General features: G+C 50.8%; 1 protein-coding gene and 2 long non-coding RNA genes across 4 annotated transcripts; 2 read left to right on the top strand and 1 right to left on the bottom strand.

Moving 5' to 3' along the window:
- Positions 1 to 812: 812 nt before the first annotated feature.
- On the bottom strand, positions 813 to 10962 carry LOC138920612 (uncharacterized). The gene is made up of 3 exons (XR_011432071.1): positions 8172 to 10962; positions 2015 to 2873; positions 813 to 1497 (listed from the first exon to the last, which is right to left on the bottom strand). It is a non-coding gene; the product is annotated as an uncharacterized lncRNA (long non-coding RNA).
- GALNT16 (polypeptide N-acetylgalactosaminyltransferase 16) lies at positions 10816 to 97733 on the top strand. Of its 2 annotated transcripts, XM_023627988.2 has the most exons (16): positions 10816 to 11425; positions 11774 to 12063; positions 66510 to 66667; positions 70523 to 70621; positions 71571 to 71638; positions 72178 to 72243; positions 74298 to 74419; positions 76691 to 76778; positions 78246 to 78330; positions 78614 to 78717; positions 82902 to 83028; positions 84348 to 84440; positions 85870 to 85953; positions 90802 to 90943; positions 91910 to 92032; positions 95491 to 97733. In XM_023627988.2, exons 2-16 carry the CDS (start codon positions 11887 to 11889, stop codon positions 95626 to 95628), a joined length of 1674 nt encoding a protein of 557 aa, XP_023483756.1. In that variant the 5' UTR covers positions 10816 to 11425; positions 11774 to 11886; the 3' UTR covers positions 95629 to 97733. The 2 variants fall into 2 exon arrangements, with proteins under 2 accessions (XP_023483756.1, XP_070105779.1); XM_070249678.1 differs by lacking the exon at positions 10816 to 11425 and having other exon boundaries at positions 11438 to 12063.
- A 2617-nt stretch (positions 97734 to 100350) lies between these two features.
- On the top strand, positions 100351 to 101936 carry LOC138920613 (uncharacterized). Its single transcript, XR_011432072.1, has 2 exons — positions 100351 to 100430; positions 101274 to 101936. It is a non-coding gene; the product is annotated as an uncharacterized lncRNA (long non-coding RNA).
- The last annotated feature ends 9881 nt before the right edge of the window (positions 101937 to 111817 follow it).

Raw genomic sequence — 111817 nt, forward strand, 5'->3', positions numbered from 1 at the left:
TGATGAAGATTTGGTGGTCTGAATCCAGGCAGTTGCCCTTTTGTCACATCTAGTGGACTTGGTTACTGCAAAGCTTCGTGGTGTTTATTTTTAACAAATTACTTTTTAAAATAGGTAATATGTGCACATAGTACAATTTTTTTTAATATATAACAAAAATGGAATCTCCTCGACAGTCCTTTCCCTCCTTGAAGGTAACCACTGTTAGTATTATTTGTGCCTCGTGTGGTCTTCAGAGAGAGAGAGAGAGTGTGTGTATGTGTACATGTGTGTGCAGGTGTGTGCACAGGGGGTGGGGGAGGTGGTTTCCTTTTTTAAGTCCCAAGTTCCTTCTTTGATCGCTAACTAAGAGTATCCTTCTCTGCCCTTCTCTTCATCCTCTAGGCTCTAGTCTAGGGCGCTTATGCAGAAACTTGGATCCTGCGGCCTCAGTAGGACTAGTTCCTGTTTGTCCTGTACCGTAAAGTTCATTCTCTGTATCTGTCATCTGGCTCAAAAGTGCGTGTTTCTCACAGGATTGGCCATGAATTGATAATTGTTGCAGCTGGGTTTTTTATGTTAGGCTCTCTACTTTTGATATATATATTTTAAATTTTCCATAATAAAATATTTTTTAAAATTCATTTTTCTTTAGTTCCTACAACACACCTGTCTGCTTAAGTTTTTTTTTAAATAATGCTTAATTGCAACTGAAAAGCAAACTATAGGTGGCTCTTTAGACAGTCCCATCCCCACAGCCACCCAAATCAGACATTGAAAATTCCAGAGTGATCCACATGAACCAGGACAATTATTCACCTTCAGAAGCAATCTTTCTCTTTAAACGTAGGATTGACCTCAAATTTATTTTGAAAGGCTTCTCTGGTAGGCAAAATTTGATCGGATCTGTACACTAAGTTTTTTGGTTGGAGAGAAACCAAAGCTCTCATAGATGGCTTTCCTCGGCTGCTTCTCCTAGCTCTCTGCCTTATTTTGTACTCTTCTGTGGCAGGTGGATGAGGAGTTGGGTCTTCTCCAAATTAGAGCTCCGCAAAGATGCATAGTCCAGGGAAAGGAGTGAGGCTCCTGGTGTTTTCCATATGGTTTCCCTAGGGCCATTTTATCCTTGGTGTCCTTTCACGCTCTCTTCTTTGTCTTGCTGTAATCTAATCACCCAAGGCCTCTCCAGTCATCATTAAGCATATTCCCACTGGTCGGGGAGCTCCCTTTGAGCATCACTTTAGAGCAGCTGTCACATTTGAGCAGCATCTGCTTTCTGACAAGCTCAAAGACCGAATGAAGGAAGTCACTGAGTCTTTCCCAGTGAGAGTGGGTAACACAAGCAGCCTTTGGGACTGCGATCCAGAATATGCTGTGAGTTTGATGGCCTGGCAGCTTGTGTGTGGGGGGAGAGGGGGCGATTCCCAGATGGGGCAGGGGTCTTCGTGGTCACAGCCCTGTGGTCCGGCAGGGTTCTAAGGCTGGAATGGTTCCCTAAGCCTTTGGCTCCAGCCTTTTCTGGGGAGAGGAACAGAACGAAGCAAAATGCCTGGTGTGTTTTAAATAGATTCTGCTTGTTGCAGCCATAAGCCCAACAGCTTGGGAGGTGAGTGACCCTGCTAAGAGATTTCTGTTGGGCCCTTTCTCCGGCCCCCAGCCCCTCCTGCCCCTCCTCTCTGACCTGACTCTACTGGTGTGGGTCGTCCTCTCGCTGCTCTCCTGATGGTTTCTCTTCAGGCCTTTCTGATTTTAGTATTTGTTACACTTTTATTGGGTTTTGCTCTCTGCTTTTTCTTTCCCTGAAGCTGTTTTTCCTCATGCTCTGTATCTTTTCATCTCTTGCAGTCTGTGTCTACTCTACAAAGTGCACATCCCCATCTGCTGCTCCTTGTTTGACTGTATTGGCTTCTCAATTGTCCTCTTGCCCCCCACCTTCCCACTGCCTGCGGGGGGACAACCCACCCCCACCTGGGTTTTGATGGCCCTGGAAAGAAGTTGGGTGCCGGGAATGTAAATGGAAGGTGGAGGAACCTACCTTGAGCAATTCCAGTTGTGGGGCAGATGACAGCTCCAGTCTGGGGGATGGGCCTTAAAGATGGCAGCTGTTTCTGGGCAATGTGACAGTTGCAATAGGTGAGCCAGAGGAGGAGGACTGAGAGAAATCAGAGGAGGGTGGGGGAAAGTAGGGGATACAGAAGTGATGGGCCAGCAGCCAGTCCAACCAGTGATAATCAGAAAAGGAGGCAGAAGAGTAAGGCCAGTGGAAGCTCAATGTCAGGAGGAAAGCTGAGGAGGAGCTGGCCCTGGGGGAGAAAACCAGGGGCGTGAGACCCTGCCAGAGAGGCTGTTGCCCAGCTCTGCGAAGTGTAGGCAGGCAGCGTGGGGGTAGAGCCAAGAGGAAAGGGAGCCTTAAAGACCCTTTTTCCCCACCCGTCTCCGGCCCTTTTGTTCTTTTTTCTTTCGTGTTCCTGTTCTCATGTTATATTAGCAGCAGAAAACAAAACAAAACAAAAGGCAGTCTGTCTTGGAAAGGGAATGGCAAGATCTGGAGAATTTAAAGCTGGATGCACTTCCCTCTTTGCTGAACTCTTAGGCCCCTTTGGCCATTTGGCTGCTGGAGTCCTGAGAGCCAGCCCCTTCCTGGAAAACCTTGAATGGAGTCCCTCTACCAGCTTGACAGCCCAGCCCGAATGCCAGTGGCAAGGGCAGCCAGCCACGGTGTGCGCCCACAGAACCCCTCTGGGCGCATGGGGCAGCCAGGAGAGCAGGGCTGTTGGCCATCCCAGCTGGAGGGCTGGGGCTCGTCTTAGGCAGGGTCTGGGCTGAGAGGTGGCTTCCATCATGTGATGTCAACCCATCATGGGCTCCTCCCCTAGGAACTGAGCTGCAGAGGCCTGTGGTAGAAGAAAGAGAAAGGAAAACTCTTGCTTAAAAAAATTTTAATTGAAGAGGTAATAAATGCATGTGGCAAAAAATTAAAAGGTACAAAAGAATTTACAATCAAAAGTCTACCACTCCTCTTCTCCTCAAGTTACCCTCCTCAGAGGTCCCTGGATGTTCCAATTTCTGGTACGTTCTTCCAATTTCTCCTTTTTAGGTCTGCCGTGATCCGGAAGTTTTCAGAGTCTTGATCAAATGGAATATTTTAAATCGTTTATATGTGTATATATGTATGTAATATGTGTGGAGAGATCAAATAATGATAAAGAAAATTATATCTCAGTTTATTGCCCGTAATTCTTGCTGGGCAGAGAATGGTTTAAGATATTATAATAAGTAAATAAATCCTAAAATGCTAGCACTAGAAAGGAGCTTCTAAGTCCTTTTGTAACGAAGTCCTCATTTTTATTTTTATTTTTTACTTTTTTTTTTTTTGATGAGGATTGGCCCTGAGCTAACATCTGTTGCCGATCTTCCTCTTTTTGCCTGAGAAAGGTTGTCACTGAGCTAACATCTGTGCCAATCTTCCTGTATTTTCTATGTGGGACACCGCCATGCCATGGCTTGATGAGCAGTGTGTAGGTCCATGCCTGGGATCCAAACCGCAAACCCCAGGCCGCCAAAGCAGAGTGTGCAAACTCAACCACTATGCCACTAGGCTGGCCCCCTACAGTCCTCATTTTAAACATGAGAAAGAGGCCCAGATAAGTGACACACACACACGCACTGGCAGAAGACGAAAATCGGTGTAGTCTGTCGATCCTACTGGGCCAGGCAGAGGCTATGAGAGGGCACAGTGTCACCCCTCTGCTGAAGACCCTGCACCGCTCAGACCTGCTGTCACCAGGGCAGAGGAGAGGCAGGCATTCTTTTGTTGGGCAGGAGGTAGAAATGCCTGCCTAGGCTAGAGTAAGAGGACAACATGTGTGTGGACACGGAGCAGGGCTGCCAAGTGAGAGCAAGGCCACGCCACCACGGAGCTGTGCCACCACTGGCTCCATGAGCACTGACAGCCCCAACTGTTTACACCACCTACCAGGAAGAGACACCCCAAGATTTATATGCTGACAAAACAGCAGGATAATTTTTAAAAATTCTCTCTGCTTTGACATCCGTTCCAGACGCTGTGAACAATTTCAGTGTCCAAGCCAGATTGAAGCACCTTTTGATGGCTTCAGAAGGTGGATTCAGTGAGGTGGGACGTGTACAACTATAAACACTGGCTGGAAAAACCCTCAATTGCTTTGAAATGGTAAATTTCTAGGCCGTGTGGATCTGATATTACACACCTCCTCCATTAACAGCTTTTTCAATTATTTTGGCTGGTGAGGGAGTGGAAATTAGACTTCGAAATATATCAATGGATATTTTCGGCCTTGCTGAGACCTTCAAAATATATACCAATCCTGGGAACATTTCCTTAATTTCCACTTCCCAGTTACTCAAGGAAAATGGAGGTATCAATTATAGGTACCATTAGATGGAAGGAAAGGCAGGACCGGGACCATGGCTCTCTTTTCAATTTAAATTCTCTCTGGTCTTATTGTCTGACCTCTTTTTGGACCAAAAATTTTTTTTTTTTTTTAAAGATTGGCACCTGGGCTAACAACTGTTGCCAATCTTCTTTTTTTTTTTAAGAATTGGCACCTGGGCTAACAACTGATGCCAATCTTTTTTTTTTTTTTTTTCTGCTTTATCTCCCCAAACCCACCCTGTACACAGTTGTATATCTTAGTTGCAGGTCCTTCTAGTTGTGGGATGTGGGACGCCGCCTCAACGAGGCCTGACGAGCAGTGCCATGTCCGCGCCCAGGATCGGAACCCTGGGCCGCAGCAGCAGAGCGCGCGAAGTTGACCACTCGGCCACGGAGCTGACCCCTTTTTGGACCAAATTTTATTCCAGCCCCAGGTCTGGGAGTCCATCCTAACATGTACCAGATGATGAGGTCCTTGATAAAGAAATGAGTATTCCTAAGAGCTTGGGTCCTGGCACCATCCTGAATCGGGCATCTGATGGAGGCAGAAGAAGTGCCAGTTCTCTGTCTCTTGATCTTCGCCTGAGGGATCCAGAGGTCCTAATCTCTGATGCACACAGCCTCTCCCCCATGCCTAGGTGCTGGGTACTTGGGTGGCCACTTAGCAACGTCTTTGCCCCAATTCTATTTCTGGTTTTCTCATCTCCACCTGACTGGCCTCTTCCACTCCCCTTCCTGAGCACTGGACCTGGATTTACAGCTGCCTGCCTGGACAGACCACAGTGAACTCAAGTTCAGTTGAACATGCCCCCCAAATCTGCTCTTCCTCCTGTATTCTCCGTTTCAGTTAATGGTTACCTTACACCAAGGCGCTTGTCTCCTATGCAAGAAATTTACATGTTATTCTCAAATCCTTTCTGTCACCTCCACCTCCAACTGATCACCAGATCCTCTGAGTCTACCGTCTTTCTCTCCTGCTCCTGTATTACTGCCCTAATCCAGGCGCACCTCATTGCTTGCTTGGACTATTGGAATAAATACCATTGTGATCCCCTGCCACTAGTCTCCAGCCTCCTCACTCAAATTTATAACTGATCATGTCACTCTTTGTTTTAAAATCTTGAATGGTTCTCCGTGGCTTACCAAAATGTCAGACTTCTTACAAAGGCATAGAGGTGTCTGTAACTGGCCCATGCCTACCCCTCTGACCTCATTACCATCACCATCCCCTGGCCCATACGCATCAGACCACTCACCACTGCTGTGCTCCCGACACGTCCACATCTTAGGCCCTTCGTTTGCCTCGTCCTCTTCCACATCTTGCCCACCTTCTTATCCTTTAAGACTCAGCTCCCAGATGGCTTCTTACTTGTGAAAAAGCCTCCTTTGTGCCTCTGTGGAGCTCTATTATGTCATCTTGGGATGACTTAGGTGTATTTCCCCACTATCAGTTACTGGGCTTCTCAGAAGCTGGGATGGAGTTTTGTTTATTTTTGTGTCCCTGGAACCTAGCCTTGCATGGTAGGCATTCAAGAAGGAAAGGAAAGAAAGGGACTAGAAATAACCACCCCACTGGGCAAACAGGCTTTGGCTTCACTGTTCGTGCAGGCTCGTGGCATTTTCGTGGGACAGAACGAGGAGCAGCAGCAGCCTGCTGCCCTAGATACTTACTCATTTATTCATTGCACACATATTTACTAAGTGCCACCATAATGCTCAATACTGTGCTAGAAACTGGTGATACACAAAAGAAGGCTGCCAGGCCCTGCTCAGAGGAAATCCCACTCAAGGGCGAGAGGCATGTGACAGTCACTGGCCTGGCCTTTTGGGCCATCTGGTCTGCTCTGAGGACATTTGCCACCCAGCTCTCCAGAGGCCGTGGAGGAGGGGAAAGGATGAAGGAGAAGGCAGTGGAGGCCTTGCGGAGGGCTCTGCCTCTGGCCAATTCTGCTGACCAGCTGGCTTTATTTATGCATTTCTCCTTTGTAGGAATTCCTTGCTGTTAAGAAAAGCCATTTGACACATTTCTAATTAGCCCTCAGACCCTGCAGTCCTCTTATTCCCAAATGCAACAGCTGGGTCATTTCATGATCAGTAATAACATTTGTAGCTCCTGCAGTTATCCTTCAAAATCCAGGTCATTCCTCTTCTGACTTCTGATGGGACCACAGAGGACATTCTCACCCCCTCATTCTGGGGCAGAGGTTTGACCTCTGGCCCTGTGGTTGGGGGAGGAGCCAGCTGCTCCTGAGGAGGCCTGGTGAGGGGACCTGGGTTACTCACCACACTGGCCCACACTGACCCTAGATCCTCACTCCCTTTCTCTGGGTTCCAGTTCTGCACCCATCTCTCATCTATTAACTGTTCTAAGCACTGGGGAGACTGGTGAACGAAACATGCAAGGACCCTGCCCTCATGGCACTTACACTCCAGTGGCAGAAACTGATATAAAAAGCCACTGTTTGGGGGCCGGCCAGTGGCGCAGCGGTTAAGTGCGCACGTTCCACTTCGGCAGCCCGGGGTTCGCCCGTTCAGATCCCAGGTGCGGACATGGCACCGCTTGGCAAGCCATGCTCTGGCAGGCATCCCACATATAAAGTAGAGGAAGATGGGCGTGGATGTTAGCTCAGGGCCAGTCTTCCTCAGTAAAAAGAGGAGGATTGGCAACTGATGTTAGCTCAAGGCTAATCTTCCTCAAAAAAAAAAAAAAGCCACCGTTATCAGACAAATAGGAAAATGATGACTGCTAAGAAGACTCGGAGGTTGTTTCAAAGAGCCAGGTCCTTGCCTCGATTTATAATGGTTTATAGAAACTTCACTTATAAATAACTTTTCCTTAGATCCACTGGCGCATTAAGTACGGTCAGCTGGCAGTGGGTAGCATATGTGCCACTTGATGTCTGGGTGACCTCTGTGGACCTCGTTCTCTTCATCTGTGAAATGGAGATGGTCCTGCCTTCCTCACAGGATCATTGTATTCTGAGATTGTGTATCGGCACAGTGCCTGTTGCATGGTAATTTAAGTTCTATTCACCATCCCTGCTTCCTTTCCTGCTTAGAGCAGACATGGGGGTCTAATCAGTTCCCTTCACCCACTTTCCGGATCCCTGCTGCAGCTGCAGACAGGGCAAGAGGCTTCCAAGCTGACCCAGAGTCTCAAGAGTAAAGGGTATGCCAGCAAGAATGGATACCCTGGAGCCCTGCACTCTGCCTGTCCCCGCTCCCCACCTCCAGTCCACTCAGCAGAGGTTCTAGAAGAGGCAGCCACTCATTTATGGGGCAAGACAATCATCCTTGTTAGCCCTTGAATGTGGCTGAAGAGGCCAGTCTGAGCTCTGTTCTCCTTGGCAGCTCTGAGGAGCAATCCCCTGTGTATGCCCTGGGCAGTCCCCCTTCCCCCTGCACCAGCAGCGTGCCTGTGAGTGGGCCTCCAGGGGCCTGGGGCGGTTACCATGCACTGGATTTTACATGCTTGGTTTCATGCTACCCTTCTCAACAATGCTGCAAGTTAAGGGCTGTCAATGCCTCATTTTACACTTGAGGAAAGTGAGGCTAAGAGAGGGTAAGAATTTGCCCAAGCCACTCTCCTAATGTGTGACAGAACCAGCATTTGAATTCAGGTTGTCCAACTCCAGAGCTAAGGTCTTACACCGAGCTGTACCCTTTCTTTCCAGTTAGCCACCCCATCCCCAGAACCCCCACAGCAAATGCACAGGGCCAGAGAGTTTCCTCTGGCCTCTGGGAGCGCCTGGGGCACATGGCACTTTGGCCAGCTTACCTGAGTGCTGGCTTCGACAGCTTTAACGGAGAAGGGGACCATGTCTGAAACCTATGCCACACGAGAGAAAAGGCCCAGGGAACTGGAAGTCCACAATGGCACAGTTGGAGGGATCTCAGTGTTGTCTCTTTGCGTCCCTCCTTGTACAGAGGAGAACACAGAGGCCCAGAAGGTAAGTGAGGTCCCTGCATACAGAACTTCTGTCCACCCTGCAGACTGCCCCGTGGCCTCAAGCCCTGCACCAGTGCCCGGACACTGGCGTGAAAAAGAAACTTAGACGCAGCCCGCCACTTCCCTGCTGTCTGACTCTCAGCAAGCGAGGCTTCACTGGACCTCCGAGACCTCGTCTGCAGGCTGTGGGCGCTTTAGAGACAATGTGTGTGAGATGCCGGCACAGCAGCTGGCACCTGCGAGGGACTCAGTGAACTGTAGCTATTATCATCACTCTTGTTGTTTTCGAAGTTTGATGAATGTTAGGCAACACGAAGTCTCTTAGGTGTCGCTTTGATTCTATGGTTCTGCTGGAATCCATTCCTAGGACCAGAGAGGAAACAATGTTCACTGTCATCGCTGAATGCTGAAATCCATCTCCGGGAAGGCTGAGGCTCAGCTCTGCACCTATTTGGGATTAGAATCTGGAAGAAAAACCATGGGTTGTAGCCGAGGTAGCAGCTGCTGGTTCCTGGCTCTTCCCGTCTGCCTGAGGCTGGAGCCCTCCTCCTGGAGCCATCAGAAACCCTGGTTTCAGTTGGCATGGCCCAGCTTCACCACTCATGCTTAGGGGTGAATTTGGAGCCTCTCCTCAGGGGTTGATGTGATGTCTTTGGATCCCACATCCTCTCACCTGGTTCTCTCAAGACCAAAGGCAAGCAGGCCCGCATAGATCAGGCTGGGATAAGGGGAGCAGCCTATGGCAACAGAGGGCCATTCCCCAAGTCTTTCCACTGGCTGACCTGAGAGCCTGTGTGGCTGGGGGGACACCAGGAGGGCAGGCCCCTTACATTTCCTTGTTGTCTGGAGGTGCCTGTGAGGCCTGACTGCTAAGGAGCAAGGTCTTCCGGCCTCCCCCAGAGGACGTGACCCCAGGGTTCGCCTCATGTTTCCTGTGGAAACTAGGCAGTGGCTTGATGGTGGTTTTCTCCATCTATGCAAATGAACCCTGGCCCTGACTGAAGTCTAATTAAACTTCCCAGGCAAGAGAGACCTGGGACAGCAAGGCTGGCCCGCTGCTCAAGGGCCATGGCATCTCGTCACCCATCTCCTATTTTTCCTGACTGCCACACAGCTCATGCCTCAGATTCCCTGCTTTTACAGATGGCTTCGTGAGACCCTCTTTTATGCATTCCCTTCTTTCTAGGGCCACCTTCTTGGTAGGGCTATTTTTGCACTTGCCTAGGTGTCCTTGTGGTTAGTTTTCTGAGGGAGGAAGAGGGGACTGCACTTGCAAGGATGACCTTTCTGTAGCAAAAGGCTCATTAAGGTTTTCTTTCTTCATTTCACTTCCCTCCAACAGAAATATATTGAGCATCTATTAGATGTGTGGTTCAGCGAGTGCTGGAGAAACGGGGGTGGGGTGGGGAATGAATGGTGCTGTTGGGGGTGGTTGTGGGAGGGCATGAGCTGTGACCTCATGTCTCTCTGATTCCGGAGGCGGCTTCATTTAGAGGCCAGACCCTACGTAGGCCTTCAGATGAGCCAGCGTCCAGTAGCACTAGCAGGAAGCAAACTCCCTGCCAACTCTGGCCCTGGCATTCAAGGGCCTCCTGAGTCCAGAGTCCCCCAGCATGGCCAACTTCAACTCCCACCAAGTCCTTCCCAGCATCCTGGGCCCCAGCAATGCCAGGCAGCTCTCTTCCTGAACACAAGTACATACTTCCATCCTCTGGACCTTTTTTTAAAAAAAATTCTTGCCGGCCAGCCCGGTGGCACAGCGGTTAAGTGTGCACATTCCGCTTCCGTGCCCGGGGTTCTCCGGTTTGTCTGGTTCAGATCCCCGGTGCGGACATGGCACCGCTTGGCACACCATGTTGTTGTAGGCATCCCACATATAAAGTAGAGGAAGATGGGCATGGATGTTAGGTCAGGGCCAGGTTTCCTCAGCAGAAAGAGGAGGATTGGCAGCAGTTAGCTCAGGGTGAATCTTCCTCAAAAAAATAAATAAATAAAAAAATTTTTTTGCTGAGGAGGATTCGCCCTGACCTAACATCTGAGACAATCTTCCTTATTTTATACGTGGGTCACCGCCACAGCATGGCTGACGAGTGGTGTAGATCCATGCCTGGAATCCCAACCCTCGAACCTCAGTCGCTGAAGCAGAGCGGGACCAACTTAACCACTACATCTGCCACGGGGTGCCGGGGCCCCCCCTCTTCTGGACCCTGCTCTGGTTATTCATGCAGCTGATACCCTGCCCTGCCCGCCCCCTTCCCTGCCTTTTAAGAATCTACTCAAAAGATTTATCCACCTTCTGTGAGAAGCCTTCCCTAAGACCCCCTTGCAATGCATTCTTTCTTCCCCCGTGATCCCTGCTTCATTTATTGAGCATCTATGCACTGAGTGTCTTCTCTGTGCCTGACCTGTGGGGGCCTCCTAGAACTAATTTAGCCCACAAGCCTGCTGTCCCGAGTGAGAGTAGTTCACACCCATTCTCAGCGCCTCCAGGGCTGGGGCAGACTCCCAATGGTTTCTCTGTCTTTGTCTCTCCCCACAGTGTTTTGCACTTAGTCGAAAGTGTCAGATGGAGAGACGGTTCTAGACTGGGCTCTGCCCATTAATTAGTCGTGTGGCCTCGGGCGACTCTTCCAGCCTCTCTGGCCTCCCTTCCTCCTGATGAAATGGTTATGATGATACCTCAGAGTTGTCCAGGGGACAATGAGGAGGGATACAGGGAAGCGTCATGAAAGCTGGGAGCCCCAGGCCAATGGAAGACGGAGGGGTGGTGTACCCCATTCTCCTTGCACAGGCAGTGAAACGGCGTCGCCTCTCCTTCGCTCTCTTCGAATGTCAAGTGCACCAGCTTCCAATGTCTCCTCGGGCGTCTCGGAATCCTAGGCTGCAGAGAATTCCGGTGCAAACTCCAGACTCCTCCTGCCCTGCCATCCCTTCCCAAGGACTCGCCGAGCACACCTTAAACCCCGCTCCAGAGCGTAGTTCAGAGCGCAGCCCAGAACTGCAGCTCCGCGGCGCGGGCCCGGGTCGGGGTCGCGCATCTCCAGCCGGTGACTCAGGGCCACTCGGTCCGGGGTTGGGTGGAGGTAGGCGGGACCGACCAGGGCCGCGCGGGGGCAGCCGCCGGTCGCTCGGTTGCCGAGCGGTGGGAGCCGAGACTGGCTCTGGCCCGTCGCCATTCCGCCGCGGGCGCCGGCCTCGCCGGGCCTTCCTCCCGCGCCGCTCCGCACCCGCCGCGCTCCTCTCCGGTGCGCGGCGGCCCGGGCGCCCGGAGGGGCTGGAGCGCGGGGCGGGCTCTGCGCGCGAATGAATGGGCGCCCGAGGGACGCGCGCGCTTGGGGCTGAAGGGCATTAGGACCGCGAGGATCGCTGCACGCTCCTGTCTCTCCCTGTCACCCCCCCACCCCCACCTCTCTCCTTTTTCTGCTCTGCAGGACTGAGCAGCCAGGCGCGAGCGAAAACAAACAGCTGGGGCTGCGAGCGCCCCCGCCCCGGCCCGGAGAGCACGCCGGCCCGGGCCCCCACTTAGGGCGCCCACCCGCCCACCATGAGGAAGATCCGCGCCAATGCCATCGCCATCCTGACCGTAGCCTGGATCCTGGGCACTTTCTACTACTTATGGCAGGACAACCGAGCCCACGCAGCATCCTCCGGCGGCCGAGGCGCGCAGAGGGCCGGTGGGAGGCCGGAGCAGCTCCGCGAGGACCGCACCATCCCGCTCATTGTGAGTACGCCCCGCGCTCCGGGCGGCCGGCCCGGGAGCCGCGGCGCGCATCCTAGCCCCGCGCGGCTGCGGAGGGCGCGGGGCCCGGCCGGGGGCTGCGTGCCCGCCGCGCCCTGCTGGCTTTGTATATGTTGGAGCATTCCTGCCCGTTGTTATGGCAACCTCGGTCGGGCTAGCGGGCCGGGGCGCACGGATGGAGGGAGGGTGACAGCGGGTGGGGGCTGGGAGAAAGTGCTGCAAGTTTGGTGGGCCCGGCGTGCGCTCGCGACTGGGAACGTGGCGGCTCTCGGCACTGCGCCGCGGGGTCGGGGGCCGGGGGCTGCCCGCGCCTCGCCCGCCCGGGAAGGCGACTGGACCTTGCGCGCAGCGAGCGGGCGATGGGAACCGCGCGCGAGTGAGCGCGTAGGTGGCCGTGCGCACCCCCTCTCCAGCCTCCTCAGGGCAAAGGACGTGGGGTGGGGGCTCTGGGTAAGGCAGGGTCGCTAGAGGCTGCGCCCAGCTTTGCGTCCACTTCTCAGCCCGGGTCAACCTGAACCTGCTTCTTTGGCACGGAGAACTCCACACTAACACCTCACGAGGTTCTCTGGGTTCGGGAAAGGTCTCGTCCTATGCGCGCCCCTCACCGCAACAATAGGGTCCGTCATGACGAGTGGACAGCGTCTGTGCCCGGGCTCGGAGATCCCTCTCACGATGTCAGCCCCGCGACGTCAATGCGAGAGAGGAAACAAAACCCGCGAGCCCGGCGGGGGCCTCGGCGGGGCTGCGGGGGCCCAAGGCGCTCCTGGGACCCGGGCTGGGGCGTGCGGAGCCCCCGCCGCCCTGCAGAGGGCGTTCCTGTCGCAGCCTCCGCCCGGCCCCGAGTGACAGCTGTGTGTGGTAGGGGCACCTGTTGAGGCGGGAGGCTCTGGGACCCGCCGAGAGGTGCGCTCCTGCGGGCCGCGTTCTTCCGACGGGGGCGGGTAATGGGCGAGAGCCTTGGGCGACCGTCGGGACGAACTGCTGAGCGTGGGCTGGACGATCGAGAGGAAGGAGAGCAAGGCGTGGGGCCGGGGATGGGCGGGCAGCAGGGTGGCCATCCTGACGTGAGAAGATCCGGGCCTGGGGAGGTGCGGGGTCAGGAGGGCCACGGCTTGAGGGCTGGAGAACCTGAGATGGAATTTGCACAAAGGCAGCTGAGCCCCAGGACTATGGGGCGGGGGGAGGGAGGGGAGGAAGGGTAGGGAGGGTCGTGGAGGACGTGCTTTCTTATTCCCATCCTGCCCCGGATTCCGTGTCTTGTCACCCACCCAGGAAGAAGTGAAAATCCCCTGCAAAGGGACCACATTTCCTGGCTCTGCCTGAGGAGAGCTTGGAGTTTGTGGGTTTTCCTCCAGCCCCCTCCCCCAATTCCCAGATCCCTGTCTAGTTGAAGTCTCTGGGGAGGAACCTGATTAGGTAGGGTGTTCCCTCCTGGGCTGAGGGTCCCTGTCACTAGGATGCTCTTTCCAAAGCACTTGTGGATGGCTGGACAGAGAGGCTGCTGAGGAAAAAGCCTCTTGTGTAGAGACCCCAGAGCGGTGGGGTCTGGGTGGACTGACAGACTGGAGTCCGGAACCAGCCAAACCGGTAGTGGCCCCAGACCCCCAGGGAGCTTCCACACCCTGGACTCCTTCAAGCTGCCCTGTTCTTACACCCTGAGAGGGCCAGCCCTGGTCTCAGGGTGGGTGGGCCTGGGGAAGCAGGGGAAAGGCAGGCTGGCCAGATGTTCTGTCCTTCCCTGTGGTGACTGATGGGAGGAGGGTCTGAGCTGGAAGAGGAGGAGGAGGGGAAAGAGGAGGGGATGGGAGGGAAGAGAGCACAGGGATCCTGCTGCTTAGTGCCGAGGCTGGGTCTCATCATGTTTGCCTCTGCTTCAGAATCCTGACCTTGCTCTGGGACCTCTCCAGTGTCCTCTGAGACCAGCCAAGAAGGCCGCTCAGACTGAGAGCCCCAGCATGGTGTGGGGTCATGTGGGATGCGTGTGACAGTCGTTTTTCAACATCCTCTGGCCCTCTCCTTGTTCCCATGGGGTCTGACTTGCTGCTCATTAGAAGAGGTCTGTGCACTGGAAGCCCAGTTTAAAGTGGGAAGGAGTATCAGGGAGATCCCTGGGAGCTGGGGAGTGGAGGTGCAGGAAGAGGGGGAGAATGGAAGTTTCTGGGGCATGAGCCACAGAGCCTTCTCTAGCCACTCAGGGGCATAGCCAGTTCCCTCTCTGTTCTTAAGCTTTAGTCCTGGGTGTCTGTTCTGTGGGTGCTGGACCCAGGCACACACCACCTTTGCCACTGCCTTGCGTTGTATTCCTATCTTCCAAGGTCTTTGACTTCAGCGGATTCTCAGTCATCTACCCTGTCTCCTTGTTGAATGTAAGCTGTCACCCAGGGACTGTGTGGGAAGCTTCTTGCCAGCAAGACTTAGTAAGTACTTGTTAGATGAGTGAAGTAGGATTTCTGCTCATCTCTGGGGGCAGTCCAAGCTTCATATCCTCCTAACATTTTATTCCCAGCTCCAACCTGACTATAACTAAGGAGACAGAGGAATGCATGTATAGCTTCTCCAGGAGTTAAACTCTTTGTTCAACTTAAAAGGGGCAGGTGCAGCTGAGGATTTGCTTTCTCCCTAAAATCCGTGGTTCTCCTCTCACTGGTCTTCCTGCCGTTCCAAAACATGTCTCTGTCTAGTTGGGCCAGGACGCTGCATGTGGATTTTCAGATTCTTAGGGAATGATGTGGCCAGCCCTGCTGACAGAGGCTGAGAAAATTCAGACAAGCGTCGTCACTCCCCTGGGGAATCAGAGAGCTGAGCTGGAAAAGGGAGGGTCTACACAACGGCCTGGGCCAGGAGGCAGCCCGGCCTTCACAACGTCTGGGCCATTTGAAGCCAGCCAAGTTGCTCCTGGACCTTGGAGGTGCTTATTTGGCATTGTGGGGTGTCGGCATGACAACCGTATGGCCCAGATTTCTCAGGGAGGTCCTGATTTTTAATATTCTGTCCTGCTGTCAGCCCATGTGTCACAAATTGTGATGTGAAAAATTGGTAATGGAATCTGTAGCACTAAAGGGAGATGCTGACTCCATCCCTAAATGGCTGCGTACGATGTGGCAGCTTTTGTGATTTTTCCATGCTGTACTTTACGGGCAAGGCAGTGGATTTGGGGACATCCGCTCGAATCTCCATCGATGCACGCTGCCACTGGACGCAGCTACAGCAGGAAGTGGAGCAGACGCGGCTGGCCTTCCGTCTCCAGGCCTCACAGTTGGGAAGAACATTGGTGAATGGTCTGGTCCCCAGGTTTTCCACGTGCTAATTCTGCTAATTCTCTAACAGACATAGGTGGGATGCTGGAGTGTTACACGGAATTTCACTTTATCGACATATTTGTAAAAGACTATCCATATGGGTATTTTCAGGTCAGATGTAGTTGTTTGCAACATCATCTATTTGGAACCATGGAAGTTTTAGGCAAGAGTTTTCCTAAACTGGAGTTTCTTATCCTATAATCGAGATACTGCTGAGTGACCGTGGGCAAAATACTTACACCTCTGGACCTTGATTATTTTATGTGTTAAATTTGGGTTAAATGATTTGTAAGGTTCGTTAATCCTTAGATAAGCTGACGATAGCTTCATTTCTGGAAGAGAATACATGGCTTTCTGGGAGCTCTCCTGGAGGGTGCCCTGAAGTTCGTTGCTTAGGGAGGGAGGGCACGGCCCTGTTAGGAGAAGGTCCCGCAGGACTCTCACGGCCTCGCAGGCGTCCCCGTTGTCTAGCAGAAGGAAACACAGAGAATGGCTTTTCGGTGCTGTGCTCTGAGGGCAGAGGCTTCACTCAGATCTGGATGAGTTTATATTTTATTTATAATGTATGCATTTTGGAACTCTGGGAATATGATTTGCCTAAATGACAGAAAATGATTTTGTGTTTAATTTGTCTAGGTGCCGCACACAGGAAAGAGGGTGGGGAGGGAGAGGCACAAACACCAACAGTTCCCTTCCCAAAATGTTCTGATTGAAAGGGGCTGATTTCTCATCACTGGGGTCCCATCCTGGGTCATATTGAGACCTGTCCGTAGGACTTGGGGACAGCGCAGAAGCACCAAGACTAGTGAGGGCCCTGACAGCCCAAGAGTCACCTCCCCGGGAGGCCTGACACCCAAGGGCACAGGACTAGTTGCAGTGCTGCTCATTGTCCCGATGGGTCCTTCCTCTCCCCCTGAGGGCGCTGGGCCTGGCTTTCCTCTCTGGTGGCAGCATCTGTCGGCTCTGAGGGCAGAGGAAGCCCTTGGGTCTGGAAGCACCATTTAGTTGGATGTGGCGGGGTGCTGATAGGCAAGTGGGCCGATTGCCCGGGGACGGGAAGGTCTGGCTGTAATGGGGGAACCGCCCTGGGTTCAGAGGCGAGCCTGAAGCAGAGCAGTTTGGTACAGTTAGAAGATTGAAGGTTTATGCCCTGTCTGCTTCCTGAGGAGACTGAAACACCTTCCCCGTGAACAGGGGAGCAAAGACACAAGGTAGAGACCCAAGGTTTCTGGAAAGGAGCAGGAGCACAGCTTTCAGACGTGAGTCAATGAGGATTACGCCTGGGCAGTGGTTGATTCCCTAAATCAGATGCGTGATGCGGTCACAGACGTGTGCAGCCCGCTCTGGAAACGGTTTCGAGTGGCTTAGTCTCTCTGCTCTGAACGCTTGTGGTCTCTGATCTGCGCTCGTCTGACCTCCGGGATCGCAGTCACCTCTGTTATAGCTCCAGTGGCTGTGTTCACTGATGCTGCGATGGGTGTTAGGTGTTTTACAAGCTTTAGCTCTGAATCCCCTTTGAATTCCCTCAACAGCCTAGTGAGTTGGGTGCCATTATCAGGTTCAGTTAACTTGGGTAAACTGAGGCTTAGAGAGAGTCAGTGACCTACCCATGATCTGGCAACTAGGAAGTGCCTTTGAAACCAGGTACCCCTGCCTCTGGAGCGGGTGCTCCTGTCTTCTTTTCCTGAAGCGTCCTTCAAGGCAAGATGCAGTCGGACACAGCAGCTTGTTTCCTGGAGCGTGTAGATTGGCATCGTGCTTTATATTCACTCCGTAAACATCTGTTGGGGAAAAAAATGCAAAAACCATACAGAACAAAATGTTAGCAATAGGGAAGTAGGATTATGGGTAATCCCCCTTCCAATCTTTTGGCTCTTTCCGACGTTTTCTATAATAAACATTTATTAATGATATAATGATAAAGCCAACCAAGATAATTTTAAAAAATCTTCGATGACTGAACAAAATCACTCGACTCATCAATGAAAGTGTAAAGTTCTTAACCATGTCTCACACTTCTGAATCCACCATCAAGGCTTAGCATCTTGCCCACAGAAAAGGAGACTTATTTGAATTATTCTGGAGGGTTCCGAGGAATAGAACCGGGACCAGTGGGTCAGAGTTGCAGCAAGAGAGATTTCTTTCAAGAGAAGGAAAACTTTCTCACTGAACTGTCCATCACTGGATTTGCCCAAAGGCCACCCCGCTCCCTGTCAGCAGGTCAGCTTCCTTCCGACAGCAGTGGGGAGGGGAGAAAAAGGCTTGTGGTGCTGCCTGTCTCCTACGGTGTCAGGCAGCTCTGTAGCAGAGTTTGAAATAGGGTCCAGTTGTTGCACCACAAGAGACCTGGCGCTCTGGGGAGGAGGGCTGGCTGAACACACCAAGGCCAGGGAGGAGGTGACTGAAGGAAACCCGTTACTGCTGCTATGCTGTCCCCTCCCTGTTCCTTCGGAGCTGCCAAGCAGGGAAGGAGAGGGGCCAAGGCTGGTCAGAGGCAAAGCCACAGAGTTTGAAGCGCTGCTCCTGAGGATCTTTCCTGCTCCTCAGAGGGAGGTCCACAAAGGTTCTTCTCCCCGACTGAGGCCCCTTGAGTCTCACTTTCCCATCTGCCACTTCGATTTCCCTGATCCAACCTGAGGAGCGTTTACAGGTGGCTGTCCTGTCTCCCAGGGCCCTGCCCATTGCTTCCCAGGGCGGCACCGGCTGGCAGTGCACCTAAGCGGTGTGTTTATGAGGAGGCCGAAGCCCAGGCCTGCCTGTCCCCCACACCCTGAATTTCAACCACACCCTTCAACAATGTCTGGCTAGAGACAGAATGGCTACCCGGAGGACTTTTGTGAACCTTTCAGAACGGGCAGGAGTGGCAGGCCGGGAGTATTTTGGGAAAGATGGGGCAAATGGAAGAACCTCTTCAATTATACTCTGTAGGCCAGATAAGGCTCAGGCCACATTTGGGGAGTCGCTGAGTTGAGTCTGCCCCTTTCCACTTTTCTGGACCCATTAGAAAGGGCTTTGAGTTTAGCTTAAGAACACAACTGCCTCTTTCCTGCCATTCCATGAAGTGAGTGTGGCTCAGTGTAGACCAGGGACAGCATTGTCTCAGAGCTCGGGGAGGGGGGCGGGTGACATCTCTTAACACACTCAGAGTTGTGAGACTTGTCATTATGGGATTCCCCTGGGCCCTAGCTAGGCCAGGACCAGGCAGAACAGAGGGGTCCAGGATGGAAACAGATGTCAGCTGCCAGGGATAAGGGTGTGAGGGGATAGAGAGAGAAGATGGAATGAAGGCCAAGTGACCCCATGTCTAGGCTCAGCCCTGCCCTTAAGGGGCTATGCTTCCTTACGTGAGTCGCTTCCACTCTCTGTGCTTTAGTTTCCTTATCTGTCAGATGAGGGTTGAACTACAGGATCTCTGAGATCCCTCTCAGCTCAAACCATCTTTGACTTTGTTGACCTGCTCCTGCAAAAGTGAGGTGACCCCAAGCCAATGCTCAAGGTCTAACAGTGCTTGGATTAAGGAGAACAAGGCCAGAGCGTGAGGTGTATGACGACCCAGACCCCTTGTGTTCAGAAGAGTGTGAAACCTTAGAATTCTCATAAGAAGTAAACTGGACCCACTGCTCCCCATTCTCTTCTTGTGAGACACTGTCGGATGGAGCTACGCAGAGCCCCTTCTGCTGATCTGGAAGCTTAAGGTATTTGTGAGTGTGTCTGGGGATGCACACAGACACATTGTAGGAGTGTCTATGGGGGGTACTTCAGACTTCTCAACAGTCTAGGAAGACCAGAAGGACGCTACAAAGACCCCTGAGCAGAGAATTAATAGTCACACACCCTTGGATTTCTGCAGAAGACAGGCAAGGACTTGCCCTTAGGCCACAGCCTGAATTAACATTGTAAAAATCAGGTGAAGGAGTTCAGGAGCTTGGCCATCTGCTGGCGACCTTTAGCCTTTCCTAGGTTACAACAGAGCAGATTAGGAGAAGCGAGATGAGGGACCTGTTAGGAGCTGCTGGTACACTGAGAAGTGACAATTGACAGCTAAGGACCAACCAGAAAGGGCTGGGTGAGGTTGGAGCAGTCCCCTCCCACACGCACACAATGGTTAGAAGTGCCAAAGGCATCATTTATTCATTGCTTACAATTAGTTACTGAACACCTACTATGTACCAGGACTGTAACAAAATAGGAAAAATCCTTGCTCTCAAGGAGCTCACATCCTGGTGGGGGAGACAGATCATAAACAGATAAATATACAATGTATTAGGTGGTGGCAAATACTATGAAAATAAAATAAAGCAGCAAAAGGGGAGAGAAAGAGGAAAGAAGGATGGCCATGAAAGGCCTCTCAGATAGGATTGAGCTGTGGCATGAATGGAAAGAGTGAGCCATGCAGGCATCCAGGGAGAGAGTGTTCCATGCAGCCAAGGCCCAGGGCAGCATCTCTACAGGGTGTGTGCTCAGTGCACTTGGCTGAGGCAGCCTAAGCAAGAGTCTAAGTGGCCAAAAGTGCAAGTCCAGATCATTAGCCCTTGGAGGCTGTGGTAAATCACGCTCAGAAACACGTCCTGAGTCATCAGGAAGTGATAAATTACATTCAGCGTCCGGGCTTGGTACGTCAGGGAACTATGTCATTCAGTTCAGAAAAATTTTCCAGTAATATGATCAACTATGTTAGTAAGTGTTGGTTCTTAAAGAGGTAAACCTAAGTTCTTTGAAAAATATTCTATGGCTGGAACACTTCATTTCCTTATGATGTGAGATCAATGAGGTACTTTGTGTGTGTGTGTGTGTGTGTGGTGTGTGAGGCTGGTGAGGGGGAGTGGAAGGTTCTGGTGCCTGAAGAGATTTAAAAGACAAAAGATAATGGGGCCCTTGTGAAAATTCTAGAAGGGGGTCTGGCAGCGGAGGGTCTGTGTCCCGAGGGAGAGTTTTGTGTGAGAAGGACAATTCCTGTCTGTGGTGCCTGATCAAGTCCCCTGGGTTTCCTCGCCTGGTTCCCTGTGCATTTGGGATTCTGGAAAGGATGTTTCCTGGTAACGCGGGAACTTGGGCCCTTCCCTGCCCCCATCGCAGGTTCCCCTTGGGTACAAGCAGACTCCTGCAGGCTGAAGTATCTTCGTCCTCCCTCAGACACTGAGGAGGGCACCTGTGCCTGGGTGGGCACCTGAGGCCTGGCAGGATCAAGGATCCCACACAGCTATTTTTCGGGCAGGTCGATGAAAGGGGCTGCTTTCAGGAGACAGGGCGCTCTGCCAGGGCCCATCTGAGGCTGTGTCCACTGCCGTTCAAGTGGCTTCCCCAGGGCCCGGGTGACCAGTCCCATAGGGCTTCCTGTGTCCCCGGCAAGCTGCAGGCACTCTGTTTTTGTGGTTCAGGTCACACACACTCAATTCCAAACCCCTGTCAGTCATGCCCTTTTAGACACTGCTTCTCAGAGTTCAGATTTTCATCCCTTTATCTTCTCACAGCAGCTCTGGCTTTTAGCTTCTTTAAACAAACTGTTGGGGAGGGCTTCTGACATTTCAAGGTCTTTCATTTCACAGGGGTCTGACCTTGGGATGCCACAGTCGGAGGGACCCATGTGGCCTTCCAAAGCGGCGCCTCACAAGGCTGTGATCAGATTTTTCCGCTTGGAAACCATCTTTTTACTCCCTGTGAAATCCCTCACTCGGGGCTCATGGGGAGTATGGGAGGCTGGGGGCATTATCCAGTGTTTGGGGTAGAGCCCAGGCTGAAGCTGGGGGAGAAAGAACGTGTGATCGATTAGTGATGCCTGCTGTGGTGCTGGAGTCTCAAAGGAGTGAAGTGGCAGGACTGAGCCACACCCCCAAGTAGTTCACCCACCTGAGGCCAGAGGAAGAAAGAGAAGCAAGGGACGGAGCACACACACTGCAGGAGCCATTGAAACCAAGGTGGGTTCCCTCCTGGCAAGTTCAGTCCGACTCTCCACCAGAAGTAGTTGTCTCACAAAGTGAGGTGTATTTGCAGCAAATAGGAGACCATGCAGAATCATTTCCAGTCATGGTGTTCCCAAACGAAGGGAAGCAAGGACACTTATTTCAGGTGGGTAATGAATATTCAAAAGGGAGAGGTGGGTATTCGCTTGCGCAGGCTCAGTTGGAAAACATGCTTCCACAGACACTGCAGGTTATGGTTATGAGGCCTAAGCTCCTCCTGGAGAGATCTTAGCATTAAAAAGGAGGCCAGCGTCTTAGGCACAGCTCTGTGGTGAGGCTTTGTCTGATTCAGGGTGGGTCGTGATTGCATCTCCTTACCATAACAAAATGGGTAAAAAACCAGTTGGAAAAACAGTTAAATCTTCCAAACCCACCTTTGAGTTCCTGGGGCAATTAGACTGTGACACAGGGACCAGGGAAGGCAATGGAGGGCCTTTTGGAACTGCAAGCCAAAAGGGATTGGCCAGGTAGAGAGCATAAGCTGCCCACGGTAATGTTCTAGTACAGTCTTGGTGCCACCTTGTGGAGGCAGGAAAATGGCAAGGGCCTTCTCCCAAAACACTGAAAGGAAGTGGGTCGTCTCTGGATGCACCCCAAGATTGCCAACCCCTGGTTTTCTGCATGACAGAGAACACAGCATCACCTAGACAGCCATCCAGTCAAGTGGGGTCCCTGAACCACACCTGGGTGGGGGCTGGGAGCCAGGCGGGGGTGGGCCTGCTTGGGAACTGCAGAGCATGGAGCCTGGGAGATCTGAAAGCCTGAGTTGGGGCAAAGCTGAGGGCAAGCCAAACAGAGAGAGTAAGAAAGGGCCTGGTCAGAGTGGAACCGGTTATAAGGTGACAGGCCTGAGCAGGAGTGTTCAGAAGAGCAAGCTGTGGGTGCCCTGAGCAGAGTCACAGGGGCCCTGATGGGAGGCTGGCATCTGCCCACTGGTAGGCGGAGCCCTTTGTGGTCCAGACCTGCGCTGACCAGTGCAGTAGCTACCAGCCACATGTGGCCCTTGAGTGCTTGAAATGTGGCTAGTGCAACAGGAGGAACTGAATTTTTTATTTTAATTTTAATTGATTTAAATTTTAAAAGCAGATATTCATTTCAGTTATTAGAAAACTTTTAGGAGTGTTTAGAAGAACTTCAGTATGTGGAATCTACATCTTCAACTCTAAATTTTATGAAATCTCCATACAGATCAAGTATTTCTGGTGAAAATTTAGTATCTAGCTTGAAATGTGCCGTAAGTCTGAAATACACACTGGATTTCAAAGACTTAGTTCAAAAAAAAAGAATTAAAATCCTAATTTTTTGTATATTGATTATGTGTTGAAATGATAATGTTTGGATATATTGGGCTAAATAAAATATATTATTAAAGTTAACTTTACCTGTTTCTTTGTACTTTTTTAATGTGACTACCAGAAAATTTTAAATTATATTTGCGGCTTGCATTCTATTTCTTTGGATGGCGCTACATGTGTTTGTGGCCTGTCTCTAAAGTGCTAGGAGGTCGACGGCAGAAGGTTGTGTGAAAGGAGAAGAATGTGCCCGTGATCCTAGTTTACCTTGACTTCTGGATGAGTCCTTTCTGGTCCAGCTGCTGCTGAGTCGTTGGTTCCTAATTCACCATCATCTATGGGCACAGGACACCTCCCAGCATGGGCCCTGTGCTCATACCATCATTAAAACCAAGGTCAATGTTTTCCTGCAGCGTCTTCTCTTTTCAAAATCCCTTCTGAGCGCTCGCTGTGATGGAAATGAGCTTTGGAGGCGGGGTGGCAGCCGGGAGCCTTGATTCCCTTGGAAAGTGGAGGGATTAGTTCCAGTCTGTTGCTTTTGGTGTTTCGTCTTTGTCCTGTTAGAGCCAGAAAGACAAATAGGTCTCAGCTCTACTGGCAACTCAGAACCCGTGCAAGTGGCAGCCTGGAACCCTGTGGCGAGGAGGATTCTGAAGCTGCCAACAGAGCGAGTGGGAAGAGGCAGGTTTGCCTGGTCTGAAAGGCGTGGAAGGGGACCGTAGAACACGCACTTCGTGCCTACCGATCCCGCGGTGATGAAGTTGTCTTTGAGCGAGTTTTCTCCACTTTAAAGACCTGATATATTTTAAGACGCTGAAGACATTGGCCACTTAGAATAAGTGTGGATGAGGCTTGCATTGAGCCAGAGGACGTGCAGAGGAGAAGTGGGTCATCTCCACGGATCAAAACCCTCACTAAGGAGATGCGACAAGAGCTTTAAACACCACACAAACTTTTAGTAATATTTTTCACTTACTCAGTGGAGGTGAGTTAGCTCTGGTCCGGGACCAGCCTACTGGCAGCACAGGAGACGATTGGAGCTGAAACCCAAGGAGCAGGATAGGAACCTGGAGCGTCTGGGGGAGAGAAGAGAGTTGGCTCTGTTCCCCTTCCCCTCCTTTAAAAGTGGGTTCTGAATGTGAGAACATAGCCTGCTTCCTGGTGCCACATTTCCGGGTATGACTTTGTTCAGGAGGCAGCGTGACATGGTGGTGAGGGGTGCAGCCACTGTAGCAAGAGTGTCAAGTTCGTGTTCCAGCTCTGCTGCTTAACTAGCAAGTTATTTAGGCATTCTGTGCCTCAGCTTCCTTATCTGTCAAATGGGGGTACTAGTAGTCCCCATTTCAGACGGTTGCTGCGAGGATTAAATGAATTAATTCACGTAAAGTGTTTAGAATAGTGCCTAGCACATAGGAAGAACTATACAAGCATTGATATGTATGTTGTTAGTAATAATAATACAAGTTGTCAGTTGTTTCTTAGCTTGTGTATTACATATCTAATTCTGCATAACAAATCACCCTAAGCCTTAATGGCTTCAACAGCATGATCATTTGTTCTCTATCGGGACTTCTGTGCCTCAGCCCTCTGGGAGTGGCCTGGCTGGGTGGTTCTGGCTGAGTCATTTCTGGCTCGGTTCAGTCAGATGTCAGGTGGGGCTGCCATCATCTGAAGGGTTGAACGTGGCTGTTTCACATGGCTGGCTGTTGGTGGGAGGCCTCATTTCTTCTCCGCATGGGCCTCTCTGCAGGCCTGCTCGAGTGTCTTCGTGGTGTGGCGGCTGGCTTCCCCCGGAGCAGGCAACCAAGACAAGGCGAATGTTGCAAAGCTTTCTTGACCTAGCCGAGGAAGGCACATTAGCCAAGGAGTGATGTGGTCCGACTGATAGTGTGGAAGATTGCTGAGGCTACTGGTTGTAGTGTGGAAGATTGCTGAGGCTGCTGGTTGGAGAAGAGACCGAAGAGCAAGGGCAGAGGCACTTTTGACTGCCTGGCCTGTGCCAGGAGCCTGCCAATTGTGTTTCCTGTCTTCTTCCCCTTAACCATCACAGCAGGCCTCTGAGCTGAGTAAACTACCCCCATTTTGCAGATAAGGAAGCTGACTCAGAGAGGGCAGGTTACCTGCCAGCGGAGCCAGGATTCCACCAGGGTTGCCTGCCACCAACTTCTCAGGATCCCACCACCTGATGGCACAACTTACGAGGGGAAAACAGACTTTATGAATGATCTTAATCCCCTTATTTCTTGAAGGCAAGATGGGGAAACTTAGAAGCCTGAGAGATATTCACAGGTCAGACAAAGGGGTGGGGTGGCGACCAGACCTAAGTACCTGCCGGAGCTGGGGAAGAATCAAAGGGCTGGGGTGGGGTTTGGCAGGTTTTACACACTAGACGGACGTGGACTGGGGAGAGTCTCTGCAATTGGCTTAGGCCCTCCAGATTCCAGAACTTCTGAGGTCAGGGAAAGCCTTGGTGTTACCTGCGCCCCAGAGAGTGCCATGCAAAGGGATCAGGCCCACCCACCTGGGATGGAATAGCTTGCAATAGTAAAATGAATGAACTAGATCAATATATACCAGCACAAATGGAGCTTAGAAACATGATGCTATGGGCAAAAAAAGGATTGCATATGGTTTAGTATGATACATTTATGCAAATTAGAACAATGTGAAACTGTTGTGTCTGTTGCTCCTGGATGTGTGTGTGTACGTACCCATATATATCTCAAAGAGTAACAATGGACCAAAGAGGGTACACAGCACATGAGGGACAGTGAGTGTTCCTGAAGGAACACAGGGGAGGCGACCCACAAGAAGTTTGACTTTATTTGTAACGTTTTATTTCAGTTGTTTCTTTAAAGGAGGGAGGCTTGACGCCACTCTGACAAAATGTTAACAGTTTGTTAATTCTGGTGGCAGTGCAGGTGATTCTTAGTCTTTGCACTTTTTGGAATTAAAAAAAATCTTAGGAGCCAGCCCCATGGCCCAGCGGTTAAGTTCCTATGCTCCGCTTCAGCAGCCCAGGATTTCTCCAGTTCGAATCCTGGGCACGGACATGGCACCGCTCATCAGGCCATGCTGAGATGGCGTCCCATATAGCACAACTAGAAGGATCTACACCTAGAATATACAACTGTGTACTGGGGGGCTTTGGGGAGAAGAAGAAGAAGGGAAAAAAAAAGAAGGAAGAAGATTGGCAACAGATGTTAGCTCAGGTGCCAATTAAAAAAAATCTTAAATCTGAAAACATCTTTAAAGAAAAGGAAAGGAAAAGCTGGTGCCTGATGGTTGCTGGGTCTCAAGTGCACGAAGATGGGGAAAGAGGAGATGGAGGACAGAAGGCAAGATTCCTGCTCCCCCAGCGCACCCTGCCCCGCCCCCCCCCGCCCCCCCCCCCAACCACCAGTAAAGCCTGTCCCGCAAACAGCACTGTTTTCACTTGCCTAGAGGACAGCAATGATGCTTGGTGCTGGGTGCTCTGGTGTGCTTTCTGTACCTGAAGATCAGCCGGGGAGGGGCTGGCACTGCAGGGGTGGGGGCAGAGAAAGCACTTTCTCCAGCGAGTCCCAAGAGCCGGGGGAGCAGGAGGCCGGGGTAAAAGAAGAGTCAGGAAGGGGATGCCGGGAGCTCAGTGGAGGAGTACTGAGAGGCAGAGACTGACAGTCCATCTGTGAAAGGGCAGGGACAGTAAAGAGGGGCGTCTCTCCACCCCACTCAGGGGAGAGGGCACGACGGAGTCTTTTGGTTGAAAGGTATGAGATCAAAGACAAGGAGGTTTCTCTTTATTGTTCTTTTTTCTCCCTTTAGACATAGTACACGTTTAATATACAAAAGACAGGAAATCAAAATGAAGGGCATAACAATTGCTCCAAATCCCACCATTGGGGCTTACCACTATTAACATTTTGCTGAATAATCAATTCAGATCTTTTTGGTGGATTTTTTTAATCATACATTTTATGTTGTTTTGTAACTGGTTCTTTTCATTTAACGCTATCTCATGAACACCTTTCTATGTCACAGTCTTCTTCCAAATATTTTTTATTGGCTGCCCAGAATTTTACTAGGCTAATGTTCCATAGATTATATAATCATAGTTTGTAAATGCTGGATATTTAGATTAGATTGAACAATATGAAATTGTTGTTTTAGGTCACAAATTGTCAAATATTGGCAGTTTCATATTGTTCAACCAAATATGTTTTCCAGTTTTTCATTTTTATAAATAACACAACGATGAACATCCTTGTTGGTAAATCTGTACACGTAGTCTTGATTAATTTCCTTAGACAAACACCTCAAAATGGAGTTGTTGAACAAAATATCAAAAAATTAAAGGACATAGTGGCATGTGGTAAAGTTGGGCTGGCTCCGCTTTGGCAGCCCAGGTTCATGGATTTGGATCCCTGGTGCAAACCTACACCACTTGTCAGCTGTGCTGAAGTGGCAACCCACGTACAAAACAGAGGAAGACTGGCACAGATGTTAGTTCAGGGCTAATCTTCCTCACCAAAAAAAAACCCAAAAACCATACAGATTCTCTAGGGCTGGGATTAGGGTGAGGTGAGTGTTGTAAGTGCAGGGCTGGGTCCTGTCTTTATCTAAAATTTTAATATTCTGTTCATTCTGAATTTTTGCATTAATTTTAATTTTTAAAAATATTTCATTAAAATGTGATTTATCTTGATTTCTGAGTTTTGTGGCGCCTCCTTACGTTTTGCACCTGAGGTGAGTGCCTCACCTGCCTCCCCGAGTCCCAGCCCTGGAGAACACTAGAATTGACCTTTGAGAGTCGTGATGAGGGAATGCTTGTAAACCTCTCAGAACAGCGTCCATAGAAAGTGTGCTCTGTACATGTTATGTACGTTTCCACTCAGAAAACACTTGTCTTCTACTGGGTGACAAGCACTAAGCTGGAAGCTGGGGTGCCAGGGTGAATAGACTCAGTTCCTGCCCTCAAGTTGCTTGGGCTTGTAGGGCGCTGTGAGGGTGGGGGAGGATGGGGAGCCATCGGAGGGCATATGCTGAGTGTAGCCAGGGCTTTGCCGCCTTCACTGAGGGCATGGAACGTGGCCTGAGTCTTTAAAGATGAACACATGCTGGTTGGACATGGAGAGAGAGGAGCGTCTGGCAGGGGATGAGGCGCCACACGGTGAACCCGATTCCAAGTCATTTCGTGAGGTCCCAGCCTGGGATGGGAGGAGGACTCGGCCAAGGGTTAGACCGATGGGTGGGGGGAAGACATTAGGATCCCACCCTGAGTCCCTATGTGTTCTGTTCCCAAGCCACACTGACCATAGGAGAGCCCAGCCTCGAACGGTCCACTCACTCCCAGCAGTGCCACCTTCCCTGTGCAAAAGATAAGGGAGATACTGATGCCTCAAATTGATTGATTCTTCTTTTCTTATTTTTAATTGTGGTAAAATGCACATAACATAAATTTTACCATATTAACTATTTTAAGTGTACACAGTGGCATTAAGAACATTCACACTGTTGTGCCACTGTCACCACCATCCATCTCCAGAGCTCTTTCATCCTCCAAAACTCAGAATCTGTATCCATTAAATGCTAACTGCCCGTCCCCCACTTCCAGGCTCCGTGGGTGTGCGTCTTCTAGGTGTCTCCTGTAAGTGAAGTCACATAGTATTTGTCTTTTCATGACTCGCTTATTTCACTCAGCATAATGTCCTCAAGGTTCATCCATGTTGTAGCGTGTGTCAGAATCTCCTTCCTTCTTGAGGCTGAATAATATTCCATTGAACACATCTATCACATTTTTCTTATCCGTTCATTCATCGATGGACACTTGGGTTGCTTCCAACTTTTGGCTACTGTGAATAATGCCATTGTGAACATGGGTGTCCAAATATCTCTTTGAGACCCTTCTTTCAATTCTTTCGGGTAATACACAGAAGTGCAATTACTGGATCATTTGGTAATTCTATTTTTAACATTTTGAGGCACCGCTATACTGGTTTCCTATTCTTAGTGGTTTTAACAGAAGAGGGAGCTGAGGCGCCCAGCACAGGCCCTAGTAAGTGTGCAGAGAACACTGGTTGACTGCATGAGGCTCCCGGAGGTCGACTAACTTGCCCAAGGCCCCAGGGCTGGAGGTGAGGGAGGGGGACAGAACAAATTTGAACCCAGGAACCAACCCCTGGGGCCAAAGGCTCTTTATTTCCAGGCTGTACCCCCCTCCCTGAGAGGGCCTGGCTCTCTTCAGTCCTGGGGAGGTCTCGCTCTCTCTTCTACCCCCGCTTCCCTCCCCTTGGGGCAGAAGCTGAGGATACAGCTCTCAGGGAGCCCCAACCCTTCACAGCAATCAGTTGCAAAAGTTGCCAGTGATGGTTGTGGCTCTTGGGAAGAAAAAGGGGCAAGCAGATCCAGCGTCGGTCTCCCAAGTTCAGGAGAAAGAAAGCTTGGGCCGCTCACGAGTAATAAAAACTCAGATTCTCTGCCACAGGCCCACGCCATTCCCCAAGGCCCAGGACGCCTGGGGATGTGTCGGCAGCCCAGCCGTGCTATAGATTGCTTTTCCTTAGCTGTTCCTGCACACACAGTGGACATGGTCCGCGTTTGTACGTGGCCTCCCCAGTACCTCGTATGTGGTGCGCACTCGGTGACTCTGGGACGATTGAACCTACAGGGCCTACTGTGTGCCAGGCCTGGGGCGAAGAGCTCGACGCGTGCTCTCTGACTTAACTCTATGAGCTAGGGACTGTCAGTGTCTCCATTTGACAGATGAAGAAACCGAGGCTCAGAAAAAGGGACTTGCTTGATGTTGCAGCCAGTCGGTCGCAGTGGTGGGACAGCAAGCAAGCCTCAGGGCTCCTCACCACACACTCATATAAGGACAGGGAAATCCGTCTCATCTCCAGGCCTTGTGAGGTTTGTGAGGTCTCCCTTGAAGCTCCCACTTGACTCCCAGGAGCAGGAGGAGGAAAAGAACCAGAGGAAAAGATGGGCGATTCCCAAGCCGGTGGACCCCAGCCATCTGCTTGTCCGCCCTTCCCACTTTTCAATGTTCTATGAGCACTGGCGGTGGAAATTTCTCTCCTTTGTTGCCAGCGGGGCTGTGTGGTCATGACAGCAGCTCAGCCCTCCAGCCTTCTGGGCTCCACATGCTCACGTGACCCGGGGAGACGTGGCTCACTCAAGAACACTGACATCACTCTCTCTTCTCCCAGGACACTGGCCCATGGCATTTCTGAGACCTGACACTTCACAGGCCTGGGGAGCCCAATACAGTCCCCCCTCACTCCAGACACAGTCCTCTCCGGAGCGTGGGTTGCTGGGTAGGAGCTGAGCCTGTCCCCAGGGCCTGTCTAAACCCCAAGCCACCATGATGGTCATTAGAGAAATGATATTCATTCTAAAATGACTTCCTGCTGGTGAGTATTTGCATACACAGAGCACCTCAAAGACCAAGTGTTAGGACTATTAATTTTCATAAGTTGCATGGTGGGGTTTGCCCCAAAGGACCTCCGAGAGACGTCAGAATTGACAAAGATTGTGTCTGCACCAGCTGACTTTTTTTTTCTCCACATGCAGACAACTCAAGCTGCATGGTGAGATTCCCTACCCTTCAGAGGGGCTGGAACCTGGGACCACCCTGGTCCTGTAGAGATGACTCCTTGTAGCTTGGACTCCACTGTAGTCCAAGCACACTGCCTGCTTCGACACAGTGTTGTGTGTTAGAGCACACAGGCCTGGAGTCAGCCCGTCCTGGGTTCGAATCCCCCATTTTATTGATCTCTTATTGTTCACTGTGCCCCGGCCACATTGCCTGCCTGTCTGTCGATCAGTACATCAAGTTGTCCTGCCTCAGGCCCTTTGTACAAGCTGCCCCTTACCCCTGTCCCCAGAGCTGAGCTGACCATGGCTGGCTCCTCTCTCCAGGCCTTTACCTTGCTTTATTGCCTTCCGCACACTTTGCACTCCTGGACACAATCTTGCTTATGTGTTCTTTAGCTCTCCACCTCACTCCCTCCATAGAATGCACAGCCCAGGAGACAAAAGACTGTGTGTGGGGTTCACTTCTGTACCCCCAGAGCAGGCCTGCCATGTAGACACCTGTAAATATGTGTAGTTCTCATGAGGCAAGTGACCTGACCTCTCTAAGCTCTCTGAGCCTCTGTTTCTCTGTCTTTGCAGGGGCCATAATTAGCCACAAGGGTCACATTAAATGAGATGTACCATACGCATGGGGTGTGGCACGGAGCAGGTACATCACGAATGATGGATTGACACTGCCCTTCGCTCGGGTTCCTGGAGAGCAAAGAACATGTCTGTCTTGTGCCAGACATGCCTGGCTCCTAAGGGGCTTGCGGTAGAAGCTGGTGGAATTGGAGGGGGGCTGACCATTATTGCTATGGCCACTGTTTCTCTGCTTACAACTTGGCCCTTCGTGGGCCGCATCACCATGTCTGCATTCAGGATGCTGCCGTGTTTGCAGGGTTCAGCCTTGGCCTCTTAGAGGTTGTGGGCTCAGGCAGGTGAGGCTTGGTGGAATACGCCAGGAAGCTTTTCCAGGGCAGGAAAGACAAGGTGATGGTCATCACAGGAATTAAGACCAGGGACTCTGGAGTCTAGCTGCCTGGGTTCAAATCTAGCTCCACCACTTACTAGCTGTGTGATCTTGGGCAAATTACTTAACCTATCTCTGCCTCAGTACCTACATCACCGGGTGGTTATGAGAATTTGTTTATTTACTGTAAGTGGTGCTCTTCGAATGATGCCTGGCACTTAGTAAGTTCTATGTTAATTTTGTTATCGTTATTATCCCTCTGCTTTCTCAGCTTCCCTGTGTTGGGTCTTCATTCGGTTAAGATATATTTATTAAGCGCCTACTATGTGTCAAGAACTGTGCAGCGTGCCAGGGAATCAAACGTGAACAAGACTTCCTGGCCTTGCCCTAAACGGGCTTACAGTCAGCAGGCGCGAAGGTGAGGACAGAGGGGTGGATAAATACCAAGGTGGGGGGTGGAGGCAACTACCTAACAAGTATGATCCAGTTCTGCCGCCCCCTCCTGATTCGGAAAAATGGGTTCCTGCCTCAGGGTGCTCACACCTGCCCTGCTGGCCGATCTCTTTGACCCTCTCCTGGGACCAGAATCATTCTCACTTCTCAGAGCCAGCAGGGGCCATGGAACCCCGGCGCCTCCTCCTTGTCTCTCACTCAAACACCTGCTGCAGATCCTCGGAAAGGGGTGCCTGCTCGCCAGCCACAGGGAGCAGGGAGCAGAGCCGCCCCCTTGACTAGCAGCGAGGCTGTGCTGCTGCCATCCAGCCCCAAGGGGCCCAGGGGCCGTTGCCATCAGCAAGAACAGACGAATACAGCTGTCCCAGGAGCGGGGCTGGGGCGACAGTGTGGTTCCGGTAGACGCCATGGTGTTCAGATGGGTCTAACTGAGGAAGCCCCAGCTCACAGGACCCCCAGCCCGGGGTCGGACCCTGGGCTGCCACTTCAGGCAATTCACACCACCCGGCCTTTTCTGAGGATGATGATGCTCGGGAGCCAGAGCAAGGAGACTCTTTTTTTTTTTTTAAATTTTTATTGAGTTAATGATAGGTTACAATCTTGTGAAATTTCAGTTGTACATTACTGTCTGTCAGTCGTGTTGTAGGTGCACCCCTTCACCCTTTGTGCCCACCCCATCTTTCCCCTGGTAGCCACTAATCTGTTCTCTTTGTCTACATTTTTAAATTCCTCATATGAGTGGAGTCATACAGAGATTGTCCTTCTCTGTCTGGCTTATTTCACTTAACATAATTGAGCAAGGAGACTCTTTACATGTGGCTGTTCATTTGTGACAAATGCCCTCGGGCAGAAAACTTGCCACCCCACCCTGCATGTGACACTGGGGCCTCCAGTGAGCACCTACTCAGGAGCAGGGCCACTCGTCTAGCAAAGCGCCGGGACTCCAGGTTCCCTGGTACGGTCAGCTCTGTTCCACTGCGGACCGTCAGCCTGGGCAAAGCGTGTGTCTGTTTTATGTCTGTTTCCTCAACTACAAAAGAAGGACAATGAAAGTAAAGTGCCTGCTATTTGGAGAAGATTGTTGTGAGGATCAGATGAGATTGTGCGTTAAAACATGCAGTATTGGGCTTGGCTTTATTATCATTTATTATGCTGTTGTCATTTATGATTATTATTTTCCAGGGACATTTAGGTCATGGCTACAGCCCGTCCCACACGGAAGTAGGATGGCTCTCATGTAAGAAAGGTCCTTTCATTTCTTTCGCCCCATCGTCCGCGTTTCCATTTTAGGGGGGCTGTTGGAGTTGCAGGGAGGGGAGGCCCATCCCAGTTACCTCAACGCTGCAGACCTGGAACTGCAACTGCAGAGCCGAGACTCCTTTCCCGTCCCTCGCTCAGGGACCATGTCGTCCCGCACACAGAGGCTCTGTCTCCTGGGGACACGCCCCGTGTTCCTCACTACCCTGGTTTCTCCGTACTTCTGCTGGCATGTGGCCCGTGATCGTGGGGACCCCAGATCTGCCTCGTGGTCTTCAGCTCAGTGTCTTCCCAACCCATGCAGTCTCTCAGGTTCCCAGCTCCCGTGAGAGCCTCTGATTGGCCCAGCTCATCCTGCTGAGCCTGGCCACAGAGGTTAAAGGTCACCAGCCAACACCTAGGTGGGCTGCCTTTGGCTCAGGTGCCCACTCTGGTCAAACAGCTGTGGCAAAGTGCTCCAGAGTCTCAGGGCACAGAATACACAGATTAGGGCAGCAGGGGACATGGGGATGGGGTGGGGACAGGGGCAGAGTCCCTTAGAAAGGGGGTGGACAAAGGAAATCTCTGGAGTGATATTAATGTTCTATTTCTTGCTAGGGATTTGGATTACACAGGTGCATGCATTTATCAAAATCCCTCTAAAGTACTCTTAAGATTTGTGCATTTTACACACACACATGCACAAACCTTAAATTCTGAACTCTAGTTAATGATGTGCATGCTGATGTGTTTAGGGTTGAAGTATACTGCAGTATACAGCTTCCTTTCAAAGACACCAAAAAATTAAGACGGATTGATTGACAGATGAAAGCATGGATAGAGGGGTAGATATATGATAAAGCAATTACAGCAAAATGCTAATGGTAGAAGCTAGGTGGTGGGTACATGGATGTTCACTATATAATTCTTTCAACTTTTCAGTCCACGTGAAAATTTTTATAATAAAATGTAAAAGTTCTAATAGAAAAAGAGAGAGCGTGTGAGCAGGCAGGCACTGACTGGCATCTCAAGACTATTTGCTCTTTCTCTCGTCAAACACGCAGGACGCTGGCGCCCCAGGCCTGCTACAGAATGCTCAGCATCTCTTGACCAGCGTCTAACTCCTGTCAAAAGCTAAGATGAGCTGATGAATAATTGAGAGAGTCTCCAGGATATGTGAGTCACTCACCACTCCTGGTTTTCCCAGATCAAGTCCCCACATCAAGCCAGGTCCCGGAAAGTACATCCCTGGGGGTGATCCGTGACTTTGCTTGCTGTTGCAAAGTCTCTGTAGAATTACAATTCTGCATCCCACCCTCTCTTTTATAGAGCCCCTTTCAGCATCTTTAGTGCAATCACCATTGGCATCATTGCTGTTTTTCCATTGCGGGGGAATCCCCAAGATAAAGTCCTTGATGCGGGGGCCTCAGGTCTGGGTGCTGTTGCAGACCAGCACGGTGGGCCTCCCCCAGATGCTCGGTAAGGGTTTACTGGCTAAATAAAAGGCTGCGTGAACTGCAGACTTCAGTGCAGGACAGAAGCCTCTCTCTGCTGGCTGATAGTTAAGCTTTCTTTTAGCAAATAGTGAGAACTAAGTAGTGCAAGTGCTTCCCTTTTGGTGTAGCCAGAAGTTCGATATAGCAGTCACACCTGCTCTGGTAGGCTGGGGTCCCTCACTGGGCCTGGGAGGGCTACCCACTCCCTTCCTTCCACTACTCTGAATTTTTTGTCTTCCTGTGTCTAGTCCTATGGGGAATACATAATAAATAAATGAATAAAGTCAAGTCCAATTCTTTCATTTTGCTGTTGAGGAAAAACTCAGAGAGGTTAAGTGACTTTCTGACGGTGAACAGCAATCTGCTGGGCAGCAGAGCCAACATCCGCCTTTCCTGCCTCCATGGTTCTTTCTCCTGGACCACACTGCCTCTAGTGTTCAGATCTGAGGCGAAGGCACAGCTTGGAAATGATGCACCCGCCTCTAAGTGAGATACGCCAACCGAAAAACCTAACAATAGGGCCCAAATCCAGTAGAAAAGTCTCCACTTGATCCTCAGCTGGGTACTGAGTAACCAATTCTGAGGACTCAGAGAAAGCCCCCCATCGTGCCTGGAGCTCTGAATTGTCCCTGAAGTTTCCTGAGTCCTGAAAGACTGTGGTGGTAAGAAACCAAAATGTTTCTTGGAATCAGTGACCCTATGGTCCAGAGCAAACTGGTAAGGGTATCCGCCACTGCCTCACTCGAGTACCTGCACCCCACTTTCCAGTAGGGACTGGATGAAGGGCGAGGTGAATCTGAGGAAATGACCTGGAAGGCCACCCAGTGGCCTGATTTGCTGGGGAGGAAATGCAGGACGGAGAGAGGTCACTTGTTTGCAGTCACGCAGCTTGTTTCGGCAGATGAGGGCCGGGATCCAAGCCTCCAGGCCTCCAGGCCTCCTGGCCTCCTGACCACAGCTCTTCCCACAATGCCATGCTGCCTGTGTAGAAAGCCACAGGACAGTTGTTCTGCATTAAGGCAAACCAGAAGGCAGTTGGAACAGCTCCACAGCCAGCTGCGAGGAAGCCTCTGATGCAATTGGTGGTGAATGAATTTAGTGGAGATGCTACCAAACCCGACCCACACGCCCAAGTCAGGCCCACCAGACCATGGTGCTCCCGCCAGTAACCCCAGCCCCAGCAGGTCCTCAAGGCCCAGCGAGGCAGGTGGCACTGCCTTCATTCGTTCTGCGGTGAGTGAGCACCTAGCCTGGCCCAGTGAGCTGTGGCCCCAGACCTCACTAGTTTACATCCTGGAATCACTCGGAGATAACGAGATTCATGGGTCTTTCACAGTGTACATCCTCAAGGATCAGAAGGTTCCAGTAGGTTTTCATCAACCCAGAACTCTAGGGATTGGAAAATAGTTGGTCTCCACAACATCAGAAACTTGAAAACTCAGACCAGGGTCTTCAGAAGTCAGCACCCAGATGATGAGAGCGTGTGGGCGTGGCCCAGATTCACGTTTGCATCTACTGTTGACATGGGCTCTTTTCCTGGCCAGGGGATAGAGACCTTTAATTGTTTTCCCTTTGGGGCCTCTGAGGGATGCTGAGGTGCTGGAGGCCTTGGAGAGGCTGAGTGACTGAGCCCCTGTGGAAGGCATCGCTTTGGTGGGACCGCCATTTTGGAGTCTCTGGTTGTAAGTTAGCAGGAGCAACTTAAGTCATAGGAGAATGTTTTGTTAGGATACCGGAGAGGCTGGGAACCAGCCGATTCAGTGGTCAAAACCTCTAAAGGCTCCACCTTGCTAGAAGGCTCAGACTCTACAAGTCTCTGATCTGGTCTCAAGCCGAAGGCCGGGGGCGTGGAAGACTGGTGCTAAGTCCTGTGGTTGCCCTTTGGTGGGAAGAAGTAGGATGTCTCCAAAGGGGCCTGAAGGGAGCCCTCTGGCTTCCGTGGTGGTGTTGGTGGGGGGTGGGAAGGAAGACCCTTGGATTTACCCTCCCAGTGAGGTTGCCCTCAGAGACAAGAGGCAGTTCCCTAAAAGGAAACCAGGCTGCTCTTTGGAAGGGGAAACGGATGCTGGGCTTCCCAAAATAAAGGCTGTCTTTCATGCCCAGTCTAGAAATTGTCCTGAGCTATTTTTTGTTAATTAATTTAATCCGAACATATGCTTTGTAGGTCAATGTCAGTGATCTAATGGGGAAGATTCTTAAAAGCGAAAGACAGTGTCACAATGCTGGTTATTGTGGCATACCCATATGTGCGTCTTTATCATCAGAGCTCAAATTTGTAGATGCTCTCAAGTTTGCACTTTGACCCACACTGTCTCACCCCATCTTGGCGAGGTTCCTGGGAAGGGGTTGTTTTACTGGATTCCGTGCTCCCTGGAGAAGAGTCCTTTGCCTCAGGAAACCAACATCTTGGATGGCCTTGCAGGCAAACAGGAAGGTGGGGGAAGAGAAAACTGACCCCAGACATCAGAACCGAACCCAGGCTGCCTGCGCTGGGCGGAGCTCTGCAGGGGGTACTCCCAGAATCCTCTGTCTTGGGTGCCTCACCGGAGGAGCGGAGACAAGACATCGGCGTGGGCTTTGCCCCTTGGTTTCGCTGTTGATGATTTTAAATTGACAGAAGCAAATGAAAAGGTTATAAAAATAGTAAGGCTCACATTGACCCCGAGATGCTGTGGTGGAGCGTGATTGAAAGATGCACATTAAGAACGTGGCTGAGGGCACCTTCCAACACCCAGACCTGCTGAGGGACGTTCCCTGTACACTTTACCTCCGGCTGGGAACAAAATCTCAGCCCAAATGGTAACGGTCTCGGAAAACTACCAGCCCTTGAAAATGAGGAAGGAGATTGAAAATGCTATTTCAGCCCTCTCTGAATAGAATTAAATGCCAAAACCCGCCATCTCGCTTCCATTATTGATGACAGTTAAATTGTGTCAGAGGAAGCACACGTCACCTGGAAGGCTCCCGCAGTTCCAGGACCCACGGAGCTCCCTGGACACCGTGATTCTCCGAGGAGGAGGGTCCTGTGCCCACGGGGCAGGAGAGAAGGCTTAGAGGCTTCCAGACCCCTGGGGCTCAATGACCCTCTTTTCATCTTTAAATTCTCAACTTCACTGGTCTTCACTTTAAGGTTAAAGAATAAAGGAGATTCTTTTTGGAAGGGCTGGTCTTTGTTTTTCTTTGTAAGACTTAATATTTTAAAATTTTACTTAGAAATGTTTGAGGTTTGTCTCCAAAGTCTCCTGGGGGACTCGACTCTGACTCCCCCCATCTCTACACTGGGTGACCCCAGGTGGACCAGCTGTGCAGACAGCTGGGTTGGTGAGGATGCAACCCAGTGAGACCAGGGCCTGTCTCTACCTCTCTTGCTCTTGGCCAGGGCAGTGGGCGGGGGGGCGCCCCTTCCACAGATATACACCAAGCCTGACCTTGACCCTGGCCTGCCAGGCCTGCGCTCGCTGACCGCTGGGCACAGAAGCTCAGGCAGGAGAGCAAGTGTGATGGGGCAGGACAGACCCTTACCTCTGCCAGGAAGGCGCAGAATGATAGGGAACAGGAGTCCGACGCCCTGGGTTTCAGTCCCTCTTCCCTAGCTGTGGACTCCCCTCGAATCTCCATTTTTAAGTCTATAAAACAGCTATTATAAAACACACACAGGCTTATCAAATGCAGTAGTGTGTGAGAAACTGCTTTACAAACTGTCTAGTGCGATGAAAGCATAAGGAACACAGTCATTACTGTAGCGGGTGGCCCAAGTCCTGTAACCGGGGTGGCCCACAGGTACTGCTAACTTGGGAGGGGTCAGATGCCCCTCCTGGGCACAGACCAGGTGGCCTCCTGATGGGTTCCTCTTTAAGACAGGAACCTGGGCTGGGAAACGGGACCTGTGGATGGCCTTGTCCCCACCTTGACACTAGCTTGATAATAGTTGCTATTTATAGAGTGTCAACTCTGTGCCCAGCCTCATGCTGAGCATTTGACACACATGATCTCATTTTCTTCTTCTTACAACCCTGTGGGGTAAGCACTGGAGCACAGAGAGGTTAAGTTTCTTGCCCAAGGCTACACAGCCAGTAAGTTGCAGAGCTGGGTCTCCTACCCAGGTTTTCTCATTCTTAAGTTAAGAGTTCTTAGCCAGTATGCCAGACTACCTCTGTGTTTCCCATTATGATCTCTGCCCTTGGACGCAGGGAAAGAGGGGGGTCAGCTGCTTAATGGTGTTGCCTGTGCTGGGCCCTGCTCCTCCTGGGAGAAGAGACCAGGGCCCAGGCAGGCAGGGCAGGGAGCCAGGCACCACCACAGAGCCTGGGGGAGCATATCCGACTGCTCCTCAGCTCATCCTCCATCTCTTGAAGACACCAAGGCGGGGCTCCCTCCACGTCCTGCACTGTCTTGTGCCCCACAGGAAGTCCTTCTTTATGCCTGACCTGGCCAGCCTCCTGCCCCAGCCTAGACCCAGCGGCTCTTTCTCTGCTCTCTGGGGACATTGCCCATAACAACGTTCCTTCTGTGTAAAGCCCCTCATTCTTTGCTCTTCAGTCTAGCGAGGTTATCTCCCCTTCAAGCAAGCGGTTTGCAGGCGCCCTGTGGAGATGCTGGCGGATGCCTCCTGGGGACAGTGGCTTCAGTTCCCATTGTCCCACTGGGCAGCCTTGTCCCCATGTGGAGACTTGGATCACAGTGCTGAGAGCACAGACGTTTGGCTAATCTTTCTCTACAAAGCTCAATGCTTCCTTAATGACCTGCAATGAGAAATGTCTCTGCAGGTGATGAGAAAATCAGAAGGAAGAGTCCATTTATTAAGCCCTAAGTTTGTGCCGTGCGCCTGTGCTGATCACTGTCCACGTTTTACAGTGTGTAATCCTCATGACCCCCACGCTGCTCCTTTTTTTTTCAACCCAGTTCACAGATGAGGAAGCTGAGACTTAAAGAGTTCAGTATGTTGTCACTGATCGCATGGACAAGTCGGTAGAAGAGCCGGGATCAGTCCCTGTCTGTCTTGCCCCAAGGCCTGGGCTCTGAACTCCTCCGTATGCTGTCGCCCCGGCCGGCAAAGAAGGCCCGGCAGGCCCTTCAGTACACAGCAGGAACTGCATCGCCTTCTCGCTACTCTCCACCTCTTAATGCCTAAACCAGATAGAAAAGGGATTTCTTTGTGGCTTCTCCACAGGGTTTAGCACTTTCCTTTCAGACAGACTATTTCTTAAACAGGCTTGGCATTTTACTCCCTGCGTATTTCAAAGTACAATTGGACAAACCCAAGCCATTGGAGTCAATTAGATAGTGGTTTCTTCCCGGGCTAGCATTTATTGAGTACTTAATGTACGTCAAGCACCTGGCATTAATTTTTTTTACTTAGTTCCCGTAGTAACCTGAGTTAGGTGGTGTCATTGTGCGGTAGGGCAGTATGCTGGTTAAGCACTTGGCCCTTAAAATCAGGCTACCTGCTCTACTGCATGCTAGGTGTGTGATCTGTATGACCATGGGCAAGTCACTTAACCTCTCTGTGCCCAGTTTTCTCATTTGTAAAATGATGTAAAATCGTCACCATAGGAGAGCTGTGAGGATTAAATAGGTTACACAATTTAATAAGTTATACAACTGCTAATGTAATTTAATTGCCTCCAGCATATCAAGTAATTAAAAACCTTTTAAAAGTCTAAATAAATATGCACTGCAGGCTGGCCCAGTGGCATAGTGGTTAAGTTGGCGCACTCTGCTTTGGCGGCTCAGGTTTGCAGGTTCGGATCCTGGGTGCAGACCTACACCACTCATCAAGCCATGCTGTGGCAGCGACCCACATACAAAATAGAGGAAAGATTGGCAGCAGATGTTAGCTCAGGGCCAAGCTCCCCCACCAAAAATAAAAATAAAAAATAAGTATGCACTGGCCTCTCACTGTATTGATTCAACAAAGTCGAGAATATTATTTAGATGTATTTTTTTGTTCCTTGCTTACAGCATCCCTACAGCTGTTTCCTTAATATTGAATACTGCTTTAATTATTCTAATCTCACTCACTGCAAATACTTCCACCTCACCTCGGTGAAAATAAGTCTTTCCCTGTGGCTTCCCTTCAGAATGGTGGTTCTCAGCCTTGGTTGTACACTGGAATCACCTGGGAAGCTTTAAGACCACAACCCAAAGACTGAGTTAATCAGCCTGAGGTACAACCTGGATGATGGGAGTTTTAAAAGCTCTCCAGCTGATTCTAATGTGCAGCTAAGGATAAGAATCACAGGGGTTTTTAGAGAAAGGAAATCATATCAAAATCATTAGGTAACACAGTGGCCATAAAATGAAATATGTAAAGTAACTTGGAGCAACGCCTGGCGCTATAGTAAGCTTCGGTTGTTTCAGACCCACTTTCCAGACGAGCGCAGTGGAAGGTAAGGTAGCTTGCCCAGCTGAGCTGGGAGAGCTGACGTTTGAACCCAGTGAGTCTAAAGCCAGGACCCATGCTGTTAACTACTACCTCCTCTTACACCCCCAATTCTGTTACATTTTTTTTAAAGACCACTTTATTGGGGTATAATTTACACACCATAAAATTCACTGATTTTAAGTGTACAATTCAATGACTTTTACTAAATTTATAGAGTTGTGCAGCCATCACCATAAACAAGTTTAGAACATTGCTATTATCCCAGAAAGATCCCTCGCACCCATTTAGTCACTTCCCCTTCCCACCCACAGCCCTAGGCAACCACTAATCTGCTCTCCGTCTCTAAGGATTTGCCCTTCTTGGATATTTCATATAAATAGAATCGTACGCTATCTGGTCAGTGTCTGGCTTCTTTCACTTCGCATGGCGTTTTCAAGGTTCATCCATGTTAGAGTTTGTATCAATAGTGTGTAGCTTTTTATTGACGAATGGTATTTCCTGGCATGTACGGAACACATTTTGTTTATTCCTTTACCAGTTGACAGACATTTAGAGTGTTTCCACCTTTTGACTATACCTTTTACATTTTTAATAATTCATTATGAAAAATTTCAAACGTGCAATGAACCCCCACCGACCCACCAACCAGCTTCAATGTTGACCGTTAACCTCCATCATTGTTGTTTATCTACACCCTCCCTGACATCATGTCGTTTCTCTCTTCGACTTCTTCCTTTAAGCATATGAAGCTTTATTTAATTTTGAATAGGTAATATATTCATAAGATTCTAAGAGCAAAGAGTATAAAAAGATATACAGGGAGAAGTTTCACCCTGGAAACTTCTATCCCCCATCTGCTCAGTTTTCACTCAGTGCCCTCCAACTACTGTTATTTTCGTGTATTCTTCCAGAATGCATATGAAAGAAAATATGAATTATAGTCTGCCCACTTTCTACACGAAAGGTAGCATATTTGTTGTATATACTGTTTTGTACTTTGATTTTTTTTCACTTCATATTATAGCTCAGAACTCTTGTCACATCAGAAGATAGTTTCCTTATTCTTTTATTTTTATTTTTACAGCCTCATATTATTCCATTATATGGATGTCCCATAACTTATGTAACCAGCCACCTGCTGGTGGACATTCGGGCTGTTTCCAGTCTTTTTCTATGACAAGCAATGCCACGGTTCATAAATTTGTACATACATCATTTCTCACTTACACCAGAATATCTATAGCATAAATTTTCTGAAAAGGAATTTCTGGTTCAGAGAGTATATGCTTTAGTAGCATTTATAATTTTCATTGATCTGCCCTCTTTGGCAGTTGTACCAATTTCCACCCCCACCAGCAATATATGTGATATGGTACGATTCCCCGTCACCTCACCAAGAGAGTGGCTTTTTAACTTTTACGTAATAGTCCTGTTTTTCAGCTCTTGCCCCATTTTCTTTCTTTCTTTTACTTATTTTCCTTTAGTTTATACATTTTTATGTTAAGAATTTTAGAATGGGTTATTACCTGCACACCTTAAGTCATTTTTTAAGGCTTTTTTTTTGTTAATAGCTCTTTTGAGATAGAATTCACATACCATACAGTTCACCCATTTAAAGTATGCCCTTCAATGGTTTTTAGTCTGTAGCTCATTTTTAATGCTCATCTCTAACCTTTTAAAAAAATGTTTTTTCTAATTATAGAAGTAATACCTGTTCACTTCAGGAAACTTAGAAAAACAAAAAGCACCAAGAAAAATAATGTAGTGCCATCACTTAAAGATATCCACTGTTAGTATTTTTTTAAACAAAAATGATACTTAATGTCTATACTATGCTGAGGTTTGCTTTTGTCATTCTCAGTTCTTTTCAGTCTCTCACTTATGTCTTCAACCTCTAGGTCAGCTAATCAACATGATCATCTTTGACGATGATAACAGCGGCAATAGTAGTGGTCATACTCCCCACTTCCTGTGAGCTTGCTGTGTGCCAGGCACTGTGTTGCATACTTTATGTACTCAGTCTCAGTTAATCCTTGAAATAATTTGGTGACATTGGTACGAAGTTTATCCCATTTTACAGCTACAGAAACTGAGGCTCAGAGAGGTTAAGTAACTTGCCTAATGTTAAACAGGAAGCAAGTGAAGGAGCCAAGACTTGGATTCTTATCTGCGTGACTTCAAAACTCCTGGTCACTAACTCTACTTCAGATGAAAGACCTTCAGGACTGGTTCAAAGAAATAACCCCTCTCTGAGAAGAGTCAGGAGGTCACAGGGGTTACAGACCCTAAAAGCAACCTTGGGGCGCACCAAAGCCGGCTCCGGAGGGCCCACTCTGTCTCGGGGTGGGGCTGTCTCAGGCCCAGGGCCCTTCACGTGCATTTGCAGGATTTTCTCCTGGCTGTGTGGCCCGCTCTCGGCCCCTGGAGGACCCCTCCCTCCTTCAGCTTGCAGAAAGGGAGTGGAGGGGCTGAGGGATGTGTTGCTGGAGAAGTGGCTGACGTCACAAGAAGACGTGGGAACCCCTCTGGGACAAGTCATTTCACAGCTCTCCCAGCCCCAACCTGTTGGTAGAGAATAGTGGGACAATTGCAAGAGCCCCGGGCTCTGCACTTCACGAACACCCTCCTGTCCTCTCTCTCACTTCCCACGTCCCCCCACCACGTTCCAGGCTCTCAGACACTTTGGGGGTATCTTGCCCTGGGTTCGCCAAGCCAGATAACCAGCAGAAGGCTCCTGGCTGTTAGCTAGAACAGCAGGCTGGCTGCTTGGTTGCCACGGCAACAGCGGTTGTGAGTAAGTGGTCCTTGCGGCAGAAGACAATTTAATAAACCAAATTTTGGGGCCCAGTGGGGAGACCTGGTAGAGGCTTTATTGGGTACCTTCTGGGGCTGGGGCTGCGGGCAGGGGGCGTGGCTGAGGAGGGCTGGAGGCTTCTGTTCTGCAGAGGTCCGCCTGGTGATGGGAGAGCTGCATCCTGTGTCCTCAGAGATCCTGAGACGCAGCTCCAGACATCACCCACGCCTGGGCCCTTGCACTTCTGCTTCCAGCTATGATGTGTCAGAGCAGCCCTTGTGCTGAGAACAACTGGAAAATCAGGACGAAGCATGAAAAATGTCTGTGTGAGGTCAAGACTGAGGTGGACAGGGCCATTGTCCACTCCTAGGGACCCATTTCAGTGTGTGTGGTGGCCCAGGGGAAGCAGCATGCTGTGTCTGTGTCTCCGTGTCACTCTTGGCTTCTGAGAGACCACACTCAGCCGGCCATTCCCTTCCTTTCTCTGTGCTGGGGCTTCCTTCTCCCTGACCCTTAAAATTTGCGGGGCCCAGGGCTGAGGGCTTGGACCTCTTGTTTGTTCTGTCTTCGCTTGCTTCCTAAGGGATCTCACCTGGACTCTTAGGTTCCCGGGAAACAGGCTCTGAGCCAGAGACTTGCACGCAGCAGGTTCACTGGGAGTGCCGTGGGATGAAGACCTGTAATGGGGCTAGGCATGCCGAGGGCAGGAGGGAGAAATTGAACTGTGATCTGTGGCAGCAAAGGCTTCAGCCTGCAGGGCTGGGATCTGGGGAGTGCCAGTGCCTGTGCTTTGCAGGAATTCTCTCACTGAATTCTCATCAAGCTCTCGTGGAGGAGGTGCTGTCATTTTGCACCCATTTTTCAGGTGCAGAGGTTGAGGCTGGAGGAAGTTATCCAACTAGCCCCAAAAGAGGAGCTGGGACTCAGACCCAGTCTGGCTGCCTCCCAGAACCCTAGCCTCGCTTCTGCTTTGTAGAACCTCTAAAAGGCATGTTGAATAAACTCTTGGGCTGGGTCCCTTGGAGGCCCTGCCAGGGTCTGCAGCCCGGCCACTTGCTTCCCTCCCCACTGGCACCCTAGAATGCACACCTGCAGGGCTGCTTGAGGCTGTCTCCAGAGCCCCTCACCCTGCTGAGTAGACGGAACACATCCCTCCAGGGGTCTAGGGCAGCGCCTGAGGCTCCACAAAGCTGTGAGAGTCTCTCGTTTCCTTTAAAGATGCATGAGAAGTTGTACCTACTTCTTGTTTAATGGAAAAATAACGTCCTGTCTTCCAAATCTTTGAACAAAAGGAAGAGGCACTGTGATTATCTCCTGTCCTTGCGTATCCCTGGATGGGTCACCTCATATCCTTGAGGTTCACAGGCCCTCCTTTGAGAAGCATGGAGCTAACCCTTTATCTAATAGATGTGAGACTGAGAATGAGGGCAGGAGAGCAGATTCTCCCTGCCCACCACCTAGGCGTGGAGCAACTGCCCGCTCCCCATCCTTCTTTCCCATCCTCCCTTATCACCCGGAGGCGCTGTGACTCACACTGCCCTGGGCTGGCTGCTGACGACCTCAGCTTCACTGTCCTACTGTCAGACGTGGGGTGGGGGCATGGGTGGAAGGTGGAGCCAGAGGGCCCTCCCCCGATTCCCTCCCTATCTCCTCCTAAGACACTAAGGCTGTGTGTTTCGTGTTTCGTGTCTGATGAGCTGTTCTCAGATAATGAAAGAATTCAAGCAGCTCCAGAGGCAAGATGAAGGGATGAGGACCCAGAGAGCCAGAACTTTCTTTTCACCGTCCCCTAATGGCTGCTTTCAGCACATAAGTGTGCAAACTTCAGGAAAAGACGTTTCCCATGGTGCTGCCATATGCCACAAATAGTTCAGAATTTTTTTTCTTTTGGTTAGGAAGATTGGCTCTCAGCTAACATCTGTTGCCAATCTGCCTCTTTTTTTGCTTGAGGAAGATTGACCCTGAGCTAACATCTGTGCCAGCCTTTCTCTTCTTTTTGCATATGGGTTGCCTCCACAGCATGGCTTGATGAGTGGTGTGTAGGTCCACACCCAGGATCCAAATTGGTGAACCCCGGGCTGCTGAAGCAGAGCACGCAAACTTGACAACTATGCCACCAGGCCAGCCCCTGGTTCAGAAATTTGCACAAGCAGAAAAGTCAATATCAAAATAAGCAAATCTCTAACCTTTGGGGGGAACTCCTCTGCCTTTCTAAAGAGGTTTTGTATTTTAAGTATATGTGCCTGTGTCACACACACAAGCACACCAGCACACACACATGCGCTCCGATGCACACAAACATGCCCATGTCCACACAAAAGCTTGTGCCCATGTATGTACAGAAGCACACCCATGCCACCAATACACGCCCATGCACACACACAAGTGCACCCATGTACTCATACAAGCATGCAGACCCTGAACTGGAAACCCTGACCTGAGTCAGGACAGGAGTGAAGCCATTCTTGCCCTTGCTGTCTCTGGGACAGCGGCTGTTGGTGCTGCTGCTGCTGCCCAGGCCACCTCCAAGAGCTGCTGTTCCCCAGGGAGCAAGGTGACATTCTCTGGTCTCTCAGAAAGCGATTCTTGCCTTTACCTACTCAGAGCCCAGAGTGATGTCTGAAGCCTGCAGGAGAGTCTTGAATGTAGATTTGGGGGAGGGCCAGTGAAGCATCTGCAGCATTTCCACAGCATCCTCCGTGGGGCTAGAGGGAGAGACGGGTAGGCTGGCTTTAGACACAACCTCCTGGGTTTCACTGAGTTTTGAAGTGCTGGGCATCAGTTTGGGACCCACAGGAGGAGGGCTGAGGATGGGTCTTTGTGGGTGGTGGGGGTTGGAGATGAAGGAGGAGCACTGGTCCAGTGTGGAGTCCCTGGGGTGGGGTCTTGCCCAGACAGTGGGGGGAAGGAGTGACTGCACAGGGGCAGCAGCAAGGGCATTTGTTGGCTCATCTCTGAGAGGACCAGCTGGCACTGCTTAGTGTTAGGGCTAATCTTGGTTCAGCCAGAGGACCCAGGAAGGACTGGAGCTTAGCAGATCCCTCCGATGGAACAAGAGCCACACGGGACTGCGGAAAGGGCACCCATCTGAGAGTTGGGGGACTCTGACAGTCCTGGTTCCACTCCCTTATTCATAGCCTCTGATGAAGCACTTCCATCCACTGGGCCTCATTCTCCTCTCCTGGCCTCTGGGGCAGCTCTTCTCACACAAGTCACTTCCTTTACTTGTCCCAGGAGGCCAAGGTAATGGCAGGCATGGTCCCCATTTGACAATCACAAAAGCAACACAGGCCTGTTTTACCAAATGCAGTAACACAGAGCTATCTAAAGAAAAACTTAGAACTCTGTCTTCCTGCCCCTCCTCCCCACCCTTCTCCAATCCCATCTCCCTGAGCTAAACATTAACAGGCTGCCATGTCCTTTTCTATTCTTTTCTCCATGATCGTAGAAACGCAGACACACATACATAGCTAGCTCTCTCTCCTTACACAGAAAATGGAATTTTACTTTAGAAATGATTCTTCAACTTGCTGTTCCCCTTAAGATATTGGCGACATCTCTCCAGGACAGCGTGCTTAGATGCACCTCATTCTGTAGAATGCCCTACCAACCACTTGTTGAACGTTCGCCACTAATGGACATTCAAGGTATTTCAAGTCTTTGCCAATACACACAGTGCTGTAACAGACACTCTCCTGCACAGGACTTCACATACTCGTGCTTTTATTTCTGTTGCCTAAAGCTCCTAAGCTTGGATTACTGGTCAAAGCTCTGTGTATTTTCAATTTAAACACACCTTGCCAAAATATTTTCCCCAAGGTGGTGGAAATGAGTACCTCTGCTCCCCGAGTTTCCTGCAGCCTCACCAGCAGGAGATGTTTTTATTCTTTTTTTCATTTTTGCGCAACTGACAGGTGAAAACAGCATCGTATTTTGATTTTCAGTAGCGAATCAGTTGTTTCACGTTTATTGACAGTTTGCATCTCCCCTTTAATGAGTCGTCCATATCCTTTGCCCATTCGTTGTTTGGGTTGTCTGTCTTTTTCAGATCAGTTTGCAGGAGCTCTGAGCATATTTTAGGGATTAACCTTTTATCTGTCAAACGTGGTCTAAATATTGAGTCATTAAATTATAGGATGTTATGTGTCTTTAGAATGTGTTAATAGTATTTCTGCCATAGGAAGATTTTTAATTTTTGTATAGCCTAGTCTATCTACTTTTCCTTAATGGCTTATGGGATTTCCACCCCCCTTAAGGATCTCCCTCACTATTTGGTTATTCTACTTACTTTTATTATAATACTTTTATTGTTTTTTAAAAAGATTTTATTTTTCCTTTTTCTCCCCAAAGTCCCCTGTACATAGTTGTGTATTTTTAGATGTGGGTCCTTCAAGTTGTGGCATGTGGGACGCCGCCTCAGCATGGCTTGATGAGCGGTGCCCTGTCCGCACCCAGGATTCGAACCGGCGAAACCCTGGGCCGCCAAAGCGGAGCACGCAAACTTACCCACTCGGCCATGGGACAAGCCCCAACTTTTATTGTTCTTATATAATTGCATTTTCAATTCATCTGGAATTTATTTTAGTATCTATTATGAAGTGAGGGCCTATTTTTTTTTAATTTGAATAGCTGGTGATGCCAACAATTTTTATACCAAACTATCTTTTCCTCATTGGATTAGAATGTCGATTTGTCATGTACTGAGTTCTTGTATATGTTATTTCTAGATTAAATTCTGTCCCACTTATCTGTTTGTCTTTTTCTCAGCCAGTTGCCAGTTCCATATTGTTTTGATTATAGTGGCTTTGGAATTTGTTTAATAACTGGCAAGGCAAGTCTCCTCTGTTGTTTGTGGCCTTCTTTTTGGGGTCAGGGGGTGGTGGGAATAAAGAGGTTAGGGTTCTTTCCAGATGTTTGTTCTTCCAAATGAGCTTGAAACTCTTTTTGTCGGGATGAAAGCGGAGAGAGAGGTGAACACGACTTGTGTTCCCACTGGGAGGGCATCCATTTGGTCTCCCGTGAGTTTGGAAGCCCATGGCCCTCCCACTGTACAGGGCTGTCGTGGGCGTGCACTTGCTCATGATCCTGCAAGCCTATAGGAGTGAGGTGAAAAAGATACAAGCAGCTTTAACCTGAGCTTGGAACTTCCCTTATGCAGAATATTGTTGTGTTTTCTCCTTGGGAAAGAAATGCAAATTCATATTATGTTCATAGGCTTGGTGATTATGTTTAAATTTAAAATATATAATGGGGGCCGGCCCCGTGGCCGAGTGGTTAAGTTCCTGTGCTCCACTTCAGCTGCCCAGGGTTTCCCTGGTTTGAACCCTGAGTGTGGACGTGGCACTGCTCATTAAGCCATGCTGGGGCGGCGTCCCACATAGCACAACTAGAAGGACCCACAACTAAAAATATACAACTATGTACCAGGGGGCTTTGAGGAGAAAAAGGGAAAATAAAATCCAAAAAATAAATAAGTAAATAAATAAAATACATAATGAATCAGAGGTAACTTTGTGTTGGTGGATATGCTGCAAAAAATACCCTGTACACGCCTCTTTGGTTATGTAGGTAAGTTTTGTTTTGTTTTGTTTTAAGAGATGCCAAGAGGTAGAGCTGCTAGGAGGGTGTGCACATTTAACACTCACATAGCTACTGCCGAATCGCCCAGCTCTCTGTGGGGCTGTCCTCCCAGGCTCCCACAGTCTTCCTCACCCTGTCAGTTGGCCCCTGCTCGGTTTTCAGAGGCATAAACGAGGTTGGTTCACTGTACAGCTGCTGAAGAGAGTTATTAAAGGGAGTGGGCAGCCAACTTGGAGTTGGCACAGTAGTCCTGCCTCCCTGCCCCATTCAGCCACCCCAAAGTCACAGATCATACAAAGGAAGAGGTGCCAAATTCGGGTCTCCCTTCTGGTTCTTCTTCCTGTCCATGGAACCCTCCCGACTCTAACGCTCTCAGCAGTACTCAGTGTGCAGGCAATTCTCCATATTCTCACACACACACACGCTCCTTTAGAAGGTTTGCTGTGTGGCGGTGCCCTGGGAGTGCTGAGCTAGATTCTATCCCTGGCTTTGGCCCTTTTTTTCAAAATCTATATTTAACTGGTTTGGCCCTAAAGGGAATGAGCCAAGTCAGGGCCCCAGTGAGTGCCAAAGACTTGGAATTGCGCCAGGGGTTCCAAACGTGGAGTCTAAGAATGGACCTCGGGGAGTTCAGGATCTCCCACAACCTACAGCCGCGTGTGGGTTGATGAGTGCTTCTCTTCTGAGGAGCTCATAGCTTTTAACAGGGTTTCAGAGCAGGTGTGTGACCACCCCCCTCCCCCAAAAAAGGTCAAGAACTAATGCCACAGAGACGGAATAATTAGTTTTTTTTTGTTTTTTGTTTTTTTTTAAAGATTTTATTTTTTCCTTTTTCTCCCCAAAGCCCCCCGGTACATAGTTTTATATTCTTTGTTGTGGGTCCTTCTAGTTGTGGCATGTGGGACGCTGCCTCAGCGTGGTTTGATGAGCAGTGCCATGTCCGTGCCCAGGATTCGAACCAACGAAACACTGGGCCGCCTACAGCGGAGCGCACAGACTTAACCACTCGGCCACGGGGCCAGCCCCCAGAATAAGTAGTTTTATCAGCAAGCAGAGGGAAGAAATAGCATTCTAGAATCTAGGGAGGGCTCCTTAACAAGAAGGGATGGGAGGCGGAATGCAGGCAAAATTTTGTGTGAACATACCCTCTGAGACTAAGACACAGAGATTTCATTAGATCCCCAAAGAGTTCAGAAGTCCCAGATGTCAGAACTACAGATGCACAGGCTGAATGATGTTCAAGTATTAACGTCATCTGAGAGGATGGATAGTTCTAATAGTAATTTTTTTCAAAATGTAAATGCATTTAGTTCATTGTAGAAAATCTGAAAAAAACCTTCTGAAAATCACCTATAATCCCAACAGCCACAGATAATAGCTGTTTTTGGTTTTTTTCAAAGATTCTTCCAGAGTGTCTGGTATCCGTCTGTCTGTCTCGCCCTCCATGTATGTGCGTGTGTGTATATACAAACCTAGAATCATACTGGTTTTTAACATGGTTTTTTCTACTTATTATTTTATGAGCACTGTCTCCTGTCGTTAAATAGTTTTCTAAAACAGGGTTTTTCAAACTTCTTTTAGTAATAGAACCCTTATTTTCAAACCTAATCTTAGGCGGAAGCCTAAATTATAAAATAGATAAAAATTGAGAAGATTTAGCTAAAGCACAGGGAGAGAAGAAACACAATTTGAAAGCCACTGGTCTAAAAATAAGAATTTTAATGGCTACATAGTATTCTATTATATGGATACGTAGGGTGGCCAGATTTAGCAAATAAAAATACAAGACATCCAGGATAAATCAGAATTTCAGATAAACATGAATACCTTTTTAGAATAAGTATATTTTATGCATTATTTGGGATATATTTACTAAAAAGATTATTCACTGTTTATCTGAAATTCTACTTTAACTGGGCATCCTGTGTTTTACGTGGCCCCCTTATCATGTGCCATAGTTTATCTAACCAAGCTTCCACTGTTGGACATTTAGATTATTTCCAATATTTTATTAGTATAAAAGATATTGAGTGGTATATCTTTGTACCCACATCGTCATATACCTATTATTTTATAACCGCCTGGAATCAGAGGTTGGACCAGAGGTTGTAAACATTTTAAAGGCTTTTTCGATACATTTGCCAAGTTGTTTTCCACAAAGGAATGTTCTCTCAAGAGCTGTGTGTGCCAGTGCCTGCTTCGGGAGGGGTTTAATATGCGTTGATCCACTATTAGTGGTTTGTGTTAGCTTGTCGTCCTGCCCCGGCAAGACCTTGAGACGTTAAGCTTCAAGGCTGGCAAGTGTGATCCGTGGGGTCCAGGATAGCCAAAAGGGGCTGGTTAGCCCCACAGCATCTGGGTCCTTGGGGTCAGGGGTCAGGGCTGGTAAGAACGAGGGCAGAGATGTGCCGGCACAAAGGAGAAAGGGTCACCATGACCGACTTCGCCCAGGAGAAGTACAGTAAGCTGTGAAGAGCGAGGCCCAGTGTAAGGCATTATTTTTAGTAAGCAGCCTTGAGTTCCATAGAGACAACCATTCCAAAGAGGGGAGAGGCCACGAGGAAAAAGTCTCAAAGGGTTTTTTTCCCCACTTAAAAAATAAAAATTGCATAAACATAGTAATACCCGAAAGGATGGAAAATCACCATAATCTGCCCCTCCTAACAAATCACTGTTTTTATTTTTCACCATGCCTTTCTTGTTGAACTCCGTAATTTTGCATAGCTCCAATCACAGAGTATACACAATTTCTACTGTGCCCTTTCCTCCCATTATTGCGCAAGCTTTGTGCTGTGCTGCTGCAGGGCTTGCACAGCTAATATCGTTAACGTTATTTTTGCCTGATTTCACAGGTACTAATTATTCGTTAAGACAAATTAGAACGTTCAGATAAATGAATATGGAATCACAATGCACATATTAATTTGTAGCCTGCTTTTTTTCACTTAACTCTTTATGGTAAACATCTTTCCATGTTAAAAAAAATACATTTCTACATCTTTTTAGATTGTTGCAATGTATCCTATTGAAGGAGTGTACCGTAACTTATTGAACCAGTTCCCTTTTACTAGAAATCTAGGCGGTTTTTTCTCCACAATCTTTTGCTGTTATAAATGGAACCCATTTTCAATCATTTCCTTAGAACAGATTCCTAAAATTGAATCACATGTACACATCTTTTTCAGACTCTTGATACACACCGGTAAATTTACTTCTAGAGATTTCTACCGTTTATACTCCCTCTAATAACATATAAGAGTGTACTTATTTCCCCACAGCCTATAACAGTTATTGTAAATAGTTGTCAAAATTTTTTTCAATTGATAGAACATAATTTACTTACTCTTTTTCTTGCTGTTGACATACGTATTGTTTTCACGTTTTCACTCTTATAAATAAGACTGCCATGAACATTCTTGTGCCTAATATTTGTCTATAATTAATTATATGATTAGATGGGAATCCTAGATGAGAGGGCACATTTACATGTCGCTCCCTCCTTTTAAAGGTTAAATTTAAATCTTCTATATGGGATATGGGCTATATGGGAGATTTGGGGCCCGATTGGCAACCTTCCATGGCTAGGGGAAGGTAATGGACAGAATAAAACGAAAAAGGCTGTGTTGCCAAAGGATAAAGCACTAGAAATATACTGCCAGACTGTTTTCCAAAAGGGTACTAATTTAATAACCGTTCTGGTGGCTTAAAAACAATTTAATGTAATATTCAAAGATATTAGTCAAGGAAGAAAAGCGCTATCCACCATTAACCCGTAATAATGTCATTCCCCACAGAGGACTCTTCAGTCACAATAAAACACACTTTCTTCCCTCCCGGACCCAAAGCTAGCGCGCCCATCTGCCCGGCTCATGCACTTGGCAGGACCACCAGTGGGGCTCCCAGGTTGCCCCGCTTCCTGCAGCTCCCCCCTTCTAGAAATCCTTTGTATTTTTTCCTCCTATCCAAAGCTCGAGGCCCTGGCGACAGCAAGGATCATTTCGGTGACACTTAACCAGAGCTGCTGATCACTCCTCCAGCTCCTGTGGAACCGGGGTCTCTGGGGCACAATGTACATACCTTTCTGATGTGACAAACACCCCATGAGCACCTACTGTGTGTCTGGAACAGTGACAGGTAGCATCCAAAGAAGCTCTTGGCTCTTCAGAGGTCCCCCACGATCTGCAGCAAGTATGTACGGAAGAATGGTGGGTTGAGTGGGTGCAGCGACAGACCGCTTAATGTTCGAGATGGAAGAGGCCTCAGAGACCATCTTGCTCAACCCGCCTCCTTTTCCACAGTCATTCAGTGAGGGCCCGCATGGGCCGGAGGCAATGACTTTCTTTAAGCGCCCGCTCGGCTCCCCTGGGTGGGAAGCCTCCTTACCTCCTTTCTGCAGCTGTGGAAGCTGCTGCGCTCAGAGGTCAACTCCGGCGCTGCAGAGTGGCCTGTGCGCTAGCCTGAGGGATTGACTGACAGCCCTTTTCAGCTCTCCTGGGCCTGCCCACCTCTTTCAACCAAGTTGCTAAGCTAAGCATGCAACACCAGGCACTCTAGAAAAGATAAAAAAAAAAAAAACCCAAAACCTTAAAATGGACAAAATGGAAAAGGGAATGGCACCAATCGCCCTTGTGCCTGACTACCAACTTCATAGTGTACTGTGTGGCTGGTGCCTGCAGTACAGGTAAAGTTAACGGCCCTCGACTTCTTAGCCCCCGCCCCCCAGCACACCCCATTTTCAATTGTTAGCTTGCGCTTTGCGGACAAATCAGGAGAAGTCAAGCTGGGTCTCCAAGCATCACCTGAACATTGAATTCACCTGTGACAGCATCCCACACAGACACTGTGGCTCAGCCCCCAAATACTACTCCCTTCCCTCCTCCACTTCGAGGCATAGCAGAACGTGCCACTCAAAATGTGCCACTTTGGCATATTGATTATTTTGAGCTGTAGACTCTTGAAAACCAGCAAATGCAAGGAGAGGTTTCCATGAACTCCCCTCATCTGCCTGAAGAGACATCCTCCAAAAGGAGCCCACTCGTCATGAATCCCCTCCCGGGAGTTTCATCACCAGGGAGGACTGACTCTGCTCACAGCACAGGAGACTAGAAGTCGACACCATGCCCAGACACACTTTGTCACAAACTATCATACTTCCCATCTATTCTTCTAAGAGCCGGGTCGTCTTTCCTAGAAACCACTCACTCTCCCCTAAGAGGCCTAACTCCCTCTCCCTTTCCCCTGTTAAGACAGTGCTTAATCCTGAGTTCTAAGCCACCTCAGGGAATTACTCAGTTTTCCATGGGTATCTCCCACGTATACATGTTAATAAACTTCTGTTTACTTTTCTCTTGTTAATCTGTTGCAATTTATAAAAAAATATATATTTGGTCATTCAGATGACCAAAAATATATTTCTCAGAGATTTGGTCTTCAGCCGCAGTTGCTAACTCCCAGCTCCCCAAACCGTTGGAATTTCCTGAGCATAAGAGCAACGGGAGCATCTTTTGTTATACTATTGGGTCTTTTGTCCTCAGTTATGTTAATGAGGTGATCTTTGGATGGGGGCTGGTTCCTAACCTGATTTCCAGAGAGGGGTGAGGGGCTGGAGGTTGAATGAATCACTAATGGTCAATGATTTAATCAATCATGCGTATGTAATGAAGCCTCCATAAAAACCTAAAACGGAGGGGGTCCGGAGAGCTTCCAGGTTGGGGAACCAGAATGCTTCCATGTGCCCCCGTGACTGAAGCTCCTTTGTTCGGGACCTTGCCCTTTGTGTCTCTTCATCTAGCTGTTGATTCATATCCTTTAATATCCTTTGTAATAAACCAGTGATCTAGTGAGTTCTGTGAGCTACTCTCTCAAATTAATAGAACCTAAGGAGATGTGGGAACCTCTGATAGCCAGTCGCATCCGAAGTGGAGGGCAGTCCTGTGGAACTGAGCCCTCAACCTGTGGAATCTGATACTATTTTTGGGTGGAGAGTGTCAGAATTGAGTTGAACGTAGGACACCCAGCTAGAGCTCAAGAACTGCTTGTTGGTGGTGTGGGGAAACCCCACCGCATATTGGAATTGGGTCCCAGAACCCTTTATGTCTTTTATTGCAGCAGTCTCAGCTAAGAAATCAGAAGAGTAGAGGGAAAATTATTTTTCCTCCCCCAGAACTTCCCTTCCCCTCCTCTCCATCGGGAATAATCTGTTCCTGGCTGGTACTTCGGCCCCAAATGTTACAGCTGAGGAAGGGCTTTGTTGTTGTTACATGCTGTCAAGCGGCCTCCTGATGACCTATGAATGAGAGATGTCCACAACGTCTTGTCCTCAACAGCCCTACTCAGCTCCTGTAGACTCATGCTTATGCTTCCTTTATGGAGTCAGTCCATCTCACATTTGGTCTTCCTCTTTTCCTGCTGCCTTCCACTTTTCCCGGCATTATTGTCTTTTCCAGAGTCCCGCCTTCTGATGATGTGCCCAAAGGAGGACAGCCTCAGTTTTATCATGTTTGCCTCCAGCGAGAGTTCAAGCTTAATTTGCTCTAGTACCCACTTGTTCATCTTTCTGACAGTCCAGAGTATCCGCAGAGCTCTCCTCCAACGCCGTATTTTAAATGAATCCATTTTTTCCCTGTCAGCCTTCTTCACCGTCCAGCTTTCACATCCTGCATAGTTGCTGGACATACGAGGGTGTGGACCATCTTGGCCTCGGTCTCTAATGACACTTCCTTATTAGTTGATGAAGGGCTTACTTTTCATCAATTTATTTATACCTGAGATCCACTCTGAAGATGATGATGTTGATGATGACAATAACCAGCTCAATTCTTTTATCTTAGGTAGAGAATTAAGGTTCATCTGTTTTTTCCCCCAAAGAATTTTATTGTAAAAGAATAAATACTTATTTACAAAAAAACAGACTTATATAAAGGAAAAAGTAAAATTCTTCAGTCTTCCAGCCCACTCCTATGCCACTCCCTGGAGGTGACCACTGTTGAGCAGTTTGCCATGTATTTTTCCAGCTATATCTATGCATTTACATGTACATGTATTTATGAACTGTTTATACAAAATGAATCACACTATATGTACATAACTTAGTCCTTCTAACATTTATTTATAATTCCACTGTAAGGATAAAGTATAATTTACTTAATCAGTCCTCTACTGATGGGCATTTATTTCGAGCATTTCTATAAATACTACTATAATTAAGACACTTCTACATTTCACATAGTCATGTGAGTGTAATTGTAGAGTTAATGCCTAGAAATGTAAGGTGATATTGTAATCTATCACCTAAACTAAGACAAATTCTAATTCAGAGGGGCTCCTGAGAGCACAGGTGTATACTGGGACTGTCTCAGGAAAACCAGGTGTATGTTCGCCTAAAAATGGAACTTCTACTGAGTCAAAAAGTAGTATTTAAAATGCTGGTGTTGTCAAACAGCCTTGGTCATACCAATTTATAATCCACCAACATATAAAGCCTCCTGTTTCTTCAAACTGTCAAAATACTGAGCATTATATTAATACTTATTTTTAAATTTGCCACATTAGCAAGAAATTGTATCTTGTTTTAATTTGCATTTATTTAAAAATCAACGAGGTTGAACATCTTTCATCTATTATTGGTCATCTGTTTTTTATATTTCTATGAACTCTTTGTTCATATCCTTTATGTCTACATTTCTTTTGAATTATTGGTCCTTTTCTTATTGATTTGTAAAAGCTCTTTGTATATTAAAGAAATCCTTTCTTGGGCATATATTTGGCTAATATTTTTTTCCCAAGGTGACGTTTGTATCTTGACTTGGTGGTGTTTTCAGTCTTATAGAAATTTTAAGTCTTTATGTAGCTTCTTTTATGACATTTGGATTTTATGTTCAAAACTTCAAAAAACAAGAACAAAAAGTAACCAATTTTTTCTTCATACTTTTTTTTCCTTCATACTTTTTAGTTTATTTTATTAAATCTTTGAGCCACCTAGAGTTTATTTTGGTTTAAGAAAGAAATTCGGCTTTATTTGTTTCCACATTGTCTAGTCGCTTTTCCTAACATCATTCACTGAATAGCACGTCTCTCCCTTCCCCCTGCCATTTGAGATGCGATTGTATCTTAGGCCAACCCTCCATATGCACTTGGGTCTATTTCTGACCTTTCTATTTTCTTCTATTGATCTATTTGGCTTTATACCAGCAGTATCTCGCTATATAAAGTCTGCAGTCTCATATGTCTTAATATCTGGTAGGTCTATTTCCCCATCTTTAATTTTTTTCAGATTTTCCCTGATTGTTCTCTCTGTTTAAACTCTTTCGGCGGAATCCTCCTTCTCTCCCTGCCCTCTCCCCACCCCCAACACAGTTGTTCTTTAATCAGGATTGAATTGAGTTTATAGATTACGTCAGGGAGGATTTCTATCTTTACATCGCTGAGTCTTTTTCAAGAATGATCCACATCTTCCCTTTAAGGTTTTGTTTAACTACAGGGTGGCCATCAAGGAAAACCTGGATGAATATGTATAATAATTGGTTTATTTCAATTATATTACAATGCATGACATAGTCATTGCACTGTTGCTCATTAACAACGTATGGTTCAGTGCACTGTGCAAAACTGCAGTGAATGTGGTGCCACATTTCCATGGATCCAGCACGTGCATCTGTCACACTCTGTGATCAGATGACTTGTGTCTCTGATTTTTCACTGAATAAAACTGCGTCTTTAGTGTATCCTGGAAGAAGTAATCGAAAGGGCTCTATTCATGAAAAATTATTAGTATTACCCCTGTTTCCAGATTTTGCAGCCACTTTGCGTACTCTACATAGATAACTGCTAGGCTGCAGGGGGAGATGCCAGTCCAGGGCCATGGTCCTCTAGACGGGACGAGTCTTACCTGCCCCAGTAGTGGCTCTCGAAGAAAACGCACAAGAGGCAGGCTGCTTTTTCCCATTTCCCCTGCCCCTCCTCCTTTTTCTCTTTGCTTAATCTGATTTTAAAAGTCTGCTTCTGTCATGCTGTCTCCTATTAAGACTATAACCCAACTGTTTAATTATTGGTCACACACCATAGGAAATGTTTTTCTAAACTTGACCGACAGTGCCAACAGTGGACTGTGTCAGCCACTAGTCTAATTTGGCTCTTGGTTCTGAAAGTGTTATACACCGAGGTGCCCAGCCCACAATCAGGGCCTTGCTGAGTTCTAATGGGTTGAATCTGATCCTGGCCCAGCTGGTCCCGACCTCGGTGGGTGAGGCAGGAGGCTGTTGCCACCCTTGAAATTGTCATGCTGTGTGTGTTTTACATGTTACATGGCCAATTAGTGCTTTTCTTTGTCCAATTAAGCTCTGAATATGAAACACCTGAAGTGCAATGATACCTTACAAATATTGATATATTACACTTGCGTGACCAGGGCAGAACAGGGTGGTGACCTGCACCATATGTTGGCCGAGGGTGTTTGTTGAGGTCTGGGGAGCCCTGAGCTTGCCTTGTCTCAGCAGTTCTTCTGCTCGCTTCCTTTCTCTCGGCCTCAGTGTTGTTTGGGGGATTGGTACCATCAGGCAGACAATAGCCTGAGAAGGTATTGGCTTTGTCCTCCCTGCAGCTGAAGGTCATCAGGACCCTGACGACCTTGTTGGGAAGACTGAGCAGGGCCCAGGCTGACCCAAGAAATTTGGTTGTGTGCTGTTTTGGTCTGAGTAATACAAACTCTTGTACTTTTCATTTTTTCCATCTTCTTTCTAGCCATAAGCAGAGAAGTGTTTCCACGCCCATGTCAGGCCAAGACATGACAACACTGGGCAAGTCCCCATCCCAGCCACGAAACTGATGCTCTGAACCCTGAGCCCAGGACGGAGGCGGCCTCCTGCCTGCACTTGTCGGGGCTTGGTTGTGTTCCGGGCACCAGAGGCCAGCTTGCTTTGCAGCCGAGGGACTCAGAATTGGAAGGGGCGTGCCAAGCACGTCCAGGCCCAGGAGTAGTCTGAAGACACACAGAGAAAGCTTTGTGCTTAGGCTCTGTGGCCAGACAGCCTCAATTCCAGTCCCAGCCCAGCCACTCAGCAGCTGTGTGACCCTGAGCATGTTATTTTACCTCTCTGAGCATCAGTTTCCACCTCTGTAAAATGAGGATAAGAAGAGCACCTATTTGGCAGGACTACTTGGAGACAGAAATAAGCAACTAGCATAGCACCCAGCCCATATTATGTCCCAATGAGCAGTCAGTATCAGCTCATTACTCTCATACTCTATAGCAGTTGTGGCTGGGAGGGTTAGGCAGGGTTCTGGTGCCCTTCACAGACTCCGGAATGCTCAAGCTGGGTAAACTGATAAGCAGGTGGAGACGGAGCTGTCACATCACATATCCCTAGCATGGACCCTCAGAATCCCTCCATCCCGAGATGGCCTCTGGGCTGGGCAGAGAGTGGGAAATCAGACCTGGGCAGCTTGATTGGCCCTGGAATCCCCCTGGATCTGAGCGGAAACCATCTGGAACAGTGGGCCTGATGCTTCCTCCCAGTCTTAAGTAGAGGATCCTAGTTGGCTCAGATCCCTAAGGGAATGGGGAATGTGCCCCCTCGTTCTTGATGAGACCATTGGTATCATAAAGCTGTGCGGTCATCAGCACCCCTGGAAAAGTCAGATCATGGTAGGAAATCTAACTGGAAGCCCAAGGTGGGCTTCCCAGGAAGCTCCTACCCTGTGCTCCTGGGTATGTAATTGAACTGGAGCCTCCTGGACCTGTGGGCATAAGTGTTGCCAGGTGGTTGTTTCCATAGTAACCATGGAGGCTCTAGCTGAATTGCCATTAGCTCTGCTGATGGTGAAGCTCCAGGTCAGGACAAATAGAGGCCAAAAAACCCAACTCACGATGAGGCTCCCGGGGCAGGGGGGCAGGGGAGATGGCCTCCAAGGTCCCTCCTAGTTCTTGGTCCTGTGATTTTGCCAGCAGTCGCTCAGCATCCTGTGTCTGTATAAAGCAGCAGCTCAACCTTGATGGCACACTGGAACACCTGGAGAGCTTTAAGAACTTGATGCTTGTGTCCCATCTCCTGAGATTCTGATTTAATTGGTCTTTGGGTAGGGCCTAGACATCAGGATTTTTAAAATCTTCCCAGATGATTCCGATGTGTGATCAAGGTTGAGAATCAGTGGTAAAAAGGCAAGTGAGCTAATAATAATTAATAATGACAATTTATGTGCCGGATATTGTGCTAAGCATGTTCTCTACATTATCTCCTTTAATCCTCAGAATAATCCCCATTTTCCAGATGAAGAAGCATCTCAGGAAGTGTGACCTTTCAGGGCCAGAGAGCAGAAAGAGTTGGCGTTGTATCCCAGGGCTTTTGGCTTTCAAAGTCCAGGCCGGTAACCCCCATAATAACTGCATTCAAAGCAATGTGAAGAGGATGGGTACATGTCTAGGGCAGGACCCTCAGGGACCCTTGATACCCTAGGCGAGGTCCCCCTGTGCCCGAGCTCAGGTTCCTGGCCCTGTGTCGCCCCTAGCATCCTGTCTGGTTGGGTAGGAACAAGGGCAGGCCAGGTGGGGCTGGCTACTTCCCCAGAACCCAGCGGCTCTCTGGGAGACTGGCCCTGTGGAACCCACCTTTTCATTTTAGAGAGGTGGAACCTGAGACCTTGCACTCAGAGGTGGTGATAGTTTCCCGGCTCGTGTAATGAATGGCAGTCTTTCAACCTGGGCCACGGCATCGGATGAGATTTTGTTCCCAAGGGAGTTGGGAGTAGTTGGGAAGCACATTTTGTTCGCCAGGTGTTTTGGGTTTAAAGCAGACTTAGAAACAAGTTGGAGTCATCCATAAAATAGGACTGGAGCCTTTTTACTTGCAGTTTCATTGAAATTTAGCAAAAGGCAAACCCAGCAGGTACCTGTTTTACTGGCAGTAGAAGGAAATTGGGCACAGTTATTTAAAAGGAGTTGGAGTTGTTTAAATCTAAAATTTAGGGGTGCAGTGTAAATGTTTTGAAAGAAAGTTTACAAGGCTTAGGGATTTGGGTTGAGCTATTTTTGATGAAAATGACAGGGAAAATATTTTCCTTTCTTATTTTAAACCCTCCCCTTTGCTGTTTGTTTCCTAAATTTAGCAGTCATGAAGAAATAGGCAAATTTAGCTGGAAAAAACCCTGAAGCAAGTCAGGCAAGTTTCAAAGGTTAGTCGAAGTGATGGACTGAAAATAAAACTCTCCAGACAAGAAATAATTCTTCCCATTTTATAGAGCAGAGTCGTGATTTTGGCTTAAATAATTTCAGATCTGATTGACCTTATTGGTCATGGAAGTAGTGGATTTGTCACTTCCCCAAAGGACAAAGACTGGGGAGGTGGCAGTTTCCTGAATGTCAGACGAGAACCGAGAACCCTGGGCAGAAGGCTGGAGGGCTGAGGGAGACTCAGCATCTCCCCAGCCCTCCTTCCTCACCATGGCAACTCAAGAGGTTCTTGAGCTGTGGTCCAGACGGAACCCCTACCCCGAAGCCTGACCACAGCCCTGCCTACTGGGGAAAACTGGGAATGTCTCACTCAGCCCTGGGCTCAAGTTGCTGGTGGCTCATTTGTTGTTTATTGTTTTTTTACTTTTGGAGGATAGTTTTTTATTCGTTGAAAGGACAGGAAACCCAAAATAATTTAAGCAAAAACAAACAAACAAACAAAAAAACAGGTAAGTAGGTAGTGGATAAGTAGAGAGAAAGAGAAACCCAAGGTGAATTTGGAACAGATACGACTGGCTCCAGGGACCCAGACAATATCATTAGAGCTCTCTCGTTCCATCTCTTGGCTCTGATAGTTTCTTTCCAGATGATGATGGTTTCATTCTCCAGACCAGACTTCTCCGTGTGATGGGCAAGAAGACTTGTGCCTCTCATGCTGTGCAGTGCTGATGAAAAGAACTCATTGTGTAGAAAAGTCTCAGGGCGGATTCTGATTGGCCCAGATTGAGTCAAATGACTATTCCTGAGCCAATTCCTGTGTCTGAGAGGGTATGATAAGATGGGCCTGGCCCGGGTCTTGTGCCCATCTCTCTGGTCATGATTGAGGTGTTGGTGGGTCAGGGGGACAGTGATTAACAGCCCTGCTAGGAGCGTGTGAGTGGGAAGGGGATCCCTAAGGCAGGCAAAAACTACCCTGCCACCCCTTGGTCCACTGCAATTCCAAGTGTTATGTTAGCCGAGTGTGTGTGTGTGGGGGGGTGGATGGGGATGCTTGAGGTCATGACAGCTCATCACTCATGTACTCTTTAGTGATTGTGTTTGAGTCCTATGATCACGCAGGCTCTCCTGGGCTTTGGGATCCAGTATTAAACAAAATAGACAATCCCTGCCCTGGAGAAGCTTATATTCTTGTGGGGAGAAGCAGTCAAAAAGAAAATAAATTAACACAATCCACATAGAACATCAGATGGTGCTAAGTGCTCTAAGGAAATATAAAGCAGGACAGGGGAGCAGGGAGTGCGTGGTGGGGCTGGGGTCACGGTTTTACAGACGCCAGTCTGGGAAGGCTCACAGAGAAAGCAAGGTTTGAGCAGAGCCCTGCAGGGGGTGAAGGAGGGAGCCATGCAGACGTCTGGGAGAGGAGCCTTCCAGAGAGAAGGCACAAGGAACGAAAGGGCTAAGAGAAGGGTGCCGGCAGGCTCAAGGAACAGAAGGAGGCCAGTGTGTCGGGACTGAGAAGGCAGGGGGCCACAGTAGAGGCCGAGCCCAGTGAGGCAAGGGGTCCCCACTCATAGTCTCTCGGGCCACTGTGAGCTCCAGGGCTTGTAGCCTGGGAGAGAGCAAAGCCACCGAAGGTCATGAAACATGGGAGAGCACCCCATTTGTTTGCTGCGGTTTGCTTCCCATCTGCTTTTAAGTAAGTTGAGAGCAGGGGCAATATTTAGGTATTCATCCATTCATTCATTCATTCATTCACCCTTTCATTCCTTTATTCAGCAAACATCCACTCAGTACCTACTATGTGCCAGGTGCTGGGAGCTCAAAGATGAGGAGCCCACCATCTAGTGGAAAAAAGAGCAAAGTAAAGCACAGACGTCAGTGCCACGTGAAATAAGGACTCCACAAATAGTCCCAAGTGCCCTCACCCACTCCAGAAAGGGCAGCAGCACAAGTCCCATCCAGTGGCTCCAACTGGCTCCAAGCCCAGGATCTTGGGTCTCTCAGGCTGATCCAGATATAGCTCCTCACGGTCTCACAGCCTAGAGCCAAAGGATGTATTTACCCCCCAGCGCAATGCTTAGTAAGCAGTGTGGAGGGGAAAGCAGGAGAGCAGCAACATACTCCCCTGCTGAGGAGGGCAGAAGGGAAACTGCATGCACCGATCACCATCCGCCACGCAGGCGTCATCTCGGGACTCCTGCCTCAGCTGGGGTTGGGGTGGGGTGAGATTCCATGGCCAATTCTCCCGCTACCCATGCTCTTAGGCTGAGGGTGGGGGTTTCTTCATGATCCCCCATGGCCATGCCTGGAGTGGGATAGGGGAGGAAAGGGCCAAATTGCTAGATCCTTCTTCTGGGGGCCATATTGCTTTTGGTTTATTTCTGTCTTTACAGCCTGTTGCACCGTGTCTGCACCCACTAGACCTTTTGTAAATATTGGTGATTTAATACTGGTGGTATGCCCAGGACGCTGCCTGTGGATACCCAGGGCAGGGATCTAACCAGGCTGTGGAGCATGAGGGAGGCATCAGTGATGACCCCTGGATTTGTGGCCTGGAGGCCCCAGAGAATGGGACTGCTCGTCTCTGCGACAGGGAACGCAGGAGAAGGAGCTGCTTTGGGGATCAGTGAGGAATTCATTTTGCGATGTTGAGTTGGAGGTACCATGGCACATTCAAAGGCCTGGAAGTCTCAAGATCAAAGAACAAGGCTAAGGGGAAAGGAGAGCTGGAGAGCTGGAAGGAAATGAGCTGTGGGACGGGTGTGGGAACTGGGGTTGGACATCAGAGGTAGCAGGGCTCCAGGCGGTGACTGGGGTGAGGCCAGGGAGGGGCTGGATGGAGGAGAAGCCAAAGCCATGCAGAGGTCACAACCTGCCCTTCCTCAGGGTCCCCTCCACTTGGCTGACTCTGCCTACTGACTCCAAACCCCGGGATGCTGGGTCTCTCGGAGGGAGCAGGGCTTGGTGTTCCCATGGCATCCTTCTTCACGAGCTGTCTCTCAGGTGCAGATTCTAACCTTGGGGGAGGGTGGGACCAACAGAAGCTGTGGGTCTGTGGGAGGGAGGAGCAGACATTTCCTGACAGCATCTTTGAGGATGTCTAGCTCCGTTTTGAGTCCCTGAGAGGAGCTTCTCTAGAGAGCCTTGGCCTGGGCAGACTCTCTACCACAACGTTCTCTGTGGCTCCGAGGAAGCTGTGAATGAAGTGCAGGAAGGCAGCAGCCTGGGGATGGCGGAACAGTCTCAGAAGCGTTCTTTCCACTTCCTGGCACAAGGGAGCTGCTCAGCAGAGCTTTGTTGAATGAATGGATAGTTGAATGAATGAGTGAGTGAGTTCAAGCATTTGTAAACAAATGAATGAATGATCAGGTGATCCTTGGAACTTGCAGAAGGGTGTCTCAGTGCCTGGTAGATGAATGGCTCTCAATCTTGTTTATTGGGTGATGGGTGAGTGTAGGATGAGGGCTCAGAGGTTTCCTGAACCCACAGAGTGGCTATAAGTCCTAAGTAAATAAACATGGTTATTTCCCACAGTTGCCTTGCAGGATAATGAAGTGGCATACTCTCCCTTTGGGAGCTTCTGCAGTTTTTCTTTTATTTTAGCTCCTCAACCATCAGTTGGAGGCTGCTTTCCATCTCCTGACCCCAGGCAGGGAGGAAGAGGCAGGCAGAGTTACCATTCATTCTTTTGCCAGGGCAGGAATGACACAAAGGAGCTTTCATTCTCGACTCTCAAAGTGGGACAGCTTGGGTCCTTCTAGCAATCTGGGGTTCAAGTCAAAACATTCTCCCTCTCCCTCCCTCCTTCCTTCCTTCCTCTGTCTCCTGAAGTGCATTTTGAGTCCACTCAGGAGTGGCTCTGCCACATCTGTTCAGTCCCTGGCATGGCACCAACTCACACTATCACAGTGCGGCAGCCTCAGCCTTTGTCACCATCCTGAGCATAGACTCCCTGAGCATCTATGTGTAGCATGGGGCTGGGCTCATGGACACTGGGAAATCTCTCTCACTGGCTCTGACCTCAGGGAGCTCAGGGACCGGCTCCTAGGAGGGGATATAACCGGAGGCAGGAACACTACGGAGTAGCCTTCTGCATTTCTGTCCCGTGAGGTTGGGAGCTAGGCTCTCAGGGAACATATTCCCCAGCAACACCCAACACAGGGCCCTCTCCCATAAGGCCAGCTGCCTTCCTGGGACCATCCCTCTCAGGACCAGGTCTGTGACAGAGTCCTCGTGTGGCAGTTCCTGCCTTCCTGCTGTCTCTGGGGGCCTGCAGCTCCAGCCCGGTGGCTGGTCAGGTGGAAGGGTTGGGATCGCAATGCTCTCACAGTTGACGGTATTTCAAGGCACTCTGGAGAACCTCCGGCCAGTAGTTTGGTTCAAATAATGAGATGTCGGGATCCATCTATGTATCCATTCATCTCAGATGTGTCCTTCCCCAGTGTCTCTCATGGGGGGAATCTGGGAGCACAGAGTAGGGTGTGGCTAAGAGGAGGGAGGCTGGGCTACAGCATCAGTCATCCATCACTCCCCAGCACTTAGCACCAGTGGGCCCAAGGTCTGACGTGGGGCTATTGCAGCAGCAAGCACGAGTCCCAGAGAAGATGCATCATTGTCCGTGCATTTGAGTTCTGGCAGCTCTGGCATCAGCCTGCAACGGCCTGCTTGTCCTCATGGGTATCCTCTGTGCAGTGGCTTGTCTAAGCCCTGGGTGTTTTACTGATCAGGCACCTCCCACATGCCTAGCCTAGCGTCAGGCTCAAGTTCATCCCTAGGAGACTGTCGATCTGCGGGTTGCTTGGTGACCTCCAGCCTGGTTGGCGGTCCCCTCAGGACCTTGGGTCTCCAGGAGCCATCCTTTCCATATCCAGCAAAGAATATGGGCTTCAGGGTCAGAACAAACAGTTTGAATCCAGAAGCTGCAACTTACTAGCTCTGACCTTGAGCTGTTTTTTTTTAAATAGACTTTATTTTTTTAGAACACTTTTAAGGACACAGCATTGAGCAGAAAATACAGAGAGTTCCCATGTACGGTCTGCCCCCACACATCTGGGTACTGTTTTTAACTTCTTGAGCCTCAGTTTCCTCATCTGTGCAGTGGGGGAATGACGATCTCTGCTCACAGAGCTGGGGAAGGTACAAACGAGGTGCACAGTTGGCTCCCGCCTGGCAGTAAGTGCTTACACATGGTGGCTACTTTATCCTCCTGCCTGTGGCCCCTCTGATGCTGACCTTTGTCTCAGGTGACAGGAACACCCTCGAAAGGCTTTGATGAGAAGGCCTACCTGGCGGCCAAGCAGCTGAAGGCTGGAGAGGACCCCTATCGGCAGCACGCCTTCAACCAGCTGGAGAGTGACAAGCTGAGCCCAGACCGGCCCATCCGGGACACCCGCCATTACAGGTGTGGCCTCCATTGTGCCCAGGGAGAGAGAAAGGGGGAGGGAAGGGCCAGTACCAGTTAGCTTGTTTCTCTCAGTCATGTGGATTTAAGAAATGAGGAAGATTTCTTCAGACTCAGTTCAAACCTTCACCTTCAGTGGTTGTCCTGACTCCCTTTATGTCATTGACCTTCGGGGGGCCCTGACAAGGCCAAGGAGACCTCCCAACTGCGGCGAGGGAGGCCCCTCAGCACCTCAGTCTGGAATCCCAGTGAGAGTGACCTGCCAGGGGACCACAGGGAGTCTGAGGGGTGGGCGAGCCGGGCGTTCTTGGTGCCCCACTGGTGGTGCCTGAGGTGAAGGGGGGCCGCCAGCCCTGCCTGTACTGTGCGTCGGTGGACTGCTGTGCACTGTGCGCTGCCACACTGGATCCCCCCCCCCTTTTTGTTTAAGATTGGCACCTGAGCTAACAACTGTTGCCAATCTTCTTCTTTTTTTTTCTTCTTCTCCCCAAAGCCCCCAGTACATAGTTGTGTATTCCAGTTTGAGTGCCTCTGGTTGTGCTATGTGGGACACCACCTCAGCGTGGCCTGATGAGTGGTATCATGTCCGTGCCCGGGATCCAAACCAGCGAAACCCTGGGCTGCTGAAACCCTGGGCCACCGAAGCAGAGTGTGCAAACTTAACCACTTGGCTCCGAGGCCGGCCCCTGACATCCCTTTCCTTCCTCTCTTCCCACTCTACTGCCCCTGCTTTTTCAGCAACTCCCAGAAATGCTTCCCAGTCTTGCTCTTAGTTATCCCAGTGAGAACTAAGGAGAGGCCCTAGACCAGGGTCAAGGACGCCTTCCACACTATTCCCAGCTCTGACTGTGCTCAGTGTGAGTGGCTGACCTTGGGCACGTCATCAACCCCCCTCCTGGGTTCAGGCCCTTGTTGTCTCCCATCTAAGTTATACGGGTCGCCACATCCAGTCTCTGCTCTGCCTGCCCCTCCTACTGGAACAGTCTCAGCTCCTCACCCTGAAGTGCAAGCGGCCCCTTCCCCTCTGAGGCCCTGCTCCTCTTCCCCTAGCACGTCATGCTCCTGTAGTCCTATACTGCTCCTGCCTCCCTCCTTGTTTGTACCCCGCTGTTTCCTCTGCCTGAACCCCCCTCCCCAACACACACACCTTCACCACTCCTCTCAGTGTCCTCTCCTCGGGGGAAGGCTCCTTGCCAGCCTAGGCTGGTTTGGGGGCCTCCTCTGCGCTCCATGCAGACATCTAACAGGGCAATGAGGGGCTGTGGGAGCTGACCCACCCATCTACCTGCAGCTTTGAATGGTCAACATGGGCGGTGTTGGCTCCAGCTATGGACCCAGCGCTGGGCTGGTCCTGGTTTGAGGGTAGATGAGAATGACTGGGGTCAAGATTGCTTTTCCTTCTGACGCAGCTACTCCGCAGCACAAAAGATGTATGTGAGATAAAGGTCTGCTTCTAGCACTTTCCCTGTCACTCATGGAGTTGTGCCTGAACTCCAGTGGGCTTGACAGCCTGTGCAAGGCGAGATGGACGTGCTGTTGGGGGAGTCCTAGACTGTCCTCACTGTCCTGGAAGCCCAGCACCGTCAGCCTCCAGAGACCACGCATGCTGCTAAATAGGGCGATAATCCTGCTACTCAGGAAGGTCCCACCCAGGTCTAATGGCCAGTTCCGGCCTTGGAAATTCTTTCTCAGTCAGTCCGGGGGCAGTCTCCCCTCGTGTCTGCCTGCACTGCGGGGCCTGGGAGGTTATGTCCATACAGCACCACTAGGAGACTTCTCATGGGCAGCCCTACGTGGCCACCTAGACCCCGGGGCCTGGAGGTTCCAAATCTGTGATTCGAGAGGTTGGCCTGGGTCACCTCTGTTCTCACTCCCACCCACCCCAGCTCTGAACCTTCTCAGGTGTTCACCGAAGAACTTGAAGGAAGAGTTCCTCCTGGGGCTCCAGGCATTTTAAAATGAGACTCTTTGGATCCAAGGCAGTGTGGGGTGGTGAGGTAGGCCTCCCCTCCTGCCCCGGAGCTGCTGCCTGGCCCTTTCAGAAGCCCGAGGGGGATCAGGATCTGTGTGTGTGTGTGTGTGTGTGGGCGCATGTGTAGGGGGAGCAAAGGAGGTGCTGGCTTTGGTGGGTAGAGGCTCCCATGGTGGAGCTGTGTGTGCTGGGGTGAGGCACACTCTTGCCCTGGGCCCTCCAAACTGCAGCTGCTGCTGGGTTCCAAACTGTCAGGCTAGTTCCTGGTTCAGCCCTCAATCTAGGGAACCCCCATCAAGGGGAGCAAAGAGACCTAAGCTGTGTAAGACAGGCCTACCAGCATCAGAGAGAAAACCCCGCCAGGCCCAGACTTAAAACACAGGCATGGGACACACCTCTTCAGAGGCTCTTGGCTCTTGGGAGCTGGATAAAACCCCGTCATCATAGATATAAACCCCAGAGAAATGCAGAGTGGAAAGGGTTGCAGGGCCGGTGGGGAGGAGGCCAAGTCCGCCCCCGAGATGGGGTGTGGGTAGGTTGGCCACCTTCAGGTGGAGGTTGGGATTGCTATCCAGATTCCCTCCTTCCTGGGCATAAGATGGTTAGAGTTCAAGGACAGAGGCCTGGGGCCTAGAGGTCAGTGCTGGGGGTCTGGGCGCACAGGAGATGGCTGCTTCTGCCAGCATTCCCTGTCTCAGGAGGCCAAGCCCACCCTCACCTCCAATCCACGCAGGAAGATGGTACACACGGCAAGTGGGGCTTCAGGGCAGGGGAGTGGTGGAATGGGGGGGTCAGAGGTGAATTTTTCTTCTCCCCTACATCCTCCCTCAAGGAGAGTTATTTTAAAGCCTCTTAGGATTTCCCCTTGGTGGGGGGAGGTCCCAGGCTGGTGGAACTCTTGCCTGTCTGACCGGGTCTGCTCTGCAGGGCAGGAAATGGGCCTGGGAATTGGGCTGTAAGCTGCTGTCAGTGGAATGAATGCCGAAATGAAAAAATAGTCACTGCTGGAATAGTCAGAGAGCAATTGTAATAAAGAAGATTGCCATGAAAACCAGCTCCGCAGCTGCCTTCGCGCCGGCCCCAGGAGCACGAATAAACGCATTTGCAGAGACGGCAGGGATGAAGGCTGGCGAGAATGGATTGCTTTCATTCCCTTTCCTGAGGAGTGGGGAGCCAGTGGGCCAAAAATGTGTCTGGAGCCGGGAGCACAGAGCTGCCGGGGGAGGAGGGAGGCGGCGGGAGCTGCCTTTGGAGTCTTCTCAGAGGCTTTGTCTCCTCCAGGGGTCCCGGGGCCGGGGAGGAGTGAGCCCGCTCCCCTGCCTGGTGTCACAGCCGGGCTGTCAGTGTTGGACAGTGAGAGGGAGGAACTCCCAGGAAGGCAGGACAGGACACTTCTTCTCCAGATCCGACCAAATGTCATGAGCCAGGAGAAGAGAAGGAAGAAGCGACAGAGTATCAGAGACGAAAGAGAGGCTGTTTTCGCTCTCCTCCCTCCCGCATTTTGCTTCTCATGGCTGCTCCATAGGCAGGGAGTTCTGTCTGTTGGTCCAGGGCTGGATCATGGGGCCTGGTGCTGTGCCTGCACACAGTCGGAGGCCTGCAAATGCTTCAGTGACTGGGGATGCTCTAGGTCTTTGGCAAAGAGTGCCTGGGCCCGGGCAGGTGCCCCCACCTGTGGCTTCCCTCGGAGGACTCCAGGCTGGGTGGCCTGAGTGGGCTGGAGTGTGGGCGTGGAGGGGCAGGGCCCACATCCTGTTTCAGGCTTGGCTTCTCTGTCCCACAGAGGTATTCCAGAGGGACAGCAGGCTGGACAAAAAGAAGCCTCAAGCCTGCCCTCAGGATGCTCCCACAGCTGCCCTCTGACCTCTCTGCTCCCTTCTCAGTTGCCCATCTGTGTCCTACTCTGTGGACCTGCCGGCCACCAGTGTCATCATCACCTTCCACAATGAGGCCCGCTCCACCCTCCTGCGCACGGTGAAGAGGTCAGCCCCGCCTTGGGACCCTCAGCTCAATGGTGCTACTCCCCCAGCCTCGGGGTGATCTGCTCCACCCCTGCAGCGGAGGGCATTGAGATATGGTGCTGCTGTCAGATGCATGAAGACCAGTGACCCTGGGCAGGGGGGTCCTGCCCTTCTGAGAAGCTGGGGCTGATGAATCAGGGTCAGAGAGACCCCAGAAGGCCAGTTGTTAGCAAGATGCCGAGTCAAAAACAAGTTTGGTTCCCCAAGACAAGGGCAGAAATGCCGAGGGAGGCAGGGATAGGCGTGAGGCTTCAGGTGGATGGATGCCAGCCCAGGAGGCCCCGGCTCCTGTGAGTGATTCAGAGAGAGGTGCCCCTTCATCTCCTAAGCTTGGCCCTGTGGTCAAGTTTAATTCCTCCTCACCCCATTTCTTTAATGAACTTAGGTAGGAATAGGATTCAGAAAGGAGTGCCGGTGGTATTCTAGGATTGAAGAAGCTTGGGTTTCCTTTCCCAGAGAGTGGAGGAAGAGGAGGGATGGTGGGAGGGAAAGAGTGGGGGGCTTCCTGAGAACACCACTCCTGAGCCATCAGGCCAGAAGGAGCCTCATTAGCCTTCCAGGCAGAGGGTTCCAGGTCCAGCTTGGGGCTGCCCCGGCAGGGCTGGTTAAGCCTAGGCAGCCAGAGCAGCTGCAGGTCCTGCCCAACAACCAAACTAGAGCAGCCCCCACCCCTGTCTGGAGCGGGTCCCAAGTGCCCGAGGCTCCAGGCAGCAGGGTCAGCGCGTCCTCGGAAGAGCCCGAGGAACACACGGCTCCTCAGCCACAGATCAAGGCCTGGAAGGTTTGCAAGCAGCTGCCTGTGGCCAGTGTGCTGACCCCCAAGCTGGGTGGTGGGGGAGCCCCATGGCAGGGAGAGGTAATTGGAAGGTGGCCCTAAACCTGGCCTCTTCTGTCCCCACCGCTGCTCCAGTGTCCTGAACCGCACTCCCGCCAGCCTGATCCAGGAAATCATTTTAGTGGACGACTTCAGTTCAGACCGTAAGTATCCACCTTCTGCGTTTGCACCCCTCCAAACCCCCATTTCCCCAGAATGCTGAGGCCAGCACTCTTGACCTCTGCCCCCGCCAGGATCTTCAGTCTTTTCTAGGTGCCCTCTCTGGCTCTGCTCGCTGGTGTCAAAGGAGGGGAAAGAGGAGTGTTGCTTTGATGGGACACCAGTGAGATGACATTTAAAAAGATGGAAACAACATCAGCATCGTCCTTAGTTATACAACTGCCGTGTGTAGCTCATCCCTTCAGTCCAGCTCCATGGGTGATAGACGTTGACTGTGCTGGTGCCCTCTGGTGCCCCCTGGGGGTAATGCCATAAGTACAGGCATTCCTCAGAATGGCCTGGCCATGGGGGACCGGGCAATCCTTTGGCCAGTGGAGATGACTATGCTCCTCCATGCCTCCCCAGCCCCGGCCCTTTTCCTGGGCCTGGTATGTGACAACTCCTGGGCAGTTCCAGTGGCAGCCAAGCCACTTGTGGTCGGATGCCCACATCTGAATGAGCTTGCTTCCTTCTCTCCACTCAGCTGAAGACTGTCTGCTCCTGACCAGGATCCCCAAGGTCAAGTGCCTGCGCAACGACCGGCGGGAAGGTAAGTTCTTGGACCTTGGGTGCTGCTGCAGACCCATTTGGCTCCAGACCTCTGCACCTCCCCACTCCCTTTTGGCGCCACATCATATGAAGCCAGCATGGGGCTGCTGCATCCCTGGTGGCCAGGACCAAGGTCTGTGGAAGGACCCTCCTGCCATCCCAGGTCAGCCCCTGTCGTAACATGACTGTGGGCAGGTGGCTCTGCTTCAGGAGGCCTGGGTTGTCTCTTCTGGGAATGGGGATAACAATGGTCCCCTTTCTGCCTTGCGCGGTGGTTGTATGGATTACATGGGGTGGACTGAGAGGGCACGCTTTGAGAAAGTCGGTGCTGTCACCTCACTGCCATCAGGAGGTGTTTTGGAGCATCACCCATGGCACAGGGTTGTGCACAGCACTCTAGGGGACACAAAGGAAGCATGAAACGTGGCCCCTGCCCTCGGAGAGCTTATCACGTCCCCAAAGAGTCAGAATCACGGCAGCACGGGCTGGTTATGATCATGTGGGGGTAGAAAGGAGCGGGGGGAGAGGGAGCGCAGGAGAGGAGCCATATCAGGGAGGGGCCTTGCTTGGGTGAGGGGTTGTGGGACAGTGAAGGGGGTCCAGGGAGGGCATCCAGGCTCAGGGACTCTGCAGGCAAAGACCTGGGTCAGGAGGGCACACAGGTAGTGCTGACGGCCCTCTTCCCGAGCGCCCATCCTGAGAGGCGTTCACTTGCCTGCATTCCCACATTCAGGCCTCAGAACAGCAGATAGGGAAACGGGGTTTAAGGAGGTTCAGTAATTTGCCTGGGGTGATGAGTAGAGGAGCCAGGATTCTAACCCAGGGGAGGGGGACCCACCCCAAAGCCCAACCTCTTAACCCCCCTCTACTTATTCTCCTTTCCTAGGACAATCGGGGCCTGGTCAGCAGAGGGAAGGGTGGGTGAGGATAGATGACAGACCACCTTGGAAACCAGAGAAAGGCATTTTGACTTGATAAGGCAGGTAGTAGGGAGCCACTGAAGGTTTGAGACAGGCAGAGAGAGAGGTGATGGACACATTTAGGAAAGACCAATCAGGCCAAGGGGACCTTCAGACTGGAGTGGAAGAGGCCAGAGAGAAATTTCTCCCAAGCACAGGGTTGAAGATGCCTTTAGGCCTGGGGATATAGCGGGAGTGGAAGGAAGGGACAGATGGACTGCTGCACAGATGGGTGGATCAGCAGCAGGACAGCAGCAGGGCACCGGGCAGAGGTGTGGCCAGGGAATTCGCTCCATGAGCCACTTGTATTTCAAGCTCTTAGAGTGAGGCCCTTCCGTCCCCACAGCTCACAGGGCACCGGGGGCTGCTCTGTCGGGAACAGGACCAGCTGGGCCTCCTCGCTCCTGACAAGCAAGTCCCAACCCTGACCATGGGGCTGCCCAAAGCGAGGCCTTCTCTGACGGTCAGTGAGCCGTTGGTGAGCCTGTCAGGGAATGGGGTGGAGGCAGAGCAGAGTCTGCAGGTGGAGGCCTCCTGGGCGCCAGGCTCCCTCGCCGACAGGCAGGGACTATTCTCTCTCTGAATCTTCAGATAAGAAACTGAGGCTCAGAGACGTTAAATAACATGCTTACGGTGAATGAAGGGGCTGACATACTAACTTCCGCCTGTCTTGGTCTAGAAGATTCTCTCCATGTCACACGTGATGGTGCAGCTGGAGGGGGGGACTGCCCTGAGGTTCCCGAGGGGTGGGGGGAAAGGGTTTTAGCTCCTGGTTCTCCTTTGGTACCAAGCCACACTTTATTGCAATTTTCATTCATTAACTCTGACAGTTACTCAGTGTGTCCCCCGAGCCCAGAACAGGGTCTGGCACATGGAGGGCCCTCAGAGAATGACCTTGGAGTAATGATGGTTGATGGGTGGATGAGAGAAAGAAAGTGAAGGAGGGAGGAAATAAACAAATACGAAGCAAAGATCAATCACCATAACTCAGAGGAAACCTCAGCCGCTGAAGGGGCGGAGAGCCCTGAGACTCTGCGGGGCGGCAGGGAGCAAATTGGCTCCATCTGGCACCAGCCTCTGTCCACTCCACTTGTAGGGCTGATCCGGTCCCGAGTTCGGGGGGCAGATGTGGCCACAGCTGCCGTCCTCACCTTTCTGGACAGCCACTGCGAAGTGAACACCGAGTGGCTGCAGCCCATGCTGCAGCGGGTGAAGGAGGTGAGTCTGTCCGTCCCGGGGGAGCTCTGGCCCTCGGGATGTGCCCGCCATGATCTTGGCATGAGGGAGTATGAACAGTCTTTGAAGCTGGGCAGGCAGAGTAGGGAGCCTCAATGGTCTGCTTCCTCCTGAGTGACTTCCCCTCATTGAGCTTTCTCTTCCCAAAATGGGGATGATTGTAATGTTTGTCCCAGCAGGATATTATGAGAATTAAATTGGATGAAAGCCTGGGGGAGATATAAGCTCCTACTGTGAAAAAGGTGTTGTTGTACTCCTCCTGGGGGAGGCAGGGTCCTGTGCTGGGCGGTGGGGGGTGGGGGTGGGGCTCTGGGTCAGCCTAGGCAGCCCGAGAAGGAGGGTGGAGAGGATGGTGTTCTTAAGGAGACATGAGGGAGGCCGTGTGCCTGCTGTTCTCTAGAATGGGGAGGACTGGACAGATGGAGGAAAGGATGAGGCGATTACAACTCAACCATAAAAAGACAAATAACCCAATTTAAAACTGGGCAAAGGATTTGAATGGACATTTCTGCGAGGAATATACACAAATGGCCAATAAGCATATGAAAAGATGCTCAACCTTATTAAGTCATTAGGGAAATGCAAGTCAAAAGCACAATGAGATACCACTTGACACCTACGAGGATGGCGGTAATCAAAAAGATGGACAGTAACAGGTGCTGATGAGGATGTGGAGAAATAGGAGCCTTCGCACACTGCTGGTGGGAATGTCAAATGGTGCAGCCACTTTGGAAAACAGTCTGGCAGGTCCTCAAAAGGTTAAACATAGAGTTAGCATGTGACCAGGCAATTCCACTGCTAGGTATCTACCCAAGAGAGCTGAAAATGTCTGTCCACACAAAAACTTGCGCACGAGTGTTCAGAGCAGTATTATCATAAAAGCCAAAATGTGGAAACAACCCAAATGTCTATCAACTGATGAATGGGCAAACACAATGTGATAGACCCATACAATGGAATATTATTCAGCCATAAAAAGGAACGAACTCCTGATACATGCTACAATGTGGATGAACTTTGAAAATCTTATGCTTAGTGAAAAGCCAGTCACAAAAGGCCACATATTACATGATTTCGTTTATACAAAACATCCAGAAAAAACAAATCCATAGAAATAGGGAGGAGATTAGTGGTTGTCAGGGGCTGGAAGGATGATGGGAATGGGGAGTGATGCTAGTGGGTCCAGGTTTTCTTGTTGGGGTGATGAAAGCATTCTGGAACTAGATAGTGGTGATGGTTGCACAACCTTGTGAATATACTAAAAATCACTGAATTGTACCCTTTAAAATTGTGAATTTTATGGTATGTCAGTTATATCTAATAAAATTGTGATAAAAATGTGAATTACATCTCAGTACAAAAAAGTCTATAAGAAAGATGAGATGAGGCGCCACCGGGCACTGTGAGGAACCGTGGGTGGTCTCCCCTCATCCGCCACGTCCCAGGCTCTTGCGTCGTCCTGAGACGGGGTGTGAACTGAGGGCCAGAGCTGGATTCCAAGTGCAGACCAGAGGATTCCGAGGGTCAGTGCAGAGTGTGGGGAGAGAAGAGAGAAAGATGAGGCTGTGCTCCGTGTCCTCCCTGGAGAGGGATGGAGGGCACGTGGTGTATGATAGAATCCACCGCCACTCCCTCCCCGCTCAAAAAATCTTGAGTAAAATCGACATTCACCACCAACGATTTGGAGGTGGATTTGTGTCTGGGAGGCGATGAAGGGAGTAGTGAGTGGGTGTAGCATGAGAAGAGTGACACTCAGGTTACACAGGGACTGCAGGGTCCCTGCCCTCAAGCTGCTAGTGATCCACTTGGGAAGACTCAACCCAAACATATACCAAGGTGGACGACAATTAATAAGACAACAGTTCAAACCAGCAACAGAAGAGCCACTTCAGGCAGCATATGATTCACTGTCCTAGGAATGGTCTGAACTGTAATTGTGAGAGTAGCTTAAAAGAGGAAGAAATCCTCAGTCTGCAGCAATCAGGGAGGGCTTCCCTGAGGAGCTGAGATCCCAGCAGGGCTCAACGTGATGTGAGAGGAGGAGGCCGGGAGAGCATTGTGTCCAGGGGACCCAGGTGGGACCTTGCAGGAGCCTGGATGTGGTGATGCAGGACAGCTCCCGGGAGCCTGCCATGTCCTGCGGGCAGTGCTGAGTGCCCCATGCCTTGGAGAGAACTGCTTCCCAGAGCTGGCAGCTGGGCCTTTTCTCGCAGAGTCCCTGGCCTCGCCCCATTCTCGTGTTTCCTCTCCTAGGACCACACCCGCGTGGTGAGCCCCATCATCGATGTCATCAGTCTGGACAATTTTGCCTATCTTGCCGCGTCCGCGGATCTTCGCGGAGGTGGGTCCGGCTCCCAGGGGAGGGGCTCTAGACCTGAAAGGAGGCAGGGGAGGGCAGGCAAAAGCCCCGGCCTAGTGCTCTTCTTCCCGGCCTTGCCAGAGCGTCTCATGTCTCTTCACCTCCAGGAAATGAAAAGGGATTGTGTAGAGCCCTGAGGTTGGGGACAAAGGGCCAGCGCTGGCAGTTGCAGGCTCCTGGCACAATCAGTGGCAGAACCAAACTAGTCTCTCGTCTTTCCCTCCCCTCAAACCTTGACACACGTCTTCCCTAATGCTGCCAGCCCAGGGACCTGGCCACAAGTCCTGGGAGGAGGACAGGACGTGACAGCCGTCTTGGGGGTGGGGAGGGGCCCCCAACCTTGCATGAATTCCTCGCAGGTACACCTGGATGGTCTAGACCCAGGCTCTCTCACACGTGGCTATTGAGCTCATGAAACATGAGCAGTCTGAATTGAGATGTGCTGTAGGTATAAAATACACAACAGCTCTCCAAGACTTAGTAGGAAAGAATGGAACATATCTCATTAGTAATTTTTTATATTGATTACATATCAAAATGACAATATTTTGGTATATTGTGTTAAAATATAGTATTCAAATTAAATTCATATGTTCTTCTTACTTTTTGATGTAGCTTGCATTCCATTTCTTTTGGTCACCTCTGGTCTAGACTTTAGAACCGTGCTGTCCAATAAAGTAGACAATAGCCACATTTGGCTATTTAAATTTAAATGAATTAAAATTAAATAAAATTGAAAATGCAGTTACTTGCACTAGCCACATTTCAAGAGCACAGTAGCCACACGTGGCTAGCACCTACCATCTTGGACAATGCAGATACAGAGCATTTCTATCACTGCAGACAGTCCCGTTGGGACAGGCTGCTCCAGAGAATCTGTTGCTGGGAGCTGGCAGGCAGGGTGGATTTCCTATTCAGGGCTCAGACTTCCAATAAATGGACACAGCCATTAGTTAGCTCTTGGGGTTGAGTGGGATTCCGAAGGGAACCAGGCATTTCCCCTTTGGGAAATCACCTCAGGGCCTTTGCACTTGCTGTGACCCCCCACACACCCCAAATTCCTTTTTCTCAGATATCTGCATGGATCAGTCCTTCATTCAGGTCTCTACTCAAATGTCACCCCATCGGAGAGCCTTCCCTGACTACCCTTACTAGAGTAGCAAGAGCACTCTTCATTTCTTTTCTTTTCTTTAAGCACTTTTCACCCCAACAGACATATGCTCTGTTTATTGATTTATCTTTGTAGTCGCTGTCTTACCCAGTAGATTGAAACAATGAGGGCAGGGACCCACCTCTCTCTGAATGAAGGCATGACCGCGTGACTTGCCCAGGGCCGTGTTCGAGCTGGCCTCTGACCAGGGGAGACTCTGAGGGGTGTCAGAATGAGGGGGCAGCAGTTCCCTGTGGGCTCTGCCCTGAGTCCCGTCCTCACCCTGCTCTGTCCCTTAGGATTCGACTGGAGCCTGCATTTCAAGTGGGAGCAGATCCCTCTTGAGCAGAAGATTGCCCGGACAGACCCCACCAAGCCCATAAGGTCAGGGCCGCTGTGGGCTCTGGGGAGACCCCTTCCTTCCCTGGGTCCGGGGCCTGGGAGGCTGCTGGGGGGCTGTTTCAGTCGCCAGGGCTCCTGAGGGTGCACCATCTACGTACTGACTCTGTTCTGGGCCCCAGGGCAGAGAGGACAGAGGCAGGGAGCTGGCCAGACGGCCTGCCCCAGTGACTCTGAGCAGAGGATTCTGGAAGGAGGCACTGGGGCCGTCTGGAGCCGCTCCCAGCCTTTAAGCACATGTATTGCTCTTTCTTCTCCTTGCTCCCAGGACGCCTGTCATAGCCGGAGGAATCTTCGTGATTGACAAGTCCTGGTTTAACCACTTGGGAAAGTATGATGCCCAGATGGACATCTGGGGGGGAGAGAATTTTGGTAAGTTGGGAAATAATAATAACAGCAACAACAGTAGTAATAATAATTCATAACCCTGATTGAGCCCTTTCTCTGTGTAAGGCCCTGTTCTAAGGACTTCATACATATTAACTCATTTTATCCTCACAAAGACTCGCTGAGGAAAGTACTATATATCTCTATATTTTGCTGATAAAGAAATTGAGGCACAGAGAGGTTAAGTAGTTTGTCTAGAGCCACACAGCTAGTAAACAAAGAGATTTAGGTGGCCAGGTGGAGCCTGTGGCCCCACAGCTAGACGTGTATGTGGAAGAACATAGACTGTATCATGGACCTCGGCTTAAACATGTGGCTGCTTCCCTACCAGAAAGGCTGGGGGGTTGGTGTGGGAGAGGGTCGTGGTTAAATGTAAGCCATGGGTCAGAGGGCCTGGGGGCAAATCCTGGCCCTTCCACCTACAAGCTATTTGGCCCTGGGCAGGTAAAAGCCGCCCTAAGCCTCAGTTTCCCCAAGAGGCTGTTACGAGTACTGAGTGAGATGATGGTTAGAACGCAAGGCGCAGAGCTGGTGGCCTTTGTTGTGACTGTGAGGCCGGAGGAAGGAAAGGGAGGAGGCCAGTGAGGCCCCAGGGTCGCTGGCACGGTTCAGGCCAGATAAAGGCCGGATACAGATGAAGCACCCAACACGGGTAATTTAAGGAGGTTTGTTTTAACATGGTGTGGCCTCTAACAAGGGGGCCTATTCACATGGTGCGGGCAGGACATCAGGAGCCACAAGGGATGGTTTAGTCCTGGGCTGGTGACTGCTGGGAGGCGCACCCACTGGTAGGGAGCGTCCCCGGACAGGAGCTGTGGTCTTGGGGCACCTGCAGCCAGCCCTCAGCACCCAGGTGGAGGGTGTTAAACACCCACCCTCACTCTCCCGCTCTATCTCCTGCTGCTGCCTGTGCTGCCGGACCTGTCAGCCCGCAGGAAGGGAGTGGGAGGCCCAGCCATGCAGGCAGCCTCCCGGACAAGGAGCAGGACGGGCGGGGTGGGGAAGGGCGGCGAGCAGCCGGGGGGTCTCTAGGAGCGCCGGCAGCTGCTCTGAGGCCTGTTCCTGCCCTTTGCGGTGGGCCCAGTCCTTTGCAGAGCCCCTTCCCACTGTTTCTTTTTTCATCCTGACCAGGTTCCCCGTGAACTAAATAGGGCCGGTGGTATCTCACCCATTTGACGGGTAGGGAAACTGAGGTGGACGCTGCCTTCCAGATTTCGGCAGGAGACTCCATGCTGACGGGAGTGTGTGGTGCCTTTCCCAGAGCCACTGACGTGTTGTGAGGGGCGACCAGTCAGCTTCTGTGGGTCCGAGGTGTGAGGAGCTGGGCTTTCTCTCCCCATCAGGACACAGATGAGCTGTGGGGCTTAAAATAGGCCTGATTCCAACTCAAAGCCAACCGGTGTGGAACAGGCATGAGATTTCCTCCCCTTTGTAACTCACTCTTGGAAACCGGTTCCAGCAGGCATTCGGAGGAGTGAATTCTGGGAACAGAGCGGGGGGAGGGTGGGGGGTGGCGGGGAGTGCTCTCTCCATTCCGACCTTCTTTCAGGCGTTCTGGGCCTATGGGACCTCCTGTGTGCTTGCTCTTGGCCTGAAGGGGGCTTGGGCAAAGCCGGTTCCCTGTAGACTCCGGACTGGGAAACCCACGGTCTCTCCTGCATCCAGAGGCGTTTCTTTTTTCTTTTGTTTTAGGCTGGGGACTGACAGAGAAACAAGTGAATGATCAAATAGCTAACTTCAAACTTTGCCTGAGGCAAGGGCCCAGGGGTTGGGCAACTTGAAAGGCAAACTGGAGAGAGGTTCTGGGGAGGGTTTTGTTTCTTGGAAGAAATTCAAAGAAATTTCTAGGCTAGCCACGGTGCTCACGTTCAGCTTTGAGCCCGGAGACTCCTGCAGCTGGTGGATGTGGGCCTTCCATTTCATCCCTTTGTTGAAGGAAGAGAGATGCCCATGCTGAACTCTTGCCTGTGTCCCCGCCAGAGAACCACACTCGGGAGCCCAGAGCCCACCTTGAGTGGGGTTGCAAACGTGAAAGCCTTGGGCTTCATGTTAGGCAGTCAGATGCTGTCACTCCTCTGCTCAAGACCCCACAGGGGCTGTCAGTCACTCAGCAAAACCCAAAGTCCTTCCACCACCTGCCCTTCCCCCACGAGCACATGCCACCAGCTCTGCCCTCGGCTCCGGCCTCCCTCCGCCTCCCTCACTCTGCCTCCTTGCTGCACCTTGACCTTGTCGGCCTCACTCCTATTTCTAGTCTTTCCCCCTGCTGATCCCTCTGCCGGAACGCTCCTCCTCAACAGCCACACGACTTGCTTCCTCGCCTCCCTCAGGTCTTAGCTCAAATGTCCCTTTTGAGTGAGGACTTCCCTAATCAGCCTAATTAAAATTCTACCCTCCCCAACTCCCCTTGCCCTCATCACTCAGTTCCCTGCTTCCTTTCTCTCCACTGGACTTACTGCCATCTGATAGACGACATATTCCACTCATTTTCTTATCCACTTGTATTTTGTTTATTTTACTGAGTTTCTGTCTCCTCCCTCTAGAGTGGAAGGGGTTCTAGGACAGTGTGTGACACATAACAAATAGGTGCTCAATAAAAATTTGCTGAATGAACTAAAGAAAACAGTGTGGCTTGCTGGACATGGCGTGACCTTTACGTTGCAGTTCTGCAGCTGAGGGTTTGGGTGGCCTTGGGGAGGTTAGTTAACGTCTTTGAGCTTCACAGTCCTTACTACAGACGTCGGGGTAACGATCCCAACTTCATGTGGTCGCCGTGAGGATTAGGCATCAGCTGCAAAGGGCATGGCCCATAGCAAGTGCTCAGTAAGTGGATGATGGTTCCTGCTACTGTTATTGCCGTTGGTGATAATAGCGGCAATGATTAATAATAGCATGACAGTTTGGGCGGAGTGGGATGAAGTGACTTACTAGCATGACAAAGTTAGTCGGGCAGAAATGGAACCAAAATGCAGACCTTCTGGCCCAGCTGCAGAGCTCTGACCCGGAGAAGGGGCCAAGGCCTGGCCATTTGCAGGCAGACCTGGGGAAGCCAGGAACAGAGCCACGCTGGGTGTGGGTCCAGATGCCCAATGTCCAGTCCTGGCCCCAGCCCACATCTGGAAGTCACCTGGTGCACACAGCCTGGCCAGAAGGTGGGCATGAGTCCTGCTGCCTCCACTCCCTGCTTTGCTAGTCCCTGGGAGGGCCCCGAGCAGCTGTGCCCCCAGGCCTGGCCAGGGACCACGAGTGTCCTTATGGCCAGCTGGGGAGTGGGAAGAAGGACCGAGGCAGAACTCATGAGAAAACGGTCTTTTGTTTTTTGATTGAAAACAAAAAAACAAGGGTTATGGATTTTCTGGCGCTGGAAGGAGATGTTTTAATATCACATGGTGTCCAACTGTAGGGTTAATTTGGGAGAAAGTAGGAAACCAGAAGAGATTGAGGGTCAGCCAGCTGGAGGTGGGTCCTTGCCAGAAGTGATGATGGTGAGTGGAGACCAGAGTGGGCGACCTGTGAGGGCCCCCCGGAAGCAGAACGGCCACTTCTTGCATCTCGCAACACTACTAGGGACCACGGTCACTTGCAAATGCTCATTCAGCATCACCACCGCCATCCGAAGGAAGCATGTCTCAGGAAGGCCAGTGGTAGCCTGTAAATGGAGACCACCTGGGCCAAAAGGGGGGTCTGGGACCAGCTAGAAAGATGCCAGCTGGAGCGGCCTGTGGCTTGGTGGGTGGGTGGTTTTCCAGCCTCTCGGATGCCTGGAGCTGACTGACGAGCAGATGTTTCTTCCTGAGCTTATGTCTGGTTAGGGCTTTCTGGACAGAGGCTGGAAATGCTGCCGCCATTTGATTCCGTTTTCCTTCTTGTGATCTTGGGGTTCCTTCAAAACTTTCCTCACTGCTCTCCCAGGGCTCAGATGTGAGGAGTGTGTGTGTGGGGTGTGTGTGGTGTGTGTGGAGGGTGTGTGTGTGCACATGCATGGAGTGAGCAGTTAGGAACATGGGCAAGGAGCGGGTGCACCCTGTGTGAACAGGCCCAGGATCTCCAACCCCAGCATGCGCCTCCAAGGAGACACCAAAGGCAGGGGAAGCCAGCTCCTCCCCAGCTTCGCTCAGTGGGCACTTGCCTAGGGGCTCGTCCCCTCCTGACGCTGCCATCTCCTGCAGAGCTCTCCTTCAGGGTGTGGATGTGCGGTGGGAGCTTGGAGATCGTGCCCTGCAGCCGGGTGGGCCACGTCTTCAGGAAGCGGCACCCCTACAACTTCCCTGAGGGCAATGCTCTCACCTACATCAGGTAGGTCACAGTGCAGAGAGCACCGGGCTAGGAGCTAGGACACCCCGGTTCCAGACCCAGGCCCATCAGCTCATATGACCTCTCTGGGCCTGTTCTCCATTTCCCCCCACCCCATTCTGGGATTCCAGGTACTGTCAGGGATGGAAGGATGAAGTTGGGAGTGTTGCCACCAGGCCTCTCTTGTCTTGACTCTCTTTGTCCATGAGGGTCTTGGAAAACTGGCCAAATGACCCGCTAGGGGCTGTCCTTCCCTCACGGCCCCAAGGACTGGTCCTGGATGCCAGGTCCCAACCCTGACTTGGTCTGTGTCTGCATATCCATGTCCCAAGCCACTGGGCGGGCATGCTCGGTCTCGAGGGGCCGTGGGCCAGGTCCTAGAAGACCCCACCAACCCTGTGACCCATTCTCCTGACAGAGGCATCGGGGGGTGGGGGGCGGAGGAGTGTCGTGAGCGCCCCCAACAAGGACGAGCTTCTCACCAGGCCCTTGCTCCCTTGTGCAGCAGCACCCTCAGTCTAGCTCCCTGAACGGCCTGTCGTTTTGTTTTGCTTCCCCCACCCCATTTTTATTGTCTTTATAATTATAAAAATAATACATGTTCACTGTAAAACTTCAAGCTGTATCAATATATATAATATATACATATCTGTACGTATATTATATTTTTTACTCTTTATATCATATATAGAGAAAAAAGTGAAAGTCCCTTTTACCCAGTCTTACTCCTATCCCACTTGTTTCTCGAAAAGTAACTACTGTTAATAGATTTCTGATCCCTCATGTCAGGCCTTTTAATTCATTTTCTTGTATACAGTTTATGTACAAAGACATACACACACCATGTGTTTGAGTTTGTGATTTTATATAAATGGGGTCATGCTGCGTGATTTTCTGCCACTCAACACCAAATTATAGACATCCTTCCATGTCAGTAACCATGGTGTTCTTTTTCAAGGCTGCCTAGTACTCCCTTGTGTGGAAGGAGTTCATTATTCTCCTCTTGATGGGCATTTAGGTCATCGCCAATGTTTTATTAAATAAATATTCTTGTACACGTCCTTTTTGCCCACATGCTGGTATTTTGGTAAAATAGATTCCTTGAAGTAGAGTGTCAGAGAGTATACATACCTACAGAGTTGATGGATATTGACAGATTGCCCTCCAAAAAGACTGTCCTTGTTTATCCCACCCCAATCAGTATTGCTTTGCATACACTCCCGGGATTCTCATCGCCCTGTACTGCCCAGAGCTGGTCTGACCCTGGTCCTAACTCTGTCACCACCCTGGTGACCTTATTTTGCTCCGTCCTCTCCTTTCAGGAATACCAAGCGCACTGCAGAGGTGTGGATGGATGAATACAAGCAATATTACTACGAGGCCCGGCCCTCGGCCATCGGGAAGGCCTTCGGCAGGTGGGCCCCACCATCAGCCCTGGTTCCTCCCTCCCCCGTGTTAGCACAACCTTAGCAAACATCATCTTGATGTGTGCGCCAGGGAAGCGCTCCCAGTCTCCTTAGTAACTGCGCCTCCTGCCGCCCCCGGCTCTTCCGGCCTGCCTGGTGGGGTGTGCAATGCGGAGACAAGACCCTGGGCCTTGAAGGATGTGCAGCCTCATGGGGAGAAATAGCCGAGGGGGTAAACTTATGAAAAAGGGTCCACAAGCTGCCTGCAGGAAAAGGGACATCTGTGGGAGTGCTGAGCGCGGGCTGTCTGCAGGAAACACTTAGGGCTTTGTGTGCCCCATGCTGATCAACATCTCACTGTGCTCTGTTAGCCTGTTTTCCCCTCCTGGGCTGGTCTGACTGCAGTCTAGGTAAGCATTTTCAAAATGCAGATTGGTTGTGAAATCAATTTAGTGTGTCGTGACCAGCATTTTACAAAAATGCTGGAGAGAACTAGAACACTCGAGATTAGTACAGAACAGAATAGAAAACAATAGTTGATTGCAATTAAGGATAAGTACTGTTTTGTGAAACTCTCATTTCGGTCATATGTGTACGTGTGTGTAGCTATGTATACACACGGGTGTCCTTGATCACAATGTAAGACGTATTTATTTCTTAGGGTTGTGGTCAGAAAAGTTTGAAAACATTGTTAGTGATCATCAGTGAATCCTTCTATATTTACTTATATCTATCCTTTAAAAAAAAAGTATGTCACTATTTCTTTTAGTGGGGAACTCACATTTCCTGAGGGAGTACTTTCTGCTAGGCACTTATGCCCCTTAATTCATTTCATTCTCACAAAAACCTCCTCAGGTAGGTGGTCATGTCCCTAGTTTACTGGAGAAGAAACGGAAGCCCATGCAGGCGGTGAAGGTCATCTGTCAGTGGTCCTTCGGGTCAGTGCAGCTGAGGAAGGTGGGGAGATCTGACTGGGGTGGCCAGCAGATGCATCAGATGGTTCTTCTTTGCCAGAATTCCTGAAAGCTGTTTAAAGCGTACTTTTCTTGTTAAATCCTTCCTGCTAAACTGGACGGCAGGGAAGGAAAACTTCTAGTTCACGAAGGCTCTGCTCTCCAGGAAAATAGGAACCAGTTCGTGCTATACTAACCGAGGTCTCAGGGAGGGAGGAGCCAGAGGAAAGTGTGGCCCCCTGTGGGCTGGGGGGACCTGACAGGTGAGCAGGAATTTGAGGAGAGAATGAGGAGGAGACCCGGCCTGGAGACCCGGGCTGAACTTGCAGGTCAGAGAATGACTTAAGACAGGGGGGCCAAGGCTCCTGGTCCTGGCCCGCCAGGGATAGGCAGAAAGAGGGGCTGGCCTCCTGGAGCCCTGGGAGGGGCCTCTGCTCTCCTCCCTGGGGCTTCCTCCGACACCTGAGCCTTGCCTCCCCCTTCAGTGTAGCCACGCGGATCGAGCAGAGGAAGAAGATGAGCTGCAAGTCCTTTCGCTGGTACCTGGATAACGTCTACCCAGAGCTCACGTGAGTGCCGCCCTCACCTGTGTGCTGGCCAGTGGGGGCCGCCAACCTGGGGGACCCCCGCCCTGAGACCTCCCCAGCCCAGCCAGTCTGGCTCTATCTAGCTGTCAGTGTGGATCTCCATGTGAAGGCTCTGGGGGAACCGAGAGGACATTACCAGGAGTTAATAGTGAGGTGTGGGAGGAACCAAATTTTTAACGAACTGGGTCTTCGAGCTAGAAATGGGCGTTGCTCCCTTAGAGAAACGACACTGCCTTATGTGGCAGAGGCCACAGAGATAGTCATCCCCTTTGACTCTGCTCTCTCCCCTCTGGAGTTTGTCCCAAGGAAAAGAAAGCAACCAAAGCAGAAAACTGTTGACAAGTGGATGTTCACCGTAGGCTTCTCTCTGCTGTGAAAAATCGAGAAACGACTAACAGCAGGGACTGGTGCCGAGAATCACGATACATCGATCTGAGCACATGTTATGCGTCCAATAATATAATCATGAGGCTGTGAAAAAACGTGGAGAGATGCTGGCTCTGGCAAATGAGGACACACCTGCCCTTGGTGTATGTACTAGAGAGGCAGTGACATGTGAGTGTATTGCGCTCCGGGCCTGGAGTCACAGCCACAACGGCTGGCATGGTGCACAGAGGATTCTTACTTCAAAATCCTTCCCAGAGTCTTGGCTACATCCACAGCTTGTTTCCTCACCTCCTTCAGGTCTGGCTCGTGTCCCCTTCTGGGGCATTTGCAGACACCCCATTCCACGTCCCTCTGTGGCCTCCTCATCATCTAGCATATTTGTGGCCAGTTAATTTTGTTGTAGTCTCCCCGCCAGGACAGTAGCTCTGCGAGGGGAGAGGCGTGTGTCTGGTTGGTCGCTGCTGCACCTCTAGCCCCTAGAAGGCGCCTGTCCCAAACGGGTGCTCCGGGCGTGTTTTTGACTGAGTGAACTGCACAGTCAACAAGCCTCGGGAGTAACGTGTAAATTGGCACCCTCCCTTCTCTAGCTGTCCCCCCGGTGAACGGGTGACCCACTGTTGCCAGCTTTCTCCCAAGGATGCCCCCGTGGCTTCCAGAACACGGCGCCCCTCAGAGCCTTCATGTCCTCGAAGGAGGCAAATCTTGGGCCTCTGAGGGCAGATTTGATTTTTGGAAAACAGCCAAAGTTAGGTTGTAGCCAAGAAGTTAGATGATTAACCCAGAGAGCACAATCCTGGGTCCCAAATGCAGCGTGACAAGGCTGACACAAGTGACAAGAATAAACTGACTCTGGGAGCAATTTTCAAGGAATTCCTAAACAGTTTGAACAACGGCAGCATCCTTGAAGAAAGGTGGCCGTCTGGATAACCAGCTCCCCAGACGAGAGCCATGAAGAGAAGAGCGTTAGTGTATAAAAGTGTGATAAATGGACAGTTTCCTCAAGTGGCCACTTTGAAGGGGACAGTTTCATCCAGACGTGACAGTTCTGGGGAAAGCAGTCATTTCTTTACACTCTGTCAGAGTTCATACAACATTCTGATGGAGCCAGGGACTCTAGGCCTCGGGCGGGAGCTGGGAAGCCGTGGGAGGTGCTGGGGAGGACGGGGAAGGTGGCTTCCTCTCCCCTCCTCAGTCCCCACGCACAGTGTCCCATGTCACCCCCCGAGGACAAGAGGAAGGAGTGTTTGATAACTGTCAGAAACCCGGATCGACCACAAGACAGGAGACTAGATGAAACCAGCTATGCTGAATGAGGAGCATAAGTCATCATCTGCATCTTCCGTCACTGTGTGGAAGTTAGAAAGAAGGCCTTTTAAGATAGAAACTGCATGCCACCTGCCTATCCAGATTACTCATCCCCAGGGCACCCGTGCATGTTCCGCCTCAGTCCTCAGGGTGAAGGGCCAGGGGTGGATAGGTTGTTGGTTAGAAAGGAGATCTATAGCCCAAATGATACCAACTTTCCTCGAGACAGGGGGTCCTAATAGCTGGCCCACACTTGCAGATGGTCAATGGAGAGACTGAGGAGGCCGAGGGGAGAGGCCTTTGCTTTCCTAAGCCTGTCTGCAATCCTGCCACAGCTCTGCCCCTTATCCAGGTCAGGGTTCTGCAGCTGGCCTCATAAATAAATAAAAGCTAATTTATTGCTTTTATTATGATGGTCAGGAACAGTTGTGGAGGCTGTGCATTGCACAAGCCCACCACATTTGCAAGGTGCTAGTCACATAGTAGATATTACACATTTATTACAACCATTCCTGGCAGATGGCAGTAAAAGTAGTCCTCTAACAAAACCAGTATATGATGACAATTTTCTAACAGATGGAAGTAAATTATCTTGAGGAAGAAGTACCTATTGCTATTTCTATGAAGGTATCTTAAGGGTGAGTGGTGGCCCAGCTTGGAGGAGATCCGCAGAGAAAGACGCAGATGCAGACTTAAGAGAGCTGAGGACAAGCAGGACAGCTTAGCCTGGCTCTGCGGGGAGCTGAGAAAGGGTGGTGATGACGGCCATCCCAGCCGCTCCAGGGCTGCTGCCACACACACACCTCAGGAACTGCATCTGGTCTTGGGATTGCTGCCCGAGCCCCGGGCTTCGCCCCTAGGCATCATGGGCGGGCCTTCAGCGCCAACGGCCATTGCCACACGTGGACAGTGCCCAGCTCACCTCTGAAAGCTGATCACCTTGCACATCTCCCTGAGCAACAGCGGGTAGGAAGAGAATAGAAGGGTCTGGAACAACCCTTGGACTGCACTCCCCAGAGCACAGCTCTCAGCAGGCCCCTGGGTGGAGCAAAGCGGGTGGAGCTGTTGCCTCCTGACACCCTTGCACCCAGCTGGAATTGCAAACTCAGATCCAACAGGGCTCAGACAGGTGATGTAAACAAGCCAAGGTGGGGGGATGAGCAAATATAGGGAGTGGAGGGGACTGTGGCAAACTGGGACGCAAAGCCCCATCCGGGGGCAGCTGCTGCTCACGACAGTGTATCAGTGCCGTGCTGGCAGGCAAGCTCAGTGTGACCTGATCTTCCTATTTTTTCAAGAGAAGCTGGATTCAGATTTTTCTGTGTAAACTTGAAATTTCTAAATACTGCCGACTGATTAAAAGCACCAACAACCACACGGGGCAGGTCAGACATAACATGCAGGGGCCAGACTCAGCGCGGGGGCCGACAGTCTGCGACCTCTGCTCTGGAACCACATGACCTCTCAAGGGGGCTCTGGGGGGCTGCTCTGCTGCCAGGCGGTGGGGGAGAAAGCGAAGGCGTGTCCCCGAGGCTCTGTGGGAGCGGCCGGTCCTAGGGTCCCGGGGGATTCCAACCAGCCTCGAGGAAGGAAGACCTGGTTTGGTCAAGATCCTGCAGGATGTCCCATCAAGGAACGCCAGGACTGCCCTGCTGCCCCCAGCCCTGCCAAGTTCTCTTCCCGACACAGGTAACAGGAGGCAGGTCAGATTCGGCAAGTGGTCAGACTCTAAGCCCTCAGGGTTCCCCATCACCCTCTGTGGGTCCACAATCCCAGACTGTGTACAACCTTCTAAGCCCAGGGATACAAGCCTGCGGCAGCTGGGTGTTACCCACAGGGTAAGACCATGTGTCTTACGTCATTGTGTGTGTGTGTTTAAGCATATTTTCCTGTACATATAAAGTGTCTTAATAATATGGTATTTTGAAACACGCCTATTTTACTTAAGCATGTTGTGAACACTTTCCCAAATTACCAGACATTCTTTCACAGAGTTGTTTTTAAAGGCTAAAGGGTTTTCCATGCTGCAGATGAGTCAGAATTTACTTAGCCCATCCCCTGTTGTTGGATATCTAGAAATTTCCAATGATTTCAGTATAATCAACCACTCTGAGTTGAATAGTTGTTTGTTTGTTTGTTTGTTTTAGTGAGGAAGATTGGCCCCAGGCTAACATCTGTTGCCAATCTTCCCCTTTTTGCTTGAGGAAGATGGTCTCCGAGCTAATATCTGTGCCAATCTTCCTCTATTTGATGTGGGATGCTGCCACAGTGTGGCTTGACAAGTGGTGCTAGGTCTGCACCTGGGATCTGAACCTACGAACCCCAGGCCACCAAAGCAGAACACGTGAACTTAACCACTACGTCACCAGGCCAGCCCCTGAGATGAATAACTTGTAAACTAAATCTCTGCAAACACCTATAATTATTGAGTTCCCAGAAGTGGGATGGTTAGGTCAAAGGCATGCACATTTTTAAGGCCTTTGATACATAATACCACGTGGCCCTCAGGAGATCTGGGCCAATTCATGCTCTCACAGGCACGGTTTGAGAAGACCCAATCCCCCAGCTATTGCCAAGACTATTGATAATAAAAACAATAATAATATATGCACACACACACAAATATGTATTATTTTATACATAAATAAACATATATAAACACACACATATATATACATATATGGTAAACACTGGTAACTCTCTCATAGGTGTTTCTTTAATCATTAGTGAGATTGAACACATTTTCATATTTGTGTATTTTAAATTTGCCTCTTTAAAGCAACCCCTTCCTGTCACTTTGAGATTGCTTACTGAACCCACCTTTAGGCCCCCGCCCCTCCCCAGGCTTTCCTCTCCCTGGACTGAGGAACCCCAGGTTTCTGGCCCGAGCTTTCTCCCCATAGGGTCCCCAGGGCAGTCCATGGGCTCCCGGAGCTGCTCAGCATCCAGTGGGGCGAGGCCCAGTCTTCCCAGAGCAATGCTGCCCCCTCACCGTCCCCTGCCTACCTCCTCCTGCTGGCTGGGCCTGCCCCCCAGGGCCCCTCCCACAGAGACTGGCACCCTGGAAGCTGACTGGGCGCTGCCCTCTGGGTGAGCCCAGGGGCCGAGGCCCCATGTGACAGCTGCCTTTTCTCTCAGCGTGCCAGTGAAGGAAGTGCTTCCCGGCATCATCAAGCAGGGCGTGAACTGCTTAGAGTCCCAGGGCCAGGACACGGCTGGTAACTTCCTGCTTGGAATGGGGATCTGCAGAGGGTCTGTCAAGAACCCCCCAGCGCCCCAGGTAAGCTGCTTAGGACCTCCAAGTCAGGACCGGGAGTGGGGCGAGGGGCTTCCCTCTGCTCATCCTCATCCTCTCTCTGTCTACATCCTCCACAAACACCCTTTCCCAGGGACCCTGCAAGCTTTCCTCTCTCACTCTGTTCCTTGGGTCTGCTCCTGCCACGTTCCCATCCCCTTTCCAGCCTGTCACACAGTTGCCCCCTGAGTACAGCCGCTTTCTCCTTGCAGAGGGAGAAATGCTGCCCAAACAGCACCCAGTTCTCTCCTGGGACACAGCTGTGGGAAGCTCGTTTGATGCGCAGCAGGGCCTCCAGGACTCCTGTCTCTACACACGTGTGCAACATACGAGTGTCGATGCAGCCATGTCAAAACTAGAGCAGGTCACGCAGACCCGGGCATGGCCCAGCGCCCTGGCCGCCCTGGGCCCCTGTCCTGTCTTTCTCCTCTCCCCCAGTGTCCCTTGGTACATCCTTGATTGCCCTCTGGCCAGCTCCAGCTAAGCTCCCTCATCCTAATATTTTATTATGAAAATTTTCAAAAATATAGAAAAGTTGAAAGAATTGTGCAGTGAATACTCATACACCCACCACTATTATTTGTAGGAAATTCTACCAAAATACACAGTATATTTGCTTTATCACCTGTGTTCCCATATACCCATCCATTGCTGTGTTGTTGTTTTTTTTGAGGAAGATTAGCCCTGAGCTCACATCTGCTGCCAATCCTCCTCTTTTTGCTGAGGAAGACTGGCCCTGAGCTAACATCTGTGCCCATCTTCCTCTACTTTTTTATACGTGGGATGCCTACCACAGCATGGCTTGCCAAGAAGTGTCATGTCCACACCCAAGATCCGAACTGGTGGAGCCCGGGCCGCCAAAGTGGAACATGCACACTTAACCGCTGTGCCACCGGGCCGGCCCCCATCGCTGTGCTTTTTGACTCGGCCTTTCTGCTCCCTGTCTTGCAGGCATGGCTGTTCAGTGACCACCTCATCCAGCAGCAGGGGAAGTGCCTGACTGCTACCTCCACCTCCGTCTCCCCCGGGTCCCTGGTCACACTGCAGGTGTGCAACCCGAGAGAAGGCAGGCAGGTAAGCCCCTTGCCCCTGGGCACAGGATGGCCAGCAGCCCCAGGGGGACACGCAGCGGGGGTGGCAGCCCCTGCCAGGGGAGCCCAGGTTGAGACATAATAGACCCAAATAAACCCTCCAGAGTAAGACCTGTGGGGGCCTGAGTCAGTGTCTAGGTCAAGTCTGTTACCTTACTCATGAAGAAATGCTTCTGCAGGTAAGCGTTTGTTAAATGTCCCGCCTGCCAGCCGGAGAGCTCTGTGAGGGCAGGGACTATTTGTCTTGTCAATACATTTCCTAGCCTCTGACAGTCACCACAGCCAAAATAAGTGCGAGCTTTTACTAAGAGCTTGTGCTCAGAGTTTTACGAATCTCATCTAACCCTCCCAGCAGCCGAGCGACTCACTTTACAGATGAGGAAACCGAGGCTCGCTGAATTTAAGAAGCGTGTGTCAGGTCACACAGCCTGGAAGGGGTAGGGCTGGGCTTCAAGCCCAGGTCTGTGTGACCTCTAAGCCCACGGTCTTAACGCAGCACATAGCAGATGTTCAGTAGGTCTTTCTTGCCTGCTGCCTGACTGGGGAAACTGAGATGCAGATACAAGGATTTCCAAGCTGTCATGCCAGACTCACATGAGCACAGCCTTTTCCATGTGTCAAACACTCATCCACCCTGTCCCCATTAGTTTTGGGAGACCGGTCAGACCCACTGGTTGAGGAAGAAATGGATGCTCAGAGAGATGAAGACATTTGCTCAGGGCACACAGCAGCCAGTAAGAGAGTCAGCCCGGCTCCCACCTGTGCTGCTCTCTTCCTGGCTGGGAGGGCTGCCCCTCTGCCCAGGGAACAGGGTGCAAAGGCCAGAGGTCAGGTCCAGCTCTCCCTCTGCCCGCCCCTTCTCAGTAGCCCTCCCTGGGCCTGGCCCTGGCCAGCGGTGGGGCAGTACACAGGGCGAGGAGGGTGCCTGGCCCTCTGATTTGGTCTGCCGGGTTTTCCTCCCACCTGCTTATGTTTGTCTCGGTCAGCTTTTTCTTTAGGGGTGATTGGAGGTTTGCTTTCCATTCTGGAAAAGAAGCCAGACCCTCTCTCTGCAGCCTGTGCATGTGTGTGTGTGTGTGTGTGTGTGTGTGTGTGTGTATGCACGTGTGCATGTCTGAGAGATCTGTGGGCCACAGCCTGCTTGCTGGGCCTGCTGGATGCTTCTAAAGCACTTTCTGGTTGGAGGGATGCAGCTTGTCCCGCCAGCCCCCAGGCTGCCTGCCCTCTGCCCCTGCCTTGCAGTGAGGGGGAACCTCAGGTTCCCCTTCACCTAGAGCACAGACCTTTCTGAGGGTCAGGCCTGGAGCCCACTCCCAGCACCTCCTTGCTGAGGCAGAGCTCCCAGGGCACCCACCACTCGAATACTTCTCCTCTGGGGCTGATGCATCCATTTCCCCTTGGCGCTGACCCAGCCTGAGGGGCTCATGGGAATCTCCCTTGACCCCGGTCATTCTGCTCCTGCAAGTCCTGCCAGGCCCCACAGCACCCTGGGCACCCGTGTCCCTCTCCTCCAGGAGGACATGATGAGCAGCTCTCCCACGGCCAGTCCCTTCTAGAATCTGGGCCTCCCTTCTTGTCACTTGTTGGCCTCGTTTCTGAGGCCACTTGGGTGTCGGGTATCCATGAGGTCCCTATGCACTAGAGCGGGTGATGGAGTCAGCAGGTCCTAGCTCTGTCACCCCCCTCACCTCTCTGAGCCTCAGTCTCCTCATTTATAAAATGCCTCTGCCTCTGCTGACCTTGCAAGGACTCTGCAAGAACCGAGACTGTGGAAATGGGAGAATGCCATGAGGGGATATTGTTACTCTGGCCAGGCCAGAACTGAGTGGCCAGGAGAGTTGGGGCAGCCCCAAGACTGTGCCTGATGGCACCAGTAGGAAGCGAGAATCCTGTGATTTGGGGAGACGTCCTAATGACTGGGCGGTTCATTCATTCATCTATGCATCATCCTTCATAAAACTGCAACAGGTGCCTACCTTGTGCCAGGGAATGTGCAGATCATGTTGGCCACAAGGAGAAAAGAAGGACATGGTCCAGCAATGCCCAGCTAGGGAGAGTGTGGCCAGCTCCTCCCAGTAGGTCAGAGACTAGGAGAGCACAAGGCAATAGGATGCTGTGAGTTCCGGGGGACCAAAGGCCCTGTCCTACCCACGACTCCTGACCTTTAGGCCAGGGACTCCTCTCTCCTGCGGCCACGTGGGCCAGAGAGGCTGGATCTCAGCCCCACACCTCAGCCCTGCAATCCTAAGGGCAACCCGGGCTCCAGACCCCCCCGCCACCTTCTACTCCAGATGCACAACCCAAGTTGGTTCCCTTCTCTGCCCACCCCACGGCTCCCTGCGGTTCTAGCCCTGGCCCTGCAGCTGGCGCAGCCCATCTCCCTGCTCCCAGCTGCCCCAGCAAGAACATGGCCCCTCCCGCTCAGAGCCTTATGGGCTCCATCCATGTGCTCCCCAGCACTTCCCACTTCTTAGGGAGGACAAAGTCGATATGGGAAGAGAGGAGAAGGATGCAGGGGAGGGAAATAGGAGAGAAACCAAAATACAGAACTATCTCGCTTTTTATTCTTCCCTGAGCCTTGAAACCCGGGTCTCAGCCTCTCGTCCCTCCTCCTAAGTGTCCCAAACAACACTCCAGCCTCCATTCATAGGAACAACTCTTCTCCCGCTTGCCAAGCCCAGGGAAGGGGAGGCAGGAGGTGGGGGCACGGACCCAGGAGCCCCTTCATGACTCTGATAGGGGACCCAAGTGCTCCCACCATCCCGCCAACCTCACTCGTCATCGCTGCAGAGACAGCGGCCAGTTCCCACTGAAGAGAGTGTAGGCACCTGGCTGCACAGTTACAGGCCAGGGCAGAAGCTTAGGTGACAGGAAGAAGAAATCTTGCTTGAAGAAGTAAAAGATTCACCCAGCCCAGGCCGCAGACTCAAGTGCCTGCAGGGGGCGGGTGGGGAGGCCCTGGAGGAGAAAAGCAGGGACCAGATAGGACTCATGAACTGAGACCAGAGCCCCACCTGCAGTGGCGAGCAGGGCTCAGCCTCAACCAACTGATGCCACAGGAGGAACTGGGCCCAGGTCTAAAGAGAAGCTGGAAATGCAGATTTTTATGTCACAACTAAGCCAAATTTAAAATAAACTGTGCAGGCCACACAGAATACATCTCTGGGTTAGATTCATTCAGCCCACGAGCCTCTGATCGAGACAGTAACTTCCTGCCAAACTCCAGAAGCAAGAGAGTATCAGAAGGGATGGGGCTTAAAGCTGGTGTGGGGGGTGGGGGAGCCTCGTGTATAGGGGACACAGTCTGTTTTGAATGAGAGGTGTGTGTCCAGGTATACACAGGGCCATTGACACACATGTGAAATGAAGGTACGGATATTATTATTATTTTTGATCACTGTTTTCTTGTTCCCCTCCTTCCCCCTCTACCTCTCCCCCCAGAGATGGAGGAGAAAAGCCTCTTTCATCCAGCATTCGGTCAGTGGCCTCTGCCTGGAGGCCAAGCCCTCCCAGCTGGTGACCAGCAAGTGCCACGCTGACGCCCCGGCCCAGCAATGGCAGCTGTTGCCGCACACATGACGGTAGCCCTGGGGCCTCCTGTACCTTTTGCATGAGACTTTGGGACTGGAAGGGGGTTAGGGTGGGGGGGTGTAAAGCGGGCCGTTTCCATCTTACATTTCTGCCGGAACCATCAGCAAACACCCCTGCCACGACATACGTTTCTCCAAAGCTTTTATGGGGAGGCGCAGGGGGACATGCCCCGATGCCCTGGCCACCATTGTGGCCTTGCCTGGGGAGAGGAGAAGGTCAGGATGCTGGACTGCTGCTGGGGAGAGACTGGGAAGGTCCCCGGCCCTTTCTCCCCTCCCTTTGCCCTCCAGGGGGCCTGGACAGTGGTTTGAGGGCCCTCCTCTTGTTGGCTGGAGAGAGCAAGGACAGAAGCCCACCCAGGGCCCTGGCGGGGTCCTGGGGCCATCCCATGGGATTGGGCAGGAGAGGAGAATGTGGGCAGCATGAATGGGGATCCTGAAGCTGAGGAGAGAGGGGCAGCCTGCGGGCAGGGGAGGTGGAGAACAGGAAGGAGAGGAGAAGCTCAGTGGCCTGTCCCAGGCAGCTGCTGGGTTGGGTGCGGGAGGGATGGGATCCAGGGCAAAGGATGGGTAATTTGCAGAAGGATATGGGTGGCAGAGCAAGCCGAGCCCCAGAACATGGGTCTCCTCCTGAGGACCCCATCCCCCGCTTGCTGTACCAGCCCCAGGGTGTGTGCCCCCCGTCCTGCACTCTGGACCCCACATTCTTAGTAAGAGGTTGCAGGGGGATCTTCAGGGATAGCCTTGGAACACAGTTTATTGAACAGATCCCATTTCTGTTTGGCCATGTGTCAGGCCAAGACCTCTCCCTTGGGCCTTAATGACCAGCTGGTGCCCTGTCCCCCTGTCTGGGCCCACTGTGACGACTCTGTAAGGACAGGCAGCCACCAGGCACGACTGAGCAGCCCCATCCTCATTCATAGTTTTTGACTCCTGCCTTCTCAAAAGCCTTTGCCTCTGCAAGTAGAGCATTATGGGGTCGGGTGGCCAGTAAGAACAGGACCTTCTTTCTGGGGCGTAAACATTCTCCGAGTCTTCAGGGAGTAAGTCATGCAGGCTGAGCTTCATCCTCACCCTCGCCCCCCAACTACTGGAGGGAGGCCCTCAAGGCTCAGCCGCTGCAGTGGGCCAGGAGGCCGGCTGGTGGCTCCTGCTTGTGTAGAGAGCTCCCAGTTCCTTCTCACAGCCCCTGGGCCTCTTTTCCCTACCCCATGGCCTGGTCTTGGAGCCACTTCTGCTGTTCTCCACGTTCCTCTTCCCCCACCCCACTGGCTCAGGCACTGTGATCTTGGCCAAAAGACTGGTGGTACCAGGACCCCTCAGGGGTCCCTCTCCCAAAGCAAACCAACCTGGGGCCCTCTAGGGAGTCCACAGATTCCAGAGGGCCTAGGAATCTCCTGAAATTGTCCTCCAAATAGCACATGTGTGTGCACATATGCATTTCCCTGGGGAGAGGGTCCATGGATTTCCCCAGCTTCTTACAGAGGTCCCTGCACCCCAAAGGGTCTGAACCTCAGCTCTGGACTGGAGCTACCATCCACGTGAGCTGCCGTGCCCCTCTCCCTCCCTGGTGTGCCTAAACTGCCATCGTCCTGCTCTCTCCATGTGGCCCTTGGGGCCAGGAGCCAAGTGTCCACGGTCCACAGCGCCCGCCCTGGAGGGCTCTCAGTGGCTTCCCCTCACCTCCTGGCTCTCAGCAGTATCCTCTCAGCAGTGCTCCTGTGCCCCAGTGTGCACCCCCTGGGCTCACCAGCGTGGGGCCCTTGGCCAGCCTTCTCCCGTCCTCCGTTGTGATGTTTCATCTGCCACCATCTCCGTGGTGTGTGTCCACTCCAGTGGGCAGCATGGACCTTTGGGGATGGGGAGGGTGGGCTTCTCTCACTGAATGTAAGAGGACTACTTCTCAGAGAGCCTTCGAGAGGCCCCCCTCCCTGTGGTCAGACCAGGCTCGGCACGTGTCAGTGTCCTTTGTGGGACTCAGCCCTATTCTGTTTTGCTTTTCCTCTTCTTGACCAAAGCATGTGCCACTAGCTGTCCCTGAGGACCTTTTCTTTATGGAACACACACCTGGAATAAAACCACTTCTCATGTGTACACATGCACCAGCGCCTTCCTTTCTGACTCCAGGGCCAAGCCCTTCAGCGCCACCCTCCCCTGCCTCGTGGGGAAGTTGGGGCCTCTGTTCTGTAAAAGTGAAACTGAACACGCTCAGGTCTAAGCCCCTCCTGCACCTGATAGCTTGCTCCTCAGCCTGCGTGCGCTGTGGTACCCCAGGAACTCCTGGACGACAGGCTGGCTGCTTGGGGGGAGCCAGCAGGTGGCCCTGCTGCTTGGGAAGGCTGGGACCAGAGCCTAGGCTCCTGTGGCCTCATTGTGGGGCCCTAATTGGGGCTTCAAAATGGAAACCAAGGGTTTTCTCCAAATGATTGCCTTTTGCCAGCCCTCTCTCCTTCCCCAGGCCCCAGCCCTGGCCCCTCTGACCTTCCCCCCAACTCCTCTCCCACACAGGAAGGTAGTGGTAACAGTGCAAGTGTGACAATCTCCCTGGGTAGAAACAGCAAAATAATTCCAGAAAGAGTCCTACCAGCCTAGCCTTGTTTGATGGGGTAGCAGCTGCTCTGCCTAATGTTTCCATAGAAACAAATGCAAAACCCCCAGCATTTCTGTGATCAGAAGCTGAACCTACCCAGGTAAAAATAAACGCGGCTTCCGAGCACATGTGAACGGCAGCAGGCAGGCCGGTGCGCGACTAACCCTCTCCTGAACGGATGCAGCCATTTCCACCCCAACCCCCACCCTGTCTCAGAGCTGCTCAGTGGTGATTCCCCAGAATTTCTAGCCACCAGGCCTCAGGGGCCTGGAGCAAAGACCTGGGGCTGGTGACAGTTCCAGGCACACAGTGTGGCTGCAGAGTCCAGCTTGGCCTAAGCTGGGCAAAGGCAGTGACTTATTGCAGAAGACTCTGGCCGCAGTCTCTGTCAGTCCGTCTGTCCTCTCAAGGAGCACAGCCCACTGCCCACTGCCTTCTCGGGCCTCCCTCCTGGCCAGACTCTGCCAGCTTTCCACTTTCTGTTTATTTTTACTCCCAGCCTTAAAGGCTCTCAGGCTGCTTCTTTTGCCCTCCTCCAAGCCTACCTCTCCGGAGGCCCATTTTCTCTCCCACTCCCTTTCTTTTCTGGAAACAAAGGTTGTTAGCCTTTAGCAGTTCCTGGAGGACTCGGCAAAAGCCCTTGGGCTGACCCCTTGCAACAGGCCTTACATGACCCAGAAGAGAGAGTATCCCAGAGCACAGGCGTAGGGGGCGGGAGCAACATCTGCACGGGGCCAACCTCTCGTTTGTCCAGCAGGGAGGGGTTCCTCCATCCCCGGGCCTCTGTGGCTTGGCTTCTGTGTTCACAAAGGCTGTTCCCTGGGCCCCTCAGTAGAGGTCTCCCCATTTGCAGTTGGGAGAAGTAACCTAGACATCTCTGTCCTCCAGGGGGTCTGGACCCCCATGCCTTCAAAGAGTCTTCCAGCACTGCATGGGGTGTGGTCCTTTCCCGCTTGTGGAACAGGAAAGGAAGCCTGGAAAGGAGAGGCTGGAGTTCATAATGTCCACAACTTCATTCCCGACAGTGTTCTCAATGTCTTTGGTATTTGTGTGTCCCCTGTGATGGTCTGAGTCAGTTTCCTCCAGAAGGAGGGAGGGGGACCCAGGCGGCTTGTCTCATCTTAAGAGATCTTCACCGCCAGGCCCTCAGCAAAGACCTCGGGAAGGAGCGGGGAGGGGCCGCTCCCTCCTGGTCTGGCAGGCGTCCTGTGTGCATGGCAGACTGAACGGAGGCTCCGGCGCCCTCTGAGGATGGCCCTCTGCTGTGGAATTCAGCCCCGTGAAGTGGAGGAAGAGTGCAGAAGGAGTACGGGCTCCAGAGGCCCGATCAGCTGGGGCCGCCCCGCTCTGCCGCTTCCTAGCTGTGTGGGCCTGAGCAAGTCAGCTCGTCTCGCAGCCTTGGTTTCCTTGCCTGTAAAATGGGGGTACTCGTAGCCCTAGAGGGCTTTTGTGAGGACTGATTTGTTCAACAACTGCAAAGCATCTTGCCCTTTCTAAATGCTTAATAAACATGTGTTATTGCTGTTAATAATCAACATTTTCTGAGTGCCTGCTACATACGAGGGGTGATGACACAAAAGTAAACAAGATAGAAATGGGCCCTGCCCTTAAGAACAGGTATTCTAGCAGAGAGAGGGCCAAATCAACAGACAGCCCTAACAGCACACGATTGAAACCACAGGGAAGGTGGCAGCTATGGGAGCGAGGGGGCCTCTCACTGTGGCCTCGGGGCACATTCTGGGCAACACCTGCCTCAGGCTGGGTAAAGGGTGGGCTGGTGAGGCCTGGTGAGCTCAGTTGTCCACAATAGCTGGGCTGGCAGCTCGATGGGTAACTGCTGAGTGGCCTGGGCTTTTCACCCAGTGCACGCAGCATTGTGGCAATGTAGACCAATCTGTATTTATAGGGGAATTCTAGAAGGAAGCTATGGGAGCCATTTAAACCCAAAAAAAACATGCCTTCTGTTTCTTGAGCCAGTGACCATTCCTCTGGCTCATTTTTCTTCCTTGGGGAGGGCAAAAGAAAGAGTGGGACCAGGTGGCCTGGAAAATTCAGGGATTCTTATCTGGAGAGAATGAACACAAAATGACCAGGAGGTTTTCTCTTTCCTCCCTGGCTCAGGTTATCTCTGATGCCCTCAAGCCATCTGAAAACCAGACCTGTCTTTCAACAATTCTTCTTTCAAATAAGTGTCTCTCAAGGTGCGTCCAGATAACCTGCTGGGATCACTTGAGATAGTTGTAATCATGTATATTCCTGGGCTCCGGCCCAGACCTGCTGACTCATGTGTGACGAGTGGCCCGGGTGGTACAGATGTACGTTGAGTCTGCAATTCTGAAGCAGGAGGGAGAGGGAGCCTTGAAGGGGAGTCAGGATGGGCCCAGACTCCACAGTGAGTACGCTGCACTCGACCTCTCTGCAAGAAGGGGAAGCCAATGAGAAGGCAGGCCAGCCCTGTGCTCCGTACTGTACTTCCCCTGGGAGCAAGATGAGTGGCGGCACCAGATCTAGGAGCCAGAGGTCTGAGCCAGAACTGGCGCCCCCTTATGGAGAGCAGCAGTGGACAAATGCCCGCAGCCAGGAAACCTCCAGTTGGACAGGAAACCAGGGCTGGCAGGAGGGTCTGGGGTTCTGGGTCTAGAACCAGGAGGAGGTTGCTTGGGGCCTCCGTCGGGGCCTCTTCCCACCATCAGGTTAGAGGCAGCTCCCAGCGTTGCAGGAGGCTTGCCGATGTGTGCTGGCCTGCAGGCCACACAGCCCTCTTGGGAGGCTGCAGAGCTCCAGGTTCCTCTGCTCGCGATGGCAAGGGCTGCCCTTGCCCCAGGATGACTGCTCTCCAGAGCCTTGCTCTCCATGAGGGTGGCAGTGTGGGGGCTGTCAAGGTTCAGTCAGGTCACAGTAAGTGGTGGGGGCAGCAGGTGGAGCAGCAGAGTGGCACTGGGAGCTCCCTCCTGGATATGTGCGTGACCTTGGCCCGGGGCTCCCATCCTGCAGCTGTCGGGTGGAGGGCGGGGGACTGACGTCTTTCTTTCTCATGGATGCAGGGGAGGTGAGCAGACGCTGGGCAGCAGTTTGAGCTTGGGGAGCCCCCTCAGGGGTCATGCAGACTCTCACACTGTGGCAGCTTCACCATGCACATCATCAAGCCCACAATGATGTGCTGAGCATCTCCCCACAGAGGACTTGCAGTGGGCTCAGAAGAGCCCCGTAACCACTGATGGTCAAGGCTGTCCAGCACCAGACACCAGCCAGCCAGGCCAACCTCAGCTCCCACCTCTGTTCACCCTGCAATCCAGGCAAACTGACTTGTGTCCTGTTTCTGAAGTTGCTTTCTGCCTTCTCTTGTCTGTGCGTTTGCTGTTCTTCCCACTGTCTACCTTGTCATCTTCATGGGCCGAATGCCAATCACTTTCCAGACAAAGGCTGCCTCCCACCTGTCTGAACAAAGCCTCTCTCCAGCTTGTTTCTTCCGCGTCTTGAATGTTCCTTTCCAGCCGCGGTGAGCGCCTTCCTCCTTACGCTGTGATGTGGTCTTGTCTTCTCTAGTCCTTACTTGTGTTCTCTTTCCTGTTAGACTGCAGCTTCTTAATAACAGGGCCTATGTCTGCTCCAGCTTTGTACTTCCCACAGCCAAGCACAGAGCCTGGCGCTCACGCTCCCAGGAAATGTTGGCTTGCCCAATGAAGGAAATAAAAATTTTAGCTGGGTCGGCTTTTGTTTGTTAGTTTTAGTGATAAGGCATTTTTGCATTTAGGGATTATTACATTGCACTGAGAAAGCACTTAGTCTATATATGTTCATTTTTCTCTCACTTCTTAAAAGCTTGATATCTTCACAACTCCACCCTTGCTACTTATTGTCTCTAAGCCCTCAACAACCAGATGTTGGTGATGCTGAGGGCTGACATGGATTGAGCATTTCCTGGGTGCCCAGAACTTGCTATGGCTACCATGGATATTCCCACATTTGGTCCCCAACACTCCCCATGGGGTAGGTTCTGGTATGCCCACTTTACGGATGAGGAAGTAGGGGCTCAGTGAGGAGAAGAAACTCGCCCAAGGACAAATAGCGAGGTTTAAACTCAGTCCCACAGAAGTGTAGGTCGGTGGTTCTCGAAGTCCCAGACCAGCAGCATCAGCATCACCTGGAAACTTAGCAGAAATGCAACCTCTTGGACCCCACCCAGACCTACTGAATCAGAAAGTCTGGAGGTGGGGCTCAGCCCCCTGTTTGACAGGCCCCAGGGGATTCTGATGCACACTCAAGTTTGAGAGCCACTGGTTTGGTGACGGAGATGGGTCCTTGTCCCCTGACTGGAGGGCATGGGTCACCACCTGGCACAGAAGGCTCAGAGAGCTGATGCCATGTGCCGCAGGCCTTGCCTCTGCTAAGCAGGCTGCCTCCCACACAGCTCTGGGCTTGACGGATCTCTCGGGGCCCGGGGTGGGTGGGTGTGAGGCTGGGCCAAGGTTTGCCGCTCAGCCAGATGCCACATGCCAACCCTACTTTGTGTGATTTATGAGTTTCTTCCCCGGCACCAGCCACAGATGGCTGACTCGGTTATAGAAGCGCTTGCTTCGCAGAAGATTCATTAATCAAGGCATCAGCACTGCACCTCCCGGCCCGCAGGATGGGCATATGTTTTACCGCGAGTTACAGGGCAAAGTCCTTTCTATGGCGCATCTGACTGATGACATTCACAGCCAATACTGTCACTTATCACCAGTCACTGAGATTCACACATTTTAGCTTCTTTAATCCTGACAACTCTCTCAGGTAGGTATTTTCATTATCACTATTTACAAACTAGGAAATTGAAGCCCAGAGAGATTAACACACTTGCCCCAGATTTACCCGGCTAGTAGGAGGTGGAGCCAGGATATAAAATGAGGAGGTCTGACCCAGCGTCTACACTCTTTACTGCCCTTTATTGCCTTTCACACATTAGTTCGTATCCTCATACCAACCCTGACACTTTTGTATTGTTATTTCCCCATCTTGCAGTTAAGGAAATTGAGGGCCCATGCAAAGCTCTCAGTCTCACCTCTAAGCCTGAGCCCTGTCCCCCCAACCCTACATCCTTTCAGAATGGCCGATACTCAGAAGCCTGAGAGGAAGGGTGCGCCAGGGTTGGCTCTACTACCATCATCTACAAACACAGGAACAGGCTGAGAGGCCAATATGCCCAAAGTCACAGAGTAGGAAATGGCGAGCGCCAGGACTCGGCAGACCCCTGAACACAACGTTCCATGACACAGTGACAGAGGCAACTGCTGATGGCTCTGCCTGGTGCCAGGGGTCTTCTCTGGAGCCTGGAGGGTGAGACCCCCTGAGTGACCTGGCCCCACAGGCCAGGGCTGCTTTGCCGCAGCGTCTGCTTTCTCCCTGCATCCCGGCCAGGGCTGCTGTTCCCCAGATGTCTTCCTGGCATTAAGGTTCTCTGATCTGCACTATCTCTCCCAGACACTAGCTTTGTGCTTGTTCAGGTGGATCTCCTTTTGCAGGCCTGAGCCTGTGGCTTCATTCCCCTGACGTGGGGACTTGAGGGTGCTTCGTGGAACCCAGTGGGTTCACGTAGTTTTCACCAGGCACCTGGGTCCTCTTTGCATGCTCATCAAGCAGCTGGGCTTACTGTAGATGTATTATAACCAAATGCGTCCATCTGAGTTCTTTCTTGGCTCCTTTACGCTGTGACAGCAGGGGTGGAGAGGAGAGTTCCTGCCTTGCTGTGAGAGAACAACTGCTCCAGCTCTGCCCAGCCATTTATGAGCCAGGTGACCTCCAGTAAGCCACTCAAGCTTCCTGAGCCTCAGTGTCCTCAACTGCAAAGTGGGGGTGATGTGGGGGAAGCTCAGATGAAAAAATGTCTGTGATTGGGCCTTGGAAGCTGGAAAGCACATGCAGTGGCCGGAACACTACGGAGTGTTCCTCTGACCCTGGGGCAGGCCAGAGCTGCTAGAGCCCAAGGCTGGGGACTTTCCAGCTGCTGAGGACATTCTTGAGCCATCAGGCCTTGCAGCTCAGACACGGCGGCCCAAGGCAGTGGGAAGCCAACCAGGAAGGAAGAGGTGGGGAGTGCAGGCGTCCACTTGGTTCCTAAGCTGGAAATCGCTGACCTGGCTGTGGAAGCTTTTTGGTGGCACCTGCTTTTCCCTTTGAGAAGCAACGAAAGTACATTCAGCAGTAGATTCAGTTCGATGTTCCAACTGGCTTTGAAAATCTTCAGACTAGTGGGGACGGCCAGGATGGGAGCCGGGAGGGAGGGTCACGAGGCAGGAAGTGGCTCTGACTGTCTGGGGTCTTCGGAGCAGAGCTGCCCCTCTTGCAGCTGCATCCCAGCCTGCTGTGAATTAGGGATCACTGGGCCTGCCCCATGGGGCAGAGGAGATGGGGGCTGTGATGACTGTCCTCGGCCAGTGGCCTCTGTCTGTGGAGGCCACCCAGGATGTAGCCTTGCCACTCTCAGAAGGCCTGAGGGAGGATGACAGAACCACGTGGTTGAGAAGGCCCCACAGATATTTATCAATGACATAGAGAAAGCTGTGGTGGGGAGGCTCCTTCCCAGCCCAGGGTCCATCCTGCCTGGCAGGGCAGAAAGAGCAGAGGCTGTGGAGCCAAATAGGCCAAAGCCTGGCTGCTTCTCTCACTTGCTGGGCAGCCTGCCGGCAAGTTACCTTGCCTCTCTGAACCTCGGTCCCCTCACTAGTGAAACAGGGATAATACTTCTTAGGGATGTTGTGAGATTTGAACAAGGCCACATCTGTGAATGGGCTGGAATAAATAAAGAAAAAGGAATACAGTCCCCAAAGGAGAGCCCAAACTCTTTGATGGGAGAAGTATTTGTCTTGTTCGCGGCAGGACCACCAGAGCTTGACACAGAAGACATGGTCAATGTATTTGTTAATGAATGAGTGAACAAGTGTAGCTCTGTGTGAGGCAAAGGAGCCTCTGTGGGAAGGCCTTGACTCCAACCCCAGCCCCAGTCCCGGCCCCAGGGTCCCCAGGACTCCAAAAGGGGGTATGTGTTCAAGACAGGCACATGTCAGGCTTGTCGGCTTTGCAGACAGAGGAGTCCTGTCAGGCGTGGCTCTGAGAGAGGGACAAGCAGATGGAATTCATGGGCAAGAATGCCTGGGGTTTCCCTGAGATTCTCCACCTCGGTCCCTAGCCACTGGGTCGGGAGCCTTCCTGGGGGATTCCCGGTGTGCACACGTCCCCCTTTACCTCACATCAGGGTTGTACTGGAATCGCCTGTACTTCTCTGTGCGCCCACTACATTGCAAACTGCACGAAGAAAAGGACTTGTCCACAGCACCTAGTGCCCCGCCCAGCACATGGCAGGTGCTCAACAACTGGGCGCTGGATGACCAAGTAAGTGCAGTGGAACCGCGGTCCTCCCTCAGCCTGCAGACGCAGGGCTCGGGAGGCATGTCGGTTTGTCCTCACCTTTCTCTTCTAATCCGGTTGTTGATGTGGGGTTTCAGGAATCTGGTGAGGTTTGACCAGTGAAAATTCCTTTCCCTCAGGCCCAGGAGACCCAGTATTTGCAAGGTGATGCCCAATCAGTGCCTGATTAAACAGACAATGAGTGTGAGAACAAGGACTGGACGGCGGAGACGATGCCGCAAATACAGATGGGGATGCGCCTACCTTGTAGGAAACTGCCTTACATAGCAATGAAGCTGTTAATGCTACAGCAAGGAAAACTGCAGCTTTGGGATTACCTAAGGTTTTAGTTTAAATGTGCAGCAAAGAGAAACTGATGAAGGCTTCTCTGTGGTCCAAGCCATGGTCTTCTTGAAGTTTCTGCCCAGGGCTATGTCTCAGCTCAGGCTGTAGGAGTCTTCAGTTTATTTGCATACAAATTGCAAACATCTACAAAGTCTATGCTCAACCAATTTTTAAGTAAGATGTTACTGCTTCCCTGAAGGCTATAATTCCTTGGTTTTTCTCCTCAATATTCTTCTCACTTAGCAGCCACTCACTTTGACCCAGATTTTCCACCCCAGGAGTGTACAGGGAGTGGAAGGAGCCAAAGGAAGGGAGAGCAAAGAAGGGAGTGGGTGGCTGGGCAATGGAACCCACTTTCAGGACACCTAGAGCCTGACCTAAGTGTTTTAAGTATTATTTTGTTTAATTCTCAAGCCAACTCTGTGGGGTAGACACTATTATTATTTCCATTTGTAATGAGGAAACTAAGGTTCAGAGATATTGTGTGACTCACTCAAAGTCACACAGCTAGGAAATGGCAGGGCCTGGACTCCAAGGATGTCTGACTCCCAGAATTATATTCTTAAACTGTTCTATCTCTGTAAACCACTTACTCTACGTAGCTTTCAACATAGAAGGCAGTCCTGTTAAAGTTATTAACAATAGTCTGCAGGGTCTGCTGACTTGTCCCTAAGTTATTTCCAAATCTGAATGTGCTGAGGAGCTTTCTGGAATTATCATCAGGATAGGGCTGACTACAGAATTTGTGGGGTTTAGTGCAAAATGAAAATATGGGTTTCAATAGGGGAATTTCAAAACGATGACAGCAGAGTATTAAACCAGGTGTGGGGGCCTTCTAAGCACAGGGCCCCATCCCACTGCACAGTTTACACACCCATGAAGCCAGCCTTGAGTCGAGGTTCTGGGTGGAAACACGTCTGTTTTGTCCTGGAACCTGGCATTGGGTCTGGTAATGATAGATATTAAAAACCTGTTGGCTAATTGAATGAATCAGTGCTTTAAATATTCATCTACTACTCCATACCAAGCAGTGGTCCAGGCACAGGGGATATAGCAGGAGGCAATGCAAACAAGGGCCCTCACCTCATAGAGCATGTCTTCTAGAGGGACAGAAAAACAAGTAAACTAAAAGATGCACAAGATTATTCCAAGACACTAATAGGTGTTATGCAGAAAATGAATAGGATCAATGCAACTGAGTTACTAGGAAGGCAGGGGCTAACTGTAGGTGGGGCAGGAGTTGGTGCTTGATGCAAGCCCTGAGTGACAGCAGCCAGCCCGAGGATTACCTGGGGAGGAGCCTTCCGGGCAGAGGGAGGAGGGAGTGCACGGCCTTGCAGGGATGCAGGTGGCCCGCACGAATGAACAGCATAGGTGGAGTGGATGTGTCCCCACTAGGGTTTCCTGGGTGGCGAGCAGAGTCCTGAGCTGTGCCCCAACCCATGAGGCCTCCTGCCTACGGGTCCAGCCTCATTTTGTGCCACTCTCCCTCTCAGCCCCTGTGCCAGTCTTCTTCAAACTCCTCAAACACACCAACCTCTTCCCTGCTTAGGGCCTTTGCACAGCAGATTCTCTGCCTGTAGCACACTCCCCCGCTCCGGCTGGCTGGCTCCTTGTCATCTTTCAGATCTCAGCCTAAATGTCAAGCCTGGAGGGGCCTCTGCCCACACAAGCTCAAATAACTCAAAACATTGCTCTCTCTCATAGAACCCTAATGCTAGCCTTCATAATGGTAAGACGTTATGTTTCAGTTTTGACCGTAAGCACCATCAGGGTATCCTGGATCAGGGTCGTGTCTATTTCATTCACTTATAAACCTTAGTTGAGGTAATAAAAGTGAGAGTTGACCCCCCAGCCCCACACTCCCTTACAGCCATGCATCACTTAACAACAGGGCTATGTTCTGAGAGACATGTCGTGAGGCGATTTCGTCGTTATCCAGACATCATGGAGTGTACTCACACAAATCTAGGTGGTAGAGCCTACTACACACCTAGGCTCTATGGTACTAATCTGATGGGACCACGGGTGTACATGCAGTCCACTGTTGACCGGAATGTCGTTACGCGGCACACGACTGTATAACAGAACCAGTATTCACAGGCAAGTGCAGGTAAGAGTAACTCCTTGATCCCATAACTCAATTAATTAGCTATTTGATTAACTAATTAATCTACAAGCACATATTGAGAACCTATCATTTGTAAGGCACTAGGAGTTCCATATGAAAGGTTTAGTTCTCTTTCAAACTACAGAGGTTAAAGGAGGTGGACAACCACCCTAACGTTTCCACACAGTGTGATAGGACTATGACAGAGGATGCTACTAGAGCTCAGAAGGTAGCAGAGTAGAGGGGTCAGGTGATCAGGGAAGGCTTCCTGGAGGTAGTGATGCCTGAGTTAAGCCTTAACCTATGACTAGGGGTTAGAGTGTGTGGGCTTTCAGGAAACAGACATGCCCATAAAAGGAAGAGTATGCAAAGGCATGGAAGAGATTGTGTGGTATACACTCGAACTCTAAGAAATGTGGGGGGAGGCACTGAGGGGGACTGGGGGCAGTGAAGTTTGATAGGTGGGAAGGTGCTAATCATGAAGGGCCTTGTGTATCAAGCTGCAAATTTGAATTTTAAGAGTGACAGCAACCTTTAAGAAATTGAAGCAGGAAAGTGACATAACCAGATTTTTCATTATAGAAAAACCTCCCTTCCACAGTAAGAAAGAGGAGAGACTAGGAGAGATTAGTGGCGAACATCTATTCTTTTACCAGCAAAACTGCCCTCTCTTTTTCCTGGGAAATGCTCCTTCTCTTGTAGTTTGAATAGAAGCTTTCATTTTGTTACAGACTGCATTAGTTATCCATTGCTCTGTAACAAATTACCCCACAATTCAGTGGCTGAAAACAACTAACATTTATCATCTCACAGTTTCTCTGGGTCAGGGGTCCAGGAACAGCTTAGCTGGATGGTTCTGGCTCGGGGATGCAAATGAGGTTGCAGTCAGGGTGTCAGCCTGGGCTGCAATCATCTCAAGGCTCAATCAGGGCTAAAGAATCTGCTTGCAAGCACACTCACAAGGGCCTCTCCACAGGCATGTCTTACAGCACGGCAGCTGGCTGCCACCAAAGTGAACAAGCTGAGAGAGAGAGACAGAGACAGAGACAGGGCGGGGAGGGGGGGACTAAGATGGAAGCTACGATCTTTTTATAACTTAATATTGGAAGTGAGAGTCCATTATTTCATCTGTATTCCATTCCAGCCCTCACTTAAGAGTAGGGGTTTACACAAGACATGACTACCACAAGGTAGGGATCATTGGGGGCCATCTTAGAGGCTGCCTACCACACAGGTCCCACCTGTTCCTTAGGTCAGGTCCCCAAGCTGGTCCAACCAGAACATTTCCTTGGGATAGGTGAACTCAACTAGAAAGAAGGAATCTTTGTAAAGCGGTGAAGCTTGAAAGCTCTGTGGACAGCCATGTTCCCCATCAAGTGGAAGAGGCTGGTCCGTGGAAAGAATGAAGCTGACACTTACAGGAAAGCAGAGGCCCGAAATGGTAGGCAGTCCTGACTGTCCATGTTTCTGGTTCCATTTGACCCTGAGATTCACCTGTGCTCTGGCCATTCCTGCAGTTTGGTTACATGAGTCAATTAACTACACCCCCTCTATTGCGCCTAAGCTAATTCAAGGTGGGTTTCTGTCATTGGTCATAAGAGAATGACAACCGACAAACTGACTCGGTTACTCTGAGTCACACTGAGGCAGACAACTCAGTTAGGAAACTGTCGCAGTGATTCAGTTGAGACCTGATGAGAGCCTGAACAAAGGCACTGGGCACGGTGATTTGGGCCCAGACAGGAAAACACAGACGAACTGAAGGCAGGGATCAGGTCGGACTGTCTCATTCACCGTGGTATCCCCAGAGGGTACCACTGTGTCTGGCAAACAGCAAGCGCTCAGTAAATATTTGTGGAAATTGAATGATTAAATGAGTGAATGAAGGCAGGGAAACAGAGGTAAAAGCAAGACTCGCTGACCAATAGCATATGGAAAATGAGAAAGATGGAGAAATAAAACCGACTCAGGTCTTGGGCTTGAATGACTGGCCTTGATTCAAGATCGGAAGGGCTGCTGTGGACAGGGCCAGCGGGGCGGGGGCATAAGCGCAGTTTTGAAGTACTGGCCTGTGTCTTCAAGATGAGTGGCTGGTCTTAGGGAACCGAGACATTAATCCGTCTTCATGAGGAACATCTCTGTTGTTGGCCTCCTTAGCTCTGACCTCATAACCAACCGAGAGACGCAACTACATGCACTCAAAGCCAATTGACGCGCTAGAGAAAGACCTCATTTCACCAACAGGCAATGATCACAACCATCTTGGGGGCTGGTGGTCCTTGATGAGGAAGAGTCTAAAGTGAGCACGACAAAATCAGCTGTCAAGTGTCAGCCTAATGATCCTGACTCCCAGCACAGTTCTCTAGGCTCCCCTGTATGACGGCTTACTTGCCAACTAGACTGGGGAAGATTACGGAGGCGAGGCGAGAAGCTTGAAATTGGGTATTCAGAAAACACATTTGCTTTTCTCTAACAGGAACAATGTGTCAAATGCAAATGCCCACACCGAGGCTGGGCATAGTGGGCAGCTTTTTAAAAACTGGCATTGTAAAGCTGTCAGAGGTAGGAAATGCCCCCTTTACACTGGCACTCTGCGTCCAGGCAGAAGCAGCTTAGGGAGATGATTAAGCAAATGTTCAATTTCATCAGAATTTAGTTTGAAGTGCTGACTCTGTCTACATCCTTGAGTGATGCTCATTAGCATGTGTCAGAAATGCAGCTTCAGGGGCTCCACATATCCCCTTCAGCTCCTGGGCTTGTAGAATGCCAGCCCGACACAGCACAACTAGCTCGGCTTCCTTGCAAGTTCCTCCTGCCCTAGTGGCCAAATTGTATGGAGCAAAGGCTTCTTTTGTGACCCAAATATGTCCTGCTTTGAGAATGTGGCATTCTCTCTTCAGAGCTCAGGGAGGCAGCTGGGTAGAGTATCAGTTGGGTGGAGGAGTGAACACGAGGAGCTGTACTGGCAAATCACCATAGAAAGGTGACAGACAGTGCTCATCACCAGCCTCAGAAGAATCCTATTGGCTTCAGCACTTATAGCTGTGCAGTAGCAGAGACAGGATTGTAACTGCGTTCTCAATTTTTAAAAAACTTTTCATTATGGAAAATTTCAAGCAAATAAAAAAGCAAAGCGATTAATACTCACTACCCAGTTTCAATAATTATCAATTTATGGCTAATTTTGTTTTATTTACATTCTTCCACTGGATTATCTTGAAACAAATCACAGATAATGTCATTTTATCAGTATTTCAGTACATACTCTAAAAGATAACAACGTAAAAAAAATAACCACAATACCATTATCAAAGCTAAAAAACTTTCCAATACTTCCTGAATACTGACAGAATTTACACTGGTGAGCGAAGAAGGCTCCTGCACTCCCTACTCCCGCCTTGATCTCTACCAGGAACACTGTGTCCAATGTAAAGCCACGAAAAAGCCAAAGGACCAAGGCCAGGCAAGATTATGCCCACACTAAGATCATCACTGATGTGCTTAGTAACTTTAGTAATTTTAAAACCTTTCTTGAAATAGCTTAATAGAGAAGTTAAAGAAAACAGCAACCTTCATGTTTTTATCAGACTTTTTGGCATTTCCCAGGGCTACAAGGACTGGTCATTAGACAACCAAGAAGTATTGGAAGGTAAACAAGATTCTTTGTCTAACCAGCTGGTGGCTGGACTGCCATAGGGCCCCAGGCCTCCACAAAGGTTCAGCATAATTTCACGGTCACATGAATTT

The sequence above is a fragment of the Equus caballus genome, chromosome 24 (assembly GCF_041296265.1).
Source record: "Equus caballus isolate H_3958 breed thoroughbred chromosome 24, TB-T2T, whole genome shotgun sequence".
Lineage (NCBI taxonomy): Eukaryota > Metazoa > Chordata > Mammalia > Perissodactyla > Equidae > Equus > Equus caballus.

What these genes read in the sequence shown, in the direction of transcription:
- GALNT16 (XM_023627988.2), top strand. Translation starts at nt 11,887, where the DNA reads ATGAGGAAGATCCGCGCCAATGCCATCGCCATCCTGACCGTAGCCTGG. An exon ending in CGGGACACCCGCCATTACAG is followed by an intron (nt 66,668 to 70,522) that starts GTGTGGCCTCCA and finishes CTCCCTTCTCAG; the next exon opens with TTGCCCATCTGTGTCCTACT. An exon ending in CTGGGGGGGAGAGAATTTTG is followed by an intron (nt 78,718 to 82,901) that starts GTAAGTTGGGAA and finishes CATCTCCTGCAG; the next exon opens with AGCTCTCCTTCAGGGTGTGG.